The sequence below is a fragment of the Emydura macquarii genome, unplaced genomic scaffold (assembly GCF_026122565.2).
Source record: "Emydura macquarii macquarii isolate MOO-44397 ecotype Brisbane River unplaced genomic scaffold, CSIRO-AGI_Emac_v2 contig_3451, whole genome shotgun sequence".
Taxonomy (NCBI): Eukaryota; Metazoa; Chordata; order Testudines; family Chelidae; genus Emydura; species Emydura macquarii.
This window is the reverse complement of record NW_027133588.1, coordinates 974,380-1,104,681: the sequence shown is the minus strand read 5'-3', so window position 1 is coordinate 1,104,681 and position 130,302 is coordinate 974,380. Positions and strand designations below refer to the sequence as shown.

General features: G+C 48.9%; 7 protein-coding genes across 15 annotated transcripts; all 7 read right to left on the bottom strand.

The window, feature by feature from the left end:
* Positions 1–489: 489 nt before the first annotated feature.
* COMMD4 (COMM domain containing 4) lies at positions 490–9,253 on the bottom strand. Its single transcript, XM_067534567.1, has 8 exons — positions 9,145–9,253; positions 7,422–7,493; positions 6,565–6,630; positions 5,461–5,500; positions 3,364–3,483; positions 2,751–2,831; positions 1,790–1,966; positions 490–1,517 (listed from the first exon to the last, which is right to left on the bottom strand). The coding sequence occupies exons 1-8, from the start codon at positions 9,145–9,147 to the stop codon at positions 1,477–1,479; spliced, it is 600 nt and encodes a 199-aa protein (XP_067390668.1). The 5' UTR covers positions 9,148–9,253; the 3' UTR covers positions 490–1,476.
* Positions 9,254–14,489: 5,236 nt separating this feature from the next.
* Positions 14,490–18,569, bottom strand: LOC137144420 (zona pellucida sperm-binding protein 3-like). Its single transcript, XM_067534726.1, has 9 exons — positions 18,162–18,569; positions 17,231–17,349; positions 16,297–16,400; positions 16,043–16,220; positions 15,847–15,967; positions 15,654–15,745; positions 15,413–15,558; positions 15,126–15,277; positions 14,490–14,650 (listed from the first exon to the last, which is right to left on the bottom strand). Exons 1-9 carry the CDS (start codon positions 18,552–18,554, stop codon positions 14,648–14,650), a joined length of 1,308 nt encoding a protein of 435 aa, XP_067390827.1. The 5' UTR covers positions 18,555–18,569; the 3' UTR covers positions 14,490–14,647.
* A 5,600-nt stretch (positions 18,570–24,169) lies between these two features.
* On the bottom strand, positions 24,170–28,155 carry LOC137144413 (zona pellucida sperm-binding protein 3-like). The gene is made up of 9 exons (XM_067534710.1): positions 27,715–28,155; positions 26,768–26,886; positions 26,575–26,678; positions 26,321–26,498; positions 25,584–25,704; positions 25,388–25,479; positions 25,147–25,289; positions 24,873–24,998; positions 24,170–24,330 (listed from the first exon to the last, which is right to left on the bottom strand). Exons 1-9 carry the CDS (start codon positions 28,153–28,155, stop codon positions 24,224–24,226), a joined length of 1,431 nt encoding a protein of 476 aa, XP_067390811.1. The 3' UTR covers positions 24,170–24,223.
* Positions 28,156–31,713: 3,558 nt separating this feature from the next.
* LOC137144415 (zona pellucida sperm-binding protein 3-like) lies at positions 31,714–37,571 on the bottom strand. The gene is made up of 9 exons (XM_067534713.1): positions 37,131–37,571; positions 35,618–35,736; positions 35,425–35,528; positions 35,171–35,348; positions 34,975–35,095; positions 34,781–34,872; positions 34,544–34,689; positions 34,263–34,382; positions 31,714–31,893 (listed from the first exon to the last, which is right to left on the bottom strand). The coding sequence occupies exons 1-9, from the start codon at positions 37,569–37,571 to the stop codon at positions 31,760–31,762; spliced, it is 1,455 nt and encodes a 484-aa protein (XP_067390814.1). The 3' UTR covers positions 31,714–31,759.
* A 5,178-nt stretch (positions 37,572–42,749) lies between these two features.
* LOC137144411 (zona pellucida sperm-binding protein 3-like) lies at positions 42,750–46,111 on the bottom strand. Its single transcript, XM_067534709.1, has 9 exons — positions 45,683–46,111; positions 44,795–44,913; positions 44,602–44,705; positions 44,348–44,525; positions 44,151–44,271; positions 43,954–44,045; positions 43,695–43,837; positions 43,431–43,553; positions 42,750–42,923 (listed from the first exon to the last, which is right to left on the bottom strand). Exons 1-9 carry the CDS (start codon positions 46,094–46,096, stop codon positions 42,778–42,780), a joined length of 1,440 nt encoding a protein of 479 aa, XP_067390810.1. The 5' UTR covers positions 46,097–46,111; the 3' UTR covers positions 42,750–42,777.
* A 7,598-nt stretch (positions 46,112–53,709) lies between these two features.
* On the bottom strand, positions 53,710–70,180 carry LOC137144350 (uncharacterized). Of its 3 annotated transcripts, none has more exons than XM_067534587.1 (13): positions 70,078–70,180; positions 63,590–67,652; positions 62,783–62,841; positions 62,189–62,346; positions 61,424–61,548; positions 60,859–60,917; positions 59,621–59,757; positions 59,403–59,527; positions 58,502–58,560; positions 57,866–58,020; positions 57,099–57,208; positions 56,324–56,446; positions 53,710–55,671 (listed from the first exon to the last, which is right to left on the bottom strand). In XM_067534587.1, the coding sequence occupies exons 2-13, from the start codon at positions 67,637–67,639 to the stop codon at positions 55,621–55,623; spliced, it is 5,211 nt and encodes a 1,736-aa protein (XP_067390688.1). In that variant the 5' UTR covers positions 67,640–67,652; positions 70,078–70,180; the 3' UTR covers positions 53,710–55,620. The 3 variants fall into 3 exon arrangements, with proteins under 3 accessions (XP_067390688.1, XP_067390689.1, XP_067390690.1); XM_067534588.1 differs by lacking the exon at positions 70,078–70,180 and adding an exon at positions 69,673–69,771; XM_067534589.1 differs by lacking the exon at positions 70,078–70,180 and adding an exon at positions 68,648–68,764.
* Positions 70,181–77,996: 7,816 nt separating this feature from the next.
* CUNH15orf39 (chromosome unknown C15orf39 homolog) lies at positions 77,997–105,235 on the bottom strand. Of its 7 annotated transcripts, none has more exons than XM_067534622.1 (4): positions 104,806–105,234; positions 88,960–92,664; positions 80,417–81,307; positions 77,997–78,765 (listed from the first exon to the last, which is right to left on the bottom strand). In XM_067534622.1, the coding sequence occupies exons 2-3, from the start codon at positions 92,603–92,605 to the stop codon at positions 80,469–80,471; spliced, it is 4,485 nt and encodes a 1,494-aa protein (XP_067390723.1). In that variant the 5' UTR covers positions 92,606–92,664; positions 104,806–105,234; the 3' UTR covers positions 77,997–78,765; positions 80,417–80,468. The 7 variants fall into 7 exon arrangements, with proteins under 7 accessions (XP_067390723.1, XP_067390724.1, XP_067390728.1 ...); XM_067534627.1 differs by lacking the exon at positions 77,997–78,765 and adding an exon at positions 83,512–83,545 and having other exon boundaries at positions 81,175–81,307; XM_067534625.1 differs by lacking the exon at positions 77,997–78,765 and adding an exon at positions 83,512–83,545 and having other exon boundaries at positions 81,179–81,975; positions 104,806–105,235.
* Positions 105,236–130,302: the final 25,067 nt, after the last annotated feature.

Sequence of the window (130,302 nt, the reverse complement as noted above, 5' to 3'; positions counted from 1 at the left end):
GGAAATCAGCCCAGAGCCAGTAAACATGGTCAGCACAACAGGGCACCGGGGGCAGGTGCCAGTCTAAACTGAGCACAAGTTACATGAAGTTAGCACAACACAACTAGTCCCTCAGGGGCTGTTTTACCAGAGCTGTGCCTGGGGCAAGGGCTGGCCTAGCACAGGCTGTTGCATGACCAGGCTGTGGTGAGCCAACAGTTTCCCTACCTTGCCTACCTGACTCTCCTAGTAGTTTCTGCAGTGGTCAGAACCGAGAGCAGGGAGGTGGAGGTAGGGATGGAGAGACATTGCTTCAGGACATGGGAAGAGGCTGCAGAGCACTTTGCCCTATGATGAATTTTGCCTGTGGATTCAGTCCCCGCTTTTCAAATACTAAAGATGTACTCCAGTTACTTAAAGACACATCTCTGCTCCCTGTCTGATCAGAGTTTCAGAGATGAGGACACAGGGAGGCAGTCATGCAAATTAAAAACGCTCTGCAGGCCACTGTCTTTGTTAGCCACGTGGCTTTATTGGATCCCGCTTGCAAAACAGGAAATGTTACAAATAACTGGCTTCACGTGTCAAGGCCAACTGGAAATGCATGGAGCGATTCAGAGACGCACATTCTTGCTGATCCTTTACTCTGTGCACTGAGCTGCCCTGGAAAAGGTGGTAGGTGCAGGGGGGAAAGGAAAGACAGAAAAGCTACATTTATCTCCCCAGGCAAGGGGCTCCTTTAAAGGAAGTGGAAAGAAGAGAGGCAAACCCTTTTTAGGAGAGGGATGGGGAGAGAGAGGGGGAACAAGAAGGAACTAGAAAAAGCTCCATCATGCTTCAGCTGGTGACTTTCCAACCTCTTAAGTATGACTGGCACAGTCAGCTCAGCCACAGGCAACGTGGATTCCTGCAGGAAGTTCAGGCAACAGATGATGCAGATGGCCTAGCCACAGCCACCAACAAAGGGCTGTGTGGGGGATTTCAGTGTCTTTCGTTACTGAGCTAGCCTCCAGCTGGTAGGCCTGGGTATTCTCTAGGGGTGTGTTATAGTGCCTGCTCTTCCTGAGGGCTGGCACAGCCCCAGGGCTTGGATGCCTTTGCTACAGGAAAGCCCGTCTATCACTGTGAGCTGAAGCTGGTCTGCAGGTGGGGATCTCGTTAGCAGAGGCAGAAGCAGCCACTGCTCTGGGGTGGGTCCTGAGATGGGGCTCCTGGAAGCACAAGGGCTTGTGGGCAGGATGGAGGAGGGGCTGGCAGGAGGACTCTACAGCAAGAGTGGGGTGACAGCCGCCAGTAGGAGCGGGAACGGCAAGAGAAGAGCCATCTTCGGTTTCAGCTGCGGGAGTCTGAGCAGGGAGGAGAGCCCAGCCCAACCGCTGCCCACACGGTGTCTGTGGGAGGCTTCCCCAGCGGCGTAACTGCGCCCACCACACTCTCCGACAGGCTGCAGCACGGTCAGCTGGCTCCTTCCACGCTCACGTCTGTCCTCCCGACGCCTCAGCTGAGAGTTTTCATCGCGGCTTGGGCCTGTCTCAGCTCTGAAAGTGGGAGAGGAGACAGCAAAAGGTCAGTGGGGGCAGAGTGACCTGGGTCTCTGCAGCCAGTTCCCAATTCACCCCTCACAGCAGGGGAACACAGGGGAGAGAATAACCTCTCAGCTGTGAGCAGGGACAGAGAAATGTCTCTACATGGAGACAGCCCGCCTCGGCCCCAGCCAGCAGGGGCAGCAGAGGGGAACACAGGAGAGGAAACACCAGCAGGGCAGGGCCAGGACGAGCGATTCCAAGCCGCCCGCCTGCCATCTACTCACCTGCCAGTAAGACCCGGAACTTCTCAGCCGAGACGGTCATGGCAAAGGGCTCTGTCACGCCTCTGTCCCGGTCTCGCACGTTGAACTTCAGGTGCACGAGAGGCTCGTTGACCTGCTGGAGCTCGCTGGAGCTGAGCGTGTGATCCACTCTCCAGGACACAGAGTCCAGATGGTTCACTGAGGACAGACAGAGGCAAGGCCAGTCTCACAGTTTGCTCTGTCAATGTCAAACTCTGTCTCTGTGCAAGAGCCAGCGATATGGATTTGGGAAACACTTTTCAAGAGCTTTAAAGGGCTTCACCCACCCCGTAATGCAGCCACCTCTGGTGTGTGGGACACAACAACTGTCTTAACGGCCCACAGCAACACTAGACGACTGATTAGAGAAAGAAAATGTCTCCAGCTGAACAACAAGGGAGTTTAGGTCAGCGGAGGGAAGCGCTCCAAGATGGAGCGTGGCTGGGATAACACACGGCTAACACCCCTCTTTGCAAAGATTCCCATGGGTCCAAGTGGTTGGCACCTCCTCATCTTTGTCTCTAACACAGTGTCCTCCCACGCCCTGCTGCACTTGGATTGTCCTGGGAGGTGAACTAACCTGGCCAAATCCTAACCTGTCGGGCTGACATAGCCACAGCCACAGCCCCCGGGGGTCAGATAACAGGCTTCTGGTCCCAGCTCCTGTTCGTCCCCTCTGTTGCTGCTGAAAACCCAGCCACCCATGGGCTGGGACACATACTCCGGCCCTCAGCAAACGCTGATCCTGTCCCACAGCCCAGGAGCAAGTTCTTCCCAAGAAGTCTCAGAGGAGAATGGCTGGAGAACGTCCCCTCCATGGACACAAAGGAACAGCTGGAGGGGTGGGGGCAGCGGGGGCCAGCATGTACCCCTGGTGAAGGACCATCTCCCACCCCATTGCCTTGAGCCGTGTCAGCTTGCACGGCTGGAGGGGGGCACTTACATCTCAGGCTCCGCGCCCTGAGGCTGTCCTGCAGGGGGCTCTGCTTCTCCTCGTAGGACCGGCACAATCCTGTGGCATGTTCTACAAAAGAGCCCAAGGAATCACCCGCTGACGAGCCTCAAAGCAGCGCTTACACAACACGACTCGCTCCAGCGGCCTCAGAAGGGACCCTGGCTGCAGCCTGCTCAGCTGGCCTGTTTCGCAGGGGGAATCCAGCAGGATGCGGACGTGAGGAGCACGTGGAATAACGGTGGCGCAAAGGGGCGCCAGGGCATTTTAATCAGAAGATGGCCCAGCTACTGCTTCAAAGTCTTCCCTGCTGGCTGCCACAGCGAGTTCTAACTTCTCGCTGATGGGAGCGTGCGGGGGACACACCCCAGCAGTGACACTCCCCCCAGAGAGCGAATGCGTTGCTTACTGAATCACACATCGTGCTGGAGCCAGGGGAAGGATACAATTATCCAGGGTTACAGCCGGACACGGGGGTGGAGAGGCTCGGCCCAGCTCCCCAGCCCCCTTCTTTGGCTGACACTGCACAAGACAGGCGGGCTGCTGCTATTGACCCCCGTGGGCTGCAGCTCACCCGAGAGATCCAGCCCCCGGCTCTCCCCACCTTTGGGCAGCCCCAGCTGCTGCAGCTCGCTGGACAGAGAGTCGCCGTCTACGCTGTGTTTGGCCGCGCTGGAGAGGATGAAGCTGAGCACGGCAATAGTGGCCTTCACATCCCCGGACTCTGGAGAGAGAAGGAGAAACCTTTGGGACTCTGCTCCCCTCACGGCCAGGTTCTTCCCTGGAAGGATGCAGCTTTGAGAGACCCTGGCAAGGGCCTGCCTCCATTTACATGGAATCCAACCGCCCCTTACAGCTCATCATCTGCAGGAGACTAGAAAGGGTGCATGGACGGACGTCACCTCCCACCGGGCCGTGAGGGACAGCAGGAAACAGGCAGAAAGCGCAAAGGCAAAGTGGGCTGGGCTCATTGTCACCAAGCTGGGTAAGATGCAAGGGTGGGCAGGGGACTGATATCTGGGGTAAGGTGTGTGTGAGGGGGAGTCAAGTGCAACTGGCAAGAGTCAAAATAGGTTAGGATTTAACCCAGCAACTCGAATAAAATGATGCTAGGGATCCAAATAATAATAATGGCCAAGGGCCAGGGCCCATCGAAACGAACACAGCTCATGGCAAGCTGGGGTGTAAATCTACCCTGCACTGGCCAGCTGCGCGCTGCGTCCGTGAGGACCCGGCTGCCGCAAACTACCAGCTCCCTAGTGCACTTCAACCTACGCCTGCTTCGAAGCAGGGCAGCTCCCAGGTGCACCATGGAACTCGTGTGCGGCCCAGGCTCCACCCGGACACTCAGTGCACGGCAGATTTACCCCCCGGCTTGTCGCAAACTCAGCGTTCGCACAGACAAAGCCCGAGGTTAACCCCACACAGTAATCAGGCTAGTGGCAGTCAGACAGGGTCAAGCCACAGCATGGCAATTCGGCCAGGGTCAGATCATTAATGAAAACCAAACCAGACGTTTTCACAGATTACAAGGCCAGATGGGACCGTTATGATCGCCCGGTCTGGCCTGGTAACACAGACCAAAGGGCTTCCCTGAATTAATCCCTGTCTGACCTAGAGCAGAGCTTGATTTAGAAATTGCCACTGATGGAGAGTCCACCACGGCCCTTGGGAAGATGTTCCAATGGCTAATTACCCTGTTAAAAATGTGCACCTTATTTCCAGTCTGAATTTGTCTTGCTTCAACTTCCAGCCATTGGATCATGTTAGACTTTTGCCTGCTAGAACCAGTGTTTCCTCAACCTTTTTTATACCAGGGACCGGCTTCCTACACTGTGTCAGGGAGATCTCAGGGACCGGTGCCAGTCCATGGACCGGTCGATGAGAAACACTGTGCTAGACTGAAGAGTCTGTTATCAAATACTTGTTCCCCATATCGGTTCTTACAGACTGCGAACAAATCACCCCTGAACCTCCTCTTTGTTAATCAAAACAGGCTGAGTTCCTGGAACCCCTCCTTCCCCTCCCCTCTGAACTGCCCCACTGGGGTAGCAAGCTCAGCAGGGCAGGGATCGTGGCTGTTCAGCTCTTTGGACAGCGCCTGGAAAGTTTTGATTGCTACTGTAACAACCAGGCCCAGGCTGCTTCCCCACACTCCGGAAAATGGTGTTACCCTCCCCCGACGCAAGGGCCTGGAACTGCCCAAAAATATAAAGCCAGGGCAGTCTTTGGAGTTAGAAGGAGCAGCTCACTGGGTGGTCGATTAACAGTGTCTCCCCCGACCAGAACAGGAGCAAGGGCCCTGGGAGATTTGTGGGGCTCCAGTGCCTGCCCAGGAGAGGAGCGTGCAGTTTGTTTCCAATGCCTCGGCACTAACTCTTAAGAGCATCACTCCACGCGTGACCCCAGCCAGCTCCGGTTTTCAGGAACTGCAGCTAACAAAGCGACCACGAGCCCACGAGAGCTGGAGGTAAAATGTCCTCAGTCAAGGGCACTGGGGTGTGGAACGGGGCAGTGGGGAGGCAAGAATCAGCCAAAGCCTGGCCTAGCATCCAAAAGCCACCCGCTTGCTGCAGCCTCCCTGCAGCTCCCTGGAAGGCGGGAGAGGCAAAGAGCCGAATCCCCCGGGACGGCCCCAGGGACAGCGCTACAGGAGTCCAGCCTAGGGCCCCCCGCAGCTCTGGAGAGGAACCACACTCACCAAACTTGGCGTCCGACGTCAGCTTTAGGATCTTCTCATACTGCAAGAGAAAAGCAACACCCAGTTAGTTCCATCAGCCCCAGGCCCTGCTCCCAGCGCACGGCATGGTTCAGAATGAGCCCTGGCTGCTCAGAGTCCCCCAGACCGCTAGGAGGGAAAGCAGCGAAAGGATAAGGCCAACACTTCCACAAGGGGCCTCCGGGCACTTGGAGTCCACAGGAGAGAGAGAGAGAGAGAGAGTGTGTGTGTGTGTGTGTGAGGGGGGAGGGGTGGGGGGGGGAGGGCTCAGCACCTCTGAATAACAGGGCCAAAGTGTCTCAAGATGGGACCCAAATTACCAGAAGCTTCTAGATTTAGCCTAAATAACTTGCCCAAGGCCACATGGCAAGCCAGTGACTGATCCGGAACTAGGACTCCTGGGTTCCTGGCTCCCTCTAGCCCAAGCTGCCTTCACAATGGGTGGTGTGGGATGGGCCATTCCCACTGGCCATTAGTGCTCCAGGCACGTCTTACTGGGAATCTCCACAACCTGGACCCGTGATTTGCGTACAGTGGGTCAACTGCTTTCTGCCATGGGCGTTACAAATGGCTCAGGCCCACGTCCACTAGTGGCCAAACCCCTCTGCTGGGAGATCTCAAGGGAATCTGTGTTGTTAACCCCAGGCCATTTCCCTAGCAATGGCAGGGCCAATGGGTGGATAAGGTGAGGCAGACCACACAAGACCCTTAGGAAGTAAGTATTATTGTCTACTACTCTATTAAGTACTTAGAAGCTGTACAGCCCTTTCCACCTGCAGATCTCCCGATGGGTGAGCGTCGCTGCCCTTATTTTACAGACAGGGACACAGGGGCAAAGATTTTAGGCACCTGGCCCAAGAGTAGTGGTAGAGCTGGGCACAGAACACACATTCCCTGACTCCCACTCAGATACCCTACCCACTACACCGCACTGCCTGCCCTGAGGCCGGCCAGCCCTACACTGCATTCATCACTCTCAGCTGCGGGGGGGTGGACGGACACGACACGACGACGACTTGAGTCTCTGTTATCATTGGATTCCTACTTAGCTGGACTGAATGTGGAAGAAGAAAGTCCTTCACGTACATCAATCCCCTCTCCCTGCAGATCCTTGAGCACCTGGGCACAGATGAGCTTCAGCTTCACCGAGGACTGGAAAGGAGAGAGCAAGAAAATAAAATCCCACTGCAGCACTGTGCCCCTCAAGCCATCCAGGGCAGGAATCCTAAGCTCCCCCTCAAAACACACACACAGCACCACATCAGGAGCCCATTTCAACCCTGGCCTGCCCCAGCCAAACAACTACTGATTTTTGGTTTGTTTGTTTCTAAACCACTAAATTCTTCGCCTCTTTGGGGCACGTCATATTTTGGATTCCACAAAGAGACTCCCTGAGTTTTCGAATGCAACGGTCAATCTAAAACCCCAGCCAGCTCTTGTGTTGCACTGATTGCTTTGCTCGACCCTCAGTCAAAGCCTGTCCCATGACATCCACACTACAAACTTCCTGAGCCTCTTCCCACTCTTAGAGAGGCCCAGTCAGTCGGAGACAGACGCGGAGTTCAAGCTGGCTGCTCAGGGACCTGAGCTCTCCCCCTTAACCAGACACCCAGAGCTTAGATCAAGATGCATCAATAAGATATTCCCATTGCTTCCCCCAGGTTGTAGATACACGCACCCCTCTCAATGGCGAAGGCGTCTTACTGACTGTCTGGTTTCACAGCACATCAGACCTTCTCTGATTTTTGTTTAAGAGCAAAAAGCGCTCAGATACTAGGGTGACGGGCACAGTGTAAGGTCCCCAGAACAAAACAGAAAAAAGGAAGATTTCCACTTAACAATTTTGGCTAAGGTGCTGATTTCGGCCAGGAAGTCGGGACAGTCCAAGTCTCCGCAGAACCGGAACCTCTGGAAGGAGAGATTTCGTTAGGACCCAACTTAACAATTTTGGCTAAGGTGCTGATTTCGGCCAGGACCCAGTCGGGACAGTCCAAGTCTCCGCAGAACCGGAACCTCTGGAAGGAGAAGATCAGGTGTCGTTAGGACCCAGGCGGCCTTTGGGCCCGGGGGACATCAGCGGCAGAGTGTTGTTTGCAAGACAGCCCAGCTCTTTTTGCCAGAGCAAGGGAACCCCGGTCTCCTTTCCCACCTTTATTGCTGCCCCATCCCAGCTGCACAGGAAGAGACACCCCCTCGATCTCTCTCCTCTCTGGGTCCTTGGCTGCGCTCATGGCCAGTCTCTGCTCTGGCTGAGCCTGCTGCAGAGTCAGATCGCAGCTGGGTCAATCCAGAGCAGTACAAATAACTCTCCTCCTCAGGTGCCGTGTCCCCACCGTATAACCCCACTGTGAACTCAGGCACAGCTGCTCCATGCACGGAGGCAGGCAGCCTGTGGAGTCAGCTACTGGGGAGAACCACCGGCAACAGCCGGCCAAGTTCAGCCCTGGCATGAGGGAATATCACTGCCCTGAATTCAATGGGCTTCCCCCAGGGCTGAACTGGGCCCAGAGTCCGTAAGGACAGATTCCCCCCAGAGAAGGAAAGGGCTCCCGGGGGTGGGGTATGTCAGGAGGGATCCGTCAGAATGAAAGGGGTGGGGTGAAGGTGTGCCAGGGCAGATGACCCTTTCCCGTTCCTAAACCTCTTCTCTTCATAGTCACCAGTTAGGCTGCAGCTTCAGCAGTTTAAACCAGCAAATGCTGGGACAGACCATGAGCCTGCATCCTGGGGCAGCTGGCGTATACCCACTGCAGTTACACAGCGAGAGCCAGGGGACAAGTCCCTGCATCTCATTATACAGGTCGACAGGCTACAGATCCAGGCATAAGCCTCCCAGAGCAGGGGCAGATGTCTGGTTTGATGGGAGCAGGATGGTTGATTCCCCCCCCCTGGTGTTTAACATTAACATGGCTCTGAAATGATCCTTCCCCTCCCACTGGCTCCCTCTGCACATCAAGTGCTGCAGCCTTTATTACTCCCTGCTTTAGAAACACGGCCGGTGCTGGGTGCTTTAGGAAAGATGCATTATGAGGAGTTTTCACTTGCCCCACCGTGCAATGCCACACTTGGGGGGCCCCGCCGGAGAGGCAGCATTTCCTTCCTGACCCCTGCAGGCGATTGGCTAGCCCTCTGAAGCATGAGATTCAATTATCCTGAGCACACTTCACTAGGGGAGGCGTCAGAACTCAAACTCCTGCCTGCCTTTCAGTGGCTACTGCTCTGGGCTCCCCGGCCAGTGACCCACTGTGCAAAGGGGCAGCAGCTCTTTCTGTTCGCTCCAGCTTCTTCCCGGGCCCAGCCCCGCTGATCTCAGAGCATGGGAGGGGGGAGCAGTTTTTAATCCGGACCCTTCACAACGTTTAACTCGCGGTCCCGCCCCCACCGCTCCTCCATCCCTGGTGCACGTTACAAAGCCAGTGACACCGGCCGGGCAAACGCCAGGCGCTGGGCTGGCAACGGGGAGCCCAGCTCAGGCACGGCCACAGCTGCGTGACACCGAGTCCCCGGGCCCAGGGACACACACAGCTCGGCTGGCGCCGGCCCGCAACCCCCGGCCGTGCACGAACCCCTCCCCCGGCCGTGCCCGAACCCCTCCCCCCCGGCCTCCGCCGGCCGTGCACGAACTCCCCCCCAGCGCTAGGAGCGAGGCTCAGCGCCCGCCCTCACCATGCTGCCTGGCGCCTGCCCCGCGCGCTCCCTCTAGCCCGGCCTGGCAGCGCCCCGTGACCGTCCCCTGCGGGCGGGGGTGCTGAAGCCCAGTCAGCTGATCGCTCAGGCCAATCAGCTGACCGCAGCGCCCTGCAGGGAGCCTATCAGCTGAGCGCGGGGCAGTGACTCGTTCCACCCACGCGCGGCGCTGCCTGTCTCAGCCCCGGCTGCCCGGCCCGATCCCCGGGCTCTGGCGGCTGCAGCGTCGCCGGCCGGGGGTGACACCAGTCCCGGGACAAGGTGGGCGAGGTGACGCCCTTTGTCGGAGCAGCTCGTGTGGGCGCTCCCTGAACGCCAATACAAAGGCTGGCGCCCCAGCGTGTCCAGCGAGACGATGTGACCGTGGAGGTAGCGGCCCTACCTGCCTCGAGGGCAATGCTGGAGTGTCTAGGTGCTGCCCCCTAAATGCTTTCTGGGCATCAAGCAGGGGACTGTAGACTATGAAATTCAAGCTGGTGTCAGTGCCTGCATGCACTAATACCAGATCCCCATTGGTCACCTAACACTCCTGTGTCCTTTCACAGCAGATGGGGAAACTGAGGGACAGAGATTTTAAGTGACTCACCTGAGCTCACGTCAAGTGGTTGCAAGCTCTCCGAGAAAGCAGCCACACTTCTAAGTAGCTATGGTGTTCAATTTCTCAATCAAATGTAAGGTTTTGTTAAAAGCCAATGTGTATATATAGGACCTAAACAATCTTTTGTGCACCTGCCTTTAACATGCCTATTATTTATATTACAGTAGCATCTAGAGGCTCCAGCTGAGCTCAGGGTCCCATGGTACTTGGTGCTGTACGTGCACGCTGTAGTCCCTACCTTGAATGGTTCACAATCTAAAACTGAGGCACAGAGAGGGGAAGTGACTTGCTCAATATCAGACAGCAGGCGAGAGGCCAAGCCAGGCCCCATCCAATGCTCTAACCCTTAGACTATGCTTCCTCTCAGCCCCTGTTCTGAGAACTATTGGTTCTGATGCAGAGGAAGTAAACAGCATGCCCAGGTTATTACTATTAGGCATGGGGTGGGGGGAGGGAGGCAGGCAGAAGAGAGAATGCCTGCCCTTTCCTTGGTTTGGTTCTCTCCTTCCCCCCTTGTTGGTTTCCTTTCCTTTCCTTTCCCTTCTCTGCTTCTTTCTCAGCACAGCAGAGAGATCAGGGATTCCAGGTATTCGATAGGGCAAGGGCAGCAAACTCGATTCGTTAAAATCAACAAACTAATGATGGAAGACCCCAGAGGGCAGGAGGCAGAGAAAAGAGCCACCAATGGAGGTTGAGGTTCTGTTACCACCCCCCCCCCGTGTGACACAAACAATCACACACAAACCCTGGTACCACCTAAGGCAGGTGCAACAGGTGGCAAGACTTAATTCTCTGCTTCCAGCAGAGGGTGGCAGAGGCCTTCAGATTTGGTTCTCCAGCCTAGGCCCAGCTAGGAAGCAAACACTGTATGCTGCCTCTGCAGGTGTGTGTATCATGGAGGGGGGGGAAGAGGAGATGCTCTGCACTGGAGATATAGAATCAGTAGCCCAGTGCATGTCCATTGGAGTGTTAACTCTGCTAGCTCAGGTACAGCTCTGGCCCCCAGCTGCATAGGATGGGAGCACCTCCTCATCTCAGTGTATTTGTCCTTCCCCCACCCCAGGAGGTAGGGAAGTAAATTCTACAGAAGAGGAACTGAAGCACAAAGAGACTAAGGCCCAGATCCTCAAAGGTAATTAGGCTTCTGCTGTTCCTTGATTTAAATTCAGTGGAAGTTAAGAGTCTAACTACCTGTGAGGATTTGGGCCTAAGTGTCTTGCCTGAGGTCACACAAGCAGTCAGGGGAAGGGCAGGGCCCCCCCACAGCAGAGGCCCTTGGAGGAAGGGCACAGCTGCTCGGGAAGCCAGGGCTGTCCCCACATAGCAAAGCTGGGCAGGGAACAAAAAGCAGCAGAAAAACCACTCCATGGGCAGGTTTTCCCCAGAGAATGCCCCAGCCCCACTCCGGGCTCGGCTGAGAAGAGCTCAGCACATTGGATGAGGAGCAGAAAAATGTGGGTGCTGAGCTGAATTAAAAGTCCAGCCCTGCTTGTCTGACCTGTGTCTTCATAGGAGCCAGATGCCTTGCAGTCACTAATGGACACTCTCCTCCCACCTTCCCTCCCTCCGCGGTAGGAAAGTGTGGGATGGAGGCCCAGGCTAGGTGAAATGACTTGCTCAAGGTCCCCCAGGAAGCTGGGGGTCCCCAGGGGAATTGAACCCAGTCTCCTGCATACCTGCACAGTGCCCTACCCCCTGGGCAATTCTTACAAGCCTAGTACCTGCAGGAGTTCTGAGCACAGGAAAGTCTGTGCACAGCTGGACACTAGCTGCTGTTGTAATTAGTCAAAAGGCCACTGGGCACAGAGCAGCACCAGAAGGGCTGTTGACCTGAGAGGTCCATTCTTCCTTCCCTGCATTGTCTGCTAGAGAAACAAGCCAGGGGTCTGAGGCAGTGGATAGTCAGGCCAACACCTGTCTTTTGACCTAAGGAAGGAAACAGCTGCACCAAAATCCCCACCCAGCTCTCACTGGGGAAGCTGGACTTGGCCTTTTGACTGCAAATCTGACATTAGACAGGCAGTCCCTGTTCCCCGCAGAAGCATCCCAGCCACTCAGTGGTGGTGCTGCTGTTATGGGCATTGGAGCTGGAATGGAGACGGACAGTTATCCAGCTGAGCCGTGGCTGTTGTCACCCTGCTATCAGGGAGCACACCACATGGGAAGAGGAGCTGAAGTGTCTCTTAGCAGGAGGTTGTCAGCGTAATCTCACTGGAGCATTAGAGGCTCATTTAAGTCGACATCTTCTGATTGCACCTTGATGAAGGCCAGTGGTTTGGGGTGCTGCTGTATGGCCCTCCTACCTCCCCCCAAAGGAGCACAGACAGCAGCAGGGGCTGCAGTCAGAGGGTGAAAGCACCTCAGCCAATCATGAGGCACCTAGCTCAGTGGAAGCACCTTACAAGGATCTCCCCACCCTCCTCAAAACAGTAGCAACATAGCACTCCTGGGAAAGAAATCTCCATGTGCAAAATGCAGCTCACTGCTGAGAGCCCTACAGGGAGGCTTCTGAAAGGGAATAAAGTTGTTTTCCCAGAGCCATTTGTCTTTGGCCTTCACCCCATCCTTGTTGCTCATTAACAGCATTCACAGGAGAATTAGAGGCACTACCCATGGGCATCCCCTGCTCCAGGCAGCCCCAGGGAAGAACTTCTATGGGGAGAGTCATGAGATTAGCTAGAGATGTCACTGCCTTTGTTAGCTATTCACTAGCACGAAGGTCTCCCTTCAGGAAAGCAACCACACCCTTAGTCTGGGCCCTGCTCTTCATTTACTTTGTACACATGGCAAGAGTCAGATGACCGCACAGGCAGGGACTGGCTGCAGTTTTTGTTTAAGAAAGATTCCCAGAGTAAGGCAGGCCAAACTGTGGTAGCAGCTGCCACGCTCAATGCCACTGCAGGCTGTTTAATATTTTGTAAGGGCCCTCGCTGTGTACAGCAGGGACACTCAGGACAAATTACAGCCCCAGAGTGATTAAAATAAATTAAAAGGCTACCAAAACTCCAGACCACAGAATAAAAGGGAATAGCACAGTACTGTGGGTCCCTGTAGTACCATTCTTTACAAAGCTCCTAAATTAGCACTCATACCCATCCTTGGGGACCTGGTCATAAGATAAAAAGGACCAGTGTCACCTCTGGTATGCCACATAAGTCCAACGGTTCAGCTTCCTCACTGCCAGAGATTGCTGGTGAACAGAGCTGAAGGGTCAAATGCCAAGTTAACGACAGGAACTTAAAAGCCAAAAGGAAGCTGTAACGGAAGAGACTAATTTCACAACAGAGCCTGAGAACTATCATGATTATTCATTTTAGTACATAGATTAGAATAACTTCCTCACCCACATAATATTGGGGTGCACTTACAGGCTAAAATATCTGTACATATTAATGCCAGTAGCTCAATCTCAAACCTGCCCCTTCTTGCCCAAATTGATTCCTATGATGTTCCCTATGATCACTGTCTACCTGAGTAGGAGACAGAACTCAACAGTAAACACATCTAGTTCCTCAAAGTCTAGAAGGGGACCCTTTGGCCATTTAGCTATACCAAAAGTCACAAACCTACTTGCCATACTTATGCTAACCATACAGCTTGTAGATTCCTGGTGTTACTGGGTAAGTGACTGGTTTCTTGGGACTGGGAGCTACCTGAAAGTGATAAATGGTCACTTGCACCACGAAGTCCAGTTTTTCTGGGTGGCATTATAAACTGGAGAGTGATTCCATGGTGAGACTGTTCAGTGATCCAGGAGTTTACATATTCCTGGCTTGGTGAAATCTAATTCTAGAACACACCACCAGTTTGGGGTGTCTGCCCTGAGATAGGCACTGACAGTCATGAGCCACTCTAGACAGCATGACACCTTCCACTAGAGACCAGCTGCACCAGAAGGGGCCGTCACCTACAGTAAGACGTCCTCCCACACTGCCCTTCCCACCAACCCTACCTGCCTCCAAGCCACCATGTGGCTCTACTCCATTGTGGGCCTGCTTTGAAGGACCAAGCCTTGAAGGGATTGGGGGCTTGCTCAACTGCAGGAGATATCAGGAGTGGAAGTGGGAAGATGGGTTAGGACCATCCCAGGGAACACTCACTAACACCTGCTTAGCCTGGGGTGTTGACCTGGAGCAGAAGTCTAGGAGGTCACTAAGTTCCTGGCATCCCCTGCCAACCTGAACACATCCACCATGAGCTGCAGTGTCCTGCCTGAGCCTGGGGATATGAAGGCTGAGGCTGTGTGCCCCTAGAGATAGCCCAGAGGACTCTGTAAAGAGACACTGCCAGAGTCACTGAGCCTTGGAAGCCATTTCAGGCAGGGGAATGGTGGCTGGATCAAGGACCACCCCATTTGGGCAAAGTCTAGAACTTTACTTGGTCAGGAAATGGATCTCATTTGCTATGAAGGAAAAGGGAGTTGTCCCCTCCTCCCATCACAATTTTGCAGAATCTAATACTACATTTATATGTGGACTACCTAGGCCCCTCCCCATTTTTCAGAAATGGCAGTGCTGGATTCCCCCCCCCCCCCATTTAACATTTTTTTGTCAGTGGACTTCTGTTCTGTTTATACAAGGTCACAGTACCACCATTCCTGCTCCATGAGGAGATAGCTAGCCTCACCTTGGAGCCTACTCTTCCTCTATCATTTCATTCCTCCTTCAGCTCAATGGGCATGTGAAGGCTCACCCCACCCCCATCACAGAGTCAGTACTGACCAGTGTCCATTTCCAGTGGGTTTTATTTTACATTATACAGAAGGTACAGCTCATGACAGCTCTGGCAATGAAATGGCTGTAGTGGGCCTCCTCCATCTAGAACTGCGAGTAGGCCAGACCTATGCAGTCACCATGGTCAGCCTCAGCCAGGCCTTCTCTTCTGCTACTGAGAGAAAAGAGAGACAGGTAGTTAGAATGAGGACTAGGAACTTCACGTCCCTCACTGTGTGAGGTCCACCAAGGTGACTTAGCCAACTCACAGCAGCTTGGGTGCATTCTCTGCATGCCCATCAGCAAACGCTACTGTTCTCCATACCAAGTTGGAGTTTTAGCTTGCACTACAGACAGGCACCTATTATAAATCCTAGAAGCCAAGCCTGGGCTGCACTTCTGACAGACTAGAGATTGAACTGTAGGAGTGCCACATAGAGAAACATCCTTGACTCCAGTTTGCCAGTTCCCCCTCCAACCCATCCTCCTTGGGAGCTGTCCCACTGGTGGTTTGTTTTGCAAGGCTTCTCTAGGAGGCTGTGGGTTGAAGAGCTGGGCAATGTAGTTGGAGCAGATTTAGCCAGATAGCAGAAAACACTTTACAAGCAACTTGGACATTAGGGGCCTCCCATACACTGGAAAATAGATACCCTCTGATGCCATCTCCTCTGGGAGGCTGTCTTCCCTGCTTCCATTTGATATGCTAGGATATCCCTGGATCCTTCATAGGCATCGGTGATGATCAGGGGTCCTACCACAACATCAGCTGCTGCTGCTGCCCCCCTCCTCCTAGGAAGAGTACCTGTATGGATGAGAGGTACAAGCAAGAACCCATTAAGCTTTGGGTCAGTCTCACTTGGGATGAGATCACTCAAGGCAGTCAGTTGGAGTAAGCCAGACACCTTTCCAGGTGGAGTGGCTGAAATACAGAACTGACCATCTCTAGAAACCACATCTCTCTGGTAGTGCTTTGCTGGCCATCTACTCCAAGGCCTTGCCCTCCTGGACTGTCTTCCAAGCAGCCCACAGTTCCTAGTCTCACAGCACCTGCAGATGTCTCTGGTGCCTTCCACAGGAGACCAGCTGGAAGAGAATGGGAAGAGTCATCTACAGTGATGAGTTCTCTATTCTAGGCTGCCTTTCCCATCACTCCCCTGATGGAGTTCTAGTCTACTCACACATTGCCTGCTTTGTTGAAGGAACAAGCCTTGTTCAAGGGATCTGGGACTTGCTCAGCTGCAGTGACTTTCAGATGGCAAGTGATGTAGATCTGGAGGGGGAAGTAGGAAGAGTTAGGACCACCCCAGGGGACACTCACTAACACTGGCTTAGCCTGGGAAACTGACTTGGAGCAGAAGTCTGGGAGCTCACCAAGTTCCTGGCATCTCCTGCAAACCTGAACACATCCACCATGAACTGCAGAGTGTCCTGCCTGGGCCTGGGGGATATGAAGGCTGAGGTGGTGTCATCTGATCTCCCATCCACCAGGCACCTGGACACAAGAGCCAAGGGTCAGCCAGAGTCCCTGATCAGTCTTGTTTTACACTAGAAGGGCTCCAGCTCTTACCCATTGAAGTCAATAATGGCATAGCGGGGAGAGGAGTCTCTGTCTGGGGTCAGGGTGGCCACACAGCTGTCCACAAAGAGCCTCAAAGCCACATGGTTCCCAGTACTGACATCAGCTTGGAGATGCATGACCTCCCCCAGCTGGAATCCATTGGAGGGTCTCTCAGCACTCCAGTCATCTGCAAGGCAAGCTCAGAGTGAGCAGGACAGGCAGAAAGGCAGGGCTGGGCTCCCCTGAAGGGACCTCCCACCTACCATTCATCAGGCGCAGGGAGAAACCCAGCCTCTCTTCTGCAGACAGGGTAGAGCTGAAGGGAGCCCACGTTGGCTTGATGGCTTTACTGCTCACATTGTCCTTCCTGGGAGAGGAGAAAACCTCAGTTACTGAGCCAGCTCCCACAACAGGGAGTGAATGGGAGGATGGGATCTGGGCATCTCAGACACTTATAGACTTAGATCATATTTATCCCTTCTGACTTTAGTCTGATCTCCTGCACAATGCAGGCCACAGAACTTCACCCACCCACTCCTGTAATAGACCTATAGCCTCTGGCTGAGTAAACCATAATTTGAGGATTTTGGTAAAAGACTTCAAGGTGCAGAGAGTCCACCAGCAAGTGACCCAAGTAAGTATCCCATGGGAAAGAGGAAGGCAAAAAACCCAGGGCCCATGCCATTCTTCCCTGGGGGACACTCCCTCCCAACCTCAAATATGGCGATCAGATAAACACTAAGCATGTGAGCAAGACTCACCAGCCAGACATCTAGAAAGCATTCTCTGTAGTAATTCAGAGCCCACCCCACCTAACATCCCATCACAGGCCATTGGCATATTTACCGCCAGTAGTCAACGGTCAGATAATTGCCAAATCAGGCTGTCCCATCATACCATCCCCTCCATAAAATCAAGCTCAGTCTTGAAGCCAGCTAGGTTTTTTGCCCCCACTACTCCCCTTGGAAGGCTGTTCCAGAACTTCACTCCTGATAGCTAGACACCGTCAGGTAATTTCAAGTCTAAACTTCCTGATGGCCAGTTTATACCCATTTGTTCTTGTGTTCACATTGGCACTGAACTTAAATAACTCTGCTCTCTCTACATAATCCAGAGGGATACATACCAGGGAGGGAGAGATCATCTCCCCCCCCCCACTCAGCCTTCTTTTGGTTATGCTAAAGAAGTCAAGCTCACCTGGGATAGTGACACCCAATAGGAATCACAGCAGGATTGGTTCTCAGGATCACTGGGTTGCTGGCAGGGCTGGGGTTATAGTTCAGGCTCGTGCTGTAAACCAGGGAGTCTGGGGTCATCTGGGAAGTGTCAGACACAGAAAGATTAACAGGACATCATAGCTTTTCAAAAGCCCTGGGAGGACACCCTCCCCCCATAGCCTATTAACTTGCAGGTGAGTTTTGACCAGGGGTTAGGGGATAGACTATTTGCTTCCATTATTACCTTCAGCTTTTGTAAAGCTCAGCCTAACACCGATCAGTGTATTCAGTGGACTATTCGCATCTGTAGATCAGTGGTTCTCAAATGGAGGGTTGGGACCACAAGGGGTCGTGATGTTATTATGGGGTGTGGGGGGAGATGAGCGGTCAGTCCCTGCACATGCTGTGGCTACCAGCCCTGTTCATGGCTGACAGCCAGAGCCCTTCAGAGCTGGGGGGCTAGAAAGCAGCAGCTGCTGGCCAGGTGCTCTGAAGGCAGTGCCACCCCCACGCACAGTAAGGGTGGCATGGCACGGGGGAGACAAAGCCTGAAATATTTCCCATGGGGATCCCAAGAAAAAAAAACAAAAACAAAAAAAAAAAAAAAAACGCATTTGAGAACCCTTCTGTAGGTTCTCCAACCTGAATCTGAACAGACACATCCAGAGGTCAAATCTGACTTTTCCAGCATCACTCGTGAGCCTGCTTTAGGAGTGACCAGAATTCTTTACCGGGGCAGGAGATGGAGGTTAGGAAGAAGCACCCAGAAAAAAAAGTTGGGAGCTTGTCAATGAGCAGGACAAAATCCTCCCCATTATTTCTCCCCCCTCCCCATTTCTAACTCCCTCAGACAAGACAGGGCCAGTGATGTTAGGGAGCCCTAAGGACTACCAGCTTGCACAAATCCTTACCTGTAAGGTGCTGCCACATTCATGGAGCCCAGCTGCAAAGGTCACCGTGTTCTCCACAGCATTGAGGGACATGTACTGGCAGGCAGCTGGGCCAAGGCTCAAGTCAGCAGCTTTGACCAGTCGCCCCGTCCCAAACAGATCCCTGTGCACAGTGATGACCATCTGAGCCTCCTCACACTGCAGCGTGACAGGCTGCAGCGGGGACACAGCCCTGGGCTGGGAAACATCAGCCCGAGCCCAGGGGTAGGGCTGGGTGAGAGAGGGCACGTGGACTAGTCTCGGAGGGGGAGCAGCCCTGGGAGTGGGTCTCCAGATGGCTGAGTCCCTCCTAGAGATCACCCCACTGACTACCCAGCACAGGAGAGCAAAGCCCAAGCTGCCTCTGGACCCCATCCTGCCTGCAGCAAACCCAGCATAGAGAGACACTCTTGCTCTGGGACCCTTTATACCCTGCACCTGCAGCCAGGTCCCAGCTGCCCCAGGTAATTAACACCCTCCCCTAGACTGCAGGCAGGCGGGGCCCAATTATACCCACTGCCCCATCCCTGGTGCAGGGAAATGGGTGGAACAAAGGGAATCAATCCCACCTGTTGGTCAGTTCATCCCCTGCAGTTTGGGAAACTGCTGCCCTGGTTCATTCAATGAAAGGTTAAGGGTAGGATCCACAAAGGCACCCAGGCCCCTAATCCCAGTTTTAGGCTCCACTGTGATCCATGAACCACACAGTGACCTCTGTCAGTGCCTCAACTCACTCGACGCCTACGTTTTTACAGTATAAAGTTGCCGAGGTGCCTGTGTTTCACCCTCTGGTCACATGCACAGCTGCCTCCCTCTTGTTGTCCAGACACCTATCTCCCATCTAAGCCCAGAGGGATCCATGAGCCAGGGTGAGTTAGGTGTTGTGCTGGCTAAGTTGCATGTGGGGCCCAATCCACTAAGTTTGCTTAAAGGCTGCTCACCGGATTGGACCCCATTCACTATTCCCCTGGAGGAGGATGTGGTACCCACCTCATAACTTTCAGCCCAGTTCAGAGCACTCAGCTGGGATGTGGGAGAACCTGGTTTGATTCCACCTCTCTAGTGCGGGGGAGAGGAAGTATTTGAACAGGAGGCTCCCACCTCACAGGACAATGCCTGAGTCACTGATCTATTGGATATTCTGATACTCCAGATTCTGGGGCTCCCTCCATCTCTCCTGTTGGAGATAAATAGGGACTGGACCCTGGGAAAGAGGGACTGGATCCTGGGGCTCCCACCTGGCAGGTAGGTGTCTGAACCAGTGGACTGCAGCGGCATTCCCGTTCACTTGCTCTCTCTTTCTCTGTGACCCAACGATTGTTCCACTGTGGACAAACGTGAAATGGAAATCTGTTCCAAGTGACATTTGTATCCTCTCTAATATCCATATAAATAGTTAGATGAGTTCCAGAACTGGCATTCTGGTGGAGTTTGCAGTGTTCAGTTGCTTTCTCCACCCGTTTCTCCCCTCCCCCAGAATGGCTTGGTTTTCAAAGCCAACGATCTTACACTGCTCTTTTTGCCCAGAGAGAGGGATGGGCCTGGGGAGAGGATCCCTGTAAAACTGACACTCCTGGGACAAGGACTGGGACGCTTCTCAGGGCAGCCAGGACTGTGAGTCACCCTAGTTGCCATCTGCCTCCAGTAGGAGGGATCTTGCTGTGCCCGCTGGCTGTTAGCTCCCCAATGCAACCAACCAGTTAGCCTTTCAGACACTCTCTGGGCTCTGCCAACCCTGTCTTTTGCCTGGCAGGTTGACAATCAATGCAACCCAGGCTTCGACTCCCTTCAAAATGTCCCGCTCTGGTGTGCAGGCCCTGATCGCTATATACCCACAGAAATCCCAGCTCCTCTCTTTTCAAAGGAACAATGCACCCCAGTTTACCCGTTTTGCCTCAGCCCACCGCCCCTGTATCACGCACAGCACTTGAGCTATTATAAAACAAAAGGAGATATATTTAAGAAAGAACAGAGATCCAAATAAAAACCAGTGTGAGAGATGGAAACAAGTGGTTACCTATGAAACAAAAGCATAATGCGGATTCTGGAGCCTAAGTTTAACTAACGAGTTAGCCTTCCATCTAAAAAGGTTTCTCTTACCCAAAGTTCTCACCAGTGTTTTCAACTAAGCCTGGCTGAGACCCCTTTTGCATGAAGCGAATTCGCTGTCAGTTTACTTCCAATGATGCCAGGGTGTTGTTTTGCTCCTCAAATATACCAAAGCAGACCTTTGAAGTTTACCTCTACAGAGGGTTCCCCCTCCAAGGTTTACTTCTTCCTGTTAGTTTCTTTCTGAAGTCTCTGCCAGCTCTTCATTAGCATTTGACTAAGAATGCTAATCTATGTTGTACGACATACAACACACAATGGTCCAGCATCTCCCACCCCCACCCCCGTATGGAGGAGTTTGTCTCAAGAACCATTACCTTTGAGAGACCTGCTTTAACTACAAGGCCTAGAGAACATACTTTTCAGTGCTCCTTCCATATTTTCCATGCATACATCTTGCAATGGTTATGATGGCCAGTGTGACATGGGCTTTCATGAGAGACCTTATGCCAGTCTTTTGGTGAACCCAGGGGATTCTTGTGGCCCTGGGTACCCCAGTGCCCACTGCCACTTGGCATGAAAAGTTTCTTGGGTCCCAGATACTCCTGCTGGGAGCCAGTGGCCTGCATCAAGAGCTAGCTCCAAAAACTAGTTCATGTGATGTTATTCAACTTTATTTCTGGTTTGCTGGAGCAACCAGGGTGACTGCTGCGAGACCCGCATGAAATGACAATGTGCACAGAGAGACAGATACCTACCATAGCTGGGGGGAGCCTGTGAGGTATCATGCAGCTGTTCCGGTCCACTGATGGCTCTTAATATTTATTCATTCCCCACAGTGCTAATAATTGATTAAAGCTTCATATCACTATATAGGGCCAGGCAGCTTTCATGCTCTGGCATTTTACAGCTAAGCTAACTGAGAGGTTACACCATGTTCCTCCTGGGAAAGGTTGGAATAAAACCCAGGTCTCTAGTACAGAGGATCCCAGTCTTGTCTACTGAGCCGTGCTGCTATCGGAAATGAATGCATGAAGTTATTGTGGTTATTTACCCCTCTTTGTATCCACTGTGCTAAGTACAAGACCACAGTCTCCTTCCAGAGCTGGGAACAGAACCCAGCAATCCTCATTCTCTGCATTACATTTCTGTCCAGCAAGCAGCTATGAAGCCCCCCATACAGAAAAGTTAGTTCAAGGGGCAGAGGACTGTATCTAAATCAGGTGACTCACAGGCGGTGTAATTTTGGCTCCACATGATGGAATTTCTCTTTCCTCAGTGAAAATTGCAGCTGAATTTCTTTTTAAAACTAAGTTTTGCATCCTCTCTTCAAGGCACCCTAAAAAGCCAGAAAACTGGCAGATGAGGGGTCTGTCAGATCTACCAGCTCTGGTACCTCCAGGCACTGAACACCGGCAGATGAGGGGTCTGTCAGATCTACCAGCTCTGGTACCTCCAGGCACTGAACACCGGCAGATAAGGGGTCTGACAGATCTACCAGCTCTGGTACCTCCAGGCACGGAACACAGGCAGATGAGGGGTCTGTCAGATCTACCAGCTCTGGTACCTCCAGGCACTGAACACAGGCAGATGAGGGGTCTGACAGATCTACCAGCTATGGTACCTCCAGGCACTGAACACAGGCAGATGAGGGGTCTGTCAGATCTACCAGCTATGGTACCTCCAGGCACGGAACACAGCCCCTTCGCATAATGTAGCAGAAACAACTTTGTTTGGGAGGTGGCCACGAATCTTGCTCAGCAGCACTGAACCTCAGAACCTCCTCTATGAAATGAGGACACAGTAATGATGCCTGATGTTTCTCTAGATACATTCAGCAACACTGGGGAGGAAGAGAAACAAGCTGGCCACTAAGGAAGAAGAGATGCGAGGGATGGCAGGCGCTTTCCCAAGGGGAGAACCCAGTGTTCGGTGGGGTAACAGTGGGAGGACTGGAAATGGGCCAGAGGTGGGGAAATGTGTACCTATGGCAGGGGGCTGAATCTCTGCTAGGCAGGCTAGAGAGAGAGGGACAAGAACAGAGAGACCATGAAAATATGGACTGGAAAGCATTAAGAGAAATGGGGTCCTGGTTGACACACCAACTTAGAATGCAAAAGACCAAGGTTAAATCCCACATGGTGCCCAAGCCTTCCTAGGCAAGTAGTCTGTGCCTCTTTTCCCCCTTGAGTGAGGGAGTGTCAGTATTTCCTGCCCTCCCCCCCAGGGGTGCTGAGAGTCATTTGATATGGTGAGTGAGGTGCCCTGCCATTAGACAGGGCCTGTCAGTGTAAGCCCTGTGATAGTCCATTGAATCAGCTGCAGGGGCATAAGAGCTTACAGGGGCCTCTCATCTGCATGCGCTATGTTTGTTTCGAGGAAAAGGAGCAGCTCCTTCCCCCTTAACTTAGGTGCCAGGTCCAAGGCCCCATAACAACATCAAATGGAAAAGGCCAAATAATGGCTCCCCCCCCGAGAGCTTGTTCTGGAAGCAGCCAGCAGGCTGCTCCCTATGTCCACCTCAGGCCTGCACACAGCAGTGTGTGTTTGTGCAGCAGTAGGCCTGGCTCTGCTTCCCCCAGTGACACAGGAGAGCTGTTGAACAGACAACATCCTGTCCCACCCCAGGCTGGGCTGTTCTCTACAGTGCTAGAGATCAAGGTAGAGCCCTTTGGATGTGGGTTTGCATGGAGTCTGCCCAGGCTGTGTGAGCAGTTTGGACAGGGTCTCACTCAGCTGCAGGTTATGGCCTGGACTAGCCAGAAACTGGAAGGTGTATTTAAGACTTTTTTTGCTTGAGCCCTGTGGTACCCAAACCTAGCCTACGCCTAAAGAATTCACACTGTTACCCAGAGCTTCAGGTGGAAAGGAGCCCAGCTAACCCCTAGCCTTGGCAAGATGGAGGGGCAGAAAATCAATCACTGGAGACAGCCAGCCGATCAATAAGTGGGTAGCATGAAATACAAGAGAGCTTTCACTTAAAGCTGCACTTTATTCTAGTCTAAACCACTTACACCCCCAAAAAACCAACCAAGTTTGGTGTGGTTCTTGAGTAATACCATGACAGCCATCCAATTGGCCCATCTTTCAGCAGCTGCTGGGGATCCTAAGATGTGTCCATAAAGAATCTGCCTCCCCCCCCCTTACACTAACCCACTAAATCAGGAGAGAAACAAGTTAGTAAAAAACAAGCAAACAACTTCCAAGTTTGAGGAAGAGGTTTCCCCAGACCATTAGACTGATGTTTTAACCGAGTCCCTATGTGGGAGGGCCCTGAGCAACACCTCCCACAGGGCAGCTATAGATAACTTGCTCTTTTCCTAAGACAGCCCTCAGCAATTTCAGCACTCTTATCAGCCAGGACAAGGTCAGCTCCTTCCTCCCGATTAGCTAAGCGAGGCTGTTGCTGAGGTCTGCACTGACCTACTGATTCAGCTGCTTTTGGTAATAAGCACAGTAGTTGCTAGTCCAGTTATCAGTAGTGGGCCAGGGTTTTTGCTGGTCCACCAAGATTTCCTCATGCAACACTAGCAGTTATTTGAGTCCCTAGGTATAGGAGCAGGCTAGCCTGCTCTCATTGTGCCCGAGAAGCATCCAGGGGAAATTATCCTAGAGCATTCTGTAAGGCTGTAGTGATTGAATTGGCAGGAACAGTCTCTTGGAGTGTTTCCCCTTGAGGGCATGAGTGCCAGCGATTGGTGTCCTCCCTACTGCTAGTGGCCTGTAGTGTTACAGCTGCCTGTTGGCCACTTCAGAGGGAGAGGAAACGCCTTTCACCTTTGCCACCAAGACAGCTACCAGCCCTTCAACTCTCAGAAATAGAGGGCAGCACTTGCTGCCTTCTTCACCCCTACAGGGGCTGCACTAGGAGAGAGCATTGGGATGTCAAGGGTAGGTGCATGGAGCACACCCTTCCCCATAAAGAAGGAATCATGGCCATATTCAAGTCATCTGTTTTATTTACGTTCAGCATAGGGTACAAGACATATGGCAGCTCAGGCACTAGAGCGGCTGCATCTTTTGCATGCAAGTATCCCCAAAGTAATGGAAGCCAGTGCAACAGCCGCTGCTACAGAGATCAGCCCAGCTGTGGAAGAGAGTCCTAGGAGTGAGGAAGAACAGGTCGTTAAAATTGGAACCAGGAGCTTTTCTAGATCCATCTTCAGAAATCCACCACCATTTACTTGCTTCCTACAGTAGTGAAGGCCACAGTTAATAAAATCAGGGATTATCTGAGCTATGATGTGGGCCTGTGATTTGAGGTTGTTTTTATCCACATCAAGTGATGTTTGGCCACCAGAAGTGGCTGCAACAGGAGATCAGCACCTCCCATTTATAAATCCCACTAGGTAATAGGTTGTGGGTCAGGCCACAACTGGGGGGTTCAACCCAGCAGATGAACCCAGGCTGCAATGGCTGACAGTCAATGCATTGGACTGGCTCTGGCTGGACCATCTCAGCAAGGGGCCCTCCTTCAGTCTAGCTGACTCCTTCCCAACACCCCCCCCCCCCCCCCAGTGGGCTAAGGGATTCTTACTTCTGACCTTGCAAGACTAATTTCTTCCAGCTTTTGGAGCAGCTTTTTCCAGCCAACCCAATACAGACTAATGACAATAGAGGAACAGACTGAGTAGAACTAGATACCCTCTGATGCTGCCTTCTCTGCTTCCATTTGATCTTCTGGAAGATTCCTGAATCCTTGATAGGCATCCATGACCATTAGGGGTCCTACCACAACATCAGCTTCAGCTTCCCTTACCAAAGGGTCACCTGTATTGGGGGAAGAGGAGAGCTACTTGAGAACCAATACACATCAGGTTAATCTCATTCACCTTATTTTTGAGGGAACATCCCCTAGTAATAGTCTGCTGGAGTAAACAGGACTCCTCTTTCCAGGAGAAGTGGGTACACAACCTACCATGCCTGGAAGCCACATCTCTCTGGAATTGCCTCCTTGGCCATCTGTCCAGAGGGTTGACTCTCCTGGACAGTCCAGATAACCCACAGTTCCCAGTCTCACAGCACCTGCAGATGTCTCTGGTGCCTTCCACAGGAGACCAGCTGGAACAGATTGGGGAGGGGAGGGTAAGAGTCAATAAGATTCTCTGGACTGCCCTGCCCATCAATCTCCTCCACAGCCTTCTACTCCAGCTACTCACACATTGCCTGCTTTGTTGAAGGAACAAGCCTTGTTCAAGGGATCTGGGGCTTGCTCAGCTGCAGTGACTTTCAGATGGCAAGTGATGTAGATCTGCAGGGGAAATGGGCAGAGGGGGTTAGTGAGTGTCCCCTAGGATGGTCCTAACACTGGCTTAGCCTGGGAAACTGACTTGGAGCAGAAGTCTGGGAGCTCACCAAGTTCCTGGCATCTCCTGCAAACCTGAACACATCCACCATGAACTGCAGAGTGTCCTGCCTGGGCCTGGGGGATACGAAGGTTGAGGTGGTGTCATCTGATCTCCCATCCACCAGGCACCTGGACACAAGAGCCAAGGGTCAGCCAGAGTCCCTGATCATAGATTATTAGAGTTGGAAGGGACCTCAGGAGGTCATCTAGTCCAACCCCTGCTCAAAGCAGGACTAACCTCAGCTATATCATCCCAACCAGGGCTTTGTCAAGCCTCAGCTTAAAAACCTCTAAGGATGGAGATTCCACCACCTCCCTAGGTAACCTATTCCAGTGCTTCACCACCCTCCTAGTAAAAAAAAAAAAAAAAACTTTCCTAATGTCCAACATAGACCTCCCGCCCTGCAACTTGAGACCATTGCTCCTTGTCCTGTCATCTGCCACCATTGAGAACAGCCTAGCCCCATCCTCCCTGGTACCCCCCTTTCAGGTAGTTAAAGGCAGCTATCAAATCCCCCCTCACTCTTCTCTTTTGCAGACTAAAGAAGCCCAGTTCCCTCAGCCTCTCCTCATAAGTCCTGTGCTCCAGCCCCCTAATCATTTGTTGCCCTCCGCTGCACTCTCTCCAACTTGTCCACATCCTTTTTGTAGTGGGGGGCCCAAAACTGGACACAATATTCTAAATGCAGCCTTGCGGCCAAAATGATCAGTCTTGTTTTACTCTAGAAAGGGCTCCAGCTCTTACCCATTGAAGTCAATAATAGCATAGCGGGGAGAGGAGTCCCTGTCTGGAGTCAGGGTGGCCACACAGCTGTCCACAAAGAGCCTCAAAGCCACATGGTTCCCAGTACTGACATCAGCTTGGAGATGCATGACCTCCCCCAGCTGGAATCCATTGGAGGGTCTCTCAGCACTCCAGTCATCTGGAAGGCAAGCTCACAGTGAGCAGGACAGGCAGAAAAGCAGGGCTGGGCTCCCCTGAAGGGACCTCCCACCTACCATTCATCAGGCGCAGGGAGAAACCCAGCCTCTCCTCTGCAGACAGGGTAGAGCTGAAGGGAGCCCACGTTGGCTTGATGGCTTTACTGCTCACATTGTCCTTCCTGGGAGAGGAGCAAACCTCAGTTACTGAGCCAGCTCCCACAACAGGGAGCTAATGGGAGGATGGGACCTGAGCATCTCAGCCACTCACCTGGGATAGTGACACTCAATAGGAATCACAGCAGGATTGGTTCTCAGGATCACTGGGTTACTGGCAGGGCTGGGGTTATAGTTCAGGCTCGTACTGTAAACCAGGGAGTCTGGGGTCATCTGGAAAGTATCAGACAAATGTTAACAGCACACAGTGACATGCAGAACCACTGTGTTTAGCAGGACTTGGAAAGTCATGATCTATTAATGGCCAGTCTTTCACCACAAGCACAACCATTGCTGGAAGGTAATGAGACAGTTTTTAGAGCTCATTCTAGAGCATGACAACCAGGGCACTACAGCTGGAAGCATACATTGTGAAGATTAAGGGCAAATAAATTAAATATCAGTGGCTCTCAGTTCTTCAGACTGTTGTTCAGCCCACAGGAAGTGAGAAGGTCATCCATCAAGTACGCAGCTCACTAGGACATCAGTTTAGTAGGAATGGAAAAATAGGACATGAGTGTTTCCTACTCATCCTACTGGAGCAGCCACAGGCATACTGGAGCCACTATGATACCCTCTTATACAACTCTACTCATTAGTTTCTTCTACCTAATTTGAGGGAAGCACCTTACAGCCAACTCCCAGGTGTAACATCACACCATTGCTCAGAACAAAGCTACCAGATTACACAAATCCATTCAGCTGTCCCCTTCCCTCCTACAGTCCTTATAGCACTCACAGACCAGTGTAAGCAATGGTGCATCACTGTCAGGATGAATTCGAGCTTGGATTGACCACAGGTGAAGTCTGGTGGAGCTACCACATCTCCCACCCCACATAGTCTTTAGCCTGCTTTTGGCACAGAAAGCTGTGAAATAATTCTAAATAGGGAAGGTGACTGAAGAGTAGGAAAAAAAGCAGCCACAAGACCCTGCCCAACAATTTGATTCCTTTTAAAGCCACACAAATAGGGAGCTCCCAGCTTGTACAAAACAGCCTTACCTGTAAGGTGCTGCCACATTCATGGAGCCCAGCTGCAAAGGTCACCGTGTTCTCTGCAGCATTAAGGGACGTGTACTGGCAGGCAGCTGGGCCAAAGCTCAGGTCAGCAGCTTTGACCAGTCGCCCCGTCCCAAACAGATCCCTGTGCACAGTGATGACTATCTGAGCCTCCTCACACTGCACTGTGACAGGCTGCAGCAGGGACACAGCCCTGAGGTGAGAAGCATCAACCCGAGCCCAGGGGTAGGGCTGGGCAAGAGAGGGCACGTGGGCTTGTCTGTGAGGGGGAGCAGCCCTGGGAGTGGGTCTCCAGATGGCTGAGTCCCTCCTAGAGAAATCCCAGGGATCATAACAGGCCACCCCACCAATAGCCCAGCATAGAAGAGCAAAGCCCAGGTTGCCTCTGTACCCCATCCTGCCTGCCTGCAGCAAACCCAGCATAGAGAGAAACTGCTGCTCTGGGACCCTTTATACCCTGCACCTAACCCAGCTCCCAGCTGCCCCAGACAATTAACACCCTCCCCTAGATTGCAGGCAGGTGGGGCCCAATCACACCCACTGCCCCATCCCTGGTGCAGGGAAATGGGAGGACCAATGGGAAGCAGTTCCACCTGTTTCAGTTCATCACGTGCTCTGGGAGATTCCTGTCATGTTTTATTCAATGAGAGTCTGCGACTCTGTAGCTGTGACGTATCAGCTGTACAGAGTCTGTGGCGCTGCTGATCAATTCCCAAGAGGATTTTTATTATGGAACAGTGGTAGCTGCATCGTGGTTAAGTTTGTAACAACCTCAGTTTAATTTCACAGTCTCTGAATTTTGCCTCTTATCGGGACTCGACATAGTCAGATCAGCTCCCAAACTGGTATTGTAGTTCAGGGGCCGAGGTGCATTTTGTGATGCAAACTTGAGTTCATTTGACCAAAGGGTTTTCCAGACACAGCTCTCCCAGATGGCCTGGTTTTTAATTTTGTATATCCTGTCTAAACATTCTGATCCTGATATTTTTGCACAGCTAGGAATAGATCAGGGACAGGACCCATCTGAAGCAGAGCTAATTGGGCTACTCCTGCTGAGGGCTAGCGACCAGCACAAAGAACAAGTTCCAAAACTTAGTCCATCCAAAATACTTCTGCTTGAATTCTTGTCCTGGGACCAGCCCAGGAGTTTGCTGTGAGCCCTGCATGCCATGTCTGCATGCACAGATGAACACAGACTCCTCTTTCAACCAGAATACCCAGCCTTGGGGATGTTGAGCTTGGCTGGGAACCAGGAGCCAGCTCTTCCAAGGTATTTAGGATCAATGGAAGTTAGGAGTGTAAATACCTTGGAAGAACTGGGCCCAGGAGACTGTAAATTCAAGAATTGTCTGTTCCAGTGATGGCTGTTAATATTTATGTGTAACCCCAAGCTCCTATACTTGGTTATAGCTTCCTATCCATACATGAGGGGAGACAGCTCTCATTCTCCCCTGTTTTACAGGTAAGATCATCAAGAAGCTATACAAGGGTCCTCTTGGGAAAGATGATGATAATATCCAAGTCACTAATATGACAAACCTCAATGCCATCCACTGAGCCATACTGGCATTTGAAATGAAGATCTGAAATACATGGTTGGCTGCCCTATCTGTAGCTACAGCTCTAACCACTAGAGAACACCTCCATCCCAGACACAGGGCCAGATCCAGACAGCCTAAATCTGCTGCTAACAAGCTGTTGACCAGCCCACTTCCCAGGTGGATTACATGACTAGGTGCAGGGCCAGAGGCTAGTGCTGAAGTGCCGGTGTTCAAATCTGATGCTGAGCATTTTATGGTTCCACACGATGGAATGGGAAAGTTGCAGCTATATTCCTCTTTAAAACTCAAGTTTGCATTTTTTTTTCAAAATCACTTGTATGGGAATTTTGGAAGATGGCCACTAATTTTGGCCCTATCACTGTGCCTCAGTTCTCCTGCGTGAGATGGGGATGATTATACTCCCCTCTCTAACTGCACTTTTGGGTAGATAAATGCAGTCATGTTGAGGAGTCAAAGTGGAGGGATGTCCGGGGCTCAGAGTGATCTGGAGTGGAACATTCATCTGAGGGACCTAGAGTTGGGTTGAAAACTTAAAAAAGGGAGACAGGGTTAAAGTTGTCCTAGAGGCAACAGTCAGGATCCATGCAGCTGCAGAGGTGGCAGTACCAAGGGGCTGGCAGGGGATAAAGCCAGCTCTGCTCTTTTGAGGGCAGTGTGTGTGTGTAGACCCCTGCTGGTGGCCTTTGTTCATATGATCGAAGCACCAGCTTTAGACCCATCAGCTCATGGTTCAATGCCTGGTTTTGCCCATAAACACATCACTCAGCCGCTCTCTACCTCAGTTTCCACAGGTGTAAAACAGGAATAACACTTCATTGCCCCTGTCAGCTCTCAGGGTATCTTCATCCGCGTTAGCAAGGTGTCCACGTAGCACAGTGATGGGGGATAGGATAAAACCCATGGTGGCCATGCTCGTGAGCCACCTCCAGTTTTAGGGTGACTGCGCTACAGCCGCCTTTCTAAGCCTCAAGCAGCCCCAGCTTTGAGCGGGGAAAGCCTTGGCAGTGTCCAGGTCCAAGGCAGGGGTCTTGATTTAAGGCCCACCCCTGATAGCCAGGCCTGTGTGGATTTGCTGAGCTCTGCCACATGCCAGTCACTCACACCAGTCACAGTGTGCATCCTCCACCCCTGTGAACTCAGTTACTTCTGCTCCCAGCCCATAGAGCTACCCATGCCTCTGGCTGGTGGATTAGGTGGTCCTGTGTCTCTCACTTCCCCTGCGGGGCTGACTCATGCAGCTCACTTCCCCATGTTCAGGGAAGGACTCCACCCTTTGCAAGTATCAGCACATTTGAGGTCTCCCTAACTTAGGGTACTCAGAGCAGCACAGCCCTACAGAGGTTTTTAGAAGGGAGGGGGAAGGATTATTTTCTATCCCCCCCTCCCAATCTTCTCACAGACAGGAGCATACATCACACCTCCTAGCATCCTTCACCTCAACAGTACCTAGACCAGCAGCACCGATCCTGCTTAGGAGTGGCTCCTACCCCTGCATTAGCAACTTTCCTGACACAAGGGTTACCTTAACATGACTTTTCTAGAGCAGCACAGGTTGGAAGATACCAGGTGCAGGGGTACCCACAGCTGCAGCATCCTTTGCCCTGTCTTAGGAGTGATGAGCAGCCTGGTTTTCTGACCACTCATGCTCTATGGCACAAGGCTGTTTAAACAACATTTACAAGGCCAACATATAAACAAGCTGCATCCCACTGAACAACCCTGTGACCAGAATTACAACTCAGGCATGGCCTCTGAAGTTAGAGCAGGGAACAGTTTGGTCCATTGGTAGCCTGCTCTCATTAGCCCTGAGGGGCTATCTCCAGTAGGCCTGACAAGCTGTTGATTCCAGCTGGAGGAGGCACAGTTGCACTAGTGTCCAGCTAGCACACTTAAAATGGTGTTGGTGGGGCATTGTGCAAGGCTAGTTGCCCTGGAAGTGATGCATGGAGCATTGAGAGGCAGTAAGCCTGCCCTCCCCCCACTGCAACACTCTAGCATGGGCATGTCTTAGAGGTGGCATTACTGCTGCCAATCAAGTGTAGGCATGCTATTAGCTAGACTGTTAGTAAAGGCTTCACAGTGCCCATTGGATACAGATCCGTTGGTCACTAGTGACTCGGGTGTCAGAATTGGATCTTGCTAGCAGGGGATGTCATGGCTGGGAGACTGCTCTAGTTTGGAGCAGGCTAGATATGGCAGGTGTAAGATCCTGAGGGATGCCCATGGAGGAAGGCCTCTCCCACATCGGACCCCCGAGAACAGCTCAACGCTATTGCCAGAAGAGGATAACGATGCTTGCACCCCCAGCCACTAGTGAAGCAAGCACTGAAGTGTCCATCCATGAGATGTACTGGATGCACTAGCCCCCTGCCCAAAAAGGCATTACTCTCACCCAATAAGAGATCAGCACTGACCAGACTCAAGTCCATTTATAGGTTTATTTTACATGACATTGAAGGTACAAGTCACATGACAGCACCAGCCCTGGCACAACTGTGTTTTTTGTAGATGAAGCAGATGGTTAGAGTTATGGAGGCCAAAGCTAGGACAGCTGCCACCAGGCTCAGCCCATGCACCAGCCCAGAAGTTGCTTCTGCACCTGTAAGAAAGATCTGCAGTTAGAATGGAAGCTAGGAGCTTCTCCAGCTTTAGTGAGGTCAGTGGTAGGGGTTTGTAGCATACGTTAGCAGGCCAGTTATTCCCCATTTTGTAGTTCTACCTTGGATTTTTTCCTTCCTAAGGTTTGTACTTGCAATTTTTGTTGACTTGCATCTTGAGGACTTCAGACCAATGCTCCCATTTGTCAAGTTCATTTTGACTTATCTTGTCCTGCAGAGTGCTTGCAACCCCTCCCTGGTTGGGGTCATCCACAAGTGCACTCCCCACACCATTATCTAAGTTCTGAATGATAAGATTGACTAGTACCAGACCCAGGGACTGATCCCTAAATACACCCTCCCAGTCTGACAGCAAGCCATTGCCTGCTACTCCGAGTACCATCTTTCAACCACTTGGGCATCCAGCTTTAGTAGTTTCATCTAGATTGCATTGCCTTCATTTGCTTACGAGACTTTGGGCCTATCAAAAAAGGCTTACTTTAAAAAGCTATATTAGGTCTGCTTCCCCAGGCCACAAACCCTGTCAAAGGAGGAAGTTAGATGGTTTTAAACCAACTTGTTCTTGATAAATCCATGCTGGCTACTCCTTATAACCCTATTGTCTTTAGGTGCTTACAAACAGATTGTTTGCACCAGTACTTTTCCAGGTACTCAAATTAAGCCGACTGGTCTGATTTCCCAGGTCTTCTGTTCTTTTTAAAGAAGGACCTCCCCAGTCCTCTGGGACCTCACCCATCCACCATGAGTTCAGACCACCACCAACAGTTCAGAGATTGCTTCAGCTAGTTCCTTAGGATAAATTTCATCAGGCCCTGCCAGCCTGAATGCATCTAAGGTATTCTTTATCCTGTTCATTACCTACTTTGGCTGTGTTCCTTCCACCTTGTTTAATGTTAATTGTGTTGAGCATCTCACTGTTTGTGCCTATTTTGCTTCAGTCACCATTAAAAAGGTGACCACCTCAGTCTTCTTGGTATTCGTTTGACATCCTCCCCACTAAGTAAAGGAGTATATTTTTCCTTAGTCTTTCTTGCTCCTAGTGTGTTTAGAGAAGTGCTTCTTAGGCCCCTTGCTAGGTGTAACTGGTTGTGCCTTAGTTTTGGATTTGTCTCTATGTGCTTGTGCTATTCTTTTGTACCCCTTAGCAATTCAGCCATGTTTCCACAAAGTGGAGACCTTTTTGATGTCAGGTCATTAGAGAGCTCCTGATGCAGCCATACTGACCTCTTACTCAGTCTTTCCTTTACATTGGAAGAGTTTGCAGTTGTGCCTTTAATATTTCCTCCTTGAGAAACTGCCAGCTCTCCTGAATGCCTTCTCAAACTTTCTTCCCATGGGACCTTCCCTACCAGTCTGTTAAAGTCTGGTTTTTTTGGAAGGCCATTGTCTTTATTCTGACACTTTTAGGACCATGAAAGGGATCAGAAATGATCTTTCACCACAACAGCCTTCAGATTTGTTACTAATGCCTCCCTGGTGGTCAGAATCAAGTCTCAAATGGCTCCCCCCGCCCATTACTTCTTTCAATGAGCTCTTCTGTTGCAGAATTATGTTTTGCTGTATTTGATTACCCAGACATGTTAGAAAAGTCAGTTCCCCCATTACCACCAGGTGTTCTATATGTCCTAGAAATGCCCCATCCAGCTCCTCTTCCTGATTTGGAATCTATAGTAGACCCTCCACCATGACAGGATCTTAGGCAGAGACTAAACTGGTCTGCCTCTCACCCTCTTCTGGTTCTTTACACATCTATTCTTGATTTACTATAGATGGCCTTTTTTAATCCCATCTATCCTTCCTGAAGGCCCTATACCTATTGTACCAATATTCCCATCATGAGATTTATCCCACCAAGTTTGACACCAGTCAAATCATGTTTAGCATGGTTTAGCTTCCAGTTTTGTTTATTCCTTACTCTTTGTGGTTGTGTATAGACATCTAAGATATTGTTCAAATTCCCCTTGTTACTCCTATGACCCTCTTGTCATTTTCCATGTTCCCTCCCAATCTAGCCCTCGATTAAGGTCCTTGTATTGGTTGTGTGTGTTGCCATAACTGCCTGATTAGGAGACAGGCACTAAGCCAGCCAGCTGGATTATAAATTGCTCACAGGCCATTCAGTGCTTCAGCAATGGAGCCAGACATTGCCTCAGTCAGGAGTGCCCTGTCTAGGAGGCTGGAGAACTCTGGGTTTAGTTTGCTCATTTCCTGTCCTGCCCTCCCCATTGGTCTGATCAGCTTAGCAAGGACAAACCTATGAGCCTATTACTCAGTGAATAGTGGGGTGAGGGGCTGGGCCTTGTGGTTAGAAGGAGTTTTCATAAAAGACCCAGTGCCCTCAAAGCAGTACCTGGTGACGCTGCCTTCCCTACTTCCATTTGTTCTTCCATGAGATTCCTGGATTCTTGATAGGCATCTAGGATGATCAGGGGTCCAACCACAACATCAGCTTCCTTTGCTGAGGAGTCACCTGTGTTGGGGGAGAAGTTACTACACCCATGTTGCTCTTTGATTTTATTGCAAATGTGCATAGACAGCCCATGTATGGTCAGCTCGACTAGGAGATCCTTTTTATTAAGAAGGGCCTAAACACCACACCCAGCTGCCTATCACGGATTATGTAGAGCCTACCTTGCTCAGAAGCCACCTCTCTCTGGAAGCGCCTCCCTGGCCATCTATCCAGCAGGCTGACCCTCCCAGACTCTCCTCCGGGCAATCCACAGTTCCCAGTCTCACAGCACCTGCAGATGTCTCTGGTGCCTTCCACTGGAGACCAGCTGGAACAGAACAGGAACAATCTACAGTGAAGTGTTTCTTTTCTAGGCTGCCTTTCCCATCACTCCCCTGATGGAGTTCTAGTCTACTCACACATTGCCTGCTTTGTTGAAGGAACAAGCCTTGTTCAAGGGATCTGGAGCTTGCTCAGTTGCAGTGACTTTCAGATGGCAAGTGATGTACATCTGGAAGGGAAGTGGGAAGATAGTGAGTGTCCCCTAAGATGGTCCTAACCTAACACCTGCGTAGCCTGGAGATCTGATTGGATCAAAAATCTGGCAGCTCACCAAGTTCTCGGCATCTCCTGCAAACCTGAACACATCCACCATGAACTGCAGAGTGTCCTGCCTGGGCCTGGGGGATACGAAGGCTGAGGTGGTGTCATCTGATCTCCCATCCACCAGGCACCTGGACACAAGAGCCAAGGGTCAGCCAGAGTCCCTGATCAGTCTTGTTTTACACTAGAAGGGCTCCAGCTCTTACCCATTGAAGTCAATAATGGCATAGCGGGGAGAGGAGTCCCTGTCTGGGGTCAGGGTGGCCACACAGCTGTCCACAAAGAGCCTCAAAGCCACATGGTTCCCAGTACTGACATCAGCTTGGAGATGCATGACCTCCCCCAGCTGGAATCCATTGGAGGGTCTCTCAGCACTCCAGTCATCTGCAAGGCAAGCTCAGAGTGAGCAGGACAGGCAGAAAGGCAGGGCTGGGCTCCCCTGAAGGGACCTCCCACCTACCATTCATCAGGCGCAGGGAGAAACCCAGCCTCTCCTCTGCAGACAGGGTAGAGCTGAAGGGAGCCCATGTTGGCTTGATGGCTTTACTGCTCACATTGTCCTTCCTGGGAGAGGAGCAAACCTCAGTTACTGAGCCAGCTCCCACAACAGGGAGCAAATGGGAGGATGGGATCTGAGCATCTCAGCCACTCACCTGGGATAGTGACACTCAATAGGAATCACAGCAGGATTGGTTCTCAGGATCACTGGGTTACTGGCAGGGCTGGGGTTATAGTTCAGGCTTGTACTGTAAACCAGGGAGTCTGGAGTCATCTGGGAAGTGTCAGACATGGAAAGGTTAACAGCACACAAGTGACATGCAGAACCACTGTGTTTAGCATGACCTATAAAGCCATGGTCTATTAATGGCCTGTCTTTCATCACAAGCACAACCATCGCTGGAAGGTAATGGAGGCATTCTATAGAATGAGCTCTGAAAACTGACAGCCAGGGAACTACTGATGGGCACTGTAGGCCCTGGTTCTGCACTTCTCTCATCACCACAGCTCCTGCTTCTAGCACGGTCTTTCCAACAGGGAGACATTTTCCCCACAGGGCAGATGAAGTCCTTCAAAATTAGCAAGCACCTAACTCCTATTGGGTGCTCCCTTCTGCGGTTAGGGATCTTTCCCTGGGCAGGAAGGCTTCACGCCGCTGTCATGGCTTCTTGCCAGAGGGACTCCCATGGCAAGGTCACATGGCAGAATGTGGCAATTGCTCAGCTCATACAAGACACCTCCCTTCACAGGGTGGAAGGTCCAATAGCTGGTTGCAGCCATCTCTTAGCATTGCAAGCAGGGGAAGCTGATCAGCATGGGGGTAACTCAAGGTATGGTCCCAGAGAGTTAGGTAGTAGCCTGACCTATAGCTTTCCATAGCACTGGGCATCACAGGTGTGGCAGAAAGTTGGGAAGCCCCCCGCTCCTGTCCACACCATCAATGCCTCCAAGGGAGTAGCTACACTACAGATAAGAACTCTGCTTTTAATGCAGGTGAGCTCACCGGGCCCAGACGTAGCAAGTCTGTTGCTAACCCAACCGGCTCCTCTAAAAGCATTAGTGAGCTGCCAAGCAAGTGAAGAGCCACCTTGGGGATTCACGGCTATTTGAGCCCCACAATAGCTAATTTTTTGAGTTTAGACAGACCCAGGTGAGGCCCTTTTACAGGGCAGCCATTGGGAGGCAAGCGTTTAGACCTGAGCTTTCCTTGTCTAAGGAAATGACATATGCCAGGTTCCTGACCTCCAATTCCCATCTGGCCAGGCATTGGGCTAGCCCCCATTTTGCTCCAAGGAGGGGGCTGTCCCACCCCAACAGTGCATTTGCTTGGGTTTTCCTGGGTCTCCCAGGACCAATTTGGCCTAAGCAGAATTGACAGCCTCATGTCCCGAGTGAAATCACATCATGCTATAGTGACCCTTCCCCCCCAGCTTTTGGGACCGCTATAAAAGCACAGCTGTGCAGGATTCTTTCAGGGGACAGATGACATTAAGAATTATGATGCAGCACCCACAAGAGAGGGTCAGAGTTAGGCCCCACTGGGTGGGATTTTAACCCAATATTGCCTTTATACCCCATTTTATCTCACCCAACAAAGCATAGAGAGGAGAAGGAGTATGAGGCTCATCTTACTCAAGGGGTGCTCTAGTTTCTGTGAAGCAGACTTACCTGTAAGGTGCTGCCACATTCATGGAGCCCAGCTGCAAAGGTCACCGTGTTCTCCACAGCATTAAGGGACGTGTACTGGCAGGCAGCTGGGCCAAGGCTCAGATCAGCAGCTTTGACCAGTCGCCCCGTCCCAAACAGATCCCTGTGCACAGTGATGACCATCTGAGCCTCCTCACACTGCACCGTGACAGGCTGCAGTGGGGACACGGCCCTGAGGTGAGAAGCATCAACCCGAGCCCAGGGGTAGGGCTGGGCAAGAGAGGGCACATGGGCTTGTCTCTGAGGAGGAGCAGCCCTGGGAGTGGGTCTCCAGATGGCTGAGTCCCTCCTAGAGAAATCCCAGGGATCATAACAGGCTACCCCACTGATAGCCCAGCACAGGAGAGCAAAACCCAGGTTGCCTCTAAGCCCCATCCTGCCTGCCTGCAGCAAACCCAACATAGAGAGAAACTGCTGCTCTGGGACTCTTTATACTCTACACCTGCAGCCAGGTCCCAGCTGCCCCAGGCAATTAACACCCTCCCCTAGATTGCAGGCAGGTGGGGCCCAATCACACCCACTGCCCCATCCCTGGTGCAGGGAAATGGGTGGAACAAAGGGAATCAATCCCACCTGTTGGTCAGTTCATCACTTGAATTTTGGGAGTTTCCTACCATGTTTTATTCAATTAAAGTTTAAAAGATATGGCTATGACGGCAGTGCCAGCTGTGCAGTCTGCTTTGGGAATGACGGGCTCCAGGGGCTTTCCATCACCGGGAAGTGAAATCTGCAGCTGCAAACTTGCAATGTGGTGTCTGTTTAAAGCGGCAGTTTGCATCCTCTCTGAAATCCCCGTTCAGAGGCAGATGAGCTCCCAAACTGGTATTCTGGCTCAATGGCTGGGGTGGAGACCGAGATGCAAACTTGAGTTCATCTGACTAAAGGTTTCTTCTCCAGATAAAGCTCTGCCAAAGGACCTGTTTTTAAATGTGAACATTCTTGTCATGCGAGCCCTAGATTCCAGGGCCAGCAGAGACCACTGAGAAAATCTAGTCTGACGTCCTGTATGACCCAGGCCATAGAACTTCCCCCAAACAATTCCTAGAACAGATCTTTGAGAAAAACATCCAATCTTGATTTAAAAATTGCCAGTGATGGAGAATTCACCACCCCCCTTAGTAAATTGCTCCAATTATTAATTATTCTCACCGTGAAAAATGTACACCTCATTTCCAGTCTGAATTTGTCTAGCTTCAATTGCTAGCCATTGGATTGTGTTATATCTTTCTCTGCTAGACTGAGGAGCTAATTATTAAATATTTGTTACCCATGGAGCTAGTTATACACTGTAATCAAGTCACCGCTTAGCCTTCTTTTGTTAAGCCAAATAAATTTAGCTCTTTGAGCCTATCCCTAGAAGACACGATTTCCAATCATTTACTCATTCTTGGGTCTCTTCTCTGAACCCTCTCCAATTTATCAACATCCCTCTCGAACTGGATACAGGATTCCAGCAGCAGCTCTACCAATGCCAAATATAGAGGTAAAATAAAATCTCTGCTCCAACTTAAGATTCCCCTGTTTATGCATCCCAGGATCACATTAGCTCTTTTGGCCACAGTGTCACACTGGGAGTTCACAGTCACTTTTTCAGAGTCACTGCTTCCCAGGATAGAGTCCCCCATTCAGTAAGTATGGCCTACACTCTTTGTTCCTAGATGTATAAATTTACATTCAGACAGATTCAAATGCATATTGTTTGTTTGCGCCTGGTTTACCAAGTGATCCAGATCGCTCTGTATCATTATGTACCACTCCCCCAATTTTTGTATCATCTGCAAATGTGATCAGTGATGATTTTATGTTTTCCTCCAGCTCATCGATGAAAATCGTAGATAGTGTAGGACCACGAACCAGTCCCTGTGGGACTTGACTGGAAACACAGTTGCTTGATGATGTTGCCCCATTTACAGTTATATTTCGAGATCTATCAGTTAGCCAGTTTTTAATCCATTTAATGTGTGCCATGATCATTTTAGATCGCTCTAGGTTTTTAATCAAAATGTTGTGCGGTACCAAGTCAAACGCTTTCCAGAAGTCTAAGTATAGTACGTCAACACTATTACCTTTCTCAACCAAACTTGCAATCTCATAAAAGAAGATATCATGTTAGTTTGACAGGATCTATTTTCCACAAACTCATGTTGATTGGCATTAATTACATTACTCTTCTTTATTAACTGAGTCCCGTATCAGTGGCTCCACTGTCTTTCCTGGAATCGCTGTGAGGCTGACAGACCTATAATTACGTAGGTCAGACCATTTACTCTTCTTAAAAATTGGCACATTCATTTTCTTCCAGTCTTCTGGAACTTCCCAATGCTCCAACACTTACTGAAAATCGACATTAACGGTCCAGTGAGCTCCTCAGCCAGCTCTCTTATGTGCACAGAGCTAGGTACTGCTCAGCAGTGGGATCCACTGGAAACTGAGATCATCGGGCTGTCCCTGGGAAGGGCTAGTGTCTAGCACCAAGTGCAAGTTCCAGAACTTGGCCCATCCACTTAACTTTATTTTTGGTCCTGGGGAGCAGTCCAGGGCTTGCTGCGAGCCTTGCCAGCGTGCACAGATGGGAGACAGACTGCATAGCCTGCAGTTTGGGGAAGATGCACTTGGCTGGGAACCAGAAGACCATGAATTCGAGAGTCCTTGTCTACTGATAATACTGATGTGTATCACTCAGTGCTTATAATTGACTAGAGCTTCCTATCCCTACACTGGGGGGACACAAACTTTATCTGTAAAATGGGGGAGAATGAGCTAACTTTGAGGCTGCAAAAGGGTCCGTCTGGGGTAGATCTGAATAAAACCCAGGTCATTAATATGACAGACCTCACGGTCAGCCACTAAGTCACACTAGCATTTGAAATGCACCTCCCGAATGTCTGTGGTTGGTTATCCTATCTGCAGCCATGGGTCTAACCTCCAGAGAGCACACTTACATCTCAGGTACAGGAATAGAAACCAGGAAACTTGAATCTATTGCTGACTAACAGCCCTGGTTACAGAGATACCTCAAGGGCAAGGGACCATGGGGTAGTTCTGAAGGGTCAATGATCAAATCCTTCTGCTGGCCTCTGTTGTGAGTTCTATGGTTCTAAAGACAGGAATCTCTATTTGGGCAGTTTAGTGAAGGAGGCAGCTAAATTTCTCTTTAAAACCACATTTTTCATTTTCTTCAAAATCAGTTACATTAGAATTTTGATAGGTGGCCATCACTTTTGGCCCTTGAGCTCTGTGCCTTAGTTTCCCTATGTGCAAGGGGAACAAGCGTACTCCTCAGTCACTGGAGCTTTGGGTAGATAAATTCAGGTGTGTTTGAGAAGTAGGGTGGAGAGATGTCAGGGGGTTAGGATAGTCCTGGGGCAAACCCTGGCCTTGGTTGGGTGGTTAGACTTGTGCCAGGGAAGTGGTCAGCAGGGGGACCCTATTGGCTATATAGGGTGGGAGAGGGCTGGCTTGGAAGACAGAGGGACCAAGGTGCCCTTGGGAATGGGGCCAGGGGACCCAAGGGATGAAGGATGGTCAGCCGCTTGTAGTGTTCAGGCCCTGGCTTCAGATTCACCAGAGGAGAGTACAGCCCTGCTTCTACCGCCATCTTCTTTGGTGACCTTGCCCAAGTCACTCTGCCTCAGTTTCCACACATGTGAAACTGTGATAACAGCCTGACAATGCTGCAGGATCATGGCGCTATCTTCACTCCTATTAGGGAGGTGTCTGAATAGTAGGGTGATGTGGGCTATGTAACCACATAGAGACATCACTAGCTACCCTTGCGCTCCATCTCTGGTGTTAGACTCATGGAGACTCCATCCAACCCCTCTAAACCTTGAGATGCTGTTGAGGGGCACCAACTTTAAATAACAAAAGCCTTGACAGCTACCCTCGGATCCAGGCCTATGCACTCAGAATAGAGATGTTGATTTTAATTTCAGGACTCCAACTGATGACAAATCCACCATTTCTCCTGCTAAACTTCACCAAAGATTCATCAGTCTCTTCCCCCCACTAAATATTTGCAGCTTCTGTTCAGTTTCAGTGTGGTTACTTCACACTGAACTATCTATGATGTCTTCATCAGTTAGCTGAAGAAGCCCCTTGTATCTGCACTCCTCTCTCCCTGCAGGATCTGCTGGATCAATTCAGGCTCTTCTACCTTTCTCACTCTCCCCCATTTATGGAGGAACCCTAGGCCCTAGAATCCCACCCCTCCCCCAGTGCCACACAGCTAGACAATGGGGGGAAGAGATGCACAACGGGCTGAGTAAAGAACACATCAGATCTTCTGACTACTTTGAATGAATTCAAGTAAGCTGCTCCTGATGCTATTCACCTCAGCGTGCTGAAGAAATCTGAGAGCCACAGAAGCTGTGTGTGAACCCCTAGAAGACAAAAGATGAGCCTGCCAATGTAGTGTCCATCTTTAAAAGAGAGGAGCTGGGGAACTACAGCAATGTATAAAAATTTTGATTTGCAAAGAGGTGGAGAATGGGGGGTGATCACTAGCAGCCAGCATAACCTTTCCAAGAACAAATCATGCCAACCCAGCCTGATTTCCTTCTTTGACAAGGTAATAGGCTTGGTAGATGGGGGAAAATGTGGTGGACATAATATGCCTGGACTTTTAAGGCGACTTTTGACAGTCCTATATGACCTTTGATAAGCTATCTAGAGAAATGCAGATTCAGAACTACTCTTAAAGGGAGACAATTGATTAACAACTGCAAACAAAAAGAGTAGCTATGAATTTAATGACATCAGCTTAAAAGGAGGGGCTGAGTAGGGTTCCCCAGGGATCACTTCTGGGTGTAGTGTTATTTAATGGCATTATTAATGAGCTCAGTGTAGGAATAGAGGTACTGATCAATGTTGCAGGTGACAAAGGTAGGGGAGGGGGCTGCCCCCCCTTTAGAGGCTAGAACTAAAATTCAGAGGGATCTTGATAAATTGGAGAACTGGGCTACAGCCGACAGTGAAATTCAGCAAAGAGAAACATGAGGCACTGCACTTCGGGAAGAACCGCCCCCCCTCTCCCCCCACAGAAATGGGGGATAACTGGCTTGGTAGCAGTCCTGCTGAGAAGGAGCTGGGAAGTGTGGGGGAATCACAGCCTTACTATGATTGGACACTGCTGCCAAAAAAACCCTGCAAATGGAGTGTTGGGTTGCCTTGACACAGGTTAGCATGCTAGGCACAGCAGGTAATGGTACCACTACTCACAGCTGGAGTGCAGAGTCGAGTTTGGGTCACTGCTGTAGAGAAACTGCAAAGAATCCAGAGACGAGGGACCAAGGATCAAAGGAATGGAACGGTAAGAGTTAAGGCTGAAGGAACTGGGTATGTTGGGGGGGGGGATTGAGGGGTGTGGTGAAGAGACATGATAGTCTTCAAAATGCATGAAAGGCTGCCATAAAAAAGATTTAGTCTAGATGGCAAGAGAACCCATGACCCTTGTGGTCCCCTTCTAGCCCCATGGTTCTAGGAGACGGCCGCTGCCCTGAGCAGTCTGGCTCCTGCCCCGCTTGCCTGCAGAATAGAAGACCCCTCCTCCACCAGGAAATCAGCACTCAAGAGCCAGACTCAAGACCTGATTTGGTTTTATTTGACATTAAAGAGAAGGTGCCCGGCCCACAACAGTTCCAGCGGTGGCATGGCGGTGGTTTTTGTAGATGAAGCAGACAGCCAGAGTAATTGAGGCCAAAGCGATGGCAGCTGCCACCACCATCAGCCCCAGCCCTGCATGCTCATCTGCACCTATGGGAAGAGGAGATCAGCAGTTAGAAGTGAAATCATGATTGAAACACCCAACAAGCACTAACTTCAGGAGTGGGCTAGTAGATGAAGTGGGCAGCTCTTGTTTGTGTTGTTCAGTGATTGCTCAGCTTGGTGGAGTGGATGCTCCACAGGGAGATGTTGATTTGTGCCTGGAGTAAGACAGGAATCTAGATCTTAACGTTGTGGGTCTTAGGCCACCTCTTGGTGCATCAAATAAGCAGCTAAGCTGGGGGGGAGGGGGAGAAGAAGAGAGGAGGAGGAGCAGCATTGCTGACAGTCTAGCAATTGTCCTCTTTGACACTGCAGAGATCTCCCCTGGATTCTAGTTTACTCTTGCTTTCCAGCCCCTGCCCACAGGCTGGATAGCACTAAGGTTTGTCCTGCAAGAGCCATCATTCAGGCATCCCTCCCCTGCCCAAAAGAGATTCATAGTATACAATCCATGCACCTTGGGAGCACTGCTGTTTCCTAGAAGGAAGACAATACCTGCTGTTACTGCCTTCCCTGCTTCCATTTGATCTTCAACACCCCTGGATCCTCGAAAGGCATCAAGGATGATTACAGGTCCTACCACAACATCAGCCTCAGCTTCCCTCACCAAGGAGTCACCTGTATTGCAGAGAGGAGTTACCAGAGAGCCCAGCAATGTTACTTTGTCCTCTTTGGACAACCAGAAGGACAGTCTGTTTGACTAAGAACCATTTCTTTATCTTCAGCCCCCCCATAAGATTTACACAATATACAGCCTACCTTGCCTGGAGGCCACCTCTCTCTGGAAGCGCCTCCCTGGCCATCTGTCCAGAGGGCTGACTCTCCCAGACTGTCCAAGCAACCCACAGTTCCCAGTCTCACAGCAGCGGCAGATGTCTCTGGAACCTTCCACTGGAGACCAGCTGGAATAGAAGAAGGGACAGAGTCATTTTGAACTAGTCCTTTCTGAGCTGCCCTTCGCACCAAGTTCACCTGCCCCCAGATCACCCCTCCATTGGGTTCTACTCCAGCTACTCACACATTGCCTGCTTTGTTGAAGGAACAAGCCTTGTTCAAGGGATCTGGGGCTTGCTCAGCTGCAGTGACTTTCAGATGGCAGGTGATGTAGATCTGCAGGGGAAGTGGGAAGAGAGGGGTTAGTGAGTGTCCCCTAGGATGGTCCTAACACTGGCTTAGCCTGGGAAACTGACTTGGAGCAGAAGTCTGGGAGCTCACCAAGTTCCTGGCATCTCCTGCAAACCTGAACACATCCACCATGAACTGCAGAGTGTCCTGCCTGGGCCTGGGGGATACGAAGGCTGAGGTGGTGTCATCTGATCTCCCATCCACCAGGCACCTGGACACAAGAGCCAAGGGTCAGCCAGAGTCCCTGATCAGTCTTGTTTTACACTAGAAAGGGCTCCAGCTCTTACCCATTGAAGTCAATAATAGCATAGCGGGGAGAGGAGTCCCTGTCTGGGGTCAGGGTGGCCACACAGCTGTCCACAAAGAGCCTCAAAGCCACATGGTTCCCAGTACTGACATCAGCTTGGAGATGCATGACCTCCCCCAGCTGGAATCCATTGGAGGGTCTCTCAGCACTCCAGTCATCTGCAAGGCAAGCTCAAAGTGAGCAGGACAGGCAGAAAGGCAGGGCTGGGCTCCCCTGAAGGGACCTCCCACCTACCATTCATCAGGCGCAGGGAGAAACCCAGCCTCTCCTCTGCAGACAGGGTAGAGCTGAAGGGAACCCATGTTGGCTTGATGGCTTTACTGCTCACATTGTCCTTCCTGGGAGAGGAGCAAACCTCAGTTACTGAGCCAGCTCCCACAACAGGGAGCAAATGGGAGGATGGGATCTGAGCATCTCAGCCACTCACCTGGGATAGTGACACTCAATAGGAATCACAGCAGGATTGGTTCTCAGGATCACTGGGTTACTGGCAGGGCTGGGGTTATAGTTCAGGCTTGTGCTGTAAACCAGGGAGTCCGGGGTCATCTGGGAAGCATCAGACATGGAAAGGTTAACAGCACACAAGTGACATGCAGAACCACTATGTTTAGCAGGACCTGAAGAACCATTTTCTATTAATGGAAAGTCTTTCAAACACACGCACAGCTATTGTTGGAAGGTAAAAACCATTCTAGCATTCAGAGCTCACTCCCCAGAGTAACCTCCTGGAGAATACTGATGGGTACTTTAGGCCCTAGTTCCACACAGCTGTGGTCACCACAGCTACAACTTTATCCTGCCTGATGGAAGGCCAGTGCTAAACTGGTTCCCCCTACAGGGCAGGGGCATTCTTGAAGGTAATAGACATCGAGCTACCCCAGCCACTCCAGTTATGCTGGCAGTCACCTGTCTCCAGGCCAGCAGGCTCAGTACAACTGTTGTGGTGTCTCAAAATAGGACTTTGCCCCCTCCCAGTGGGTGACTTACACTGGGAGCACATGGGGAAGGACAGGGCTGCAGGGCATGGCCCAGCTCACTGTTCTTTCAAGGGAGAGGACATCACTCGAAGGGGGCACTCTGACAGGGGGTAGCAGTTCTCCTTAGCACTGCAAGCAGGGGAACCAATGCTAGTTCAAGTGATGGACCCAGGCAGTTAGGGGCCCTAGATGTGAATATCAGATACTGGCCTAGAGCCTCCCATCACCCACCCACAGTACCATGCATTACAGACAATTAGCTGGGGCCTGTGTGATGGGAGAGAGCAAGAGACCCAGCTCACTCACCAGGCACTCTAGTTTCTATGAAGCAGCCTTACCTGCAAGGTGCTGCCACATTCATGGAGCCCAGCTGCAAAGGTCACCGTGTTCTCTGCAGCATTAAGGGACGTGTACTGGCAGGCAGCTGGGCCAAGGCTCAGGTCAGCAGCTTTGACCAGTCGCCCCATCCCAAACAGATCCCTGTGCACAGTGATGACCATCTGAGCCTCCTCACACTGCACCGTGACAGGCTGCAGCGGGGACACAGCCCTGAGGTGGGAAGCATCAACCCGAGCCCAGGGGTAGGGCTGGGCAAGAGAGGGCACATGGGCTTGTCTCTGAGGAGGAGCAGCCCTGGGAGTGGGTCTCCAGATGGCTGAGTCCCTCCTAGAGAAATCCCAGGGATCGTAACAGATCACCCCACTGACTACCCAGCATAGGAGAGCAAAACCCAGGCTGCCTCTAGACCCCATCCTGCCTGCAGCAAACCCAGCATAGAGAGAAACTACTGCTCTGGGACCCTTTATACCCTGCACCTGCAGCCAGCTCCCAGCTCCCCCAGGCAATTAACTCCTCAGTCTCACCCACAGCAGGGAAATAATGAATGGGAATTAATGCCACCTGGGAATTAAGTTACAATTTGTGTTTTGGGAAACACCTAAGAGGTTTCAGCCAATTCCTGGCTAACAGACTTTGGTGTGGATAGGCACTATCAATTGTGCAGCAGGTGATGCTGATGATGGATTCCTACGGGAATTGTTGTATGTTACAAGTCTTGTAGTGTGAGTGGTAAGCATGAAGTCCAAGACATTTGCTGATGAAATAGTTTAAATCAGAGACTCAAAGATTTATTAGGTTTATTCTTCTCCTAGTGCTCCTGAGGGATAGTGCAACTGAGTAAATATGTCTCTGTGTTTTTTGGAAAGCTCTCTCTGAATGTTCCTTACTGCACAGACACCACAACTGGTCCAGGACAGGAATAGCAAGGGAATGATGTGCTTCAAATCTGCAGAGCCTTGGAACAATTGAAATGGGGCCCCACAACTGAAACAAGAGCAGGTCAGGAATGATGTGTATTGGCAGAACCCTGAGGAGTCCAGGACTGGAATCTCAAGGACTTCTTGCTGTGGACAGCAGTTGTGTGGGAAGCACTGGGAAGCTGCTGACTGCACTGTGTGTTAATGCAAACACTAGTAAATCAGGACTTGGATGGGCAGGTGGAACAAAGAACATAAGTAGAGAAAACCAGACTGTTTGGCAGAGTGCTGTGCCCCTGGAAGCAGCCACTCTCATAATGCTCCTTGGCCCAGATTCTCAAGGGTATTTAGGTGCCCAACTCCCATGAGCCCTTGAAATTTGCAGGGGTAAGTGAGATGAGAGAGGCATGGAACCCGGAGCTCACTGCCTGGAGCCAGAGCAGTCTAGGACCCCACCCAGCTCCCTGCCTGCCCGACAACAGAGCTTCCTTCAACAGCAGGATTTCTCCTTTGTATGTCTCTGTCTCTCTCATGTTCTCCTGAGCAAACAGGATGTGCCTTCGTGTCTGGGGCAGAACCAAAACCCAGCGTGGCAGCTCAGTGCTCCCCCTGCCTGTGGGGAAGTGCCCCACCTTCACCCGTCCTGCTGGGTGGTGAGATACCCGGTGAGCTCCACTGGATTGGAGCTTGTCTGACATTACTGTGGGTTGGTATGATCCTGGCCCCCTATGCCCTGTACTTCTCCATCCTCTCTGGGCTCATGCATTATCCGGGGGCTCATTTCCTGGGGGTACAGCTGTTCCCTACCCATCAGTTGGTTGATGATAGCGCCCTGATGGGTGGAGATCAAATTCAGGGCCCATATCCTCAAACATACTTAGGCATCTGACTCCCAGCTGGACGCTTAAATAGCTTTGAGGATCTGGGCCTACTGCACACCTGCCCTGATGCTCCCCTGCCTGGCACCTTGTCAGAATGGGGGCATTTTGCACCCGCTTTGCACAGGCATAAATGACTACACAAGGGGCCAGTCAGGCCCTGATTCTTGGGGCCTGATTCTAACCCTGAGACTCCCCTTTGCGCAGCATAAAGGGCTTTTAAAGGGGAAGGAAATGGGCCCCTGACAATACCTCCTGTGGAGAGGGCATCCCTGGCTTCTAGAGAGCTGGGGTGGTGGGTTTCCACTAGCCCGGCTCCCTGCCCTGAGTACTGGGCCCATACTGGAGGCAGGAAAAGGTGAGCCAAGGATAGGGAGGGAGTATGGCTAGATTGCACCCTGCTGTGGCTATATTCTGCTTGCTGGGGTCCCAGGAAACAGACCGTAACTTAGTGCAGGCTGCTCAAACTTTCACGAGGGCCAGGCCAACCCCAGATGTTTCAAAGTGTAGATGTGGCTTCCTCTCTGCTCTTGGGCCAAGCGGAAGGATGGGGCCTTTGGCCTCTTGTGTAGTAATGACAAGTGCCTGCTGCCTCTGCAGTGGTGATGTGCTGCCCAAATACACACAAGGGGCACCCATGCACCTTTTCTCCATTAGCCTGTACTTCTTCCTGACCCCAGCACTGGGGAAGGGGTACATAGGTACCGCATCAAGGGAGGTATGGGGGAATCGACTAAGTCTCTATGAACTCTCGTCCCCAGACCAGCCACAGATGATCAGCTCACTGTGCCCTCCAGCCCCTAGGGGCCTCTGTTGGCAGACAGGGCTGGCAAGGGGTGCAGCTGTGACTTGGCAGCTGCTGGGTCAGCTCCCTCCCAGGGCCCCCCTAGCCCAGCCCCAAGTGCCACCTGGCCAGGCGAGGGTGGGGCTGTAGAGACGGGCACAGCAGGTGTGGCTCTTGGCAGGGATTGGTGGTGAGGTGTCAGAAACATTCCCACTGCAGACTGCCTGCAGTTCGGGCTGGCTGGCTGGGTGGGTAGGGCAGGAGCATGGGGAAGGGAGAAGTTAGGAGGTATCTCGGCGCTGAGACAACTTTCCCCTTGGGAAAGGTGTATGGCCTTGGCGCCGGGAGAATTCAGCTGCAGGACACCTGCCGTGCCTGCCGCTTGCTCTGAAGATACCGCTACAGACCAGGAGGGCGAAGCAGGAGCGAGATTGGGTGCCCTTGGCTATACATTATGGCAAGGACAAGGGAGGTAGGCAAGTGCCCATAACGTTTTACGTCCCTGCTGAGCCCAGTAAAAGGCCCAGGGACCACTTGACAGTGTAATATCGACTATCATATTGTTGCTAACAGCAGCCAAACTTGGTAGACCTTTCTGCAGGGCTGTTAACCTTGGCATGGCTAAGCCAAGAGGGGAAGGGAGCCTCTTGCTCAACCTTTGCCTGACCCTGCACCCTCCCTGATGCTCTGGTGGATGTGCTGGGATTTGTGTTTCAGGAAAAGGCCAATAAGCTTATTAATGCATGCCCTCTGGAGACGTTTGTCCGGGCCTGAAGATATGCAGATTCTGTAGGCACACACCTAGTTCATTAAATACTCTGGCAACCTTAGCTAGCTTTTGAAACTTTTTTGCCTCTTTCTTGACGTGTTATTGTCTACTAACAAGGATAAAGGGGGGTGGGGGGAGAGGCTTGAACTCTTTGGGATCTGTTCTTGGACACAGCTTCTGGATCCTCCGATATCAGCTGGAAGATCAGGCCAGTCGCAAAAACCGTCGCTGTTTCCACTCGAAAGCCGCCCCAGACTGTGGTAATTATTAAGGGTTGAAGCTGGGGGCGTTTTACTAACCAGTTGCGGACGTGCGTAAGTGCTTGAGCCTGAGTAAAGTACAGCTTTGTAGTAAGAGCACTTTTGTGTCACACCCTTTCTACCCGTCCACGTATCGGCTGGACGCTGTGTCTCCATTTGGCTTATTTCCCGACACCGCCTCGCCCCCAGTAAAGATACCACGAGCTTTGGGTTGGCAGAACCCCGGGTAACGCTGCTGGCTGGACAGAGCTGTCTCTCCAGGAGGAGGGGTGGGATCAGCGCTATCTCCGGCCCGCTGGAATGACGCAGCCAGTCACCGAGGGAACAGGCGGAGGTGATGGGTGGCAATGCCAAGGAGAGCTCCAACCTGAGAAACGGTGCCAAGCAGATCAAATGAATGTGATGACTTTCCCTGAGGAACCACTGCCTCCGCTTCTGGTGACCGAGCACCGGTCAGGGTCCCTTACACAGCCAGAGCTCATCCAACAGAACACAAACCTCACCCGCTACACAAACTGCCCGGGAAGGGAGGCAGCGTCCTGCCCGCCTCTTTGTTTCCCCAGGTGCTGAGTGGCTCCATCTAGGTCAGTACAGCAGGAAACAGCAGATCTCCTCAACCAGATGGAGGAGGCAGCCCGGGACCTTTCAGGAGGATCATGGGAGGTGCACATACAGGATGTGTTCTTCTCACTGAAGGTAAAGGGTTATCACACTGCAGGAGCAGAGCACAGACTTGGAGGGGGAAGAAGAGGGCCCTCCACTGTTGTAACAGCTATAGTGTCAAATGTGAGTCCTTCAAACCACAGCAAAAATCATTACCAATCCCCAAGCACAAATTAATGACCATAGAAATCTCAGCAGAACGCCAGCCAGCCCCTCCCCCTATCCTGGCGGCAATTCCATGTTTCCTGTCTAGTGCAGGAAAGAGAGAGCAGAGGCAGGCAGAGGAAATTTCCCTGCTGAGACAGCTTCCCCCTGCTCTGCAGGTTTTCTGGCCTTGGCTGCTGGATCATCTCAGGCCAGCAGCCTGTGTGCCAGCCCTGCCCCCCCTCCTACAGATACTACTCCGGGTAATGAAGAGGAAGGCAGGCTGCCCTTGGCCAACAGGTATGGCAAGGGGAACAGAGGTGAGTCCCAGTGTTTTATCCACCCACTCTTACTCCTTGGGTAGCGAGAGGCTTCTGCCCCCGAGTAGGGAGTGGGATGGGGATCAGCTCTTCGGGTTGTTTCCTGCCCACTGCAAGGACACAGCTCGTTGTCAGGGGAACAGTTAGAGGTCAGCGGCGAATGCAAAGGAGCCATCCAGACTCAGAACCTGACGGGTTGTTTTCTCCTTTCTGTTCACAGGGCAAACCGCAGGGCCTCTCTGCCCTAGGAGCTGCTGGTGAGCGAGTCGTGCCCAGGAGGTTTCCTTATGCAGGGACTGCAGAGAAGAGAGAGGGGAAGGAAATCTGGCTTCTCCTCTGTTCCTGTTACATCTGCAAAACTCTCCTGGGCGTTTCAAAACTGACTTGTTGGCACAAGGTGAGAGAGCACCTTGCACCCCAATGATCTGTACACAGCAGAGTGGGGGGCAGGGCAGACAGGCCAGGTGTCCCCACATTTACTGGAGAGTGAAGGGTACAGGAATGGATTCACAGCCATGTTCTGTTTTGTTTTACTGGCGGAGAAAAGCAGAAATCAGGGCCCAGAGACGATGCTTAAAAAGAGGGCGGTACCTGAAACAGGGTCACTGGACAATCGCCTGGAGCAGGGAAGACGAGAGCTGATGCATGAAGAGGATATTTCTGTCCTGAGACAGCTTCCCCCTGCTCTGCAGGTTTTCTGGCTTTGGCTACTGGATCACCTCAGGCCAGCAGCCTGTGCTCCAGCCCTGCCCCTCCTGCAGGTACTAGTCCGAGCGTGAGGAGGAGGCAGGTAAGGAGAAGAGAAGGCTTCTGCAAATCACCACGGGAAGGTAAAAATGGAGGCGCACAGAAGGAGCACGAGCCCAGCATGTCCCTCTTAGCTGCCCTGGAGGCAGAGGATGAGGCCTAACCATGACTTCTCTGCCCCACTTGGAACCTCACTGGGGGAGGGGGCACCCTGATGGACTCTAGCCCCCAAGTGGCCACCTCCCACAGTCTCATGGCAGGGAAAACCATGGACTCTCAGAGGCTGACCTGTATTCCCACAGGAGGTGCAGTAGACCTGGCAGGGATACCCTGGGCACCTGCGCTACCATCACACGCTGATCCCCTTGGGCTGCTAGCACCCTACCCACCATTCCTCCCTTCATGAGATATAGGGAGGTCAAGACCATCCAGGGACCTTTGGTTGCTGATGCTGCCCTGGCCCAGTGCGGCCTGCTGGAAAGAGCCATTAAAGCAGGAGAGCTTGAGAAAGCACGTGCCTGGAGAGAGGAGGATTACCAAAGCAAAGGGATGATGGATTTATCTGGTCTAGCGAGCTCCCCCATTTCCCCAGCACCCTAACATCCCAATATTTTCCCTCTGCAAATTGGAGCTGATCCACAATGACAGAAGGAAAGGACTCTGAAATGCCCAGGCTAGCGTATTCCCCTGCAGCACCCCAGTGTGCTTCATGCAGGGCCCCCTGCTGCTGTCACCCCCCACTGCCTCCAGGCATGGCCCAGGGCTCCCCCTGCAGTCTGCCCCAGCTAGCTCCGCTTGGCTCCAGACTCTGAACCAGCCTTAGCTGGTGCCCTACAGTCTCACTTCCTGTCAGCCGCTGCTCTCCCCTTCGGTCCCATTAGCTGTCTCTAGCTAGATTACCTCCTCATACCAGGCGCTCTGACCCACAGGACAGCAGCAGCTGCTCAGCCACTTTGGCACAGGCTTTATTTTACAAAAATTCTCCTTTGATGCCAAGGCGCTTAGGGCTGCTGCTCGTCATCTGTCTGATTAGCACAGCCGCTGTGTTACAAAGCTGCCTAGCACAGTACCTGCCTTGAGAGATACCAGCCCAGAGACTTCACATGCCTTCTGGTCTCTGGCAGAAGTGCTCCTGCGAGACTGGTTTCACGCTGATCTTAGGAGTCGCCACAGTGTCTAAAACACACCTGGATCACTGGCTGCTCACTAAAGCTGTTAAGGGGATTGAATTTCATTGTGTATCTGTTTCCCTCATTTAGCTCCTTTCAGCTTTAGACTGTTCCATCTTTAGAAAGGCCAGTGCCTTTACTGATTTACTGGGCACTAGACAGAACGGTTGTGAATCACCTGCACCAGCTCTGTGATGGGCCACAGGGCCGTGGTCTGCTAAAGCTTTGCCCAACAGCAAATGCTTTGCAGAGCAGGATATTCTTGGCTCCACAGAGAGTATATTGCCTGGCTGCAGAGCTATGAAATGGCTCCTTTCAGCCCCCTCTGATATAGGTTGGGGGGGGAGGGGGGGGGTGCATTGCCCTGGTGGTGAGACAAGAACGTTTACAGCTGCTCTGTTCTTTGTGAGGAATATAGCAGTAAGCATTTGCCACTAGCTGAAGCAGGAGGAAAGAGTATTAAAACTAGTACAATTGGAGTGGCAACAATAAATCATGTTAGGTGCACCTGAATGTATGTTTTATTTATAGTTTAAAGCAGTTATTGCCGGGGGGGGGGGGGGGGGGGGGGGGGAAGGAAGTGGTAACCAAACAAAGCTAGAAAAACTAAAAGGGTGGGCTTAGAACAACTTAGCCAATAGCAAACAGGCAGGTTGGGGTGAGAGAAACCTCATTCTAAAACCTGAAGGGAGGGATCAGCACAGCCCAAGTTTTCAAACAGGTCTGTCTTTGATTGACAGATGAGTTTAATGGCTGTAATTGGTCCATACTTATGGACTAATCAGGGAAGTCTTACAGCTGAGTGGTAGATGGGTATGTGAATGGCAAGAATTGAGAAAAGAACTAGTCAGAATAGGCCAGTATCTGTACATAAGGCAGAGAGCCGAGATACACACAGACTTTAAGCCTCTGAGTGGATGGTCATTAGGGGAATCAAAAGCTGAAATATAAGAGCAGAAGTTACAAAGAAGGCAAAGCAGTCAAAAACAGGAGACAGAACAGAGGGATGGAAGACTACGGAAGAAGCAAGTGTGATGACTATCAAGAAACAAATAGACTGAGTATGCCTAGGATAAAGCTGGATGTTTGTATCCATTTGTATACTGTTTTAATGTATAGTTCAAAACTTGTTTTCCCCCTTTTCACCTACCAAAACAAACACTGATTGAGTCAGTCACAGGCAGGCCATTGTCAGGGTGTCTTGAGTCTGATTGTATGGGTAACAATTCTGTGGAAGGAGACACTACTACTAAAGTTCTCTTTAGGAAAAGACTGCCATGGAAGGCACCTCTTTAAATGAGGTACATCTGGAACACAGGTGGACTACCCTTGATCCCCCTCCATGATTCCCCTCAATAAGCACACTACAACTGAATATTTTATTCTTAAACTATTTATTCAAAAAAATCACAACTCAAAGTACACATTCTCCAAAAGGATTGCCACAAATCTGAGAAAAGCATGTAAAAAAGGGGTATAAGTTAAACCAGTTTGCTGTGAGGAAGAGAGTCTGCTGTTGGCAGGGAAAGCTATGCTATCTCAGGCACTTTGAAATTGTAGTTGGGTGACAGTCAACTCCTTTCAGCCTCACACCATTTGCTATTCACCCCTCTCCCCTCCCCCCCCCCCCCCCCCAAAAAAAAATCCCAAAATAGACCTGATGGAGAACTATAATAGGACTCAGTTTAAGGAAACTTGATTCCTCTGTATAATTACGTTTAGCCAGGTTGTCATTTCTCAGAAGCTCAAGCAGTCTATGATGCAGAAGTAACTGCACCATTAACCATGTAACCAAGTTGTTTCTCTGAAGGTCACAAGAGGAGATTTCTTTAACGGACATAGTACTTAAGAATGCCCAGTATTGGAATATCACCCTTCTTGATCCAGATTGAAGCTGAAGTAGATTCTCTGCTTCCTTAGAACTTGCTAGGTGGTTTCTGCCACCCCGTTTGACAGAGGACATTTCCAAGAAAGTTGGAAGTGCCCATCATCTAAGGACAGGTCAACTAAAAGACATGGCCATAGTTATAGTGACTCACACTGACAGGCCATTTCCACATCCCAGGGATGTTTCCACCAAATAAGCTAACTTGGGGCATGAGTCCACCTGGCAGGTGACAGCAAGTCTGGGCTGGTTCTTCTGTATTTGCTCAGACCTACAGAATGGAAGATTACTTTTCCAGAGACAAAACAGTCCTTTCCTCTTAAAGGAAAATAGTATCCTTTGGCCAAAAAGAGTGCCTGGAAGAAGCAGAGAAGGAAGGGGTCCTTACTAGCATGCTGGAAGCTGCCAGTAGCTCTGCCATTTCCTGTTTGGACAAGCCAAGGAGTGAGGTCATGGTTTCCAGGGTCAGAGATGGGAAGCTTTATCTTCGCTCATTAAGGGCTGGTTTGAGAGGCAGTTGCCTAGAGACTGCACTAGTACTTCTACAAGTTAGTCTATGGGGCATTTAAGTTGTCTGATGTCATTTTGTATCTTAGACCAAATGTCTTCTCTGCTCAAGGAACTCTGCTGGTTTTAGCTACGGTCACAAAACTGCCCTTGGTTCAGAGTTACAGAAACCAGGTATTTTGAGCCTCCCAATCACAGCAATGGTCAGAGGATGAAGTTGTCACTGTATCTACACTCAGCAGCAAGCCAAAATTTGAGTAGGAGAAAGTTTAAAATATAACTTTTAAAACATGTCAAATGCATGCTTACAATAAAACTTCCTTATCTCACAGGGGGATTTCTGCTGCAGTCATGAAGAACTGTAGCATTATTCACACTGAATACCCAATCAGAACTCTTGGTAGGTCAAGAGGCCCTTCATCCAGGAGTTATTTCACATTGATAGAAGTCTGCCTCCTCACTTTCCCTTGCAAGGGGCAGCTAGTCCTCAACAAGAAAGTCATGCACAATTTAAACATCACTGATGAATCAGGTCCTGGCTTTAACACAACACTGATGCTCCTCAAAGAGCAACAAGCACTTCTTCCACCAGCAAGTTAGATGGAAGCATTAAGTCCAACTTCCCTCCAGAAGGTGCAAAAATTAACCCAGTTGCAGCTACTTTTGTAGTTCTACAGTGTAGACAGAATTTATTCAGGCTGCAGACAGGGAATTGTCATTTCATACAGCTGAGAAAGTTTGCACCATCCAAGGGATTTCAGAATAATTCATATTTGGAAAGAAGCATGAAATTAGACACCACCACCTTGAGAGTGTGCTTTGAACCTTCCGGTTTCGATAGCAGATTAGAGATTAGGTCCATGAGTCAAGAGGGAGAACTTGTATGTTGCATCTTCACTCTCTGGAAGAGTACTTTGTAGGGGTATATGATCCTCTGCTATCATCCTGCAGTTCAAAGAAAGGAAGTCACCCCCCCTTTAGGTCTGCCCATGCCCTAGAAAGCATCCTCTCCTCCCTCCCGCCCCCCCGAGACTCCTTGGGACCCAGTACTCAGTGACCTTTTGCTACAGAGGCAAGTCTACCTCATGAAGGTTTGGAGGGGAGGGGAGGGGAGGAATATCTCCAGATCTTAGAGGAAAGACATCTTCATGCATGCCTAATGTTTTATGTGGAAAAAGTTACTGTATTCCTACTTTTGTAGTCTAGGCATGGAGCAACTTGCTGGCATTCTGCGCTACATGGAGCTTTACAACCTCTAGCATGGGATCTCAGCGTGGAAGAACCACCACATACCTTTCCAATTAAGGGGATTTGGTAGTAGTCTCCTTCAGCTGGAGAATGGAAGGTTCAGGACACTCTACTATTACTAGCTGATTCTGACGCTGCATTCTGGCTTTCCTACCCACATCCCAGAAAGCAGTGGACTTTGGAAAGCCCAATAAGCAGCAATGCTTTGTGGCACTCCTAGACCACCTGGTGCCTCCCTTGTTGGGGGCTCCTTAGTATAAGGTACCAGGCCCCAGAATACTAATCTAGGCTCCCCTTCGGCATGGAAGTAGAGTAAGGAAACATGCCCACCCCCCACATTACTACTTGCCTCCTCAATGGCAGAACGGAATCCTTGGTTATCCAGTTCAAAGGTCTGTGTCCCTGCTTCAGGGTCTCTCCCACCCTGAATTATAGCCTTGCCGTGCCAGCCAAATATCCCAGAATTCAGATACTAGTCAGGAAAAAAAAGTTACATCATGAGGGGGAAAAAAGGCGAGAGATCTGTGCCAACAGGTTAGCAGGACACACCAGAGACTGGGACATTAGAGCTCTGTTCAGAGCAGCTGTGTCAAACTGCACGCACCATTGTATGGGCCAGCCCATCTAGTGGCTCAGTGGAGCAGCTATTGGACAAGTGTGTCTCACAGCATAGAAATTCTGTACAAAGAAGAACAGTTACCACCTGACAATGGGGTAGTGTGCAATACATGCTACTCTGCTTTACTGCTAGGTGAGCTTCTCTCTAGAAGAGTCAGGAAAGGAGGCTATCCGGGGAAAACAATTGTAGTCTAAGATGTAACATGCATACTGGTCAAAAAAGTGACCAATGTAAGCAGAGCGAAACTACTAAAACTGGTTTTTAGCTCCTTGTTCCTCAAGGCAGATCATCATCTGCTAGAAATGCTCCCCACTGTTCAACCCAGAATGCCTGTGTGTGTGTGTGTGAGAGAATACTCATTATCTGTTAATTAGAAGCCTGGTTACAGGAGTGTTCACACCCAAGTGACTGCAAAGGGTATGAACACAAAGGACTGAAAGATTAGCATTTAGATCCCTCTGACAAAAGGCAGGGTGTGCTTATTAAAGTGTTACTGCCATCTTACCAGTAACGCCATGATGGGAATGGCAATGATAACAAGGCCACACAGGACAATAATTGCCACACCATATCCAGGGAAACTTGGATACACAAAAGGAGGCTCCAGTTGCTCATCTAGAAGAAAGGGAGACTGTTAGGGTATTGCATCATTGCCACTGGCTGTCATCAACAGCCCTGATTCTTGTTTAGGAACACTGCCCTCCACCCCCCTGCCTTCATCCACTGATCACCATAGCTTTACTTTTTGCTAGCTATTTGAATGCAGCACTTTAGAAATTGCACCCATTTCTGCTGGCTCAGCTTCAGAGTTGTCCCCCAGTCTCATGCCTTCCGTCAGCTGCTCACACCTGTATCAGCCTTCCCTCTCCAAGGAGGAGAGGAGTCTCAGCTGGTACATTAGACCCATAATTTGAGCCAATGCCTGTGGGCAGTTTGCAGCAGTGGTGTGGCCAGTTGTAGTGGCCACTAGTAATGCAGAGTTCCACCTTAGGGAGGGGCTCTGAGGCCCCCGGGCAGTGGAAAGCTCGATCAGCTCTTAGTTTTGGGTGGCAGAGGAAGAGGGAAGTAATTGCTGTCTCCCCCCTAAAAGCAGGTAGTGCAAGCCACATGGGGCTGTGGTTCTGCTCCTGAAGTTGAATGCACTGGAGCAGTGAGCTTCAGACTGGCAGTCAGTTCTGCAGCTTCATGTAGCTGCTGTAAGAGGACTTCAGCAGGGTGCTGGTCAAGTTCGAGACATCTAGTATCCCAGCGCCATCCCCCAAGCACTCCTACCTGCCACGGTGAAAGAATATGGATCCACCTGAAAGCCTGACCCAGCCAACGCATCACCTGGACCAACTGAGAGAACAAGGGTCTGCAGGACATCTATACTGGCTGGGGCTGGGGGCTGGAATACGACTTCCCCACGACAGATCAGGGAGCCGCTTCTGTGGAGAGAGCGGCACCAGATCCCAGTGAGGCAGAGGAGCAGTCCTTCAGAGGGCTTCGGGGCTGGCTCTGTTAAGCCCAGGCAGCCTATGGTTTTAATCCAGGGCTGCATCCAAGAATCATTAGATCTTGGACTCCCAATGGTCACAGGCTTCAGGCAGAATGGGAATGAAGATCTGCTGCCTCTTATGGGCAAGGAGCTCCCTTCTAGCCAAGAGGCTCACTGAAGTTTGTGGGAAACTTACTAGGTAGTCACAAGTGACAGCATGAAGCATGCTTTTTGGATCCAGAAGCTATTATGGCAGGGTGGGAGTCTCAATGGATGTAGAGACAAACAGGTGCCACCAGTAGATGCTTTGGTCATCCACTTTCAACTGGCATCTTCCCAATCCTACAGATGCATTTCATGGCCTGCATACCCCAGAAGACTACCTTGTAGGAGGCAAACAGCCTACACAGAAGCAGAGAGTGTTTACGCACAGGATGTCACGAATTACCACTTGCAGGAGGCCTTCGTATTTCCTCAGGGCATGCATCAGCTGGAAGAGTGGATCAGAGTTAGCTGGATATAGTTCCTCTCACAGGTGCAGATCAACAAAATGCATCTTGCGTGGCAGAGGCTGCACAGTAGAACGGCCAACCCCATTCAGACCACGTTCCTCAGCTAGCACCAGGCCCAGGCTTCAGAGTTGCTTCACCCACTGGCTAAGTTAGAATTGTGCCAGCTTGAGCAGGGACAGATGTGGCTGGAGCAACTCAGACGCCTTCGATCTAGGTCAAGCCTGAAGTTCTAGGAGATCCTCACCGAGGGCCCCATATTAGGAAGCCAAAGTGAGTTTTAGAGCACAACACTCCAAAGCCTGATTAAGCACAGCATGCACCAGTGGTGTAGTCATCAGAGCAGTCACATAGCAGACCGTGTGTTTTGCTGTTTAATTGCAGACCCCTTCCCCACCACAACTGCAGCTGAAGCTTTTGCTGTGATGAAGTTTTTAAAACAAAACTGTTGCTCAGTAATGATCACAGGGTAACTAAACAAGGGCAGGCAGATTGTCCTGCAAGAGTCTAGTTTCACGAGAGGGCTTTAGGGGATATTGGAGTGTCTAGAGGTTTGGAGCACCTGCTATGATAACAGCATGCTTGCATTTTATTCCTAGTTAAAGTGCTCCTTCTCCAGCTGATGGAGTGCAGCTGGAGTTCTGATGGGTGAAGTAATCCAAGGCCTAAGTTTACAATTAGGCTGAAGCCTTGAAGGAATGCTTTCTAGATTCCTCCTTTCTGCCCTAGATATCTCAAGGGCGATTCTATAGGGTTGCTTCTCCTTCCCCAGAAGCCACTCAGTTTACACTAGGGTCACTGGCTGGAGAGCGGGTATGCCTACCACATCAGCAAGGTCCCTGGTGAGGTTCTGGTGTGCCACAGAAGAGTGATCCAGCAGTTTCTCATCGACCACCCTGTTGTTGACCAGGAAGGAGATGGGGAAAACCTGCAAGCTAAGCCTTGAATCTGAAGGGAGAGGGAGAGATCAGAGCTAGATAAATATTTGCTTAACGTCCTCTACCAGCCAAGAGGACCAGTGCCAGAGGGAAGGGTACTGACCATCCACAGAGAGAGTTGTCAAGTCTACAGAGTAGTTAACAAGACCCCCCAGTGCTTGCAGAACCTGGCTGACATCAGCATGGGCATGTGTGTCAACGTAGGCTTCACCACTGATCTCCAGGTCACCTTTGATGTCCCTAAGGGAGGAGAGAGTTTTACAGGGCACAAAGATTAAAGCCAGAGGTTTGGAGGATTTCTCTTTACATGTTTAAGCCAGATTTATTCTTTTAGTTATTTGAGTTCTGTTTATAAATTAATGGACTTCAGTAGCATGGGGAAAAATTTGTCTCATGTGGAATCTAAGGTTTTTGTGGGTGAGAGCAGGATAAAAATGCAAGGAAGTGCAGGAGTGGGTAGAAGTCCCATGCAGGGCTGTACTTCAGAGCAGTTGCATCTGAGATTAGAGGATCATACTTACAAAAGCCACTTAAAGGCTGAGTAAGTGCATCACTAGAGGAGGGATGTGGGTTACACTAGAGGCAGACACAATTGAGGAGCTTGGAGCTAAAGCTGGAAGCAGTAGTAGTCTGGTGTCCTACAGACTGCTCCAGACTTTGAGAAGTCTTTCACCACATTGGGACAGGAGGTTGTTCTCATTAAAGGAATGGGACATGCTCATTACTGAATATGGTTAGCACTGCAGCAGAGGCACCTTGGATTGTCACCTCACAGGTCTACCTGTTTGTCTCGATCTGGTTTGGCAAGGACTCCAGCTATCCTGTATGTTCAGCGTTTCTGTACTTAATGGGAGGAGATTGTACTTAGTGTTGGAGTCTTGCCTCCACTTTGCTACTGCCATTCCTTCCACCCCTTCTGCATCAAGGTTGTGTTTAAGTGCACACACAGTGCCAACAGGTGCTCAGAGGATTGCCACTTCATCATGGAAGGCATATCGGGCAGCAAGAGACAATACTAGAGGAGTGACATCTTGTGGCTAGCTAGATTTATTGCAAGATCTCTGTATGCCCTACAAGTCTATTGGTCTCAGGTCTGCTCTCCTGTAGTCAATGGTAGGTGGAAGCTGCTGAACTGTTATTAGGTTCATCTCTTCGAAGCCCCAGAAGAGGCTTTAAGAGCGTCCCCTCCTCTTCCCAACAATGCCCTAAAGCAGTTTAGCCTCGTGCAGTCTAGTGAGACACTTTAGCTCCTTCACTCAGCCTAGCACGCTAGCTGCTGGATTTTAACTGCCAAGCAGTGTCTAGAGCTCTGAAAGGAACCACAGCTTGAGTTGTCCATACCTGAGTCGGCTAAAGAAGACGTTCTTCACTCTGTACAGGGTTCCCAGAGACTGAACCACCTATAGAGAAGAAAGGGGACAATTTGGGTCCCAGATTCTCCAGCCTCCTGCACCCCCATTTTTCTTCTGAAGCTCCCCGTCTGCAGGAACCTTGTTCATAATTCAGTTATTGGTGCTGCTGTGTCCATTCCCTAAATATCTGGTCAAATCCCTTGCAGTCCTGGCTATGCAGCTGAGCTACTGTTTCCTTGCACCCTAGTGGGCCTAGATTGAGACAATAACTAGAACTCTAGTTTATTATCTACAGCTAGCTAGGTCTGGTGTGTGTAGCGCTGTCTTCACTAGCCCCTACTTGCAGGGCACTAAGGCCTCTGCTAGAGTTAGAGAGTCACTCCGCCTTGCAAATTAGTAAGCATCAGCCCCACTTCATAGAAGTCAAGGGGCATACCCTAGGTAACAAGAGAACCCACATTCCCACGCCTTAACCATGAGGTCATCAGTCCCATCTCACAGAGATAGGGAGACACTGCTCCATTGTACTATGAATCATAAGAGCGTTTCCATACCACTTTGTTTAGTCTGTCCAGAGGACCCTGGCCACCCACACCATCGAATGCGGCAATCGAGCCAAGTCTCAGAGCAGTAAATGAGATCAGCAGCTTTTCTGGCTCTAGATTCTCAAGGCTGAAACCTAGAGGAGAGGGAGGCAGAAGGGTTGTGACATTCCTTAGACAGGACATCTGGCTGTTGCTTTATCGCCCTCTCCATCGATGGCCCAATAGCGCTGGTGTGCAAGCACAACTCCAGTACACCTAGTTTTCAAAGCCTGAAGCATAACACCCACCATTTTAAGCTGAAGTAGAGTTTGGCCCTCTTTTGGAAGGGGAGAGCGCACGGGGACCAGCAAATCCTAGCTGGCAGGAGGAATGCTCTCCTGGGATGGAGAGACCCTAGGAAGGGCATGCTACTTGGTATTTTCCTTGAAAGGAAGTGCAGCATAATGTGAAATCTTCCCTTTAACTGTTACTGCAGCAAACAACCCATCCATTGTCATGGGTACACTGTATCAAGAAACATGGCACAGTAACAGTAGACTCCAGAATCCACTGTGTAGGAAGTATTACTTGGGCCAGATGGAGCTCCAACACCCTTTCCCCTCCGCCCCCAGTTGTGATGGGTCACTGAGTGTGCATGGAGATGGCATGTGCCTCCTGCAGGCGGCAGCTGCAAAGCTGCTGTCCCTGTTGCCATCTGGGAATGGGGAGGAGTGGAGGTGGTAGCTCTGTCCTGCTGCTGGGCATTGGTCGTGTTGTAGTGACTCAGGCACTTACCATTTGACCGGACAGACTGGACATCCACTCTCCAGTCAAAGAAGGTGTCCATTTTCTTTCCCGCTTCTGTAACAACTGTACGGATGAGGTCAGAGTTTGTGGGAGCAGGGACATCACCCTGGAATAGAACCTCACTCTCAACAAGGACGGAGCCATTCCTACGAGAGGCCAGGGAGACAGCTAGATTAGAAGTGATCTAGTAGCACGAGGTGTCTGCACAGCACCTGAGAGCATCCTAAGTCACGCAGCCTGGAGTGGCTATTCTAAAGGAACGTCAGTTCAAAGCATAGCCTTGATATGCCTCAATGCCCGAGTCAGCCAATTGCCACCTACTGTCTGTTCTACTGGAACATGAGTTTCTGATCATTGTGTTCCCAGCAGGTTTCTCTCCGGTGACTTAGAGAGTTATCTGGTCTGGACGGGCAGGGAAGGGAGACAGCCTGATCAACATAGGGTTACTCCCCACCTGAGGGGCACTCTTACAGCTAGAAGCTAGTGATGGAATCCGTGCATAGCATGTTTAAAAGCCTTGTATTTCTCAGAGCTAGGTGTTGCCTTCCCCAGAGGTTAAGGTGTGTAGTGCAAGGTACTCACACGAACTGGAGAACGTTTGCTTTGAGAAAGTTCTCATAGTTGGAGAACATCTTGTTTAGCTGGAAATAAGAAAAGCCACTGGTTAAGGACAGATTTTTCACAAACAGCTACTCCACTATGAATAGCGAAGGCTTACTGGAAGCATGGTCAGACTTGTGCAAACAGGCCCAGGTTCCTACAACAGAGCCAGGAAGTGAAGTCAACTACACTGGCTGTTCTTGGGGTGGGGTGTGAAGCAGAGATTCCCTGCTTTCATTTGGAGCAAAGCTAGACTGAGAAGCATAGAGTCAGGAGGCCAGGGATGTCAGGGGGGGTGCATGTCTCATTCATGTGGGTCTGATGGATGAACAGGAAATGCCATCTCAGCATTGCTATGCATGGAACAGAATTTGCCTTACTACAGTCCAAGCATTATAGGTGCCTTACCTCATCCTACAGTGAGGATCATTTGGGGAATAGAGCCCCTTGCTTGCTTATGGACTGTTCATCTGCATTAGTCCAGTGCTGATCATGACCAAAACTAAACTTGTGGCTGGTTCAGTGGTAGGAGAAATATGGGCACTGGATACTCATTAAAAGATACCCATCCACATCAGGCTGGCATTAGTTCACCACCACCTAAGGAATCCTACTTAAAATCCTCGTGGGCTAGGTAGACCTTTCCTCTTAGGAGAAGTAAGGTCATAGCTGACATGGGCTGAAGCTACAAGTAGCTGCTCAGCTGCAGCCTGGCAAATGAAAACCAAGTTAGGTACTAGTAACTTGCTGACTTCTCTAAATTGCACCACTTTCATGAGTTCTACTTACAGTTAGCATCACTTCCTTCTCCAGCTTCCTGTAGTTGTCAGAAGACTTGTTCTTCAGGAGTTGTGTGTAGGCAATTCTACTAAGACGGAACTGCAGAGGTAGGATATGCACAGGCAACAGCAATGCAGGTCCACTCACAGGGGAGAAGCTCAGTGTTGGGACCTTGGGTTTGGGTAGAGTCTGCTTTGAAATGTGACTAGTTTCGATTGTAGCCACATGCTTGGCAGTCACTGCAGCTGTGGTTAAGGTCTTTCTTGCAGCTGTCAGCAGAGTTAATACACGAAGGTCTGTTCTAGCTGTTGAACCATGTTGGGTGGTTAGAAGCAAGTGGGTGGCCAAGTCTGGTGTAGGAGGTCTATGCAATGTTGGTACAGTGGTCTTATTGCAAGGCATCAGCCTAGTTGGCTTTGGTACAGTAGGAGGCTGCAGACCAGGAGTGGCAGAAGTTCTAGTACTAGTCAGCTGGGCAGTTGTCTTTGTTGTGGCTGGAATTCTGGTGGTACTATGAAGGGAAGTCACCACACTAGGTTTGGCTTCAGGGAGTGCCTGTAAAATGGGAGCCTGGGGCCCAGTAGACTGTGTAAAGATTGTACTAGCAAGTAGTGCAGTTGTACGTAATGTTGGTGGTGATGGCAGTGGAGCAGCTGTTCTGTTTTTAACCCATGTAGCATTGGACACAGCTGTGCTTGTGGAGGTCAACCCAAGAGCAGGTGCTGTAGCATTGGAAAGAGACTCAGCAGAGGCCAACCCACTGAAGTTTGCTGCCTTTGTAAACTCATCTGGGACTTTATGCTCTCCCCGAGTCGCTGATGTGGGCTTCCATTCGGATGATGCAGCCGTAGTGGAGGTTACTGGACCACCTGCTGTTGTAATAGACACTGGAGTATGTGCCTTTCCCATAGGGGTTGAGTCAGCAAGCAATGCTATCCCAGTTCTGGCTAGGTACAGGGGAGTGGAATGGGTCACATTTGCATCAGTCTCCATCATGGTACTTGTATCACTACTTGTTTTAGAGGGCAACACAGGGAAGGTCTCATTCTGTAGAGAAGTGGGCACCTTTGGCCCTGGCAGGACGTCTGTCACAGTAGGCAGAGATGTGGTGGAGTAGGAGAAGACCAAGTCAGCTGGGGTGGACAGCCTTCTTCGAATTCCTGGTCTACGGAGTGAAAAGTGCTTGCGTGCTAGTGGAGCTTGTGGCTTTGCTGAACTTGAGTGGGAAAGTAATTCTGTAGTTGCTGACGCTCTGAATGGGGGTTCTGAGGAGCCAGTAGGCGTTTCAGCCACTGCTGCCATCTGCTCTTTAGCAGAGAAGCTCACAGTTTTAGCCAATTCCCTGGAGAGAGTGGCACTAGAGATGTTTGCAGCTGTACTGGCTCCTGAGACACTAGGAGATGTCTCAGGGCAACAAGCGGACGTACTGGACTGGCTTCTAGCGTGTTTGCTAATAGGAAGCATCGAATATGGAGAATAGGCTGCAGTATCTTTAGGCAGGAAGCCATCAGTAGGTTTTACACCAGGCAAGATTGTGGAGGAGGTCAAAGCCTGACTGGTACTAGCAATTGGTGTCTCCCCCAAGCTGGGGGCTCCTCTCATGGATTTCTCAGAGGGAGGAATTGTTAGATCGGTAGGAGAGTGTGTAACAGCTAGTCCAGGAGAACCCTTTTGTTCCCCAGCTGTACTAAGGTCAGCAGACACCCAGGTTGGACAACTCGTGGAATCGGAACCAGCACATGCCATTTCAGTAGTGGGCTCTGTCAGTGTGTGACCCAGCTGCACTGTTGTCAGGTTTCTCTCTGTAGAGGAAGTTCTGGCAGTCTCTGCTTCAAGTCTGAGATGGTCAAGGGGATGTGTGGCTGCAGAAAGACCAATTCCAGATGCAACTGAAGTGAAAGCCTCTGTGACTGCTCCAGCCAGCTGAGTGCTATCACTGACCGGAGCTTCAGTGAGCTTGTCAGAGCTAGTTACCAGTCTAGGAGGGACGCCAGAGAGGACGGTGTGTTCAGAAGATGCCTCAGGAGAGGTCGCTTCCAGCGACAGAGAACTTGGCATGTCAAGGTCAGCTGGAACCTTGGGTGAGCCTGGTAAACGAGTAGCCAGAACTAGCGGATGGCCCGGCCCAGCAGTGGCTAGCTTGGGAACAAAGGGTACATGTGCCCTGGTTCCTCTGTGTCCAGACAGAGCAGTCAGGGGATCGCTCCCTGCAGCACTCCGTGAAGGAAGCCCAGATGACACTGCTACTGAACTTGCATGCACCTCACCTGCAAGCGGGGAGGCTGGAGCACCAGAGAAGGGAGGAGCCGGTGCAGTCGTGCTGACAGGTACAGGTAGTGCTGGCCAACTAGTCGACTCGCTAACAGCAGGGGTGACAGCAATCAGCACAGCCGCGGACAGCATTGCCCTAGTTGCTGCCCCTTCAGTGGGGCCTGCTGGTGTGTTCGGTACAGCCATGGGCCCAGGCCAGGGGCGTTCTGTGGAGTGGCTCAGGTCACCCACGTGTAGTGGGGCAGAAGCAGAGGTGCTGGCCGTTAGTTTGACAGAGGCTAGTTTTGCCATAGCTGCTGTAGCTGGGAGCGGGTGGGTGGATTGGGGCATGCTAGCAAGAAACGGACTCTGTGAGAGTTCAGTCACAGGTAGTTCAGAGGGACGGTGTTCCTGGCTGGGCATTGTTACACTGGGGAATGCAGCCAAGTAGCTGCCTCCTGAAGGAGGGACTGGGGTATGAGAGGGCTCCATCCCAGGGACAGTACGGAGCCACACTGGCTCCATAGTGTCATGAGCAGCCACATCACTTGATACGGGGGAGGAACCTGGCCACCTAGGGGTCAGTTCTGCAGGGCCAGAGCTCGTTACTTCCAGCAGAGGCATGGACTCTGGGAAGTCGGTACTCACGGTTAAGTTATACGGTGTGGCAGCCACCGCTGGGCTGGCTGGCACAGCCCAATTTGTGCTGAGTGACATTAAGAAGGAAGGCACTTTGCTAGCACTATGTGTCTGAGAAGGGGAGCCCAGAAGTTTAGGCAAGACACTCATGGGACTAGTTTTAGTGGCTCTCTGATCTAGGCTAGTGCTGGGAGCCATTAATGTGGCAGAGCGGGTCATTTTATACAGCCCCCAGGCCTCACTAGCAAGGCTTTCAGTAGCAGCTTGTTGCGTCAAGCCCGAGCTTGGCCTTGAATGAGCAATAGATGCAGCATCTGGAGATGCTTTTAGAGGCTGTGCAGATGCATTGGGAGCCAAGTGCAAGAAGCCAGCGTCTGTCGTGAGTGATTCTGCTTGGGACAGAGTTGCAGGTACCACTGCAGGGTAATTAAAGTCTATTGCTCCAACATCCACAGCTTTGGTCACTGGTTTTGATGCATGTGGGGAGGACAACAGTTCAGCTGAGGATGCCTGTAGCCCCTTGGGGGAAAGCTTAGAAGAGAAGCCTGTAATTTTAGCTAATGCACCAAGACCCAGAGACGTGTCAAGTCTCAGAGTATTAGAACCGGTGCCATCTTTATCCTTGCCAGCTCCAGATTTATAATGCAGGCTCCCTTTCCCATCAAGCTGGAATGAAAGAAGTGTAGAAATCTGCCTTAAATCCCCTGGAAGCCAAAGGGAATGAGTTAGCTGGTCTGTGGTGCCTACAGAGTCTGCCCGTAAGGTTCTAGCATGGGGCGTCTCCCCAGCAGCATGCAAGCCAGTTTGCCCTTGTACGAAGTGGTTTAGTATGTAGCGGTTGGATTTCAAGATGCCACTGGTAGCATTGCGGGATAGTAACAAGTCAGGCAGCGAGGGTGAAGATGCAGGCACAAGGCCAAGAGGATTCTGGCCAGGAGTAACTGAAGACCCTTCATTGTATGCAATGGTGCTAACAAGGAAGCAGGTGACCAGAGCCAGGATGATTTGCCATCTATGCCTTTTGGCAACAGTCACTAAGGCAGCAGCAGGGCATGGGGTTACTCTCCTGGCTCCTTTCCTCCCTCTTGAGGAAGCCATTGTAGTCTCTTGCCCTGAAGACTCGTCCATATTTGGCGGTCCTGCCCCATGATTTATCATGGGCAATCTCATCCTGGCAGCTCAGCTGTGAAGAATTAGGAGGAGATGTAGTAGTTGTTTTAGTCCTACCCAATTAAGTTAGCAGCTACTTTGATACTTCAAATCCTCATGCCCCCAAGGGATGCATTAGCCCACCTGCAAACAGAAGACTAAAAACCAAGCCCTTAAATAACTTGTGACAGACTGACACTCAGAAGGTTTAACCAATGAGTTCCTTGCTCTTTAATAGTCAAGCTATACAGTTTGTTTTCCATGGCTACCCCGCCCTAAAAGGGCACCATTTTTCAGCCAAGACTTTTGTATGTCAGTTTCAAACCAAGCAGTTCAACTAATCCCAGCTGTAGTAGGTGAACAGTTTTTCCTCCAACACTGGAGAGACAGACACTGTTCTAGCCTAGTGCTGCTTTTCTTTTAAATGGCCAGCTCTGACAGCAGCCAAGAAAAAGCCAGAGACTCCTCTCAATCTCCCACCACACTCTTATTGCAGTAGCAATTGTCTTTTGAGTGTACTTCACACAGCTGGCTCTTAAATAGGAGTGTTACAGTTTTAAACGTGTTCCCTGAACTACTTAAAGCCATGTTTAGATGGGACACCAAAAGATGCAACAGAGCAGAATGCAAGTACTGGGAGAGATTAGGGAACCCCAGGACTAGGGAAGGGCCTCAATCTTGTAGGCCAGATACCTTTTTCCCCAGTCCTCTTACTCCAGATCACTGCTACACATGGAATGCTATACGCTGGAGGGGATGGGAGAGCAAGGAAGTGTCTCAAAACCCATGCATTTTCCCCTCCTTGTTACAGAAACTGACCCCTTGTTCTTATGGTGCCCTGACATGGAGGTAGGAAGGAGAGGGACATGGAGCAGTTTGCTAAGGACACTATGGCACTCCACCTGATCACTCAGAGCTTGTCAGCTACAGCCAATCTGTAAGCTCAATAGGGAAGCCTGAAACCCAGGAGCCATGAAGATGATTCTACACTAAGTAGTCACTTTAAGAGCATTAGCAACTTCTACCCACCTTCCAATGGCACCACCATCACAAGGGAAAGACTCTACAGAGTGGTCACTAGAGGGGCTGAGGAAAGGAGGGGTGCCTATGCCACACTGGAGGCCAAGCCCTGATTAGAGGCCCCTCTAGGCTACACCTAGTCTACCACCTCACATACACCTACTTGTGCTAGCTACCTGCTCACAGGGTTGTACTGGACATGGCTAAGCTGTGGTGCCACTGCCCATTCTACTACAGCTAGACAACAGTAGTGAATGAAAGATGGGATACAAACTAGGGGTGTGTAGTAGACCTAGCACTTCAGTATGCTAAGCGCCCACCAGCCCCCACAGCTACAACAGGGCCTGCAATTATATACCCCTAACCTCAGGCTAAGCCTTTGTCCTGAAGGTTTGTGAAGCGGGTCTAATGCAAAGGCAGAAGCATGCCTGGTAGTCACAGCACCTTTAGAGCCAATGAAGCATTTCCAGCTAGTGGAAGACACTCCGGGCAAGTTGGCCCCACAGCACCATTGGTGTTAACAACCCTGCTGCTTTACTAATTGACTTATTAATAGAGGAAAGTTAAGTTGAGACCACAGGGCAGAATCCTAGCCATTCCTAGTTACAGTCATAGGAGACATGATCACACAAGGAGAGAAGTATAGACATGCAATAGGCATTCTAGACTAGGGTTAACAGATGGACCAGCATGAGGAAGCCTACAACTGGATTGCCATGCCCAACAGTCCTAGTCAAGACAAAGCAGCCCCCTCCAAAGGGCCAGGGCCACCACCACAGGAGGCATACACAGGAGGGGGAAGATCAGCAATAGGCCTCTCAATACCTAGCTGCTAGTTCTCAGAGCTGTTTTCTACAGCACTTGTAGGACTCTAGCTTATTTTTCTAGTAGAGCTTTTATATATACACAGCTTCTTCCCCACCACTTTATATGCACCTTTAGTACACAAGTATCAAGCAGATTAAACACAAGCACGGGCAAAAAAAAAAATCAAGGTCAGGTTTAGCTAGCTTTTTACCTCTCTGTAAGCATACCTGGATACTCCTATGGTTTCTCTGATCTCAGGTCTCCTCACCAAGCCTCTTATATGCAGCCAGTTAAGTTAGCTGCCTCAGACAACAGTGGCACCACACAGGTATTTGCTATATAGGGTCAGGGGAACAGCTAGCAATTGTTTCCCTATGGCATGAGAATCATCCTACATGAAATGAGCACCACAACCCCATTAGCCACTCAAGCACCATGAGCCACACCAGACTGACATTAAAGCTACCCCCATTAAGGATCTAGTTTCATCTACAGCCAGCCTACCCACACCAGGTCCATCTTTGCAAGAAGGCAATACCACTTTCAGAGTGAAAACCCCCTCCCAAACAACTATTCACCCAGTCCCCTTAACCAAGGGCACTGATAGTTAACAAACCCCTAACTAGTCTTACCTTGGAGCTACTGACCAATCACCCACACAGAGAGGAAGGATACACAGCAGCAGAGCATAGGCCTGCTCTTTTATTTCATTGGCACTGAGTTAGGAGGGGCTAGGTGTGCGAGGCAGGAAATACCTATTGAGTCCCAGATGGCCAGGTTCCTCGTTAACCCACTTTGCACCTCCCCATGTGACATCTCTCCCAACCAGAATAAGGGGGAGGAGGGTGGAATCCAGGGTTTCCTGTGATGCTTTGGCTACAGGCATTGGGAAGTGCATAGTCAGCCTTTGCTGGTCCTGAATGTTTGTTGTGTTCCTCCAACCCACCTCCCCCAAAACACAACTCATGTGCCTTAGAATGGCCCTTTTGCCTGGACAGGCCTTCAATATGAAGTTGCTATAGAGTGTGGGTAGGAGGGAAACGTCAGCTGGCCTCTCTAACTACAAAAGGGAGGAGGTGGCTGGATTGTGAAGGCAGCAACAGATTGATACTCCCTCACTATCTATTGCTTGAAGAGCTGTAAAGATAGAATTAGGATCAATCCCAGCTGCCTGGGCAGGGAAACAGGTCTAGTAGAAGATTAAAAGAGCTAGCTTAAAACAAGCTGGTCATATGGCTCAGTAGCTTGAGAGAGGTGTTTAGAGTTTTGCATTAGTAGGTCACAAGTTTGTGCCCAGAGTAGGTCAGTTATGAGATCGAGGTGTATCCTGTCAGTGTTTGAAAGGTTGTTAGGATGAAAGAATTTTTGAAGCAACAGGGCAAAAATGTTGTTAAGACATCAGATTGTGCCTCTAAACTCAGGCTGGTTAAGAGCTGTTCAGAAGCTCACGTGAAATGGGTCTGGCTCCTACTGGACATATGACCAAGTTAACACTACTGCCATTCTGACTGGCCCCATTCTTGGCACTTTTAGCAGGAAAATCAAGGACTGAATGGCCAGTGAGCTACCCACTCAACCCTACAGGTGGTTGCTCCAAATGTTATGGTAGATGGGTGGGGAAAATTTGTGAGACAGCTGCCCTCTTGACAAACACACCAAGGACTGAACTTGGGACTGGCAGTGCTAAAAAGCATGAGCCATCATAGTCACCCCCCACAGCTGTAGCAGAATCATAGGCTCTGGGGACCACCACAGAGGGGGATATAGAATACACACAGCAGTGGATTACATTTGCTCTACTCTGACCTGTCCTAGCGCTAAAGAGAGGTATTTGGTCTCTAGAAGTACCAAGCCAGCATACTTCTTGAGAATTTGCATTCATATTTCCCCACAGGGGATTGTTTTAGCACAGTCCCTGCCGTCTCTAGTAGCTTGTCCGGTGAACTGAACTGGAATTTTATATGAGCTCATGGAACAGCTCTTCTATTGGCCAGGATGCCCTTTAAGAGAGCATCTAGTTAGACAACTATAAGATCTGGAGAGCAAGACTTACAGCTACCCAACCTCCTCTTGTTCCTCTACTATGAGCCTGTTTCCCTAGCTCAACTATACCATTTAAAAATATTTTTCAGTACTTTACAGCAAAACACGGTTGTTTGTTAAATGTTCACATGGCTCCAATGGCTGGGTATATAAGCTACTGGCTACAGCACAAACCAGTGCAATCAGCATCTTACTCCTGGCTGACCCAAATTTCTCATCTGACCCTGGATAAGTCAGTCAATCTCTGTGCCTCAGCTTCCTGAATTGTACGGGGGTGGGGAATAACAATGCAGAGCTTTCGTGAAGCCTAATTCATTAGTGTTTGTAAAACACATTTGAGATCAAAGGCACTATCGCTCTACAAGATGTTATTATAAGCACCACTTCTTTCTAGGTGTATATATTGCATGACATTTTAAATGGAAGTGGATTTGTTTCTTTCATTACTGGCGGGTGTCACAGGATCTGAGAGTGATGCTGTTGTATACAAACAACGTGGGAGCCCAATGTCAGAAACTCTCATTTGAATTATAGTGCTTTGGCAAACTGAAACATTAATGTGCTGGTTAACGATTAGTGCTACCTTTCGTATTACATGGTAATGCTGTGCTGCTGCTGCTGTCATTCTTAAAACAGGTGTGGAAGGTCAGGGTCTCATAAAACCCCACTTTCTGCTTATGAGATGTGAGCGCCCCAAGGGACTTACTCTGCTTAGGTTCTTTTAAATCTCTCTGTATCAGATGGAGTACAGGAGGCATGAGGAGATATGGTTTGTTCTCAGCTACCTCTGGGAAGATAAACAGCCAGAATAAAAAATCATTGCTTTTCAATGTATCTGACTTCCGTGGGCTCCTGCTATAACTCCACCAGCCACAAAGAATGCAACAATCACAGCGTTGGGACTGACTTCCATAGGGGAAGAGAGAAAACGCCTCCTCAGTGGAGCCCTTGCACTGAAAGTGCCGATGCCATGGGGAATTAAAATTACCACACAAATAAAGGTTGTGTTAGCTACTAGGAAGTCTTTGCTGACCAATTACCCCATTAATATAGTGGATTCGTGTTCAAAATCACACAGATGGAGCTGGATGGAGTCAGTGCCACAGACACACCCTAGGCCTACTCCCCCTTTCTCTGCCACCTCAGCTTGTAATAGCTCTTTCCAGCTGTCGTAAAGAAATGCTGGTTGAAATATGTCGCTCATAGTAATGAGCTGACAGTTCTCTAGAGATATTGGGCCCTTCGCAGAGGATGGGATGGATTAAATGGCTTCGCGGCGACAGAGATGGCACTGAATCAGGAGTTTCTTTGGTCTACGGCTGAGACTGGCCCAGTCTGCTACTTCCTCCACAAAGCTCTGGATTTCCTGCCACACTGGGCAAATTTCCCTCTCATGGCTGACCCTTTTGCTGGGGCAGGCTCTCACTGCGAAGGAAGGAGTTGAACTCTTCCAGTAGTTAGCAGAAGGCTGCATACAAGCACTGTCTTAAAATCTACCATACGTTAGGAAACCTCCAAGCATAGAGGCTAAGGGGCATGGGCTAATCTGTGTTAGGGCCCAATAGCTAGGGCAGAGGTCTTCAAACTGTGGGCACACCCCTGTGGAGGGGTGCAGAGGAACGCTTGGGGGGGGAGGGGCACGGCCGGGCCCTGGGCCAGCCCCCAAGCGGGGTGGTGGTGGTGAGGAGAGAACACCCCCCAGCCCCATTCTGCCCCGAGTTCTGTTCCGGGCCTGGCCACGACCTTCAGCCCCAGTTCAGCCTCGGTGCGCAGCCCCCCCTCAGCCCTGGTTGTGGTTTGGTGTCCAGTCATGTTCTCAACACCCAGGCTGCAGCCTTGCAACCAGGCCCCTGACCCTTTGGCCTACTATGGCCCCCGGCCCTGACTACAGGCCCCTGACCATGGCCCTGCTCCCAGCCCCAGTTGGGGGGGAGGCGGAGACAGGGATAAAGGGGGGCATTGGGTAAAAAGTTTAGGAACCACTGAGCTAGGGGATTACTTAGCTATAAAATAAGGTATCATGGCAGAGGTAGGTGTGGATCCAGTTCATCATATAGGAGAGGGTCAGGTCTCAGTTGTATAAATGGAATTGCTTGGGGGCCCCAGGCCTGGAATAACAGTGTGTGTTATCATGACTGGGGCTGTGGGTGGGTTGCAATTGGGTTTGCTCTTTGACTATCTACAGGAGCAGAAGCCAGACTAAAAATAACTGATGTTTAGCTGATGTGGCCACCCTGGGTTCCTTTTTCTGGCCCTACTGAAACCCCAGGGCTTCAGACGAGACAAGATAAAACAAAGCCTTTTGGACTGATTGTAACAGCATGAGGGGAATCTCAGCCGCATAAGCACACTAAGTCAGCACACAAACAGCAGCTCTCGTGGAGGGGCAGCGTCACTCTCAAGTCGCCTGGGCCTAGACCCCTCACCCAGCACCTTGGTCTTGTTAAAGCTGCGTCCAGCTGTTACAAAGAAATTTCAGTTGAAATATTTTGCTCAGAGTATTTGGTTGACAGTATTTTAAACAACTTGGCCATTGGCTATTGAAAGATGCAGTGGATGGGACGGATTAAACTGGATTAAATCAGGCAATGGAGAAGAAGTGGTGTCACATGGACATTTTGCATCAAGCCCCCTGCTGGTCCTGATCTATATGTTGTAAGATAAAACCTCAGCAGGATACCATGTGTGGGGGGATCTGAAGTGGCTGACAACTTGGGACTTTATTCCTGCTCTCATGCAGGTGATGGTTAGTATGCATGCTCATCTCTCTGGACACCGCCAAGAAAAAAACATCGAACTCAACTGGTGTTGCAGTGGCCTCCAGTGGAGAGTGAATGAGAGAGTGCCACGGCACGGGAGGGATACCATCCTTTTCAACTTGGCATTGGCTTAAATGCCTTGCATGGCAGCAGCATACACTGGGCCAGGTTCAACTTTGCCAAAGTATCTGTTTCAGACTGCAGCCACGCTGAATGCAGAGAAAGGGTTGATCTAAGATAAGCTCAGTGATTCACACACAGCTTTGATAACACTCTTTCATCCCCGCGATTTATCATGGCACTGCCCCAACAGAATGCCTACGGCACTCCAAAAGCATTTCATTGCCTCCTTTCCCACCTCATTTAAACCATTCTTCTTTCTGTTACATGCTGTCTGCTGGCTGACTGCTGAAATTGGAAGGGAACCGTAAACTGCTCCAGTGGGAACTGCAGTGAGGATTAGTGAGTATTTTAGAACAAGAATTCAAAAGTGACACTGGTCACATACTCAAGTCTCCCACAAGCCTTGCAGAATTTGAAAGGACAGTTTCTTTCATTTCTACAGGCACATTAATGCTCATGTCACTCCCATAGTAGAGAGCCACCTTGCTTGGGCAGCACCATAGGCTATTTAATGGGTGCCACAGTGAGAGAGCACTTTTTGTCCCAGGCCCACCATTCAGTCACATCTGTGCCATAGGCCTGGTCTACACTGGCAACTTAGGTCGACTTAAAGTCACTTAAGTCGACTTAATTACACCCGCGTCTACACTGGCACCACTCTTAATTATAATTAAGGTGCCTGTAAAATCAACTTAATAAGACCACCTCCGCAAGTGGCGTAGCACCCAATTCGAATTTGTTAAATCGATTTAGTGTTAGTGTAGACACGTTAGTGACAGAGACACAAGAGAGATCTGTTGAAGAGGGAAGACCAAGTAGTTTTTAGGGGTAAGACATCAGTATGAACTGCAACTGCTTGTCCAGCTCCATTAAGCACATGGTGAAGGAAAGCCCTTATTTCAGATGCCATAGCTCTGTTTCATCTGGAGTCAGACCACATCTTCCATCCTCTGACACTCATGGCAGAGGGTTATTTAAGGGCTTGTCTACATCAGTGGCTTTCAACCCTATGGTCTGCAACCCCTGGGAATCCGCAGACTATGTCTAAGATTTCCAAAGGGATCTGCACCTCCATTTGAATATTTTAGGGGTCTGCAAATGAAAAAAAAGGTTGAAAACCACCGGTCCACATGAACAATTAGACCATGGTGAGCTGGGGTGTGAATCAACCCTGCAGTAACCTGCCATGATCCAACTGTCTGTGCATCTGGGCACACCCTGCTGATAAGCACACAAGAATGACTATGTTGGGTCAGACCAATGGTCCATCCAGCCCAGCATCCTGTCTTCTAACAGTGGACAGTGCCAGATGCTTCAGAAGGAACATTCCGGACAATTTATCAAGCGTCCATCCCTTGTCGCCCGATCCCAACTTCTGGCAGTCAGACGTTGACGCTTCCAGCGTTAGGTCAACATAAGTTGCCTTACATTGACCTAACTGTAATGTAGCCCAGGCCTTTGTTTCCTGTCTTTACCAGGTTATTGATCCATGAGAGACCTTCCCTCTTATCCCATTACTGCCTCCTTTGCGTAAGAGCCTTGGGTGAGGGACCTTGTCAGTGCACCTTACCAGTTCATGAGTGGGCTTTGATCTAGTCCTCTTTGAAACAGGACTGTCTCCACGTGTTCTTACGAATTGTTCGCCCATGTCTGATTGTGCATACTGAGTTAGACCACAGCAGACTAGAACAGGGTAATTCACCCTCGAGCTTGCTGTACTCTTGTGTGCGTCAACAAACCCTTAGTGCTTCTGCCAGGGCCTCTCTGCCTTGCCTTTTTCAGCAGCATAGAGCTGACAGAACCCAGGGCTGCCGCTTTCCGTCAACACCAGCAGCGACGCCTTGATTTTTAGAAGCTGGTGTGGGCTAGTGTAGCCAGTATGGGTAGAGGGGGAGGGGTGTGTGTGTGGGGAGGTGTGTGTTAGGGAGAAAGATGTGGAGGACTGCACATCCACTCTCCGTAGATGAGAACTGTATGGAGCTGGGTCTACTCCCCCTCTATGGACTAGACCAAGGGAGGGACCAGAACTCTGGCATGAGGAACGAGCTCTTCATTCGACAGTGAGAGAAAGATCAGGGGACAGATTCTGTGTGGCACATACTAGGTGGCATCGTGCAGAAGGAGCAATTCAGAGGCAAGGCTTTATCCAGGTGCATATGGGCTATTCTCATGCCCCTCTTCCCAACCCGAGCATCCCCCCTACACTGAAGGCAGTGAGGGGGCAGTGGAGGGCCAGAGACAGTGGTGTTAGGTTAGCATGTACTACATTGTATGGGTATACAGCCTAGTGGTTATAAGAGCTAACTCAGCCTATGTTTTTCCCAGAGTTCTGTTCACGCAGGCTAAGCTACTTCCCACAATAACCTGCAAAGTACAACCCAGCATTTGGCGTAAGTATATAGGAAACTTGCCAAAATCAAGATAAATTTGTTCTACATTTTACTAGACATTAGGGAGGTACCTTCATGGACCAGTAATTGCAATGCTAATATGTAAACAGAGATAAGGAAGGTAAAGGTACAGAACAACAAGTTAAGGAACTGAGCTGAACTGATGGGTTGGATTTTGGTGACATGTGAAGAGTTTTGTAACTTGTAAAATCATCCTATCAGTACTCTAAGCTGAAATGTGTAACTTTGGGAGCGTGCCCTCTGCAGAAGGTGAAGGTAACGTTGCATGAGATGGTTTCCCACAGACTGGTGTCGTACTGAACCTTTGTCCTGTACTATATTATTATTATTGGCTTTTAGCCATAAACCTGCCTGATACTGGTTATTTGGTCACTTGAGTTCATTTCAGATCAAACCAAACTGTGGTCAAGCAATTGACTATATAACTGATCAACAGTGGCCTTGTGCTGTTCTTGTGCCAGGGGAATTCTCCCCTGGCCCCATGCAGCACTTTTACATCCTCTCTGTACCTCAGGAGCAGCATATAAGAGTTGGAGGCTGAACGTGGAGTCCTGTGCCATGTTCACCTCCTCCCCACACCTCCTGTAAGAACACAGATGTGAGGGTCAACAGCTGTGGAGTAGCAGTGGTTGAGGTCCAGCTGGACTAAGTGCAGCTTGATTCTCTGCAATGAGTTTTTCCAAAAAGGGGTGGAGGCAAAAGTGCCTGCATAAGAAAGAACCAGTCATCACTGAAAGGCAGACCATGATAGCGTACATCTTCTTCTGCTCTTACTGCAATCAAAACCAGAACACCCTTCTCATTCAATAAAAGCAGGATAAAACTCCAAAGGCAGCTTTGTTTGTGTCTGTGAAAAAAGACAAAATATCAAATACAGGCTCAAATCCTGCATGTTTGATTACAGGAACAATCCCACTGAAGCAAAACAGGATTTAGCCTAGGCCACATACGCTAATTTATGGGGCATTGAACTGGGCTTCTGGGGATGTGCGTATTATTTCTGGCTTTGCCCCTGACAGACTTTTGGCAAGTTGTTTCACCTCCCTGTCTCTGTTTTCCCTCCCACCCTTCGTCTGTCATGTCTATTTAGATTGCAGACGCTTCAGGGCAAAGATCATTTCTTACTCTGGGTACGTACAGGGCCTTACACAACAGGGCCAGTAATAGGTTGGGTGCTACTGTAATAACATGGATAATGAGAAATCCAAACAAGAATTAAAAAACAAACCAAACACTTTAATCAGGCTGAGGCACTTCTTAAGGTCTTAATATTCTTACAAAATATTAAATAAAGTGAAGGACTTTCTCCCACTTCAACTTTATACAAAAAAATTACAATATTATTTACAAACACTGGTCTCTGAATCGTTTTACAATGCTACTCGCAGACGGCACTTGGCAAGAGCGTGCAAGGAGAACAGCACGGAGTACCCCTCCTTCCAGGTCACCTGTGTGGTCAGCACAAGCATTTTAAAATTAAAATGATACTACGTCCAGCAGCATGAGACTGCCTCCAGAAGCAGGAAAACACCGTGTTGGAAAGAACAGTCCACTGGTTTTAGTTTTGTATATTTAAAATAAATACTTCCTGTAGTGAAAAAAAAAAATCTCTCTTAACTTGTTCCTCCTCTCCCTTGACCAGATGAAAATACCTGTGTGTAGAGTATTTAAAGGCCTCTGCTCTTAGATTTCTCCACCAGACAACAGCCAGTCCTGTTTGGTTGCCTAGTGGAGCGTAGATGTGTCAGTTCTCAGCCACTCACATCAGCTGATGAGGGGGAGATTTCACTGTTGGGTCTGGAATCATTACAGTTGTATAGGAAGTGAAATGATTGCTGTTCTGAAAACATATCTGAGGTCTCTCTCCTCCTTCTCACCCCCATTTTCATGTTACATAATGTGATAGTCCTCATTTCCTTGTCAAGTATAAAGGATCTTCACCAGCATATGCATTTCCTAAGAGCTCCTTAAAGACATCCAGGACCTGCATTGTAATCAGGTTTAAATAAAAATAAATCAGTCTTTAAAATCCACCCAGTGTCTTTCAGATGCGACACAAGTATTGAGTTCCTAACCAGCGACACACTCTCACCCCACATTGATCCAGCAAAGTTAACAGGTGAAGCCAAACTCTAATAAAAAAAAAAATAAACAAACCCTGAAGGCAGCAGCTCCTTATAAAGGTAAGTTCATAACATTTTTAAAATGTTTTCATTTAAAACAACAAAATCAGTCCTGTAACTATGGAAGTCATAATCCCAGTATTCTGTTTAACCTCTGTAGCCCTTCAAGATTAAAAAGACAGGGTGTTAAAGCAAGAAGCTATATTTAACTAGAAAGAAGGAGGGAGAAGTGAATGTTGCGTGAGTGATACGGAACATTGCAGGGAAGATGTAGGTGGTAGCTCTTGGAGCAGCTTCCTGATGGTTAGCTTTTCTCCCATTAGGGGCAGAAAGTGAAGGTCCCCTGTCCCCCCCCCCCCCAAAAAAAACATTGAACCAAACAACCCCACCTCCATAAAAAAACACCATGGCTCATGGCTACTTCCGCAAAGCGGAACAGATACAGCTTTACAAGATTAGCACTGGCAAACAGAGCCAGCTACTGCCCCGTCCCAGCCGCTCAGTGCTGTGCATTCGGAAGTGTCTTTAAAAGCATTACTCAGCACTCGAGCTACTCTGAGATTACAAGGACCAAATTCAGCACCCATTTAGATCCTGCGCAAGATCAAACCAACTCCAATGGGATTGCACAGAGTGCAGGAAATCTCAAAATTTGGCTTTAAGAGCCAGATCCTGCTCCACGGCAAGTTGTGGCATGACTTCCACTGACTCCCTGGCAGCAGAATCAAGCCTCACGTGTCCAATTGCAATTCAGCTTCAAGGATTTTGCGTCTACAGCAGTTGCCAGCTATACACAGGGGAGATCACTCTTAGAGTACATTGTGTACAGGAACCCGCACAAAGGGTCAGTCAGGTGAGCGTGAGAGGGTGGAAATGAAAGGGATGAGCGTGGCTGGGGGGTTGTGTAAAGAGAGAGATGACCTGACAAAAGCAAGTGGGAGAGAAGGAGATGGGCAGGGAAGGAGGAGGGGGGGGGCCTAGTGGAAGAACAGAGGGACACCATTTCCTTGCTGTATTCTTGATCTACATGTGCGTGGCGTGCTGCCCTGCATAGGCTGCTGGGGGTTCTGCACCGGGAGGGCCTGTCCCCCTGGAACACTGAAGCTGACCTCCATGTTTGAGCCCCGCTTCCAGGAAGAAGACTGCTCTCCCCGGTGGGGATGTCCGTGCCGATAAGGAATGATGGGAGGTTATGGGGTAGGGGAGAATGGTCAGCCTGAGGGAAATAACTGCTTCGAACGGATTCAAAGAGTAGACAGGCCTTCCTCTCTTATTGAACCAAACAGTGGCCTTCCATATGCAGTGGATCTTCCTGACTTCCTACTACAAGCACAAGGCATAGCGGTAGTGGGCTGTCCCTTTGGGGGAGAGAGGGTGCAAGGCAAGTGGGGGAGGAGGGAATGAACTCATTTAGTTCTGTGGCATTTCTCTCCATCGACACAGAGTGTTTAGTCTGAGATGGGACCATGGCGGGAAAGACAATAAACAAGCCCCAGATCTCTTTGCTCTTACTGAGTTGGAGCCACTAGGGCTGTGAGCCACCAGGGATAGCTACGGTCCACTTTCACTCATCGACTTCCAGCCAGCCTTTCTTGTAGTCCTGCAGGATCTCCAGGTAGTACTGCCTCTCCGGTTCGCTGTCGTACTTCACCTCATACACACTCCTGAGAGGGTTCTTGTGAGGCTTGTGGATCCTCAGCACCACCCCCTGGTACCAGGCCTCTGTCTTGTCATTCTCCTCGTACAGATGTCTGATCCGCTTGCCCACCAGTTCCGGGTACCTGGATGGGGAGGTTGGAGACTCTGCCTCATGCCTGAAGGTCTTGCTTAGGAGGGAGCAGCCTTGTCTTGAAGCAGGACACCTCCCCCGAGCGCCATGGAGAGGAGTCCTCTGCACTCCCTGAGGGACCCTCTGGAATTTGATCCGGACCATTGAGTTCCGGAGGTGAAGGACCCTTGAGGTACTCCTGGTCTTCCTGGATGCCTTACTGGTCAGCTTCAGCTCAAGGGTCCTACAAGGCTTGGGGGGTTGGGAAAGTTGCTGCTTGGCACCAGAGTGCAGTGGGAGTCTATTTGGCTTTGAATCCAGGAAGCTGGGATCAACTTGGGGAGACGTTCTCCTATCCATGAGCAAAGCATCCCCTCCAACAGGAGGGGAGCAGCTTCCCTGAGGCTTCTCGTCAAGTGGCTGGGTTTTCTCAGGTTCCCTGGTAGCAGCTCCCTCCTGGAAAGGAGATCCCCATTTAGACAAGATCAGGAACTTTCCTTTCCTGTACTTTCCCTTGAACAAGTTGACAGGCGTTCCAGTTGTTGCACCCATCAGGTCTCCAGTTGCTTTCTTCTTCACATAATCCACTGCTACTGATTTGCCTTCATCTTTCAGAGTCCCTGTGCCAGGTTCACCTAGGTGAGGAAGAGAGGACATGGTCAGTTAAGTTAGTACCTTCACCTGCTTAAAATAAAGTTCTCAATGATATGCGTGGATCCTGTGATGATGACATCAGCAGGAACTGAAGCCATAGAGACACCATACAATTTCAACTCTAGTCTACTAGCCACAATGCAATGGGTTCCATCTCCTCCTTTCGGGCTCACTTCCAGTGACCTGAAAGAGAGCCTGGTAAATGTCTCATCAGCCTGTGGAGATGGAGCACTCCCAGCTGTATTCCTCTGACAGTGGTGCCTAGGAGAACTCCATTACGCTGATGAGGGAGAAGAGAGGACACCCTCACACTGTGGTTACCCACCAGCCTATGACTAGGATAGGGAATTTGAACCTATGCCATTAGCTACCAGTGGAGGCTCTGCCATGGGTTTTAAATGGCTGTCATGGACGTGCTACCTCCAGATGATAGTGATCCCAGCAAAGATGTTCTAGTGTCAATAAACTGGGTTTCATTGGCTCCTGCATCTGACCCACCCTCACGCAATTTAAACAAGATCAGTTTATTTGACAACTCTCCAGTTGCTCTAGTCAATGACCATCAAGTTAAAAGACCAGGGTAACCTTCACAGCTTGGATAGGAAGCCACCTCTGCCCTGCTCGCCTCTGTTCTTGCCCCCGTTTCTTTCTGTAGAGGGTTAGAAAGTAGAAGCTGTCCTATAACGATGAGCTCTGATCTAGGATATCATAGAAATGTAGAGCTGGAAGGGACCTCAAGAGGTCCCCTAGTCCATTCCCCCACACTGAGACAGGGCTACGTATACCTTGACCATCTGTCTGTCTAACCTGCTCTTAAAAACTTCCAATGCTGAGGATTCCACAACCGCCCTTGGTAACCTATTCCAGTGCTGAACTGTCCTTACACTTAGAAAGTTTTTCCTATGATCCAATCTAAATTTCTCTTGCTGCAAACTAAGCGGATTACTTCTTGTCCTACCATGGAAAACAATTAATCATCATCCTCTTTAAAAGAAGCCTTATCAGATCCCCTCCAGAGCCTTCTCTTCTCTATACTAAATACTCTCTTCTCTATACTAAATATGTCCACATCTTTCAGCCTTTCCTCATAGGTTATGTTTTCCAAACCTCGTATAATTTTGGTTGCTCTCCTCTGGAGTCTCTTCAATTTGTTCCTGTCTTTCTCAAAGTGTGGTGGACTCAGTACTCCAGTTGAGGCCTCACCAATGCTGAATAAAGTGGAACAATTACCTCCCATGTCTTACATACAACACTCCTCTTAATTCATCCTAGAATTACAATTGCCTTTTTTGTTGCAGCACACACTGTTGACTCATTCAATTTGAGATCAACTACAACCGTTATCCTTTTCAGCCATACTATTGCCTAGCCAGTTATTCCCCATTTTGTATTTGACTTTTCCTTCTTAAATCTAGTACTTTGCACTCATCTTCATTGCCTTTCAACTTGTTCATTTCAGACCAATTCTTCAATTTGTCAAGATCTTTCTGAATTCTAATCCTGCCCTCCAAAGTGCTAGCAACCCCTCCCAGCATGGTGTCATCTGCAAATTTTGTAAGTATATGCTCCGCCCCATCAGTTATGTTGCTAATGACAATATTGAGTAGTGTACCAGAACCAAGACAGACCCCTGAGGGACCTCACTAGGTGTGTTCTCCCAGTTTAACAATAAACCATTGATAACCACTCTTGGAGTAGGGTCTTTCAACCCTATGCAAGTTCAAAAGGAATTAGCAAAGATAGCCAGTGCTCTCTTAGTAAGTGTTCAAAACCGTAATGCATCTAATGACCAAGTAGCATCCAATTATTTTGGGTGGGATTTTCCAAGGAGCCTAAGGATTTGGGCGCCTAACTCCCTTAAGCACCTTTGAAAGGGATTTCTTCTGGGTGGGATTTGTAAGGGCATATTGGGAGGAGGAATAGGCAGGAGTTACTTCGTCAAGAGTTATTCCAGTTTGGCTAACACACTCTAGGATAGTCGTTCCCTCTCTCGTCTCCCAGACAGACCGTTACATACACACAGGCAGATGGTGATAGACTGTCCAGTATTGTGATGGAAGGCCCATTGCTCAGACACCATTGCCACTTGACCTCTGTGCCCCATCAATAACTGGGATGTTCTCCCCAACAGCATGGTTTCAACTGTTTTTAATAGTTTAAACACACACAAAGAACAAATACCTACTTGGAGGCATGCTGGCCAGCTTGTGAACTTGGACCTGTAAGAAATAAAGTTATTGGTAATCATCTGAAGCAGCAGCAAAGATGACACTACTCAAAGGCTACTAGGAAGGGACTGTTGGAACGAATTACAGTAGGATCAGAGTTTCTACTTTAACAAAAAGAGACTCATGCGTGGTTTCTTTAGGATGCAACCTATGACCCCCTGTGGAAATGAGGGAATAATCTCTTTACCCCTAACCGCTTAGCGTCCCACACACCCTATTGTTTAGGATGTAGAAGGAATTCACCAGGCTGAAGGAGCTGGGACTTCCTGGAATAATCTTGGTTGATTTTCATTACCATTGATATGGAATTAAGGGTGAACCCACAAAGGGCAGAGCACCTCCAACTCCCAATCAAAAGCATTCACTGCCTCCCAGGGTCAGGCTCCAAAGCACAGCGATTCCATTGAAAATAAAATGGGAGTTGTATCCTCATTGTGCCAGGCCTCGTTTAACATACCTTCCATGTGGGTCACTCCAAAAAAAAATTGCAAGAGGCACTTCCCTTACAGAAACATAGACTGGCTCTGGGCACACATGCTGGGAACCCACCACATTTCTGGTAATGAATGCTTTCAGTGGAAATAAATCCAGCTGGCTCTGCACAGAACCCCTCATACATGTTCCATATAGGGATCAGATCCTAGAGACTTTGCCTCTCATAAAAGCTTGACCAATTGCCTCTGCCCACACAAGACAAAGCAAATCAAAGTCCCCAGAGAAGTGTCACCACATGTTGACCTTAATGACACACTCAGTAATTTTTTTTTATTGTTGACAGCCACTGGAGGAATGGGAAGGTCAGACCGCAACACCTCATCCCAACACCAGGACCTCCAACGATGCAATGCTTCTCTAGTTACTGCATTGCGATCTCAATAATAGGGGCAAATATTCTGTGGGATACTTATCTGTAACACTGGAGAATAGAAGCTAATGCCAGAGGAGACACCTGCACGACATCTAAATTTATAGATTAGAGGGGTCACAGCAAAAACCTCCATCCTTCTCATTAATGGAACCTAGTGATGACAAAAGCCCCAGTCCAGCAAAGCACATCGATGGACTATACCTGCTTCACATTAAACATGTGCTTAACAGGGCCCTAATAACTAGGATGACATTTTAACCACCAGAAAAGCAGGCGATTGCATAATCACAGTGGTTAGAGGTCAACATTTTTTAGACTCGCTTGCCCTGTTTTTTATTCCAATCCTCTGCTGTTACGGGTTCATACATGGACTGTTGTTAGCTCAGAGCACCTGTGTATGGGGCAGTTTTGGGATTGCATTTGCAGCCAGAGGAAGCAAAAGAAATGCAGCTATTGAGAATTCAACTAGACCAGGTATCCCTCCCACAGGGACAATCCAAGAGCGTAACCATGTGCTTAAGATTAAAAAGCATTAAGGAAACAGAGCCATCTATAGTGCATAGGCAGATCAGGATGATACATCTCACTTTTACAGTCCACAGCTAAAATTGGAGCAGTTTGCTAATTCTTTATGCCCCAAGCTGTGACCAGATGTCCCTCTCCAGATCACAGAGTCTGTTTCATCTCAACACAGGGCCCATATCCCAGTAGCTGTAGAATGTGCTGTAGAAAATCAAAAGGCGCTGCTGTGAGCATATATTACCCAGCTTGGCCCAAAAACTACCAGTCTAAAAGCCCACTCATCGCCATGGTATCTGGTAGCAGTGAGCAAGATCATGAATGACTGGTTAGTCTGACAGAGCTCAGAGGCAGCGTGCCTTGGTTCATGGGAGGGGGCTGAGTGGGGAGAAGAGCGTTCGTGCCAGAGGTAGGATTGATAGCACTCCAAGCTACACACATTCACCCGCTGTGACACGAAGCGCCCTGTACTCACACCCTACACGCTGTTGGGATAATCTTGGTACAAAATATGCCTGGTGAGGTATCATTTGAAAACTCACAACACACCGATGGTTAATATTCTTGTATAACGTGTGGTGTTATGAATATATGCTGAAATTATGACTACAGTGTATGTAAACCAATTATGCCAGGGAGAGGCGGTAAACAGGCCTGCACTAGACAAAGGAATGTGTTTTCCCCACCTGGCAGTTACTTCCAAGGCACTTCGGAAGTCAATGAGAACGTATTTACGTATCGCATAACCAGACCCAGTGGAGTCTCACGCTAACAAGTGAGGGAGAAGACAGCATGGTGCTACACCCAGCAGAAGAGGGAAGCTTGATCTGGGTTTTGCTTTTCAAAGAATACATTGCAAGGATTTACTGGTCTATAATGGTGCGGGGGACTGAACCACGAGTGACAAGCAACTGAAGCAAGTGATTGTTTACACTATTACCATGTTATAAAAGCATGTAGAGTGAGGTCTTTTCTGAAAGCTAATGAGACACTGGCAATCAAGATCATTATGAATTGTATGTATTAAAACTACAGAAGGAATCATGGATACCCACTGATATCAGGCAGTACAGTCTGCCCAGACAGCAGGGAATGTCACAGCTATCTACTTACGATAAACCAACTCTGTGCTGCGTTTGAACGGAAGGGTGTATATTTGCTCCAGTTAGAGTTAATAAGCTGTGATGTGTTTTTGTCTCTTTAGAGGAACAAACCAACCGTATTATTTCTCTGAATTGTCCAGGAGAGGGTTGGACATTGTAGAGCACACAATTTTGGGGAAATCTGGGACTGGGAGTGTGTTGGGGTCATCTTGCTGGTTGTAACAAGAGTGGGGCTGCAGAAAGGCTGCTGGTGTCAGAACTACTGAACCAGGGCTATTTAAACACACAAACACTCAAGAGTGTGACCTGCATGGTGGTAGGCTGGTTGCGAGAGGCCCAGGCTGCTGCCTTAGTTCCCAAAGCATTGTGAGGCACCCAGGGTTACAGGGCAAGTGGTGATAATCCCTCACTAGTCTGGATTTCACCCTGAACCCTGACTGGACCATCATACACTGCAGTGCAGGAGAGAGTGCATGGAGCTCTGGGGCAAGGATCAGAGATTTGCCGGCTTGATGTTTCTTTTTAGAGAGAGTCTAATGCAAAGATCTCTCTGCTTCCCCATGAGGTGCCTGCCACGCCCCTCATTTTCCGCCATCCCGCCAATCCTAGGACATTTCTGGTCAGCAAAAGAGCTGATCTCCTGGGGCATGTCAATGTGATGAGAGAAAAATTACCAGATGGTAAAGCCAAGTAAGCATAGGCACTACCGGCCAGGCTGTGTGCACACAATTCAACATGTTTATCCAAACACCACACTCCTGGCTGCTCTGTCCCCTTTCAGCCTACGCCATACTCTCTGGCCCCCTTCCATTCTCAGCTCCTTTCTGTCCCTTGCTATCAGGACACCAGGCTGCAACTTCTTCCATGCAGATTTGGAGCCAGCAGAGAGACCTAGGGATGGGGAGGGGAGCAATTTGGCTGCCTATAACTCCTCTGGCACAACAGGGGTCAGTAGCAGAAGCGGCAAGGGAATCCCTGCATGATCCAAGTAGGCGTGAGGGCCCTGGCAGTCGTGAGGGGCTTCATGAGATGCCCAACACTTGATCAACTGAGGTAAAGCAGTAGAAGATGGGCTCAAAACCTGACCCACAGCCATTCCAGACCTGTCCATCTCCTCTAGTGGCAGCATGGCATGCCCATAGGCTGACATGTGTGATCATCAGCGACAACTGCAAGGTGAATCAGACTTCACTAACGTTGTTCCGCCTCCTGAAATTCCCGGTTTGAACCCTCCACCCATTTACGTGTTAAAATAGGAGGCTTAGCTGGCCGTGGCCGAAAAGCCTCATTTGCTTCCCACACAATTTACATTTTTAAAAAGTTTAAGAGGGAACTCTACAACACCCCCTGCTTCGCGTTTTCAGCCCCATCCATGCTATGGTTGAAAGTGGGCTCAGACAGGGCCTTGCAGGAGAAGATAAAAGAGACAAAAAAGGCTAAAAGTTCCCATCTGTCGATTTTTTGGGCTGACTTAGAACCTTTAAGAAATTGCGTGTCAGATTTCCCAGAGGACTCTGCCCGGCCCTAGCTCAATGTAGAGTGCTTGGCAATCTCACCATAGAGATCTTTCTCTAGCTCACGTTATTCCCTTTTCTATCTGTCCTCCCCCGTCTCCGGCTCTCCTTTTCTTCTGCTCACCTCTCATCTAGCCTTCACTTTTTCCTCTCCACTTACTGCTCTTTTCAATAGGCTTGTAAACATTTTTATGCTTATTAACTCGTGTCTCCAAAATGAACAAGACACAGGGAGTGGAAGAGGAAGAAAGATCCATCCCCCCACCCCCCATTGTTGCCAGAGCTTATCCATCCCCCACCCCCCATTGTTGCCAGAGCTTATCCAACTTTGGTGGCCTCCTAAGGCACACAGAACAGTATTAAACTAGCCACTCCTTGCTTCAGAGAGCACCTGGTAGCAGAGTGCCTTGCTCGGTCCCAGACGCACTGCAATCCCACTGTACACAGTGCAACCTTGTAACCCAGGCAGCTCGGTGCAGAACAATCGTTCCCTGACGTCACTCCAGGCAGTTATGAATTCCCGACACGAGTCTCATCCAGCCAACAGGCTAGACCACAGAGCCTCCTGGAGCCAGACAATAGCTGGATCTTTCCAGTAACATATACAGCTAGATATTTTGCAAGTGCAAACAGGGAACACTTAATCATAGATGTATGTGGGCCACTGTACACTGAGGAGAAGGCTTTCAAGAGTGACTAGTGATTCGAGATGCTTTGAGTACCTACCCTGAGGTACCTTAGAGGGGCCTCTAAAGGTCGATCCCCTTTACGGTGTGCCGAGGTAGCTACCACAAAACGGGGATCATTGGTAACTTTGGAAAGCCTGGGCATTACTGAGCCACTGCCACATTCGGGCCAACTTATCTAAAGAGCCTTGTATCTCCTCCAGAAAGCTGCATTTCCCTATTTTTTCCCTCCATGATACCAAGTTATCCCTGCATCAATAAACTCTGGTCTCCATTCTACTCCACCAGCACTGGATATGTTAGCCAGCCAAGTGGGAGATTTTGTAATTCAGGAACTGCGAGATCGATCATTTCCATGAAAATGCATTACAAGGTTCCAAATACCAGGCTGGGACACAACACCAGTGGATGAGTCAGATGGAGGTGGAGGCAGGCTGCCTGGAAAGGAGGTGAGCTTGGTCAGCTAGTTAGCAGTGACGGGAAGGGGAATACAGGAAAGAGATGAGGTTTGGATTTATATTGCTACAAATCTGCTCTTAACAGAGTGTCAATGTTCCTTTGAGCACATCAGACCTTCAGCTATGCAATAAAAGGCCCATTACTGGACCTACACAGCTGACCCGTCTTGGAGAGCTACTAACATATGGAAATGTCCCATTGGCAGCAAAATCTAATGGGTGGGGAAAGGGCTTACTGGAGATTTAGCACCACTTACTGAGATGTTGCTTGACACAGTCATGCCAATGGAGATTCAGAAGGTCTGGGTAGACGTCGGGCAGCTGTTTCAGGGCTAGCAGCTTCAGCATCCTGGAAGTACAGCATTTAAGCTCCAAGTCCCTCAAAAGCTTCTCCTCAGAGAGGGTGGTGGGGCGCAGCTCCACCTTGTGCTCCTGCAACACGTGGTCCACAGACGCTCCAGAAAGCTTGGGGAACAGTTTCTCCTTCACTACATGAATGGGGATGAAGATGGCGCCTGCTCGGACCACGTGCGGGAAGGGGCACTTGCGAGTGAACATGAAGGTCTCCAGCTGAGACTGCAGCTTTCTGAGAAGCACACTGACATCCTTGAAACCCAGCCAGATCTCCTTCCCTTTGGAGGGTTTCTGGGCTTCCATGATCCGGGAGCCATTTTTGTGTTGGAGGGGAGATTTGGGGCGCTCTTTCTGCTCCCCATCCAGCTCGGCCCTCCTCAGCCACTCCTGGAGGAGCTCCAGGGATGTTCCAGACACAGAACACGAAATTACATTGCAGAGAGACACGTGCAGTGCAATGAAATACTGGCTGGATGAAGTCTGCTGGGCAGAGGATTCACAGTTGCTGGGCAGCGAGACATTGGCCTCTCCCAGTGCCGGAAAGGCCTCTGGTGCACTGGGTGGCAGAGACTTTGAAATGTCGGGCAGTTTCAGATAAAGGCACGTCATCTGCAAGGGTTGGGTGTTGGGCTGAGTTGTGGCTGCTGGGGGGCCCTGTGCAACACCTGCCGGGGGACTGTTGACCTGCACAGCTGCCGGGGGGCCCTGCGTTGCGGCTGCCGGGGGACTGTTGACCTGCACAGCTGCCGGGGGGCCCTGCGTTGCAGCTGTCGGGGGACCGCTGGCCTGCGTTGCGGCTGCCGGGGGGCCCTGCGTTGCGGCTGCCGGGGGGCCCTGCGTTGCGGCTGCCGGGGGGCCCTGCGTTGCGGCTGCCGGGGGGCCCTGCGTTGCGGCTGCCGGGGGGCCGCTGGCCTGGATCAGGGGCACAGCACGGGCAGGGACAGATTTCAGAAGTTTGTACTTTTTGAACATGAAGGCTGCCGAGCTCTGGAAGTTGCTCTTGTCCCCAGAGTTATTTTCTACTAACAAAGCCTGGGACTTTGAACTTTCAAACACCCTCTGCTTTTTGCGTGGTCCTTCTTTCTCCTCCTCTTCTCCACCACTTTCTCCTCTAGGAGTCACTTTGGTCTGTCGGGCTTGGCTCAGAGGATGATTGGCCTTCACTAGCTCTCTTTTCAAGCTGAGATCTAGCACTACATCGTCTTGGGCAAGCTCCCCGTTCCCAGGGGTGGCTGGAGAGCGGATGCTGCCATTCCGTGTTCCTGGCTCCCTTCTCGCTGGCAGGCTGCGTGGCAGAATCTTTGGCTTGTAGCTCTCCCAGGTCCTGTTACAACAGCTTCCCTCCCTCTGAATCACATTACAGCTTCCACCCATTCCTGTCTCTGCTTTCAGGGCCTGGATTGCTTTTTTCCCAGCAGGCAGAACAATAGGCTTCTCAGAAATATCCTTGGCAGAAGGTGGCTTGGAGGCAGCCTTAGAGTCGCCGCTTCCCAGGCTGATTCCTGCAATTTTGAAAGGGGGGTCCTCGTCTTGGTGGCCTTTCGAGATGGGAATCTCTGCCGACTCTTTAGACCCTTCGATGTAGTCCCGGTAAGGTGCCAGGCTGAAGACATTGTTGATAACTGGCATAGGTGGGGAGGAGGGAGGAGAATTCTCTGCATTTTTCAGGCTTTTCAGTCTCTCCTCAGACGAGAGAGTCTGGGGTGAGGAAACACGCCCCTCAGTGAAGTCTTTGACCTTGGGGGCTTCTCCTTTTCTGTGGTGGTATGAAACGGGACTGTCGGTAATGACAATGGGGGCTCCCACTGGAGCTTCTGGAACCCCTGTGTTTCTGGGTGTAGGCTCTTTCATGGATAAAGTGGGCCTTCTCTCCGAGTGAGATTGTTCCTTTCCATGCATGCTGGGTTGTTCCGTCTGACCGAGGCTCACGCCATAGCCTGTCTCTCTCTTCGGTAGTGGGTCTGTGAGCCTGTCGGAGGTGCTGGGTGGCCTAGCTAGTGCACAAATCGGCTGGAAAGCACTGTGCTGGCTAGCAACCTGTTTGCTTCGGGGGCTCTCCCTCATCGGTGGAGTCCCCTGAAAAGCAGCTACTCTGCTGCTATCAACGTGCCACTCATGGCCAGCCTCTGTATTGGCTAAGGAGTCGGTGTACAAAGCCGTGTCAGACGGGGAGAAAGCATAACTGGCGTTCTGCTGCAGATGGTCCACTTTGCAGCTGGAATTTTGCTCGAGCGCAGGTTCTCCAGAAGGAACTCCAGGCTTCAGAGTTGGAGGGGCCCCTGGAATTGGACCAGCTGTGCTGTACATGTAGCTCTCCAGAGGGCTGGGATAATAGCCTCTTGGGTAATGATGCCTCAGGTAAGTGCTAGAAAAAGGCCGAAGCTCCCCACTTTCTGGAAAGTTGATTCCTTTGTAGCCACCTGAAGCTGGCATGGCCAACAGAGCACCACTCTGTTCCTCAGCATGAGGGGCCTCCTGATAGAACAGGGTCTGCTTGTGTGAGGTCAGTGGGTAGTGAGACAGCTGATAGCAAGCTGGAGATCTATCCCGATAGGCTGCTGCTTGGGAATGCACCAGGGGGCTGGCCGCGGAAGGCTGTAGCTTGGACCACGTATGTTGGGTTAAGCTGCTGCCATGGGCCTCTGCGACCCTTTTCTGGTTGTTGTACATGGCAGGGTAGTTTGCTTCAAGCAAGAAGGTGCTTTGACGTGCTCGGTATTTCTCAAATGCTGCGTGGTAAGGCGAAAAGCCTGCAGAGGTTGCTACTGACTCTTTAGTGGGAACCCCTGTGCCTTGGTGTAACTGCAGGAAGCTGGGATCAGGGTGATGGGCTCTCTTGTGTACAGCTGTCGCACAGTGCTGGTCTTTTGCATGTATATGGTGCCCTGAGGATACTGGGGTTGGTAAAGTCCATTCTACTTCCAATGGTCTCTTCTGCATGGCCTCCATCTGAGTTTGTAAAGACATAGAAACCCTAGGGTCCACATAGCAAATAGGGCTTCTATAAACTGGCTTGGGCACAGCCAAGGTAGCACAGCCTGTAGGTGTCTGAGCCCCTGCTTTGTTTATGAGCACCGGTTTTTGCACTGGGAAAGCATGGCCCTGCACCTGCTGCAGAGGGTCCTGTTGCCCCATATGGTTTGCCCACTTCTCCTGAACAATCAGCAAGTCCCGGACCATGCTATCCTTCCCCTTGTCAGCACCTGAGCTCTGCAGTCTTGCCCCGAGGCTCTCAGCATCTCGTCCATACAGCAGGCAGTTCATCAGAGCCCCATCTGTCCTCAAGTGCTGGCTGACAGCATTACCTGGATATTGCATGTAAGATGCAGCTGGACTCCAGTGGGTCAGAGATTCGGTCCCATTGGGGTTTTGCAGCGGGTAAGCAAAGTAGGTTCCCTTGTAGCTGAGATGGTTTTCAGAGCCATGATTGGGCACGGGGCTCGATTTACACAAGCCTGCAGCGAGGATGCTATTTGGCTCCGTCTCCAGCCGAGATAGCTTGTTGTAAGTCACAGGGTCCAGGGACTCTAAGTGTCGCTTCCCAGCCATTATAAGTCACTCTCCACCTCGTCTCTTGGATGCACAACGGAGGATTCCTTCTGACTTTCCTGAAAGAGAGAAGAAAAAGGAAACCAGTGATTTAAGTGAAGGGCACCAAAACCACGTCACACAGAAACTTGCCAGGCAAAAGTCTTGCCATGTGGTTGGTAACAAATGGGGGAGAACTGGAGGTGTAAAATGAAGACCGCAGACTAATTTCACAATCCATCTGCAAACACCATGGCATGATACCAAGGAGATATGCATCAAAGATGTTCTAGCATGAAATTGGGGGCGGGATGGGGGAGACTTGTGCTGTTTGTGGTATTTTGGCAAGAATTAAACTGAAGTCCTTTTTACTTATAACTGTCAGTACTGTGAGAGCAATGCAGCATAATTCCAGTTTTCAAATTCAGCGGACCTTGCTTTTGATTAGTCAGAGTTTTTGCTCATTGGCTGAAGAACTGCTGTAACTCTTTCTAAATTTTTTTGGTAGGCAGTAGCTTTGTTATTAAATTCACATACACTGTTCAAAGTTTATATAGCAGTCTAATGAAGATGATACACAATAAATCAAAAGTCTTAACAAGTAATAATCTCATAGACTCTTTATCTGGGAAGATGATTTTATCATCAGTATGGAAGCTACAGATCCTGTAATGCAGGCCTTGTTAAATGCTAGTCAGATTTTACATGCCTATGCAGTATTGTCAATCCCAAGCATTCAAAAATCACGGTCCAGACAGGCCCCACAAAATATTGAGATTTGTAGAGATGCCAAATAAACCTGAAATGTGTTTTCTACTTCGTAAGCATTGAAGGGTAATTTTGTCATGCTTTTCTCTGCAACCACGAGGTCATATGCTGGTTATAAATGAAAGCTGAGATTGTCATGTAATCTCATGACTCCAGAAAACTGGGCCTTTAGAAGCAATCACCAAATATCGTAAGACCTTTGACAAACTTGTAAAGCTTGGCAGTGTTAGTGGATATTAAAACCCGAACAATTCTTTTATAGGTTAACCAAAATCCTTGTATGTGCTGCATTTATATGATTTAGCCTCTCTGCCTATTCAACTGAAAAGTTCTCTGTACTTAAATTGAAACTTAGTGGGTGACAAAATGAAGGACAGGCATGTACTCATAATGAAACGTGTATAATCTTTTAACTCCCTTGATCTAGTCCGGATGTCTGGGAAGGGACTCCTGGCGGTAACAAAGAATGCCTGCTACTGCAGAAGTGTGTTATAATGAATTTAACAGGGTAATTGATAATGGATGCTTATAATTAAGGCTCTACTTGAATTGTGGGATGATTGTCAAATTATTGCAGCTGAGTTGCAGACAAGAAATGGAAAATCATGGAAAAGTAATAATGGACCTTTATTAATTGCAGTAATTTGGAAAAGCCAGGGAAGACCTATTTGTTTAAGAAAAATTTGCTGAAACAATATAAACACTCAAGTATTATGTTATGCCTGCTAATTTTTTGATATATCTGCAGCAAAATGTCTGGTTATTACAGGCATTAATGCATGGGGGTGACAGCCTGAGCTCCAGCTGCTATCAGCTCAGATAAATGGGATTTAACTGTACTAATGAGGGGGGGAGGGGCAGGAGGAGTGTGTGTTGCAAACCTCAAAACATATGCAAAAAATTGTGGACTGTGCATAGCAAACTAACTAAAATCAAAATTGTAGTGGAAGCCTAAAATTGCAGGAGCCACAATATTGCAAATTAAGTAGCACCTTATTTATAATCCAATTAAATATGATTGGTAAGATGTATTTTTTGCAGATGTTTTCTGTGATTTATGAAACAATGACCCACTGAAAGATGTTTTTAACTCATTGAAAATTACCTGTTACCACAGCAGTTAGTAATACCTGGATTAGACATTCCTTTATCTTATCAATCATGTAAACTGAGATGCCATAAAAGAAATTCCATCATGTAATGAGATAAATTGAGATACTGAAGAGAAAGGACACAATGGGACCCATCGTGGGAAAGTAGCTTTTCCCTCCTCAAAGGAGTTTTCTTTGTCCAAACTAATACATAAATCCAAACATGGAATAGCAGCATGTGATGGCTCAGCCATGATTCATCTTAAAGCTAAAAAAAGTGTGTAAATAGTTGAGCCATTTCTTTTCATGATAAAATGTTTTATCGAAAGTATTTCTAGTCAATCATTCTTAATCCTCTCAATATTCTGATTAATTCACATTATGCAACTGTATTGTGTGTGTATGTCTGTGTATATTACTCCTAGAATTCAGTGAAGTGTAACCACAGGTAATTTGATTAATTAACCTTAAAATGTACTATACTCACGTTAAACCAAAATGTTAGGAACAACCAAATATTCTTTAACGTGGCAAGTCTTGATTTCTTATTTTGAGCTATTGCCTGAGATGCTGACAATTTTATGTGCTACCACCGTTTACTAGCTGAGAGCAAAGCAAGATACTACACTGAACTTGATGGCATTTCTCCATTAGTCCATCTGGCTGGATGTACCGTGACTAGCTACCCACCCATCCCTTCCAGTCTTGGGAGTAGGAGAAAGAAAGGTCCTTTGGAGCAGGGAGAGAAAGAATACACACACAGAGCCCCTTCCAAGAGGGAGAGAGATGGGGAGGGGGTGCAGGGAGTCTCTGAGATAGGGGAGGGATGGGAGGTTGGCATTCAGAGACCTTGTGGAGGATGCAAGGACATGGTGTGTGCAACGTGCTCGGTTACAGAAGCAATGAAGTGTGCAGCCTTCTAGTTTGAATAACTTCAGGCCCTTGAGTTGCCTTATAAGCACACGTTCAATTAAGTCTGCACTCCCCTCGTTACCACTCTTCTTATCCCTATTTCAGAGGTCGTCTGTCTTACAGCTCAGTGTATTCAGTTGTTACAATGTGTTATCATTCCAGCAGAGGGAGCTATAGGATCATCATAGCAATGACCGCAGAACATCTGGAAATGCCAATTAATGTCAAGACCATGCTGATGAATTTCTTTCCATTTTTTTTTTTACCTAGGGCCCAGTTTTCCTCTTGGGAAGACCCAGGCAAGACCTGGCAGACACAGAACTGACTGGGAGGGAAACATGGGGAAAGAGAAAGTGAGGATAAAAATTAAGGGCTTGTCTACACGGGAAGTGGACCAGCATAGCTATTCAGGCATAATTTAGCTAATCAGGCATAACTGGGGCTGTGGACATACTGTTTCAGAATAAAAGTGATCTTATTCCAGACAGTCAGTCTGCTTTACGAGTGAAGTAATTATTTGAAAATAAAATCACTTTTATTCAGAATAGAGCGTCCACACAGGGAGCTATTGCAGAATAGTTATTCGGGTCAATTTTCCTGTGGAGGCAAGCGCATGGAGTGTTTAAAGGATGACCTGCATAAACACCGAACCCACTTGAAAGGTCAAAATTTTAATGATTTAATAAGAGGCCCAACAGATTTTTTTTTTTTTTTTTTTTTAAACCACTTTTCAAGCTCTTTTTATATACAATAGAAAAAGCAAACCTTTAGAGGCCATTGTGATCATCTAGTCTGAACTCCTGCATAACACAGGCCAGAGAATTTCACCCTGCGATTCCTGCATCTAGCCCAACAGTTTGTAATAAAACTAGAGCCAATCTTCCTTTAAAAGCTTTGAGCCTGATTTTTCCCCTCCACTGCACTTCTCCTCTTCTCCTAGAGTAACATTCAGTTTTCAACACCACAAAGGATTCCTCCATCGAAGAGAGAAAACATGGTTTCTTTGCAATATCCCCAACAGAGTCAGGTTGATGGTTTAGGAATGGAATTATGGTTTCTCTACACAGATCCTGGGAAGGTGTATTCTGAATCCAAATTGATTGGCAGAGAACTGAACGGCTCCTCCTTTACTCAGCTGGTCAACCGACTTACTCACCCTTTAAGTAGTCCGCTGCCCTCAAATATATCGGTTCTCCCCCAAAACTCTAGTTTGTTCTCCTGAGCAAACTGATTATTAGTAAGATGTTATATTGAAAACAGGAACTTGGAGAGTATTTTATATCAATAGTTAACTGCCAATTTGCTCCCCCACCCCCTTATTTCATTTCAGCAACTTTTCCTTTTCGGGAGGGAAACTATTTCCTCAAGTCACCATCTGCACTGGAGACTGCAGAGGGGAGGAAGACTCCTCAATCAATCATTAACTTTCCCTCTCATGTTTGAGAATCAAGATTCCCCTCCTTTACATCTAGTAGAACAAGCTATCAAGGGAAATGGCAGATTCTCCATCTCTCGCGGTCTTCAGTTGAAGACCAGAAGATGCGCTTTAACCAAACGATTTATTGGGCTCAATTACAGGGACGATGGGCAGAAATCCTATGCCCTGTGTTATACAAGAGGTCAGACGAGATGATCTAATGGTCTCTTCTGGCCTTAAAGTCTATGAAACGCTTTCTGCATAACAACAATTGGTTAATTTAGGGCCAGGCAGCACTGAAATACCACCCTGGCACTGACCTATGGATCTTTAAACTGAGATTTCCCCTCTCCCTGCTGCCTGGAAGCAAACTGGATGGTGGGATTTCACTGGGGCAGATTCATCTCTGGAGAACGCCACTGAAGTCAGGAATTCATTTGGCCCATTGCTTCATCTGCGAGGCAGCTGATTGAGTCCTCCACTGCAGCATGTGATTGCTGTTTCCCTTCCCTCCCCCTCACCCCCCCCAACCCATCCTGGGGCAGGACACAAGACCACAGGATTTAAAAGCTAAGAGAATTTGGGGAGGAGGAGAAGGGAGAGGGTGAGAAAATCTCTCATATATAGCAAAGGCAGCAGGAACTGCCACAGCAGGAGCATGGACTTTATGGCTCGGTTTCTTCCTTTCACTAGGAAGCTGTGCACAGCACCCACTTCCTCAGGAGAATAATGAGGCGATTGTTCGTCCCAGGCTAGTCCCCGGTGCGTGGGATACGTCTGTATCAGATTTTGAACTCTTTTTTTGGTTTTGTGCTAAACACATGCCTAAACTTGCCCCAGGCAGCCAATCGGGCGGCCCTGCCCAGGAGAGGTGCTTGACACTTCCTGAAGGACCAATCACTGAGACACCATCCCAGAGCAATTTGGAGCCACTGACTCATTGGCTGTCTTGCTGGCTCACCCTCAGGGAACAATGGGTTTTCTGCACAGACCCCACCTGTGGGCCCTTGACTGGAGGGGCAGGAGACTAGAGTTTTCCAGCTGAGCACATGGTAGTGGAACCTGGATTGGAGAGCTGGGCTCTGCTCCGAGCACTAGCAGGGGGAGCCGACCAGAAGCAGGACAGGCAGGAGAGACTGCCCAGCCTGAAATGCTGATGAACTTCAGTCACAGAAGGGGTGGGACCAGACACGGGGTATGGGAAGCTCAGGAACTTTGTTATTTTCAGAGATCTGCAACTTTCACCCATAAGGTGATTGTGGCTAAGAAATTCCTTTGCTACACCTGGGCTCCCTGCCACGCTGTCCCTGAAGGGTTGAACTACAAGCCTAGAGAGCTCACAGCCCAGCTGAAGCTCTATGGGAAGCTCAGGAGGACTCGTACACTGGTTTCTGAGTCACCGGCATCATCCCACATGCCAAAGAGTGAGACAAGAGGGCTGAGGCCAGGAGAGTCCCTTACAGGCCCAGAGCGACACACAGTGACGGACTCTGCCCAGACCTACCCGGCTTAGATGCACTTGAGATCCAGCGATTGGGTCCACTTGCAACTGACTGGTGACTGTCTAGGGAGGTACCAGGCCAGACTGGGATACCCAGATCACAGTAATCTCAGTCCTCCCGGAGAGGCCAGGCTGGCATTTCCACGGCACTGCAGCTACAAGACTCGTGTACCTTCCCTTTCATAGTTCACTGGTAGTGACACGAAGTGACTGCCAGCAGCCCGTGTTCCTCGCCTTTCCCATCTGACTCACCTAATCCCCAGGTATTGGCTTCCACTGAGAGCGCCTGGTGTCAGAGGGGAAAGGTGAGGTAATGCAGTCAGGAGGCTCCTTGGCAATTTACCCGTAACCTCCTTTAATAAAAACACCTTAATGATGCTGGCTGTTTACAGTGCTAAAGTCCTCAATGAAACAATACCCGACTGCCAGATGACCTGAGATCCCTTCCACACACCCACTCCCCTTGAAATCTTCTACAGCCACTTAGAGAGAAGACGCTGATAAAGCCAGATGTCAGTTTGATAAACAACATGTTGCACTTCTTATCAGAGGATCTGCAAGGTCTTTACAAAAAAACACCCTTGTTATCAGACCTTTTCTGCAGATGGAGAAACTGAGTCATTGAGAAATAGGAAGCGAGTTGCCTGAAATCACAGTTGAGCTACTAGGCAGAACTGGGATTAGAGCAGTGTTTTTCAAATGGGGGGTGGAGGGGAGGGGTCCTGACTCAAGACTGTTGTAAGGGGGGTTGTGAGAGCAGCAGCTGCTGGCCGGGCTCCCACCTCTGAAGGCAGTGCAGCAGCCAGCAGCAGTGCAGCAGTAATGGTGGCATGGTGGGGGGGGGGGGGAGAGACAGGGTGTCATTTGAGGGGGGGGGACGGTCACCACAGCCTGAAATATTTTCAAAGGGGGTCCCAGCAAAAAAAAAAAAAAAAAAAAAAAGTTTGAGAACCCCTTGATTAGAAACGAGTGATGCCCCTCTAACCACTAGACACTACTGCTTCGTGGTTTAGCAAGCTGAATCATAATAGGTTAGACAGGAGACAGCAGCTTTGCTGATTTTGCAAATATCGGATGCCATCTTGTTGCCAAAGTGGGGGTTAAGATAAACTCAAATTTCGAAATGCGATCTGAATTTACTCAGTTTCAATGTCCTGAGTTCTGGAGGGGCGGGAATGGGGGGAGGTGTTTGCACCTACCTCTAGTGAAGAAAAGCGAAGGCAGGAGAATATAAAAAGGTGAGATTTGTTTTTGGCAGGCTGTATCATTGCTGAATTCTCCATGTTGCTAATAGCATAAGGCGCGATTAGACACATAGCAGAGAGGGAGGAGTGTGTGTTCAAATCCATCTATATTATAGCGTCCACTCGGGAGCGAATTCTGGAGCGGAGGTGGTATAGAGATTCCATTATATAGTTCCTTCCCCTGTTTTCCACACAAGAATGAGACCCCTCCTGGAAAGTTGAGGTGAAGTAAGATATTAGGGCCTTCCTGTGGGTTTTTCCTACAATGCAGTTTTCTGGAAAAATTCCAAGCTTTTTCATTAAAAGGATATTATGCAAGCAAGCCACAATCACAATGATGGCAGGTAAAACACAATACAACTTTGCAATGAACGCAAGCCCATCGGCCCTTCTCCAAATCACACAGAAGCCCATTTCTTGGCACAAGAAGATCCTGGCAACACTGAATGTTAGCAGGCAGGCCCTCACTCCCACAAGTAATCTTCACAAGGCAGACAGACGGGCTGCTGTGATTAACCCAGCCTTGCATAAAACTACAGCAACAGAAGGGGAGCCCCACACCCTTCTCCCCGTCCTGTTCTCCTTGATGCAAGTAGGAACCCTTACCTATTCTAACACTAATACGTTTTTTGTTTTTAAAGGGATCAGACTAAGCACAGTAATTTTTTTTAACCAAAAAACCAACAACCCCTCAATAAATTAAGTGCAAAATACTACGTTACTGCACCAGTAAGTTTATGAACTTAAATGCACAAACGACTGTTTCGCCCTCTCCGATTCCTAATGGGTTTGTGTTTCAGTTTATTAGATTTTCGTAGACTGAATTATCACAGTATTTCCATTTGATTACATTTACTTTAAGGCTGTTGCAAACTTGGCCGTTGTTAATGTGATATACCTGTAGTGCGGTGATTGTTGTTATGAGACACTTGGAAACCATGTTCTTAAAGCTTGAACTGTGAGAAGTTCCCCTCACCCCCTTTGAGGAAGTTAAAAAGACTAGAGGGAGAGACGAGGCTTTCTATTCCCATCATTACTGCCATCCCAAGCCACTCAGTGTATTGACTCTCTGGGCCAGATTCATGAATAGCATTGTGGGTAAATGTTGTCATTTAAGAACAACAAATCCCAAATAAATGGGCTGTTTATTTGGGATTTGTTGTTCTTAACTGACACACATTTACTCACAATGTTTGAATTTTTTGACATATTTACCCTGTGTTGGAATTTTGACAAGTAACCTTAGCAAGAGATTACAATTTCCATTATTTAAAAAGCATTCCAGGACGAAAGAGCTGGATAAGCACTAAGTGTTGTTAATAGCCGTTTGCATGCACAGTAAACAACATAGGAATAGGTTGCTATTTGAGGTTGGGGGTGGGGGATGACTCTTTCTTCTTCTTATATATAGTTCAGCTTCCTCCACTGGGACTATACCTTTAGGCCCAGACCCCACCTTACACTTACAAATAGTGCAGACAAAGCCAATGGAACTACTTAAATGAGAAAGCTTGTGGTCTTAAGAGTTACAAGACTGATAAGCACCTGGCACAAATAACAAAGGCTATTGTATCACACTATCCTCTGTGTGTAGGAAGCAGGGGCAAGGGAAATGCCTGAATGAATTTCAACACGTGCAGAGTCCTTTGTGAGCAATTTCTGAAACCTCTTACAAATAACGACTGAGGGGGAAATGGTGGGCAGATTAAATAAATAGATTTATTCCTGTTTTCAGACGGGTTTTTCCCAGAAGCCGCAGGGCGGGAAGAGAGGCAATGCTCTGAAAAACAAGACAGTGGCGAAGTGCATACAAATCACGTTACTGATAATACTTGTGGGTCACAACCTGCTTTACACCTGGCACATTTCTGTGCTGTAAAGGGCACTGGTGGGGTTCCCGCCCCACTGCCTTCCCCCAAAGCAAGAGGAATGAAATGAAGCCATACAGCACATCAGCACATCTATCTTGGCTGCCACCTCCAGCCACAAAGCCTACTCAGGGTGTTTCGTAAATGTATTTTCGTTTTGACAACTCAGAACAAGTACAACTATCATCATTTCAGCCCTCAGGGGTCAACTTGTCACGCGGCTGCCACTCAGTAGGGCAGCCCTGCATTTCCTTCACATGACTAGATGCCCAACAACTCAGTAACAATGTAGCAATAACAAGTGTAAGTTTCAGTTCTGCCTCTCTTCTCCTACCCCACGTGGTATGAAGAGGTAATCACCAACTCCCAGCCAATCCAAAAGAGACAGGTATCAGCAAGCCAAGGGATGGATCTCCAACCCCTTCTTTTTAAAACCCTGCTCCCTCCCAGTGCCAGTTGCCTAGACTGGATGGAAGGTCAGACGTCCTATCACACTTCTCTGGTAGCCCCATGAAATAGCTGCACTCACTCTGTAGTGTGCAGGTCCCATGAAGGTATCAATAGTTTGCCAGGGGATTATAAATTACATTCTCATTCCTGGTCTCTGATCTTCCATTAAAATGGACGTATTCAGTCCCTCCCAGCCAGGTCCCCCTCAGGGTCTAGTTATAAGCACTTTTGCAAAGGAGATTCCGCAGTAGTGGGAGCTCCAACTGCGCTGTTGGATCCCACGAAGCATATGGGAACGGACAAAAGATTCTGGGCCAGGTAGAAGGTGCAGATGACAAGAGAGGGGGGCCCAAGGACGGAAAATGGGTGAGAACTCCAGCCTAAGAACGCTTGTGCCCATTTTGAGAGACAAAGGGGGGTGAGGGAACATCTTTTACTGGACCAACTTCTGTTGGTGAAAGGGACAAGCTTTTGAGCACCACAGAGCTTTTCTTCAGGACAGCATTTTGCTCAGCTCAGCACTGACAGTTAAAAGAGACAAAAAGCACCGTGTTGCTAGAAGCCCCTCTCACTGAGAATACAGTGATAAAAGCAGCTTTTAATGCACGTGAATGGTTCACATTGGTGATTAACTGCCCTCAGAGGGTAACAGCTTTCCTTAGCCAGCAAGGCAGGCTGGATTTGAACTAGCAGCCTAAAGAGGTGGGAGACACTTGATCCTCTTGTCAGGTCCCTGATGCATTTATAACCTGCAAACATGTTCTATAAAATAATAGACACCATTTCAGAGAACTGGTAGCCACTATCATGCGTAAAACAAAACCGACCACATGTGAAACAAGCAGGCAAGGAATCCAGGGTCCGATTTTTCGGTTTTAAAATGTACATGTTTTTAAATGTTGCCCAAAAGCGACTGGAATTCTCTCTACAATTATGAGAGTTACTGTCCAGCTGTAATGCTGGTTTAATGATCCAAGAGACTGTGAGATCACCTTCCAGTCACAGCAGTAACCTCTCCAGCAGACTCAGGGTCCAAGCCTGCAAGCAGTACCTGCATAGAGGTCAGTGGGAGGATCAGATAGCGAAGACTTCACACAGTTTCAAGCCCTTATTCACATTTCCCGGCTTATCCCCTAAAGAAGCACATCACCTTTGGATCTTTCAAATGGCTTTGCTCTGCCTCCCCAAGTTTTCCCTTTAACCCAATTCACTTGCTTTGACTTGATGTTTAAGAAGTTGTGTACTTACACAATACACCCCTATCAGCAAGTGCTCGGCATTTTTCTTGCAAATAGGATAATTATTTCTAAGAGCACTTGAACAACACCACAAGTAAAGAAGAATGCTCTATCCCTGGATGTGGAGCCGGTCCAATAAGGCAGGAGAACAATTAAGCGTGCTTTGTATCCAAAAAGAGATAGCACTATCTGAATGTCTGCAGCCAACAAGCTATAGAGACAGGGTGTTCATTTGCAGGGACCATCCTGTGCACAGATCTGGTTCAAACACACCAGTTTAATGTAAGGTATAACAAGCCAAGACACATGTGGTTTAGAGCTGGTGGCCACTTACCGACAGACACAGGACAACAAAGCACTAAATATTTAAGTCTGACTGTACTGGCTATAACGATCTATTAAAGAATTAAGAGAAGCTGAAGCAGAAACATAGCCAAAAGCTCATGCACCTGCACGTGTATTATTGTCATACCATTTATTCAATGCACACATTCACACAAATGGTATTGCCTAAGTTCTGCCCACTGAGCCTGTTTGTTGATGCAAATACTAGGGTTACCATAAAAATAAACCTTCCTGATCCCCCAGATCTGTTCATGCAGTGCCTGTTGATTTAAATGGGAGTTGAATACAGTCGCTGAAAGCAGGATTTGGCCCTACATACACATTGTACATAAACCACAGGATCTTAAATTCTCCATAAATGGGTGAGAGGGTGTATGTAAGTGAAGCCTGAAACCCATTATTCTCTTAACGATCCAACAAGAAGCAGATGATCTGTGGGAATTAACAAAAACCCAGTACAGTCCAGGGGAGGGGGAAGTTGGGGGATGGGGGAAACTCACTCTACACTATGAAATATATAACATTGTGTAAGAGGGGCGGGTTGTGAAAGGGCTGGTTATTAAGGATTACGTTACCAGTCGCTGAAAGTTATTCTCATGGCCACGGTCCAGGCTCCAGTCCAGTCATTTTATCACTCCTGTAGAGTGATAAAATTGAAGGGAAATGAGAAACAAGCCTGACTCTCTAACGATATGTATTAATCTATACACCACAAGTTTTACTTTGAGAACTCTTCCTCTCTATGCACAGAAGCTGCGCTGACACACGTGCTGGGGCATCTCAGGAAGACGGGGGGGAAAGGCAATGATTTTAAGAAAAGATTGGGGATTTTTTTTTTTAAATGGAGAGTTGTCTTAAACCAAACGGTTCCAGTCGGTAAGGAAAGCAGAAGGAACAGACATCACAGAATCGTTCTGTGAAGCACATTTTTGGCATTAGCCCAAATCCACCAAGTAGACTAAACAACTAGCGAAAAGCCTTGGTCAAACCCAAGCACGGGGGACTGTCAAGGAATTCTCCCTCTCAGCCCCCACCCAGGCTGGCTTCTGCCCAGTCGATGCTGGGTTCCCGAGCACGCAGGCAGGAAGGCAGCACGTTTACCTCTCCAGTTTCTAGCCCCCCCCCAGCCTCCAGTAATCTGATGCAACAACAGATCTTTCAGTTCCTCTCCGCTCCCGGCCTCACACGGGCGGCAAACTAACTCACTCGCCCCTGTGCTCTTGAAAGGAGAAGGGGGCAGCTGGGAAAGGGAGAGACGAAGCAATCCCAGGCGGCGGGGCTCTCTCCTCCGGGAAGGGGGCAGCCGGGGCGGACAGACAAGGACGGGGTCCCCCTGACGCCTGTCCCGCTGGCTGCCGTGGGTGGGGGGCGGCTCGGCTCGGCTTACCTGGGGCCGAGATCGGCTGCTCCCCGCAGGTGAAGTGGCCCTGCCCAGGCGCATGGTACAGCGGCAGCGGGGGGCACCGGCGTAGGAAGCGGTTCTCGGCGCTGGGCAGCCACGCCCGGGTCCCTCGAGTGCAAACCCACCGCAGGCAGCCCGCCCTGCTGCTGCCTCCCAGCCACGCCGCCTCCAGCGAGTCCGAGCCAGGGAGCCCCAGGGGCTCCGGTTCCAGCCCCCCTCTGTCCGTGGGAGAGCGGGCGGGGCGGGCAGGCATCCAGGGGGCTGCGAATTCAGCCCGGACAGGCTTTTCCTCCCAGGCTCCGGGGCGGCTCCGGATCAAGGGGGACAAGCGAACGCTCCGCCGCAGGAACCGGTTCGGAGCCGCAGCTGGCCGGAGCCGAGAGCGAGAGACAAGAGACCCGCTGCACGGCTGAGAGGAAGTCGGGACTGGGCGGGGGGAGGAAGGACGGGGAAGGGGGGCCGGGTAGGAGGATCAGGGGCCCCCAGGGAGGAGGGTGGGGACGAGGGAGGAGTTGAAAGGGAAAGAAGCGCTGACAGGAGCTGAGCCGGGCTGGGGTTGGCGGCGTGGGCTGAGATTGGGCTCCGGTCCCGTCCCAGCCTGGGCCAAAGGCGGATCCCGCTCGTGCGTACACACACGGAGCACCCCCCGCGTTTCACCTCCAGCGGACACCTCCACACTTTAATTCCCTCCGCGCCCGGGGACAGTGACTCTGGGAAGTGGAGCTGGCCGGGCGGTATGCGCTGGTTCGCAGCGCAGCGCCCTGGGAGTAGCAGCCAATGAGCTGTGCCAAGTGAAGTCACTCCACTTTGCATTTACTAGCTGGAGCAACAGCAGCACTGGAGCTTCCTACCCCTCCCCCGCGCCTGAGGCCATCCGGTGGGCCAGGCCCACAGCTCTGTCTGGGCCCCTACTGCCACCCCTTCCTCCCAGCTGGAGAACTGGATCAGTCTAGAGGCCAGACTGGCTGGCTGGTTGCAGAGGTGGCTGGGCTGCTCGGGTGTCGGGGGACAGGGCTGGTGTTCAACATGCTGGTCCTGTCCATGCTCCGGCATATGCTCAGCACCCTGAGCCTCCCCATGGACCCTGGTTAGCCTCCAGAAAAGATCCTGGAGTTTTTCAGGCTGGGGCTACGCTAGGTCTCTGCAGGTGTCTGAGCCTCCCTGTGGGGAAGGTGGACAGGGCTTTGTCTGCATCCACAGCCAAGTCCACACCTTCCACAGTCCGGCCCTGCAGTCTCCCCTCCAGTGCAGATAGCCCAGCATGGAGCATGCTAGCGGGCTCTGGACCAGCAGTTCTTTTATCGCCACCTGAGAGGTCCCCTCCAAGGTTTCCTTGACCCAACACCTCACTTTGTCAGGAGCTGAAAGCTAGTTTCAGCACCCAGCTCCATAGCGGCTGCTGAGGGAAGAGGATCTTCAGTCTTCACCAAATCACTGCAACACAACCCCCATCTCGTGTGCCGGTGGTGGAGTCCCCCTTTGTGTGCCAGAGGTTGGTCCTGGGTGGCACCACCAGACTGGGACCTCCTGGCCTACGATCAGAGGGGCTGGGAGGATCCCGCAGTGCTTGGCCAGCACATGGGGCTGTCCACCCCATGCAGGCACCCCCTCATTTGATCCAGGAGGTGAGAGCAGCCTTGCCTCATACTTCCTTCACTTTCCTTGAGCAGGTCTGGCTCACCCCAGACCTTCCAGAACTCAGCATTGGGTCCCTGCCCCACAAGCTCCCCTGCGCACCCTCTGAGCTGGCTGTGTGATATCCAGCCGCTCTGCCTCCAAACCATGCCCAGAGAACATCCACGTCCTTGCCCCTATATCCTACCCTGACATTAAGTGGCAGGATCTCTTGCCACCTGTGGATGGTGAGGAACTGAGTGGGCCAGCCTGTATTTAACTCTGGGTCCATGGCCCACTACAGAGCTATCCCTAGGGTAGAGCGAATAGGGGCGACCACCCCAGCCCCGCACTTTGGAGGACCCCACACTGGTTCCCTGGTCCCACAAGCCCACCCATTCTGGGAGGCAGCCGCCCATATCTCACCTAGTCCCAGCTCCCAGCGTGGAGGCGAGCACCCCCAAGTCTTGGCAAGCCAGGCGGCAGCCGCCCACATCCTGCCTGGGAGGCGGGCAGCTGCTGTCTGCATCCTGGGAAGCCTGGTGGCAGCCTCCCACACCCCAGCTGGGAGCCTTCCACACCCCGTGCCCACTTCCACACACCCGCGCCCTGGCACACAGCCAGGGGACAGCCTCTCATGCCCTGGCTTGCAGCCGGGCAGTAGCCGCCTGCCCCCAGGGTCCCAGCCCGGCAGTAGCCTCTTCTGCCCCAGGCCCCACACTCCCCTAGGGACGGCCCTGACTGGGTATATTAGTTGGCCATTTGGCCAGGAGCATGGGCACATACCTGGACCAGTCCACAAGCTCCCTCGACATCTGTCCTTTTTGCAGTGAGAGGGAGACCCTGGTTCACGTCTATGTAGGTGCATTAGGTTGCAGCCCTCTTCTGGCTCCTCCAGAACCTCTTACTGAGTCCTGATCCGCACACACCCCAGCTGTGACCCACAAAGTCACGGGACCTCCTCGTCGATCTCCTGCCGCTGACCAAGATGCCATGCATCATACCAAGGGGAGGAAGCTGGATGGGGGTGCTCTGTGACTGTGGGGCTTATTTCCATTCGCTTGTCTGGTCATTGCTCCAAACAGAGTTCCTGGGCACAGTGTCCACTTTCTCCCTAGACACCGTTGAGGAGCAGTAGGTGCTCAAGGGTTCTCTGCTCACGCTTCCTGATTTTTTACTTTTGATCTCACTCCCATGAGTGGTTTGGTTGGTTTTTTTTTCCATTTGTTGTCCCCACAAATCCATTATGATCTGGGCGTAATGGTTCCACCCCTTTAATGGAGGGGGCAGGCCTTTAGTTATGAGAGGGCCTAGATCCCCCTGCCCCACTATTACAAATAGTACTAGAGCACCAACCCACTACTGACTGGGCATCTACCTTGGGTTTAAAGCACCAGCTAACAGGAGCTGGAGATTTGTGTGTGGGGACAGGGGTCAGATAAAGGAAGGGCAACACTGAAGTTGTACCTTGAACAAACACCGCAGTGAAGTCAAGTCCTTGAACTATTCTGAAATGAGGCAACCTCCTTTCCCATGCTAGTGAGACTTGGTGCAGCAGTTTGGGATTGGGCTGGGATTGTTTTTCTTTTTAAGAATGATCTCACTGTAGAGCTAACTACTGTTTTCTCTGCAGGCCCGGGGAGGGATAGCCCTGGAGCACTAGCAGGAAGTGGCTGAGCAGTGATACTTCTCTGGCATCAGTTTCTGAGAATTTAAGCCTTCGCTCAAAACAAAAAACCTTCTGAATGTGAATCATGCAGTGCCTCTTCTTGAGTCAGCAGACTGACTCAAATGATAGATCTAAGAAAGGTATGAATTGTTTCCTATTCATCTCAGTAGCATGTTAACTCTGGAGCATACTGACTGTGTTAGCTATTTCATGGTTTACATTAGCAGAAATATCCAGCTATTCCAGGACTGTGTGTGGAGTTTATTAATTTTGGAAGGAGCGTGATTAGAACAAACACACTTTCAATCCATCCAATGCTGCCAAATTGATTTCTGGGCATGAGTTTACACCACATCAGGAATGAACACAATTCATTTCTGATAAGTACAGCAACATAGTCACACACACAAAAACAATCCTTCCCTCCCCACGAGCTGAGCTATAAATTGGAAGATGATAACCAAACAGAGGCCAAAGATCATTCTCCCTTTCTCCTACCACAAGGAAACATTTGTATTTTTAAACACTCCCAGATATCAGACTATTTATTTTGTCTTTAGCCAGTGGGAGGAAACAGTTGTGTCACAGTGACGCTATTTCCTGATCTTGCATCAGTGCACGATAACGTCTTGTCCTCCTCGCCTAATGGTGCAACATCCTACTGAGATGCCAAGAGGTCAAGTGTTGGCAGTGTGGGGGAAGCCTGAAATAAACTGAGGGCTTGTAGCTGACCAAATTGGGCAGACCCATGAAATCTAGGGCTTTTCTTTTGAAGTTCTGGGCAGCCTACAATATTTATTAAGAAGGAGTTCAGAATAATCTCCCCTCCTGAAACATTTTTACAGCGGTGCAGAATATTACATTTTAGGACAACGGCCTGTTTTTCAGATGTGCCAAGTTCCCACATTTCCTAAGGAAGTTAATGGGGCTCTCAGTACCTCTGCAAATCAGGCCTTTAAATGCTGCAATTTAATCCTGGGGGAGGAGGGAGAGGAAGAGTCAGGACAACACCCCTTTGCAAACAGACATTCAGAGCCTGATTTTTCAAAGCCTTGCTCCATCTAGAGGGCACATCAGACTCCCAGTCTGATGTGGCAGCTAGTTACATCCACTTTGCACAAGAAAAAGTGACTACACAAGGTGTGAGGTTGAGGAGCACCAGGCCCCGAGTGCCTTTCTTGCCATGGATATTTAGCTCTTACATCTTCAAAGGGCTGTGCAAACATTAGCTAACCAACTATTACCCTCACTATACTCCAGGAGGAATTATGTCAGTTATACAGAAGGAGACTAAGACGTTAAGTGACTTGCCCAACACCACACAGTAAGCCAGTGGAAAGGGCAGAATTAGAACTCAGCAACTCCACTTAGCCATGTTGTGTCTTTCTCATCACGTATAACATTGAAGCGTGGATGGTGAATTGTCATGGGAGAACATTTCACTCCCCCCAGGGTCTTACTTCATCTCACCTACCTTTCTGTGTAAGCCCAGTCAACTACCACTAGGTCAGGTCTGGAGTGGCATGGAGCCAGCTCCTTCTCTTTATGTGCTGTCTCCTGGCCTCTTCTCTGGTGTGTGATGCAGAAGCTGAGCTGTACTTACTAGTGTAGAGTAACAAAGGCAACACACAAAGAAAAGAATCTATTAGCAATTAACCAGCAGGTGTAGCCATGGGTTTTCGTATGTCCAACCCATCTTCAGTTGTGGATAGGCTGGGTACAACAATACAGGTGTGAAGTGCCCCATGCAATTGATTAGGTTACACAGGCTAATGTTAAACTGGTGTCACTCCCATCTGGGAACACTGTTAAATCACTTTAGGTGTGGCTAAATTTAATGCTGGTAAACTAAATCAATTTAAGGGATTCAATTATATTGATTTAGAAACTGATTTAGTTGAATCTGCAATTTCTATGTGTAGACCAACCCTAAAACAATCAGGAGAGAAGAACTTAGCCATGTTGGCATTCACAGTTCCATTACCAGGCTTCTGGGTTAACACCCCATTGAGATGAATGCGATTAGTTCACACCTCTCTTAGACCTATTGTTACATGTGTTCTAGACAGAGAAACCCAGTAGTATCTTATTTCTGTATCTCCCACATTCCCTCTCCACTTCCAGTGGGGTCTAATCAGAGGAGAAGTGAGGGGAAGAAGAAAAATGGCTGACACTAGTTAAATTACCAACCTCTAAATGAGGGTTATTCCCTTGGACTTCAATTAGAAGATGTGCTTCTTCCCCCCTCCCTGCTGCTGTTCTAAGGGGGACAAGCATCCTGGATAGCCCATAAACAAAAAAGCTATTTTGGTAAATAAGACAGTTGTTTAAATTTAGCCCCACTGAGTTTGTGTAGCTCCAACACAACATCAGTTTAAATCTGAGAGGATACTGAGCCAAAACATTCTCTGAGTAAAGAAAGGAAATTATATATATATATAATTTAAGAAAAATGTTGTTTTCAAGGTTTATATTATTTTTTGGCTACTGATGCAATATAGCATTACTGTGGCTAGACATAAGTGTGTTTTTGTCAAAATGTTTTTTTTAATGAAAATGGCTTTTTGGGGGAAAATTCCATTTCTTTTGGAATTTTTTCCAACCAAGCAACTTTTTTTTTTTTTATAACTATAGGAAGTTTTCATTTTGTGTATTTCTTAACATTATTTTTCCTCACATTCCAGTGGGAGAAAAAAGTTTAAAAATCCCAAAACTCAATGGAACAAAAAATGGGATATGAAATTAAATGAAATATTTTTGTTCAAAAATTCCATGAAAAAATTCAGATGAAATTATTTTAAATCTCATTCAAGCTTTTTCACAGAAAATACTTACCCTTTTTGAACCAGTCAAATTGTGGCCCAAAACCTTTTGTTGAGGATTAAAGATCAGTAATGAGGAAGGAGAGGGAAAAAAGGTTGTATACAATGGTGTCAAAGTGTCTGTTATTACTTGTTGCAAATCTAAGGTTAAATGTGCTCATAAAGACAGTTTAACATATTTGGTCTGTATTTTCACTGCTTTTGTGGTTTTGTATTTCATTCTGCCATTTATGTGTAGTAAAAATCCTGTTTTGTGTCAGGAGTCAGGTGGGGAGGGGATAAAAGGTGGGGATATTGTATCCAAACTCCATCCTGAAAGCCAGACTCTTCTCACATTCCCAGAGTAGCTGAATGTTATGTGACCATCAGTGGAATAGTTAAAGTTGACATTTAAATTCCCCTAACTACAGTTCAGATTTAACACCCCATTGAGATGATTGAAGCAGTTCAAACCTCTTTTAGATCCCTATACAGCAAAGCATTTAAGAATATGCTTAAAGTTAAATATGTGCTTAAGTACTTCGTTGAATTGGGCTTTAAAGCTATTATTTGATTTCCTCTATCTGCAGACACAGGGGCTTTGTCTAAACTTTTATTTTTTCCAACAGATTTAATTAATTATATGTTTGATAACAAAAGTGGAATAGTTTGGAAGAGACTGCATAGAATCTCAGCTCTTCCTAGATATGCCAGAGATAATTTTTACCACTTGGGTTTGTCTTCTTGCATTTGGCCAATTATATAAATTTTACATTGATATCTTTGGTTGAATTTTAATGCCAAGATATGTATATTTGGATTCACACCCATTAAAACAAACAAGCAGAAAGGTGATAAGGTTTGTTATTTGCACCTACTGGTATCATCAGAGTTTACTAAAGTTTAATTGTGGTCTAAGAATGGCAAAAAAAATTCACTTTTATTTAGTAATGACAGATGAGAATCCATCTATATTTGAGATGTATAATTTAAGCTCATTTGTCAACTATGAAAGCATTCCACTAGACATGATGCAAGCATAAAATATATTTTCAGCCAATCATCTTTACCCTTTGTCTCTGAGGAACTGTCTTGGCCACACCCCAGATTTGTAACATGTTAAATTGGTAATGCCATACAGTGGAATCTTAACTTTCTGTACAATGTTGCCACATATTTTACCAGGACACTAATGATCAGCAAATTATGAGTTTTTAAATGATACCTCATAAGGCATACTCTGTACAAAGATTATTAAAATAGTGTGCAAGAGGTGAATATAGGGGTACAGGCCGTAACAGTGAGATTTTGCTCTATATGACATGATAGTGCCTTGTTAGTTAAGTTAAGGCTCCAAAAATTATGTAATGATTTTAGTTTATATGTAACCATTTGTTTCTATTATTTCTATTTGCTTGTTCTCAAACCTCTGTTCTTTAATATACAGATTTCTGAAGTGCTTCTAGTTCCATGCATAGGGTCAAGAAGACAGGCAGAACTGTAGGGTCTTAATGTGTGGATGAGACTATCATACTGGTCATCAGGAACTGGGAAACATTTTGGGAAAGGAGGAACCTCTATAGGAAGGATGGGCTTTGGGCTCCATCTAAATCGCAATGGAGCCAGACTAATGGCATGTAAAATTGGAAAGGTAGCAGAGGATTTTTTAAACTAAGGACTGGGGGAAAGTTGACAAGTGCGGAGGTGCACACTGTTTGGGCAGAAACATCCTCTAGGGATGAATTTATTAAAGGGGGAACTCTAAAAATAAGAAAGAAGTCAGTAAAGTATAGATAGGAGCTAGTGATGAATGGTCAAACATAAGAGTCCTGTTTAAATATAACACATGAAGGCAAGCAACTGAATATTGATAAAATGTAGAAATGCTAGAAGTCTAAATACTACGATGGGTGAAATAGACTAGAGTGCCTGGCATTAAATGAAGATATTGATACAATGGGCATTGTGGAAACTTGATGGAATGAGAGTAATCAATGGGACACTATAAGTGACAGACAGCATAAAGTCAGCTAACGTAAAAATCTTACATGACGCAAACTGTACCATAGAATCTCTGCGGACAGAAAATCCACGTTTGAACAGTAAGAGTATAGCAATAGGAATATGCTACCCAACCACCTAGCCAGGCTGGTAATGGTAATTGTGAAAATGCTCAGGAAGATGAGAGAGGCTGCAAAGGCAGAAAAATGCAACAAACAATGGGGGATTTCAGCTATCCTCATGTTGACTAGGAACTGTGACCCGTCCGTGCCCAGGGCAGCCACCTGAAAATGCCAAGGTCAGGGCAGGCTGCAAAAGGAGAGCAGATTCTCTCAAAACTGGCAGGTGACACTGAAGTCAGACTTCCCAACCAGCCACAAACAATGCTTCTGATTCCCCACACTGGTTATCAAGAAGCTAAAACAAAAATATACACAACCCCCTTTCCTGCATGTCAGTCTCTGGCTCCCAATCAGCCACTAGGTCCAGTAAAGAGGTAAGTTATTTAAAACTCTATGCTTTTTACCAAAACGGTTCTCCTGACCCCAAAGGGTCAGCCACAGTACCAGAACAATGTAAGTTTGGATATTACCGAAAATACCACGCTGCCAGCCAATCCTTTAGTAAATAAAACTAAAGGTTTATTATAAAAAGGAAAGAAACAAACTATGAGAGAAATGTTAAATGATTAAAGCAATCACGTACATACAAATGTCTATATCTATCAGGTTTCTAGTAGAATTGTGGAGTTTGCAGGTTTGTATAGACCCTCTGGTATACATCCAGTACCTGGTTGGGTTTGTCTTTTCATTTACAATTTCATTTGTAGATGAATTGATCCAGAGGAATGAAGACTAAATAGTTCATGTGCAGAGTTTGTTCAAATTCTCCCATGAGAATTAACAGGGTGATTCCAGGCTGGTGCTGGGATCTCAGTCTTGTGATCCAAACTTTCCCTGACAAGTTTGGGCATATTTGAGATAAAAAGAATCAGTCCACTAGGGTCTTTTATAGATCCATGCAGGCTGACTGATATTTTCTTGACAGCAGGTATCTCCTTGAACAATTAATAGATGATTACTTGGGACTCTGAAGCACCATCTCCTATGTCCTGAGCACAGCGGTAACTAGTTACATTAGCACAAGGTAATTGGCCATTTACAACCATTTACAGGTATTTCTACTTAAACTTCAAAGAGAAATACAAACAATAGTATTGTTACATTCAAAGTTCCATCTAAATGTTCATATGCTCCTTTTGAACTCTTACTCAATAGAACAGTGACAGACAGGAAAGCAGTTTATCTACATTGCTAACCTCTAACAAGAGATACATAAACAACATCAAATAACTACCAACAATACACTTGCATATCAAAGCTCCAGTCTACTTATAAGGAATGACCCTCAGGTACTTTCCTGTAATATATCTTGAAAGGTCAGAGTTGGCCATGCAACTTGCAAAGTTGCTTGGCTTTTTCAGGCCTAGTGTCACAGGAACATATCACTTCAGGAAGGGATGCAGAGATAAAATTTCTAGACCCCATAAATGACTATTTCTTGAAGTAGCTAGTTATGGAACCCACAAAGGGAAAGGCAATTCTTTATTTAGTCCAAAGTGGAGCACAGGATCTAGTCCAAGAGGTGAATATAGCTGAACCACTGAGTAACAGTGACCATAATGTAATTCAATTGAACATCCTTGAAGGGGAGAAAATGCCAAAAAAATGTTACCACAGCAGCATTTAACTTCAAAAAGGGGAAGCTAATTAAACAGAAAAGAAAGGAATTGTCACTAAGGGTGAAATGCCTGCAAACTGCATGAAGACTATTTAAAAACATCACAGAGGTGCAAACTAAATGTGTACTGAAAAACAACCAACAGAGTACAAAAAAGCCAATAGAGGCTAACATTATTAAATTATTTGTTCATAGTAACAAGATGAAAATGACTTGTGAAACTAGTAAAAATTTGACCTCTGTCACCTTTGGTTACTAAGCTGTATTGTTCTCCCTTCCCTCCCCCCCAAATGGGGCAATCCAAAACTCCTTGATCCAAACAACCTCAGAGAGCTGGAACCAGATCCAAACGCCATGGTTCAGGCCCATCTACCTCTGCTTTTAAGATGTGCATTTCAGTTTCAGTCATGCCCCTAATGGACGTGTGTCCCCGTCACAAAACCCACCACAAGTGGATCTGATGGTCCCCCTTTGCTGGCAGTCCCAGGAGAAACCTGGACGTGCAGTGGCTGGGATTTCATGAGCATAGGTAACGGGTAATTAAAACTGTGGTGTGATGAGATACCTGCAGGGTGCGTGTTGGAGTGGCCAGAGTGCAGGAAAGAGTTCCCTCACGCTGATTCCCCAACGTGGGCATGCTTAACTACTTACAAGAATTTAAATTCATAACTCTGCTGGACACTAAAAACCATGGGTTTAACAGAGCCAGTGGTTTTATGACTCATTACCTCAGTTTATAACAGACCCTGCTGCCTGCTAATTCTTTATTGCCCACTTTATTTTAAACCATCTCCTACTGCATGTGTGATCCTTATATCCTTAAGGATCTGTAACTAGCTCTGACACACCAGTTACCTTCCCCAGACCCGAGGAATTGCTCCGTGAAGCACAAACACTTGTCCCGTCTGCCAATTTGTGTCCTAATTGCTGAAACAACAGCTATTTCTCTTCCCCCCCCCACCCCCCGCCACATACAGAATTTTCTGAGGAGGAGAAAAGAAAACAAACGTTGTTGACTAGCTCTGCTTCAGCATGAACATCCCAGTGCGGTAGCTGGGGGCAGCCCACATCGTGCAGAGCTATTGTTTCAGGCTGGCATTTTCAACACGACCTCTGGGAGTTATGTGCCCAGTCTCCCCCGGATGCTCCATGGGATCTAACACCCACAGGCCCCTTTTTGAAAGTTTCTCTTTGCAGAGGCCACAAGGGCCTGATCCAAATTCCACTGAAGCCAATGGAAAAACTCCCATTGACGTCCATGAGTCTGGCTCAGGCTCGAAACCATGGACTCAGAGACATTAAGGCCAGAAGAAACCATCATGATCATGCACTCTGACCTCCTGCACCTTGCAGGCCATGCATAGAACCTCACCCACCCACTGCTGCAGCAGAGTCATGTCCTCCGGCTGAGTTACTGACGTCCTCAAATCTTGATTCATTGACTAGTTACAGAGAATCCACCATTGACACTAGTTCAAACCAGAAAGTGACCCAGGCCCCACACTGCAAGTCAGCACAGCACCAGGTTATACTGGATGGTCTGTACTCAGAGGGGCCTAGAAGGGTTCCCCCCCCCCTTTTTCCTTAATTTAGATCTTAAATTCTTCAGAAAACTGTGGATTTTTAGTGGCCCGGAAGAAGGCCCCCGACTGGCACAGAATGCCCAGAAATGCCACCCATGCCGATTCCTGGTGCCCCTGGAGACGGTTGGTTTGAGGAGCAGGAGGTGATACGCCTAATCTGCAATGGTGCAGGGGGCCACACAGCTGCCTTAATGACACCCTGTCAGCAATCTTGAGCCGAGCGAGGCCAGGATCCTCTTCCCTCAATGTCTCTTGGGGGGGGGGGATTCCTACCTATCCTGTTCACCACCTTTGCCTGGGTGGTTAGTGAGACACCGCTACCAGCAAGGAGAGCTGCAAGGCACGAGAGAGGAGGTGAGTTCTCCTTACAGCTGCAGAGAGAAGGATTCACTATGGCAGCAGGAAGGGAATAAAGGCAGCAGCCCCCTGTCAAAAGGCTGGTGTACAGTACAGTACAGGTGAGCCCCCCACCACTGTGATCACACTGATGCACTACATTGCTGCCAGATCTATGTCAGCCCAGATTACAGTGGGGGCGGGGAGAGGTTACCGATGATCATCACTGTGTTCATCACCCTGAACTCTCAAGGGTTTAACTTAATTAAACAGGTTTCTTTCTGCATCCCAGCATTTATTCCAGGTTTCCCAAGGATTGTGGACTTGCTAACAACACCGATTAACACAACAAGCATGTCCCTGCATCTCCCTCCACCAAGCCCTTATAGAAAGCCTTCCCCACTGACAGTGCATCATCCTCTGCAGCTCCCTCTGGTTTCCTACCCTTTTCATTGTGTGTCCCTGTGGCTATTTGTGAAAGGCTGGAAGGGGAGTTTGGGGCAAGGGTGGGGGCGGGGAGCATGCTGGAAGCGTGACTTCTGCTGGCTGGTGGACAGATCACGGCACCCTGGCAGCGGAGAGGGACTCTCAATGCTGAGGGTCGTGCCAGGACTTTCCTCTCACATCAGTAACGGCAGCAGGTTCTTGGCAGCCACTTTTTGCTTTCCTTGAGTATCCAAGCAACACCGCCAGCAAGCACACCGCGAGTGGAGGCCCAAAGACAGTGAGGGTTCAGAAAGTGGAGTGGCTGTGAGGTCTGGTACCAGAACCTGCCAGTGGAAAAACAAGCCTCCTCTAACTGTTTATGGCTGGGGTAAGAATTCCTGGTGGCGTCTCTCAGAACTAGGGGGGTTGTGCATGGAATCAGGCCACACGGTGGGGCCCCGTCATATTACATTAGAGCAGGTACTGTACAGCTGGATGCTGAATGCGATTCATCAGGGCAGGAAAGCAGCCCTTTATCACCTCATTGCCAGATGCCCACGAGTCCCCATTCATACACAGAAAACTCTTGAGCAGGCTCAAACTCTGCACAAGGATCCTGCCGCCCTCCCAGACATCGTGCTAGAGTCACAAGACCAACGGGGAGTATTGGGGTACATTCCGGACACTGCAGCCAATTTCACTCCTGCTGTTTCTCCCTTAGCTTCAGTGGAGTTACACCACAGATGACCTTGGCCCATGGATGCACAACAGGTGTGAAACCTGGACATGCAGCAGCTGGGATGGCATTTCACGAGCAGCGGTAACTGGGAACTAAAACTGTGGTATGATGAGGCACCTGGAGTGTGCGTGTTGGAGTGGCTGGAGGATTGGGAGAGATACCTCAGACTGATTCCCCAGTGGGGCCATGCTAATTGGCCCTTCTGCCTCTGATAATGATGTAACCACAGCAGGCATTGATAACAGAGGAAGGTATGAGTGAGAGGGCAGAGGAGAAGGACAAAGGAGAAGGAAATGAAAAGCACAAATTTGCCAGGACTGGAAGTCAACAGACCAAAGAAAGATAATGTTCCACAATGGAAGAGGGAGGAAGGGAGAGGAAGCTAAAGATGAATTGCAAAGACCTGCCTTCAGCAGGAAAGCCCTGGTGCTTAGGCTTGGGTCAAAGTCTTCAGCTGATGTAAATCAAGGTTGCCTGGAGCTTTTGCACTAGGTGAGGATCTGCTCCGCAAGGATTGCAAAATTCCGCAGATACCAATGAATTATGCCTCACTACCTCCCACTGAATAGTCTGTTACTGACAACCCCAGACTATTGCAAAACCAAGGTTTGCAAATATTCACTGGATTTCAGAAGAACTGTTTGGTTTAGGCCACCTTTATGTCTTTATTGTTAGCAACGTTTGACCCTTCACCCAACAGGCTTTTGTTTGCCTGAATATTTGTTTGGAGAGAATAGCTGTTCTTTATACAATCACCTATATTTGCATGCACAGGAGGAAGTCCTGTTCTTAATTATCTGTTATTCTCCTTTTTAAAACCTTTTCAATCACCCAATGAGGAAGCAAGCACAATGGTACACGACTTAAGCGACCTATGACATAGCACAAACACGAGCTCTGACCTGAAGAAGAGCTCTGTTGTGCCACTCGAAAGCTTGTCTCTCTCACCAACAGAAGTTAGTCCAATAAAAGATACTACCTCACCCGGCTTGTCTTGTTAACATCCTGGGACTGACAGGGCTAAAACAATACTGAATTCAAGTAGTAACTAAGGTGTCAGAATTAAAAAGTTCACAGCCTGCCTGTATTTCAATTCACAAGTCATTCCTGATGTGATCTTGATTTTTTTTTTTTTTTTTTTTTTTTTTTTGCAGATTATGAGTTGTTCACAAAGTGTTTTTAGTAAATGAACCAAATTACCATAACCCTTTGACTCACTGTAGGTGAGCCAAAATCACCGTAACTTGGTGTTTTTAATTCTTCATACTTAAACTGAATCTAAATTGAACTTTAGAGGACCCTTTTGTGTTATCATAAGCTACATTTTTAGCTGGACCTCAGTGTGTTAATAATGGATTGTGTGTCCTCTTATTTTAACCTGCTGACCTATTCTAGATGCCCAGAAAGGGACTACTTGTAATTGATTAGATCGTAATCTTTTGAGAGATGCTTTAATTTACCAGGAGCTACGCAAATAGATGTTTTGTCATAAATGTGCACTGTAATTGATAAAATACCAGTAATTAATAAAATGGACAGGGAACATTTGTTAATAACAGAAGTGCTCCATAATCAATGTAACAGCAAACCATTAAGTAGTAATATATTGATAATGCTTAAAGCTAGTTGTGGTCCCAGATTGTCTCAGTAGTGATAAATTAGTTACAGATGTCATTGGCTTCTTGATTCAAAATAGAATCCAAGCATAAGAAAGAATTTTCTGTGTTCTAAACCAGAATATCAAGGGATGAATTTTGAGAAGTTAGTTGGAAGTGGACAAGCTGCCATCACCCCATCAGTTACAGAGGGTTATTAATGTGGTTTTTTTCCTGTATTCTGCATAGTGCCATATTGAGTGACCGTTTTAAATAAAACTTCAGCCGAGCTGGCTATTTGACATCACATCTGATTAAATCTGAACACGTAACACTGTTCATTTGTCTTCACTGCTTAAAAAAAAGTGGGGTAAAGGGAACAGTTTACTACAAAGTAGCTTATTCTGCCTTAAAAACACGGTGAAGACAATGCTTTACAGTTTTTAGCATGAGGTGATTTAAAGATCAACCACAGAGAGTGTTAACCTAATCTAGCTACCTCTTGGTAAATGCTACAGGAGTATTGACTCCATTAGCATTTTACAGTGAGATAACTATGGCCATTGGTTATCCAGCCATAAACAAAAAAACAATGACCTTTGTGAAGACGAAGCCTGTATTGGGCCAGATGCCAATTTATTCATAGATTTTAAAGTCAGAAGGAATCCTCAGATCATCTAATCCCACCTGATGTATAACACAAACCAGAGAATTTTATCCAGCTACTCCTGTTTCCAGCCCATTAACTTGGGGTTGACTAAGCAGTTCTGCCACAGAAGCATCCAGCCTTGATTTGCAGACCTGAAGAGAACAGAGCTGAGTTTGCATCATCTGACGGTTTGGCTCCTTTTACTGGAAGTTGTGGCAGATACAGAGGAGCAGCTAGTAGCTCAGGGAGGGAAAGAAGAACTCAGCCCTTCTCACTCCCAAACATCAAGTCATTGGCAACTGCAAATCATCTTTAGGGAAGACTAAAGGTAAAGCTAGTGCTGTTTGAATCATGAAAAATGAGGTATGTGACTATACTTGCAAATAGGTGCATTGCTGTCACTCAGCAGGTCGGGACTATATTACTGTGAGCATCGGCAGGTATTCAGTGTTTGCACATCCCATAGATGGCAAGAGCTAGGTTGTGGCTTTAGCCCTGTATAAGGGGAGAGTCATGTGCTGAGCCGGCCTACCCAGACCCCCACACGGCATTGAGTACAGCTAGGTGGGATTCTCTGACTGGAGTTTTTCCAGTGGGTTCTCTTTTTTTTTTAATTTTAAATTTCAACCAAAAAAAAGTGTTTGTGAAAATTATCCCTAATTTTTCAGCCAGCTCTGGTGGTGTAACTCAGAGCCACAATTCTTCCGTTCTCCCCTTCTCGCTCCACGGTGGGACAGGAACAAGTAGGTTATACAGCCCTGAGAAGGGTGCAGCTCATCATCTAGCTGGATCCTTCTTCTAAACTGATCAGCAGTGATATAGTCAATGCTTAAATTTCAATTGTCTTGAGCATGCACACCCCTCTGAGGTCAATGGCTATGGGTCACACGCTTGTTTCAAGCTGTCTGCAGATTCAGCCATGGTTAGCGCTCATTTCACATTTTGAAGGTTCTTTCAGCTCTGAGGGCTAGAGACCCTCAACTGATATAAAACCAGGGGAGCTGGCTTTTTTTTTTTATTTTATTTTTTTAAATTAAACCTTTGATCCCTGAGCAGGGATCTGAGGCAATTTACAAATAATTCCAACCACACTGTAATTTATGAAGCCGCATAATCACGTTATACTCACAGCCAGGGACAGAACATCAGTGCTTTTGGTTTGCAAATTACACCCATGTTTGCTAAAGTTATAGCCTTGCTGAAACTGTTTCTTTGACTAATTGTGCCTTTAAAACACCAGTATAAATGTCACGGGCCAAATCCTTTGCTGATGTAAACCCACTAACTTAAATGAAGTTACAGCCAAGAATTTGGCCTAACTAACAAACTTTGAGCATATCATCAAGTCAGGAAATGCTCACTCATGAAAGAGCACTTGCCTGGTCCAGCTATTCCCAGCCCCTGGGGCAACCATCCAGTTCCCGGCCAGAATCCTGCTAGCAGATGATTTTCCAGGCTGGTTAATGACTCCAAGCTGGATGCCCCTGAGAGCTGGGCCTTGGAGAGAGGCTTTCAGGCAGACAATGTCCTTGATGAGGTGCTAATTATTGAGTTAATTGGAGTAAGAGATATACAGATGGTCTTAATTTACCATGTAGCGTTCCCCAAGCTACCCCAGCTCAGCCTGTTCGGGAGAAGCCAGCTCTCTTGCATCATTCTGGAGTGTAGGTGAAAACACATCAGCAAGGGGGGAAGGGAGGGCTAGGAAAGGGAATACAGGAAGCAAGGTTTAGGGGACAGAATGGAGAAAGGGAGGAAGAAATGGAGAGACCCAGGCAAGGAAGGGAGAGATAAAGGGAAGATCAGAGCTACTACGTATGTGTCCCATTCGCAGTTACTGTGCGGGGGCCAATGTTCTCCTCTGTCTCCCATTACTAGAGTCACTGTGCTGGGTGATGGTGCTTAGTGAACTCCCAGGGGCACCATTAGCCTGGTGTCGGGTCGGGGAGAAGTCTGTGTTCAATGCAGGTATGATTACCTAGAGGGGAGATCTCAGGAGTACTAGCATGGGCCCTGACACCCTTACCCAAAGCTCAGAGTCAGTTGGAAAGACTGACTGGATTTGATGGGTTTTGGATCAGGCCCTTCCTGAGCGCCTATTGGTCCTAGAGAGGCCTCTTACTGACCTCTCATTGGTCAGCTGGTGACCTCTCCTTGGCATACTAATGGCACTAAAATGCAGCAAAGACACTTCTAGGCTGGTGGAGCATCTATCTCTGGGGAACAGCCACTGCCCCAAGGATTTGTCATTCAAAGCACTAACAATGACTTAACCCCCCTCACCCCCCACTGCATCCAGGCATGAAATCTCCTGAATCTGATCAGCAGAGGTGATACAAACAAACACAGTGCTACGCTCTCCTGTCTGCACTGCCAACCCCAGAGACCCGACACTGTTACCTGATGCCTCCTCTGGGAGGCCGGGTAATATCACCCCGTCTATTTGCTTCACAGGTTCATGCCTCATGTTTTCTTTGTAGTTGATGCACCCAGGAAAGCTCAGGGCAGACACTGATTGGGAATGTGAGCGACTGACAGCTTCTGATCCCCCACTTTCTACCTGCCTGGCCGAGGAGACCAAGCGTCACTGTGCCCTTGGTCACATGGTGAGGGAGAAGCTCAGCCATGCATTTGAACACGGGGTCTTCTCCATTATCAGCCCTTTACTGCAACCAGCATTTTTGTACATCTGCTGTCTGTGGTCTTGTCTACACAAGCACTTATGCTGGCAAAACTTTTGCCACTCAGGGCTGTGAACAAAACACCCCCCTGAGCGACACAAATTTTACCAGCATAAGCGCTTGTGTAGCCACATTATGACAACGGGAGAGAGCTGGTTTTTTCACACCCCTGAGTGACAAGTTTTGCCGGCATAAGTGCACATGTAGACAAGACCTATTATCCTCATACACAGCTGGAAGCAGATTCTAAGGTGATGTAAATTAGCACCAGCTGACAACCTGAATCCTTGATCTCAGGTGCTCAAGTAAATCCAGAGCAAACCCACCAACCTCAAGGGAATTAACCAGTTTTCCACCACTGCAGCGGCATGCAGCCTTTGGCACTGTGCATATGGTGTGCTGTGGGTGCCATTAGCAATCAGGTTCTGATCCAAAGTCCACTGAACTCTGTGGAGGCATTGTCGCTGATTTCATTGGGTTTTGGATCAGGGCCCCAGAGAAGAGGCTTGGCTGTTTACTGCCGACCCATGCAGCTTTCCTCTCACTTGTCAGGTCTTCTGCTGTTCCCTGTTAACCCACAGCCATGGAACCCTAGCCCATAGCACCAGCAGGGCACATGCAAATACTGCCTTGGCTCTGGGGGAGGAGGGAACCCAGGAGGAAGGTTTCAGAGATTAGGCACCAGAATGCATCAATTTCTGATTGAAGCAGTGAATACTGGGATGGCCAGGGCCTGGGATCCAGCAGTGAGGAGGGCTGGGATGCAGCGAGTCAGGGAGCCAGGATCCACAGATACTAGAAAGGCTTCAAAACACAGAGATACCTGAAAACTGTCTTGGCTCTTATATACTTGCTGGCAGGGCAGACTCTAATGAGAAGAAAGCAAAGCATCTGCCCCGGTGAGCTGTAAGATCCCAGGGATGAGGCAATCATGCTGAAATGCTAGCCCCCCAGAGGAAAACTATTCCAGCTTGTTAAATCAAGTAAAGAGCAGCTATTCCCTCCTGCACAGAGAGCGGATGGCACAGAGCAGACAGCTTGTGAAGCGCTGCGTGTCTCACTGTACAGCTTGAAGATGAACTGTTCCAGCAGCCCATGGTGCAGGGCATATAGCTCTGATCTTATTTATGCTTCATGAGTTAAGTGTCATTTTGCATTTCAAAGGTGACCTCCCTGGGAAACAAAGAGTGCCTCCTTTTGTAGTTCTTTGTGATGTATTCAAAAAGCCTGATTTTTTTTTTTTTAAAAGGGCTTGCTGGAGGCCTCTTTGGAGACTCAGAGAAGAAGATTGACTTCTCAGCCCTTGACGGAAGAGGCAGGGATATTGAATCTTTAACAGAGAGCTTGTCTTGCAACTGTTCTTAGGCATTTGAGTTTAAAAAACATTTTCAAAAACAAGAATCATGTTTAAAACAGTCCAAATTAAAAGGACTTCTCTCAATCAGGTTTCGTTTGGTTGATATCTGTGATATTCTTACTTGTTTTCCTATTGTCCATACAGTCTTCTAGGAAAAACAGGTCAGCAAGATGCCGTTTCTAATGTAAAAAGAGTAAAAGCCCCTTTGAGACTTGTTTAATCATCATAAAACAGCAAGGGAAAGCACAATTTTCCCCCACGCAGGTCACCTTTAAGTGACAATAAAAGATATTACCTCACCCATCTTGTCTCTCTAAGCGTCAATAAACTCTGATTGAGAAGTGTCTCGGGAGAATTTTATAGCAAACAGGAGGTGAAACTGCAAAGCTCATTGTCACTTTTATAGTCAAACGGCTTCCTCAAATGTTTCTGATTCTGGGAATCCCCTGAAACTTTGCTGATAGATGTCCAATTTACAGTTAGTCTTTCATTCTTTTTACTGCACAGTTAGCCTTTTATTTTTCTTACTCTCATTGATAAGAGAACTAATATATCATTTATGTTCCTGATGATCGTATCTCACCCAACTGTCTAGGATTTTCAGGCGACTTGTCCTGAAAGACTGTTAGGGGAAACCGAGGCACATAATGTGAAGTGACTTGCCCAACCTCACCATTGATTAGTGGCAAAACCAGGAATAGATACTCACTCTGTAAGAGGCAGCACAGAACTTGCAACCCAAGGGAGGGAAGGCCAGAGTGCCTGTAAGCCACTTTTGTGCCTTCTTGATCCTGGGTTAAACCAAAGCCTCGGGGACTGGTCTAATTTATGCATCCTCTCCAGTCTGTGTTATGGGCCACAGCACTGCCCGGGATCTCACCATCACTGCATGCCGCGGCCCCATGCCGCAGGCCAGCCCCTAACATAAACCCTCTACTCCTGCGCTTGCAAAGGAATTCTTGTAGGGCAGCTGTCCTCCATAGTGCCTGCCCTGGGGGAATCCTCTCCTGTCCAGATCTGCAGCTTTTAGAGCTTCTTTCCCATTGTTCTTTTAGCTGGTGGAAAGGGTCCAGAGCAGGGGTGGGGATCTCACCCCACAGTTCTCAGTATTATGTAACTAGTAATAATAATGTGCAGGGAAGCTGGTGGGGAAGTTATGACACACTTGACATGTCGATGGCAACACAATGATAAGGCACCCACTTCTAGGCCTTTCTTCCATCTGAGCGGACCAGTGCAGCCTGGCGGCTCCCCCCGTTGCCTGATAACAATAAAGGACGAATTTTCCCTGTTTGTGCAGCGCTGACAGAAAGAAAGAGAATAATGCTTTAGAAACACGGTTATGACTGTCCCATCACTATCTGACAAGAGACCAAAGTTCTCTTCTCCCTGCAGGGTACAGTGCTGGTCAGAAGACACACATGGTCAGATAGATGGAAATCAGAACTCTCCCCACTGCGTTCTGAGCTGGAGTCTTTATCTCGCCCCAGGAATTGCTGGGCAGATGAGGAAGGAAGAGAACAGGGAAAGCAGATGGGGCAGGATCCCTAAAGGAAATATGAGAAGCAGACACTCAACCCGAATTGCACACCTTGTCATAACTACTACAACTGATAGAAAAACATTGCAGGGGATTTTTGCAGGGCGTGCTTTCTGCATTTTCATCCACATTCATCACGAAAATGTCAGTTTTAACAACAAAAAATGTAAACGGGTAACCAGACTTCTTTAGTTTTTTTAAAATCTATCAGTAAAAACCCCATGTTTGGTTAAAGGAGCCATGGGGTTTTTTGAGAGAATTTAATCAATTCATTTTCCCACGAAAACTAGATTTTGATGAACAGCCATTTTAATTTTGACCAGTTAGAATCGCTACTGAAGAACAGCTGTCCTCTCTGAGCGGGCTGATAACAATATACAGCACCTGTCACAGGAGTGAGTCTTGAACACCCATGCAGGGACTGAGGGATGGAGTTGCCGGAGTCTGTTTAGTTTAACTAACAGAAGATTAAGGGGGGAGAGGGTTGGTCAGCCTCTCAGTACCTACATGGGCATTCAAGGGGGGAGGGGGTTGGTCAGCCTCTCAGCACCTACATGGGCATTCAAGACCCACCATCCCAGAGGACCCCTCACAGCAAGGCCCAGCCTTGCAGCATGCCCACCTCAGCTTCCCCACCACACGCTTCCACCCGCTCCAGTCACAGATAAGACTTGGCTCTCCAGCCAAGCCACTTCAGAGCATGACGCCCCTTTCCGGACGGTCGAGTCCGCCAGCCCAAGAACATCAAAACGAAGAGTCTTCAGTCCTGCTGGTCTCAGCCTTCAGCCCCCTTCCTTACAGGCAGGCTTCCAGCAGCAATAGACTATCTATCTATCTCCTCACCAGCTCCTGGACACCGACCAGCTCACCTATCCAAGTCAGGTCTATCCTCCCACCAAGGGTCTCTGGCAGTCCTCAGCCGGTTTCTAGCTGAAGCCAGCTTCTTGCCCTACATCGGCAAAACCTATTGCTCCCGCCAACCAATCCTCAACTGCTGCTGGGCCTGGGCTTTCCTCTTTTTAAGTCCCACACCCGGCATAGATATAGCCCAGTGGGGCTAATGGAACAGGGCTGGCTGGCCCAAGGCCTCCTAGCCCTTAAAGGGGTAGCCCTTCTGTTAAAATGGGGACCAGAAATCTGAAAATAGAGGGCTCTTCAGTCTAGCAGAGAAAGGTATACCAGGATCCAACGACTGGAAGCTGAAGCTGGACCCATGCAGACTTGAAACAAGGCACAGATTTTGAACAATGGGAGTCATTAACCATTGGGAAAACTTACCAAAAGTTGGTGGTTGATTCTCCATCACTGGAAATTTTAAAATCAAGATTGGATTTGTTTTCTAAAAGTCTGCCCTAGTTCAAACAGGAATTAATTCAGGGCTGTTCTCTGGCCTGTGTTATGTGGGAGGTCAGACTAGATGACCACAGTGGTCTTGTCTGGCCAATGAATTTGTAGGTCATCAGTTTGAATCCTGCTATGATCAAGAGCCTTTAGGACCTGAGAGCCATTTGCTGACCTGTATGACATGATTTTTGGTCTTTGTCCAGCTCCCTGTGAACAGCTGTCTCCACCACAGAACCTATAAGCCGAGGACTGAATGAGCCTGGACACTGAACTATTGTCTTGCCTTTGGAGATGGTTCATCCATTCCGGGGCTGAGGTACAATGTTGGTAGCAGTGAGGGAAGGCTGAGCTGCTGTTCCTTTGCCTGTTCTTCCTCAAGGGTTGGTTTTGGTTGTCTTTCACCTAGGCTAAATTCACAACCTCCTTTCCTCCCTCCACAGTTACTGGTAAACACCTCAGTATTCTTTTATACAGCTCACATTGAACTTGTAGAACTCACTGCCACAATAAAGTATTAAGGAGAAGACCATAGCAGAGTTCCCAAAGGGATCAGATGTTTATGCAGTGAGAACACCCACCATGACATTAGACGGCATATAAAATTCATAAGGGACAGAAGCTATCATGCTTCAGCCAACTGCTGCCTGCTTGGGGTCAGGAAGAATCTTCCCTGTGGGAAAGTTATTCCATAATTGTGCATCATGGAATTCCTTGTACTTTCCTCTGAAGCATCTGGCCCTGGGCACTGTATGGGATGGGATACTGGTTTGGATGGACATTGTTCTGATATACTATGGCCATTCCTATGTTCCTATCAATCTGTTTCTCTGCTACTTCCTCCCACGCCACTTGTATAAAAATATGGCCTACTGCTGTACTCTGATCTCACCTGGCTGAACCTCAGATAGGCTCAGAGGCTTTGTCCTAAGGAATTCTTTCAAAAATTACCATTAAGAAACCCCTGAAAACAAAGGGATTGTGCAATAAACTCTCCATTATAAAAAAATCGGCGAAGCAAAATTCAGTTTCAAAGAGTTAGGGAGTCTGAAAGCGCTAGAACCTAGCAGCACTGACCGGGACGTTGTTGCCACAGTCACACACCAAGACACCTGTAGGTGTGAGGTAACGAGGCAAGATTAACAGTATACCTCCTGCCCAGGTTTGACCTTACCTAGCCTACTTCACGGTAAAATGCCAGTGCCTTCTCTCTACTAAGGTTTTATAAGCCAGAGCTAAAGTGTGTGAGTTATCAGATGGTAAAAACACACTGTTTTTTAGCAGTGAAGTCAAAACCACAATTTGGCCGTTAGGAAGGATCGCGAATAAGGACTTTGACAGCTCTTGGCATTTTAAGCTGAAGGAAAACTGAGCTACTTCCTGAAACATGACTGGCAGGGTCCAACACAGACAAGCTGAGGAGTGGTGGCCAAGCGGTTCACTTGGAAAAGCTTGTGACATGTGGAAGATCCTGTACCAGGGATTTGTTTTCCAAGCCCAGGACTGAGGCAGATGCTGCAGAATCTAAGCTTCTTTCTTTTTCTTTTTCCCTGCCTCATACAATAGGTAAGAAAAACTTGCAAGCATAATTCTAATGTAGAATAGTTTTAGGCCTTGTCTACATTAGATAACTTGCATTCGTGTAAATCAGTTTGAAATCAATCTAGCTACACCAGTGCAAACCCTGGCTTGAATCAAGCTTAAACCTATTTAGTTGAATGCGTGTTTAAATGCAATTTAAATGGATTTTAAAACCACACAGTTACACTGATGCAGGTTTGCTAATACAGACAAGGCCCTAGCATTCATCTAATTGGGGGGGAGGGGTGCTGACTCTGGAGCCTAACAAGCACACTTAAGGATCATATTTTTAAATGCATTAGATGCATAATTTTGTGACTGATTAGTGCAGTTAATCACTGCAGTTGCGCACACAAATTGGGCAACTGAACATGTAAGTGGCCAAATAAAGGCAGACATAGCTCTAATCCTAAAAATGCTCAACTAGTTGACGTAAGCAGCTCCTCTGATAACATTCCTGTGGGTGCAATGCATGACCTGAGTGAGCTTTCTCACAGTCACCCTCTCTCCCCCCTGCTCTAATAATTATGTTAATTAATAAATCATTGTTAATCTTGACACTCCAGGATCCTACAGTGCTTTTGCCCACCTGAGAGCCAAGGCAGTTTCATTATTCCCATTTTAGAGATGGGGAAACAGAGGCACAGAGAACAGATGTGACTTTTCACAGATTCGAAGGCCAGCAGGGACCCTTAGATCATCTTGTTTCACCTCCTGCATAACAAAGGCCAGAGAATTTGACAGGGTTGCCCCTGCACTGAGCCTAATAACTTGTGTTTGGGTCTGTACAGCACCTGGCACTATGGGGCCCTGTTCTCGGTGGGGGCTTCCAGATGCTCCTGTAATGCAAACAATAATAAAGAAGTTGGCTTGACAAATGAGATGTGATTTGCAGAAGTGAAGATGCACAAATGCATGCTCAAAATTACCTGCCTGATTTGCATGCACAGTTACAGCCATGGATTGGCAATACTTGCAAATCCTTTGCTCTCACGAAGTGTGAGAATGCACTCACAAATCTTCCACGTGCAGCTATGATCCATGATTATGATGAGGCTTGTAACTTCCACTCTCAAAAGATCAGCTCATTCATGTATCATTAGAAGGGAAGGGCAACCACCTAGGGAGACGGAGAGGGTGGGCTGGGAGAGCTGGAGATATAATTCCCATTGCACATGCTGCATGTTACCTGTCCATGAGTGGCCCATGGGAGGTCAAGGCTGTGGAGAATCAGCCGGGGGTAGGGGATGGGAATGCATCTGTCTAATGTAGAGAGCCCCTCTGTGCCTGAACCCATCCAGCAGTGATATGATACAGCATCGAGTGTCTTTAAATGCAGCTCAGCACCACACTCTTCACAGAGCTAATACACAGCAAGGAAGGTATCGAGTGCTCTTTGATTTATCACTCACTGGAAGCCCCATTACCACAAGGTCGGGAAACCAGCTGAGTGGAGGAAATAACAGCAGCAGTGTAACCACAGGCAGAGCGGAGCCAACTAAGGGTGTTTGGGGACTTAATGCTGGGGCTGACCCAGCAGCCGGGCTATGGATGAGATCACAGACTGTGATCAAGGCAGGCTCAGAAAAACACAGGGTCGGGGCCTCCTTTGCCTTTGGGGGACGTCACGACATTGCATCACTGTGTCGCGACACTGAAACAACGTGTGTGTCACCGGGTGGTGCCGCAGGGGGCAGAGGGGGCTGGCGCTCCCCTGCAGCCATCCTCGAAGAGCCCTGCTGTCTGGCCGCCCGCCCCACCTGAAGCGGTTGGCATTCTGACCTGTCAGCCCCCGGACGCAGCACGAGCCCAAGAGACTGACTCCTGCG

Coding starts and splice junctions, on each gene's coding strand:
- COMMD4 (XM_067534567.1), bottom strand. Junction 6,631..7,421: donor TCAGCACCTTAGCCAAAATT/GTTAAGTTGGGT, acceptor TCTCCTTTCCAG/TCCTCGGTGAAGCTGAAGCT. Junction 1,967..2,750: donor CAGGGCGCGGAGCCTGAGAT/GTAAGTGCCCCC, acceptor GTCTGTCCTCAG/TGAACCATCTGGACTCTGTG.
- LOC137144420 (XM_067534726.1), bottom strand. CDS start 18,554: ATGGGGTCCAGAGGCAGCTTGGGCTTTGCTCTCCTGTGCTGGGTAGTC. Junction 16,401..17,230: donor ATTGGGTGTCACTATCCCAG/GTGAGCTTGACT, acceptor CTCCTCTCCCAG/GAAGGACAATGTGAGCAGTA. Junction 15,559..15,653: donor TTCAACAAAGCAGGCAATGT/GTGAGTAGACTA, acceptor ATTCTCTTCCAG/CTGGTCTCCTGTGGAAGGCA.
- LOC137144413 (XM_067534710.1), bottom strand. CDS start 28,155: ATGCTGGGTTTGCTGCAGGCAGGCAGGATGGGGTACAGAGGCAACCTG. Junction 25,705..26,320: donor GCTATTATTGACTTCAATGG/GTAAGAGCTGGA, acceptor TCTTGTGTCCAG/GTGCCTGGTGGATGGGAGAT. Junction 25,290..25,387: donor TTCAACAAAGCAGGCAATGT/GTGAGTAGCTGG, acceptor AATCTGTTCCAG/CTGGTCTCCTGTGGAAGGCA.
- LOC137144415 (XM_067534713.1), bottom strand. CDS start 37,571: ATGTTGGGTTTGCTGCAGGCAGGCAGGATGGGGCTTAGAGGCAACCTG. Junction 35,737..37,130: donor AATGTGGCAGCACCTTACAG/GTAAGTCTGCTT, acceptor GACACTTCCCAG/ATGACTCCAGACTCCCTGGT. Junction 35,349..35,424: donor CTCCCTGCGCCTGATGAATG/GTAGGTGGGAGG, acceptor CTTGCCTTGCAG/ATGACTGGAGTGCTGAGAGA.
- LOC137144411 (XM_067534709.1), bottom strand. CDS start 46,096: ATGGGGTCTAGAGGCAGCCTGGGTTTTGCTCTCCTATGCTGGGTAGTC. Junction 44,706..44,794: donor ATTGAGTGTCACTATCCCAG/GTGAGTGGCTGA, acceptor CTCCTCTCCCAG/GAAGGACAATGTGAGCAGTA. Junction 44,272..44,347: donor GCTATTATTGACTTCAATGG/GTAAGAGCTGGA, acceptor TCTTGTGTCCAG/GTGCCTGGTGGATGGGAGAT.
- LOC137144350 (XM_067534587.1), bottom strand. CDS start 67,639: ATGAGATTGCCCATGATAAATCATGGGGCAGGACCGCCAAATATGGAC. Junction 62,347..62,782: donor GCAAACGTTCTCCAGTTCGT/GTGAGTACCTTG, acceptor GGCCTCTCGTAG/GAATGGCTCCGTCCTTGTTG. Junction 57,209..57,865: donor ATATTCTTTCACCGTGGCAG/GTAGGAGTGCTT, acceptor CCTTTCTTCTAG/ATGAGCAACTGGAGCCTCCT.
- CUNH15orf39 (XM_067534622.1), bottom strand. CDS start 92,605: ATGGCTGGGAAGCGACACTTAGAGTCCCTGGACCCTGTGACTTACAAC. Junction 81,308..88,959: donor CTGTGTCAAGCAACATCTCA/GTAAGTGGTGCT, acceptor TTCCTCACCTAG/GTGAACCTGGCACAGGGACT.